This window comes from Astatotilapia calliptera, chromosome 4, assembly GCF_900246225.1.
Source record: "Astatotilapia calliptera chromosome 4, fAstCal1.2, whole genome shotgun sequence".
In the NCBI taxonomy this organism is placed as follows: Eukaryota; Metazoa; Chordata; class Actinopteri; order Cichliformes; family Cichlidae; genus Astatotilapia; species Astatotilapia calliptera.
The window spans coordinates 23925768-24064294 of record NC_039305.1 but is presented as its reverse complement, the minus strand read 5'-3'; the positions used below and the strand labels follow the sequence as shown (position 1 = coordinate 24064294).

The 138527-nt window shown below is 41.0% G+C and overlaps 6 protein-coding genes across 8 annotated transcripts; 4 read left to right on the top strand and 2 right to left on the bottom strand.

Annotated features, from left to right (window-relative positions):
- Positions 1-17740: 17740 nt before the first annotated feature.
- arhgdig (Rho GDP dissociation inhibitor (GDI) gamma) lies at positions 17741-48856 on the top strand. The gene is made up of 6 exons (XM_026165641.1): positions 17741-18372; positions 34235-34408; positions 35068-35151; positions 43233-43309; positions 47860-47923; positions 48609-48856. Exons 1-6 carry the CDS (start codon positions 18300-18302, stop codon positions 48803-48805), a joined length of 669 nt encoding a protein of 222 aa, XP_026021426.1. The 5' UTR covers positions 17741-18299; the 3' UTR covers positions 48806-48856.
- Positions 48857-57198: 8342 nt separating this feature from the next.
- On the top strand, positions 57199-63527 carry rpusd1 (RNA pseudouridine synthase domain containing 1). Its single transcript, XM_026165637.1, has 6 exons — positions 57199-57282; positions 58702-58925; positions 59010-59133; positions 61557-61659; positions 61813-61914; positions 62116-63527. Exons 2-6 carry the CDS (start codon positions 58738-58740, stop codon positions 62532-62534), a joined length of 936 nt encoding a protein of 311 aa, XP_026021422.1. The 5' UTR covers positions 57199-57282; positions 58702-58737; the 3' UTR covers positions 62535-63527.
- Positions 63528-67647: 4120 nt separating this feature from the next.
- Positions 67648-84013, bottom strand: clcn7 (chloride channel 7). Of its 2 annotated transcripts, XM_026165609.1 has the most exons (25): positions 83748-84013; positions 82520-82597; positions 78371-78436; positions 77899-77964; positions 77625-77757; positions 77370-77479; positions 76891-76971; positions 76742-76804; positions 76534-76617; positions 76268-76361; positions 75332-75396; positions 74997-75113; positions 74848-74902; positions 74290-74350; positions 72887-73028; positions 72049-72142; positions 71796-71968; positions 71394-71445; positions 71162-71289; positions 70427-70512; positions 70178-70310; positions 69825-69884; positions 69563-69739; positions 68190-68270; positions 67648-68051 (listed from the first exon to the last, which is right to left on the bottom strand). In XM_026165609.1, exons 1-25 carry the CDS (start codon positions 83859-83861, stop codon positions 67965-67967), a joined length of 2400 nt encoding a protein of 799 aa, XP_026021394.1. In that variant the 5' UTR covers positions 83862-84013; the 3' UTR covers positions 67648-67964. The 2 variants fall into 2 exon arrangements, with proteins under 2 accessions (XP_026021394.1, XP_026021395.1); XM_026165610.1 differs by lacking the exon at positions 82520-82597.
- Positions 84014-84887: 874 nt separating this feature from the next.
- ptx4 (pentraxin 4, long) lies at positions 84888-88871 on the bottom strand. Its single transcript, XM_026165653.1, has 4 exons — positions 88693-88871; positions 87515-87693; positions 86289-87292; positions 84888-85996 (listed from the first exon to the last, which is right to left on the bottom strand). Exons 1-4 carry the CDS (start codon positions 88816-88818, stop codon positions 85314-85316), a joined length of 1992 nt encoding a protein of 663 aa, XP_026021438.1. The 5' UTR covers positions 88819-88871; the 3' UTR covers positions 84888-85313.
- An 842-nt stretch (positions 88872-89713) lies between these two features.
- slc2a6 (solute carrier family 2 member 6) lies at positions 89714-97473 on the top strand. Its single transcript, XM_026165622.1, has 8 exons — positions 89714-90101; positions 91503-91774; positions 94017-94113; positions 94947-95046; positions 95243-95436; positions 95555-95730; positions 95907-96202; positions 97092-97473. The coding sequence occupies exons 1-8, from the start codon at positions 90057-90059 to the stop codon at positions 97400-97402; spliced, it is 1491 nt and encodes a 496-aa protein (XP_026021407.1). The 5' UTR covers positions 89714-90056; the 3' UTR covers positions 97403-97473.
- Positions 97474-110563: 13090 nt separating this feature from the next.
- litafd (LITAF domain containing) lies at positions 110564-115771 on the top strand. Of its 2 annotated transcripts, none has more exons than XM_026165647.1 (5): positions 110564-110662; positions 114099-114148; positions 114249-114338; positions 114433-114634; positions 114890-115771. In XM_026165647.1, the coding sequence occupies exons 2-5, from the start codon at positions 114103-114105 to the stop codon at positions 115005-115007; spliced, it is 456 nt and encodes a 151-aa protein (XP_026021432.1). In that variant the 5' UTR covers positions 110564-110662; positions 114099-114102; the 3' UTR covers positions 115008-115771. The 2 variants fall into 2 exon arrangements, with proteins under 2 accessions (XP_026021432.1, XP_026021433.1); XM_026165648.1 differs by having other exon boundaries at positions 110567-110662; positions 114252-114338.
- Positions 115772-138527: the final 22756 nt, after the last annotated feature.

The following is a 138527-nucleotide window of genomic DNA, read 5'->3' as shown; positions in this document are numbered from 1 at the left end:
TATAAGTTTAGATTAGTTATTTATATTTATATGTGTGTGTGTGTGTGTGTGTGTGTGTGTGTGTGTGTGTGTGTGTGATATTTACATTGCTGTGCTTGAGAGCCACCATCTACCGGAACCAAATTCCTTGTATGTGTCTGCACGTATACTTGGCCAATAAAGACGATTCTGATTCTGATTCTAGCGATTAATTGCATAAGTGCATGGAGGCAGGACCTCACAGCTGAAGCATACTCCATAATGTGTTGTACATTATTATATGTATATATTATATGTAACGTGGTATTTTTCAATTATTGTATTTACCAATATCAAGAAGTCACAAGCAAAGAAAGACCACACCATGGTGCATAACAAGGAGAGTTTACTGGTCAAAACTATTTATTAAACAAATAAAACACATTTTTTAACCACCAAAAAATACACGTTCAAAGCAACACAACGGTGGCCCAATATCAGACAGAATTCCACTCTGTAGAGTGGGCAATCTTAATGAAGCAGTTGGTTTTATTTTGTGGATTCAAGCTGCTCTTCATATTTTAGGCCACCAGATGTCACCAGAGAGGACTGTGTTGAAAAGCTTCGAGTAATGAACCATTTTTCAACACAAGCTTCAGTGCTTCAGAAAGCTTCATTTGACCATCATTAAGAACTACGGATGAACTAAACTGGGAGAAACTAAACCAAAGAGTAGCAAACCTGAACATGAAGGGAGGACAGCAGGGAGAGCACGCAGGGGATTCACAGAGTAATGCAGAGTAATGCAGAGTACGCAGGGTAACACAGAGGATGAACACAGAGGACATGACGAGGAACTGAGGGAAACACACACTATAAATACACAGAGGGACACTGGGAAATCACACACAGGTGGGAGACACAGCTGGACCTGATTAAACTGACGAGACAGGGGAACACTAACACCAGGGACCAACAGAGGGAGCACAAACCCAGAAACTCAGTATCTAAAATCCCAAAACACAAATCATCCCAAGATAGCCCACAAATAATAATGAAAATAATAACAATAAATACACCAAACACAAAATCACTGAGTCATGGACTCAGGATCATGACAGATGCCTTGGGTGAGAATCTACAATATAAATAGTCATGAAAATAAAATGAGAAGGTGTGTCCAAACTTTTAACTGGTAGTGTAAGTAAAAATTTTAATAACAATGTACCATATTTTGTTTATAGGTTGGTATAACTTGCACTGCCAGACTGTACTCACACAGTTTATGTTTGGCAGAGTGGTCTTATAAAAAGTGGCCAGCTACTGTAACTGCTGATACACTGTTTTACTGGATATCTTCAGGACATTTGAAGAGATAAAAACTGTTGCAGCCAGTTTCCCAAGGTAAGGATTTCTGCAGAAGTTGGAGAGGAGGACTTGTCGCTTTGGAAGGGTAAGATCGGTGTGGACTAAATAATAATAATAATGGATTGGATTTATATAGCGCTTTACAATGCCACTATTCATTCACACACTGGTGGAGGCAGCTACAGTTGAAGCCACAGCTGCCCTGGGGCAGACTGACAGAAGCGAGGCTGCCATATCACGCCATCGGCCCCTCTGGCCAACACCAGTAGGCGGTAGGTGAAGTGTCTTGCCCAAGGACACAACGACCAGGACAGAGAGTACAGGGATCGAACCGGTGACCTTCCGGTTACAGATGCGCTTCCCAACCCCCTGACCCACGGTCGCCACCTGACGTGGTAATCCAAGTGTACCTGTTTTATTTAACTGATACAATGACAGTTGTAAAGCATTTTGTATGCTTGTACTTTGTGCTGATGCTAATTGAAAACTGTACAGATTTTAGCAATCAAAGTGGTGTGTCGTTTTATACTTCATTGTTGCCATATCTGTGTATTTAAAACACTGTGAGTCGAATTGGTGAGTCGAATTGTCATCTTGGTTAATCTTTTATTGTTACCTTTTTTCATGTGTTTATATTTAACAAAATGGATATTAAAAACTATGAAAGTTGGATGTAACTTCCTTTATTTTTGGATCTACAGTGCGTGTTCGATTGTTCTTTGCCAGATTTGTGATGACAAGATTGTAAGTCTGTGTGAAGATATAAAATGTTCATGTTTGAGGCAGGAAGGATTTAAATCAACAAGTAGAAATTTGTTTTTGTCACGGCTGAAAGGCAGAAGTAGGAAAACGGACTCAAATGCAGACTGAGACGGAGGCACTGAGAAACGTGATAACAATACTTTATTTACAAACTTGAAAAGTCAATGATGTACTGTGAGCACACACATACATATATATATATATATATATATATATATATATATATATATATATATATAAGGGGTGCAACGATACACAAAATTCACGGTTCGGTTCGGTTCGATACTTTGGTGTCACGGTTCGATATTTTTTCGATACAAAAAAAATGTTCATGCCTTTTTAATTTGTCATTTATTAAAATTATAAATATATATTTTAACTCAAAAGTACAGTTTTTAAATTTAACCCTAACCCTTGTGCGTGTTTTTTATTTTGACAGCGAATGTGCACCTGCGGACCACTTATGTGCAGCCCTGGTTATTTAGCTCGTCATATTGCAGCCACAGAAATTATTTTGTCCATGAAACCATAAAGCTGCACTTTCTTTTTGCCTTATAGTCTGATTTGTCATAACTTCTCCGTTTTGTGGTAAGCTTTTCTTTGGCTGTCACTTCTTCACCCTGACCTGTCTTATTTGGCTCAGCAGAAATCTGTCTGTGAAGGTTCTCAGTCATCCAGGTCATCGTAGTCAAATATAAATCCTGCTGCTTTTACACACGCACTCACATAAGCTCAGCGATTCTCTGCACGATCAACCTCTCACATGTTTAAGCTGCGGGAGATTTCACTTGTCATGTTTGCATAGTAAGCTAACGATTAATAAGACGATGTCAGAGGAATTGGTGCACAAATTATCATCACTCACAGATCAGTGCTGTCGCTCTCTATACACAGTTCGCACGATTGCAAAGTGAAAGCAAAAAAACAAGCGCAAATTCAAACGCGATTTCAATATGTCACATATTGACAGTGGCTCACCGATGCCAATGACATAATTACCCAGCTACATTTCTGAAAGAATGCAAAAGCATTGACATATATTTTTCCTTCCTACAATAGCCCGACAGGCAGGGTAGCCCGTCTGAAAAAAATCGCTACCCCCAGGACGTCGGGCTAGCGATTTTGCGAGCCCTGTGTCTGATTGAGGAATCACTCATCTTTGGAAAAGAGAGTTTATTACAGAGAAATGCCTCTTTCCAAAATAAAAGCTATACTATCCGCTTCTTCTGGGCTATATTCTCAGCAGCATAAGGAGAATCATGTGCTAACAGCTGTCTAAATGACTCGGCTAAAGTTAGTAGCATGCTTGTTGTTTTTGTCTTTGCACTAAGATGATGTAAATGTGCAGTCATATTCGTTGTGTTCCCACTAGTGCTTTCAGGTTAATCTCGTTGAAATGACCTTAACGCCACAACACGGCAAATCTCCGTTAACGAGCTACCGCCGATCGCCCCGTGCATGGGGCTAGACGGCCAACACGTTAACGAGCTAACTGCGCTAACACACTAGTTCCCACCCATGTAATTGAGCATTGCATGGCACATCCAACATACTGTTTTACTTTAGTCCATGACTCGCTTACCTTCAGGGTCATACGTCACATGAAAACCAAAATAATTCCAAACGCCAGATCTGAATGAAAGTGGGGAACGTCCATGTTGCAAGGAGAGCTTAACTTCTGTCTTGCTAGCTTGCCCTGCGCTCTTCCTTCTGACTATGCTGTCTGTGTTGAGCGCTCAGTGAATCTGCGTTCGACTGCTCCGCCTAGGGTCGACAGTGCAGCCTAGGCGGAGTAGTCGAACGCAGATTCACTGAGCGCTCAACACAGACAGCATCGTCAGAAGGAAAGTTGATAAAATAAATTACAAATGTTGTATTGTTCGATACATATGCGTACCGAACCGAAAGCACTGTATCGAACGGTTCAATATCGATACGAATATCGTTGCACCCCTAATATATATATATATATATATATATGTGTGTGTGTGTATATGTGTGTGTATATGTGTGTATATGTAGTTGGAGAGGGAAGATAGTCAGAACTGAGGGGATCGAACTACCAGAAGGCAACACTGCAGACATCGAGGACAGTTAGAAGTACCTGGGGATCCTACAGGCAAATGGAAACCATGAAGAGGCTGCTAAGAAAGCAACCACCAAGTACCTTCATTTTGTCACTCCTGGCTCTCCATACATACATACATAAATACATACAGGACAGCCTCTTTCCTTGTTTTCTACAGTCATTGACTGCAGCGCAGAACAGTGGGTGGACACGCATAGTCATACTCACAGTGAGATGTGACGACATGTGTCGAGATGTGTCGCTCTTCCAAACATTTTTTTCTCGGTAGCAGAATTGTCGTGCTCTCTCTATACTGATAGAGAACAAACATGCTGGCAACAAGATGAAACTTTTTATGCTCTCTGGTTTGAGAGTCACAGTTTAATGACTAAATTAGCGCCTATCTGACCCGAGCGGATTGACGGATGCAGAAAGTAAAATTCAGACTGGATATAAACATCTTGATCCTCACTTACACATGCGCTCTTTGACAGCAAAGGGACAGCAAAGGGGCAACAATTACTGGTATATAAAACTCACCTCAGTCATTACTGTACAGTTGCGTCAAAAATATGAAAACTCCGGAGTTATTTCTGCCTTTTCCTTGTAACTGCCTCTACGAAAGGACATGAAAATGGTAAGAGACTAATCCTCAGTAGCCTAACTGCATTCAAATTTACTGATCGGAGAAATTTAAAATAAAAATCATAAATTGCACTTTCAGCTAAATGTATATACAGTGCTGTAAATCTAAATGTTACGAATGTGAAATTTAAACTTTATAAATCCAGAATATAAAAGATAATAATAATATGGGGGATCTGGATTACTCAGATTATTAGATACGACTGTTAAAGTGAGACTTCTTTCAGCTATTACCGACCTACATTGCCAGAAAGAGGAAGTTTATGATCTTCCACCGTAGTTCTTTTTTGCACCTACGGGTGGTATGATTTCTGTGGACCAAAACGAAGTAAAGTCTGTACTACTTAAATTCACTCACAGTTTAACATTTCTTTTCAACCACAACGAAAACTGTAAGTCAGAAGAAGCAGCATATGTAAGAACAAACTATAACAGCTACTCAGCCACAACTTTAAATATGTTTGATTATATGGTTTCCCAAATTTCTTAGATCTCTTTAGTGTTTTAGGGAGAAAAGAGAGGACAGTGGCTCTTATTAGTGGTTCTTATTAATGATTCTTCTTCTTCTTATTAGTATTATCATTATTAGTTGTTGTAGTATTGGTAGTAGTTATAACAGAAGTATATACAACTGGAGAATTTAACAGTGAATTAAAGAGTTTACTGTATCAGTCCTGTGTATTTCCACTATAGAAAAATCCTTTCTGTTAGAGGAAGGATTAAATGCATCCCTTGGCCAGCGGAAACAAACAAACAAACAAACAAACAAACAAACAAACAAACAAACAAACAAACAAACAAACAAACAAACAAACAAACAAGCAACCAACCCGCTGCACTCAAGTCTGCTGTGTCCTGAGTGAGGGAGAACCACAGACACAAATGTCATATTACATATTTATACCACTGAGGCATGCTGGGTAACCAGTTGACTTATAAAAAAGAAAGAAGTGAAATTACATCAAACTGAAAAACACAAAAAGCATCTTTTTAAGGACCGAAGCAGCTGTAATGCTCTACATTTGCCCCAGATGTGTTGACCTTTTTTTTGAACATTATGAACATTATTCTGTCTCTGGATTTATTTGATTCGACGATTTTGTCAAAGTAACATTGCTGCACTCACTATTATTACTACTCAGTTACATGTTTCTTATATTTTATTATGTTACAGATTAAGTCATTTGTTCATACTTTGTTCTTTCTTTTCAGTCTTCATGTAGGTCAGGTGTGGGGAAAGGCTCGCCTAGCATTTCCTCATTTTAAAGTGCTGATGATGTCACACATGATATTAGCAGGTTGAACCAAGAGGAGGGGTTTCTTTTACTATAGAAATGCTTCCTTTTGTTTGTTTCCAGGTCCGAAGGGATTTGTTGAATCTTGTTTTTTTCCTTAATACAGCCATTTAGTTGGGTAAATGTGCTAATCAGAAGTGTGAGGAGGTTTTTGTCATTTTTAATCAACTATGTAGAGTTTTAGATCACTCAGCCCAAATGAGTGGCGCTGGCCGGACTAATTGAAGGGAAATTGCCGGCCCTATATATAGCCAGTCTCTGCAGATTCAGAAGAGAGAGGAGAGGTAATCTATGTTACCAAACCCATGTACTTTTGAGTTTTGTTTACTGAGTTACTTTGGGGGGAAGTTTTATTAAGTTTCATGTAGGATGGGGTCCGCTGTAAATAAATTGCTCACCTCTGGAAACCCAAAATGTCAGCTGAGTCTGCTCCCCTACCACCTTCCTTGATGTTCGAGTTTGACTACCTCACACTGCTCTTCGAGAGTAGATTTTAAGTTTTTATTCGATTTTGTGAAAATGTTTAAATTATTTTATTTTATTTTTTGGATTTTGTGACAACAAATTGAATCATTATTTTGAACTGTTTTATATTCAAAAACTGTTATTACCTTGGATCTGCATTTTTACTTTTTAGACATTGGTCCAAGTTGTAGGTCTAATGAGTGACTTGTGTAAACAGAAGTAAAACACGCAATATTAAAAAGTGTAAAATGTGTGATGATTGTGACACACTGACCTGTCAAAACTAAACGAGTCTCGTGGTCATTTCACAAAGTATGACATGAGATCAGTGAATAAATCTTTTTCATATTTATAAACTGTGTTTTTAGAGTAATGGAGGTTACCTACATATGTTTTAGGACTATTAACTTACTTAAACACAAGGATTAAAATATGCTTCATCCTTCAGGGCAGGGAGTTGTCACAGTGGTGGTCCCAGAAGGAAGAGATGCCATCTTACCCTGCTCCCTCAGCACCAAGATGAGCCTTCAACATGAGGTCTTTGACTGGAAGAAAGATGGTCAGAAGGAGGTGTTCCTGTACTCTGCTCGCGACGAATACAATAACGGACGTCCGGGACAAGACGAGCAGTTCAAAGGTCGGGTCTCACATTTCTCAGAAGAGTTGAAGCTTGGTAACGCCTCCATAGTCATCAGAAACACCAAGCTGGTCGACAGTGGAGAATACTCCTGTATTATTCCACATCTTCACCCAAAGCAACAACGTTTCAACATTAAAGTCATCGCTGGTGAGTTTTTCAATTTTGAAAACATCCTGAAAACACGACTAATATTGCTGCTTTACGCACTCCAATAATGTAATAACAGAGTTCTGCATTTATGATGTGACCTGTGAAAAGTTTTAGAAACACAAAAATGGAGAACTATTCCTTTAATGCTGAGGTGGTTCTCACTGTTAGATTGTACAAATGTAACTACAAAGCAAACAGCAGGAGATAAGCTGATGATGCAGAGTGAAAACGTGTTGTTGTTGCCTTTTAGAACGTGTTTTTAAGGACCGATCAGGTGACGTCACAGGTGAGTGATGATGTCATTTATATCTGCGACGTGTGCTGCAGCTCTGCAGGCCTGAGCATCATTTGAGAAGTGTTGATACTGAACAGCGTAAACAGTTCAGTAAATCAGTGTCTGTGATGCTCTGCTGTTAAACACAGATCAGGAGAAATGGTGTCGAACCCTGTTTTTGATCCATGACCCCAGTGTGTGTAAAATGTGAATAAAAATAAAATACCACAACTGAATTAGACTTCATGACAAACATGTTGGTGAAACATCTGGACTGCATGCTTCCCACTTCAGCATCCAGACTCTACAACTACGAAGCCATGTTTTTTTTTTAATAGATCCAGTATGCAGTTTAGGATCTTGGGGAAGTATAAGAGGCGTGTGACTGGACAATATGTTACTCTATTGAGGTCCTTTATCACTGTGACACATGAATTTGAAGCTTTATTCAGAGTTCTGTGTGTAAATGAGTGAATGGTGCACAGCCTCTGGGTGCAGAGTTGTAGCACACAGGCAGATGTAAACATCAGTGACATCGTCAGCCTGTTGATTTCTCCACCTCTGTCTTTACGTCTGAGACGCTGTGGATTACAGTCACATGACAACACTTGCCTGTAACAGCAGTGTACTATAGTACTGTTGTTTACAGCCAAGTGATCTCAGTCTTTATTACATTTGTATTATTTTGGTTTATCTGAGTGTGAGTTAGTTTTTTTATATTGAATAATTTATGTAAAATTTCATGAACTGGTTTTGTTTTAGGAGGAGGCCCCAGAGCAGACCCAGGGCACGCTGGAGAGATTATATGTCTCGGCTGACCTGGGAATGCCTTGGTGTTTCCCCCTGATAAGCTAGAGGAGGTGGCTGCGGAGAGGGAGGTCTGGGCTTCTCTGCTTAGGCTGCTGCCCCCGCAACCCGGCCCCGGATAAAGCGGAAGAAGATGGATGGATGGATGGATGGATGGATGGATGGATGGATGAGAGGACGCTTGGTGAGAAGGTCGGTGTGATTATTCATAAATGGAAGAAATATAAAACGACCATCAATCGGCCTTGTGTCCAGAGCATCATGCAAGATCTTGACTCAAGGGGTTAAATTATCATGAGAAAGGTGGAGGAATTTTACAAAATTACACAGGAGGAGCTTGTTAACCAGAAACACCACTGGTAACACACTACGCTGTATTGGATCCAAATCTTACAACACTCGTTTAAGTGCTTTCACAGTCAAGCTAAAAAGGGTAAACACCAACTAGCCCATTGGCTGGGCTGGATGTGCTTTACAGGTCTACTGCTCTACTGGTCTGCCCAGATCTGGTGTATATGACGGTTAAATCTCCCACGAGGCCTTTTTTGAACCTGTGAGGTGAATCTATTAAGTCACTGTGACTTTCACCTACACCATACCTACAGTTTGTTAATATGGTCACAACAAGTGAGAACAAAGAAAACAAAGAAAACAATCTGGAAGTGTGGGTTGGGTCTTGTATCAACAATTAGGGCACTAAAAGTAATCAAGAATAGTATTCTAAAGTAAGGGCAAGATAAGATAAGATAAGATAAGATAACCTTTATTAGTCCCACACGTGGGAAATTTGTTTTGTCACAGCAGGAAGTGGACAGTGCAAAAGTTATGAGGCAAAAATTAGAATCAAAAATTAGAAGTCTGGAGTTCATCATTATATACCCTATTAATGTGTAGATTTGTGCATCATTACAGCTCATACGACCCTCTTCTTCCTTTGAGAGGTTGCTATTCTCATCACCTGACCAAAAAAACCTCTGAGTCATTCCTCTGACAAGCTGGATTATCAGCCCTGATTACTTTCATACTTACTCAGTTACTACCAGTGTTGGTCAAGTTACTTGAAAAAAGTAATCAGTAACTAATTACCGATTACTTCCCTAAAAAAGAAATCCCGTTACTTTACTGATTACTTATTTTCAAAGATAATTAATTACTTAGTTACTTACTTACTTAGTTACTTAGTTACTTTTTAAAAACACAATTTACAACCTGAATAGGTGATAAAGCGATAGATCTTTCAGCCCAATTCTACTTTTCCTGCATAATCCATCATACAAAATGTAATCCAATGGAAAAAAAAAACTTGTTTTATTAGTTTTAACCTTTTAACTTTATGCATCAAGCAAAAATTTAATTATATGCAAAATTCTCTGACTGGAAGAAAATTGTTTAACATTTAAACTTATTTTCTGCACATTCCAGCACATAATTATTATTTTTTTGTGTGTTTACACTCACTCTTTCAAATAGATGCAAGTAAAACACAGCAGAAAATAAATAACATCAAAGACTAGCAGTCCTGTTGCTCTATTTTCACCGGTAAAGCAGGAGTAGGGTAGGCGGAGGTTTACCCTGGTGCAGGTGTGGCGCAGTGGTCAGTGGAAGAATCCACGAGTTTCTCTATGAGTTTCCCATTACATGGTAGCGCACCTGTTTCTCAGGTCTTTGTCTGAATTTCTACGAACATTATTGCTAAGGATTGTCTTATTGCATTGGAGTCACACTGGGTTAAATATGTACACTTGGGTTTTAAGGGGTATTTATTATTTTCTTCTTTTTTTTGGGTTGTATGGAAGCCCCAAACGCAATTTCATTGTTCTTGACAATGACAATAAATAAATAAATACTAAATTCTAAATACTTAGAAGTTTAGGGTTTTTTTCGCTGTAAATAGAAGTTTTCTTCCCACGCACAACGGACGCTAATGTTTTTGTCACTTTTTATGGAATCAAACTCAAAGTAAGGTCAGTACTTCCACGCTTTAACGCTCATACTCTCTCCTGCACTCGATATATGATCCACTGTTGATCTGCACACAGCTGTTGTCACGAACGTCGCACTCGCTTATGTCACTGTCATGAAACATTCTCGCAAAAAAAATCACAGTTTTAGTAACGCAGTAACACAGCGTTCCTACGGGAAAGTAACAGTAATCTAATTACCGTTTTTGCAATAGTAATCCCTTACTTTACTCGTTACCTGAAAAAAGTAATCAGATTACAGTAACGCGTTACTGCCCATCTCTGGTTACTTCTTTAAAAACACCTTTGTGCTGATTCATAGATTCTTTCCTGTCACATTCTTTTCCCTCCTGAAATTATTATTCAGAGAATTAACACTGGTGTTATTCACTCTCAGTCTGACTAAATCTGCTGCTGCTTATGGACGAATGAGCCTCAAATGAGACAGGTTATTCTTTCCACGCTAAAAAGAAAGAGATAAATGCCCCCTCACCAATATACTGTCGGAAAACCATTTAGACCCTGCTCATTCAGGCACCCCAAGAGTATAACGTACATAGTGTTTCTCTCTGTGTGAGAGAGAGATAGAGAGAGGCAGAAAGCAATTATTTCAGCTCATGTAGCCGCAGCGTAATGGAATAACTTGCCAAATCAAAGCAGATTACGCTTGCGAATCCATGTGATATCAGTTCGTGAATTCAATTTGAGGTGTGTTACACTGTGTGATAATTGCATTTTCTCATTTCTTTTAAATTACATTTGATTGTGATTTCATAAACAGCAAGAGGGATAACTAGGACTGTTTGCTGCAGGAAGAAACATTTATGTAGATCTGGGTTGTCCAAACAGGAAATTAAAACTTAAGACACAACAGCTTCTGACAAATTTTACACATGTTAGAAAGAGGAAAAGAAAAAGGAATCACCAAACTTACATTTACAGGAAATGCTCGATCAAAGTGTAAAACAAGTGATTTTAATCATGGCACCTATTTCCACGTGATTTAACCAAGTACAATAACCCATTTTTGACCATGTCAAACCAACACATTTGGCATTTGGTGGTTTAATGTAATCAGATTACGTTGTATCAACGAAGTATACTTTGTTAGTCAAGGCAATTACTGCTAGTCTTGCTTAATGAACCAATATGGGGGTTGACGATTTCATGGAGGCAAACAATCATTTGCGCTTACATTCATGGGTAATTTAGAATCACCAATTAACCTAACTCTAATTGTGTGAATGCCATTAGGCATTCACACTATAGTGATCCTGTTTCTCTTCAAAGTTTATTCTACCTTATTGTAGTTGCTCAGACCTTTGCTGGTTAACTCCTCCCTCACTTTTCAGCTGATTTTCACCATTCAAACTTTAAACTGTTCTGCGCCTTCTGCTAATGCCTGCTGTATCTTGAGACCAGGAGGCGCAGGTTCGAATCCTATCTGTGCCTCTTGCTGCACATCTTCTCTCCCTGAGTTCTTGACACTCTTCAGTGTAGGCTTTCAAATAAAGCAGTTTTCAGCAGACTTCAACACAGAGTTTTCAGCAGGTAGTTGTCCGTCTTCTGCTTTTTTCAGATTCCACTACACTGCATTCATGCAGGAAATGCAACTTTTTGTAGTTACACACTGCAAACCAGACAGATTGTGGATTTGAACCCTGGCTCTTCTTGCTGGGAGGCAACAGCACCAACCATCACGCCACCACGCTGTCAATCCAGGCTTACCAAAACTGGGAAAGCTATGACTACAAGGCTTGATGCAGAATTTTCTGTACGTTTTTGTCCTTGACAGGTTAAACCACAATAAATAGCGATAGCATAAATGTGGTGTGGGTGTAGTTGTCTGCCTCTTAAAACTCCAGCGATTTTCCTGCTGTTTGACATCTAATGTGATCTTGTGAGTCCAGGTAACTCACATGTGTCAAAGTCAAGCCCCGCGGGCCACATCCGGGCCGGCGTACATTTATATCCAGCCCGCAAGATCATTTTATATATATTTATTATTATTGTTATGCATGGCCTGGCGATATAAGGCGCTAATAAAACACAAACTACAGATCCCATAATGCAGCGCTGCGGCCTCCTTGCCAAATGCTAGGCTAACTGGGAACATTCCCGCATCAATTAGCAAACTTCTGTTACCTAGCCCCTCACAATGGCGAAGAAAAAAGTTGATTCTGAAAACAGAGCCTTTCAGCACCGGCAGCGGGAGGCTGAATTTATGTTTACAGACATTGCTGGTAAACCTGTATCTTATTTGTGGAGCTAATGTGGCTGTAATTAAGGAATTTAATTTAAAACGGCACAAGACAAAACACAAGCTGAAAAACCGAAATGCAGAAACTACAGAAGGTAGGAGAGCTAAAGAAGAATCTGACATTTCAGCAGAGCAAAATCACAAAGTGAAGCTGTTGTGAAAGCAAGTTTTATTGTCAGGACGACAGGAAAATACATTTTTTAAAACGTATTTCAAAGTGTTGAAAGATTGAGCGCTGGTGTTGAGCAGGATGTAGGATCTAGTAAAGATGCAGGAGGAGAAATGTACCAGTCAGTTATCAGCATATTACTGCATCACACACCAGGAAACGCTGTGTGGTAAAGTCCTAAAAATGGAGCATGTAATGATCACCGTAACGCAAACCGTACATTTTATCTAAACTAAAGGTTTAAATCACCGTCAATTTCAGTCTTTTATGTGGGAAATAGATTCAGAGTTTGCCGACATTCCTTATCATACAGAGGTCCGTTGGCTGAGTTGGGGAAAAGTTCTCAATTGAGTTTTTGAGCTCAGCAAGGAAATCTGTCAGTTCATGGACATGGCATGTATTATGCGGTGAAGGCATTTCAAGTGAAGCTGTCACAAATGCACCAGTGCAACTTGCCTCACTTTCCCTGTTGCCAAGTAATGTTAACATGAAATTATTTAGTTCTTTGTTTGTTTTGCAAGAAAAAATCTTCACCCCCCCCCGCACAGACACATCCTTCAACACCTGGTATTCCCAGACAGTCTCCCATCCAAGTACTAACCAAGTCCAACCCTGCTTAGCTTTGTGAGATCACATCCTTCAACCACACACACAAATTTTTTGTTTTTGGACTCCATTGTGGTTTATTTCACACCTCAAACATTTAGTAAACAATTAAACAAATAAAAGTAAACTGCAATAATTTACAGGTAGCAATAAAATAAACGACTAACTCTTTTACGCTACATCCACACCTACACGGATATTTTTGAAAACGCAGCTGTTTCTATGTGTTTGGGCCTTTCGTCCACACGTAAACAGCGTTTCAAATCACTGAAAACTCAGTTTGTGCGTTTATGTGTGGACGCGGAATACAGACTTCGTCACGCAACATCAAAGGTATGTGCCTTTTTTCACGTCACGCTGTGCGCCACATTGTTTACATGAGATGAATTTCTACAGTGGCTCTGTGCAAAATGAGTTTAAAAACATGATTTGGACAGGGGGAAGAAATTATGGCAGGATCAGCCTGATATTAGCGAGTGCTCCAGATGCAGGGAAATCTAATTATGTCGCACTTGGCACTTGTGCAGGTGAAGCCAAAGGGAAGATATGCTTCACCATATTTTCTAGTCTTTGACTTGGAAGGAAGTTGTTTTGGAAACATATTTGGCGATGCTTCATCTCCTGCTTTGCGTTTGTGTGGGAGCCCTGTCAAAAACCTGTCCATTATGCCAGCAGTGTCCAAGAGTTCCCTGTTTGATTTTTTTCTTTTCATACCACGCCCTCCCTGTAATAGCTCTGCGCCCCCCCCCCAGAGGGCGGGCCCCACACTTTGGGAACCTCTGATTTAAGAAATGATGGCAGAGGAAGAAGTAGCTTGAAATGGGTAAGAATTGGCCAGTCACAGTTGGAGGCTGTGTCAGTGCTATGTTGGATTTCTAGAATGGCACAGGGAAGTAGAAACATAAATACTGCAGTATTAACACATCTCCAGGACGAATTAGGAGACAAGATCACCCACCACACACTTCTTATTAGGAGGAAAACTATGAAAAACGTTTTTCATATGGCTATCTGAGGGCTCTGCTCATATACTGAAGGTTTTAGGTGGATTCTGATGATTCTTGGCTCTTTGTTTTCTCCGTTAATCATTTTATTTATTTGATCATATTTTTAAGATTGTTGACTAACCTTCAAACCTTAATCTAACTTGTCTTTACATAAAGACAGCAGATTCATATTAAAATATATATTTATGCCATGAAGGTGTTATGAGCCATCTCATCTGTCAAGCAAAGAAGGAAACAGGATAATTCTCAATCCGTCAAACTATCTAATCCATTCTGCATATATTAATGCGTGTCACTGTTTATCGGGTGAACCGATGTATGAGAAGACAGTGGACTGGTTCACTTGAGAGCTGAGTTATGTCATTATGTTACGAAGATAAAAACAGTGCAGCTTCTTGTCAGCTACCCGCTGAGTTTTCTGTCAGATTTTTCCTGTTTGAGGTGAAATACGGTTACGCTAAACCCTGGGGGGCCCTTCCACCGACACACTCTTTATGACCTCATTCATGGCTGGCGTGTTCGAGCACACATTTTATAGATACCACTCGCCCCACTACTGCTGCTGATTTATTTTTCCATAAAGTGATATGAATATAATGAGTTTATGGAACAGCTTCTTTAGGACAGAGGCTCACCTCAGACACTGACGGGGGTGACTGTTCGGGCGAGGCAGTGGCATTAAATCAGATTTTACTGCTGTTAACCGTTTGAAAATGACAGATTTGCACAGACACGACAAACCTTAAGATGAAGTTTGATGGGATATTTTTCATGGAAGGAACAGCTTCAGTGAAATGTGAACTTAGTCACCGATCCAGGGACTTACGTTTGTCAAACATAGCCTGTTTGGGTGCATGCGTCTGGTTTTGTTCTAAAATCATATATAAAATAGACATTTTTTTTAATGTGAATTTATTGTGTTGTGGGTGTTTTTGATTTTTTTCCCCACTGATTGTTGCTTGACTTTAAAGACTGGCTCTAATGGGAAAAACATGTAAGGGCTGGCATACAGACTGGAATTGTGCAATACAGTTAAATATATTTGGAGAATTGTCTAAATTTGAATTCCACAGCTTCTGTCTAAACAGTGTTTTTATTATTATATCATGCCCTCACCCCAGAATATAAGCTGTTGTCCCCTTACCAACCAGTCCGCAGCCTGAGATTGTCAGGAAGGAAACAACTTGCAAGAGAAAGTCCAGCTTTCTGCATCAATAAACCCTTTCAAGTTATTGTTGAAGACGTATTTTATAAGAATGTGTTTGTAAATTTCTTTTTAAAAATTTTATTCTTAACTTAGATTTTATTCTTAACTATTGAGTTATTCCTGTTGCTGTTTACTTGGTTTGTTTCAATCAACAACTTCTCTCAAGCTGAAAAATTAACTGCAGTTCCTCTAATGGCCACATGAGTATTGGCTCCCAGATACAGGAAGCATTAGACGTGCTTGTAGCTTCAGGTCTGAAAAATGAAACCAATACAGAAGTGTCTTAAACCTGCATTCTATCTAAAGACCACCAGATGGCGATAGCTGTGTTTGCAAAAAGGCTTCCAGTCCTATAGAAGTCTATGTGAAAACAGCTTTCTAACTTGAGCCCTCTAAAGACTTTCCTGATGAGTTTATGGGCTCAGTCATTCATTTTGGGTCAGTGAATTAAAAAGTTACATCTATTTTGTAAATTTTGGCCATACTATGTTTCAAATTGGAGGGCAAACTGCAGTCTCAAAGTGCTTTCTCATTAGCAAACCAGTCAATCATGAATCGATAGTCAAGCATTCAGTGCCACAATCAGACCCAACTCTCCTCTCAAGATGGTGGAACAGCGAAAACGCTCATCTTGAGGCTTCAAAATGGCACTTTAGGTGACGTAACAATGACTATGTCCACCGGTTATACAGTCTACATTCGCAAAATAAGCAATTAGATTATCACTGTCTGCTGTTGTGACGACTGTATGAGAGTTTGTAATTTATTTATTCTTTTTTATTTTTATTTTTTTTTTTAACTTTTCTATTTTGTTAAGGCTCATATTTAGGGGTGTGGTCACTTTGATCGGCAGGTATTTCAAGAGTTGTAGCTAGCTGCTTTCTGCAAAGACCTCACATTCACTAATTCGAGTTACTAAATCATGTTGGTGTTGTTGGCCTCTTCCTAATCATTGTAATTGGCCTTCAGCTCATCCAAAAACTTTTCCTGAAATTTTTGCTGAGTGAAGTCCAGTGCCCTTTTGCTCTGTTATCACTAGCTTAGCACTAGCAAGCAACCGCTGATAGCTAGTGCTAAGGTGGCCAAAAACAGCAAAGCAATGATGCTTCAAAATGCCAAGTCCAGAAATCAGTTGCTGAAGTCATGGTGGCAAAATGCATGTTTGATGTACCATGTTTGATTTTACTCAGTTTTATTCCAGATGCCAGCCTCTGTATTCATGCATGACCACATGCAAAACACTTTGTAATGCTGGGTTTTGATAAGCGCCAAGCTAATAAACTTCCTTTTTTATTATTACTGTCATTCCTGATGACTTCAAACAACATCATGCAAACTGCTAGCAGACTCTGAGAGGGTGAGAAGCAGGGAAATAGAGAAGTTGCCTTCAGTAGTATGTTAGGTGACAGCTGGACAACCCCTGAATGACAAAATAAGAAGGCATGTGTGCGTAGACATGAGTGAAAAGGAGTGTGTCTGATTATCAAGTGGGGGAAGCAAATCCTTTTGTATTCTCCAGCACCACAACCTCCCTCGTGGCATCAGAGGTATCTGAAGAAAAGATAGGGAGCCAAAACAGTGATATATAAAAAAGACTGAAAGACAAAGAATGACAGTGACCGTCGTGATTGAAGCATGCCGCTGACAGGGCGTGGTCACTTAAAGCCAGAGGGAGATAAAGAACAAGATGAAGCTGAAGGAAAGGGGAAGTGAGATAAATAGGGAAACAGAGAGAGAGTTGGCTTGACACTGTGATACAAAGGTGAAGGAGGAGAGAGCGGACGCCACGTGAGAATTCGTAAAAGTAATGAAAAACGAAGAGGGGAATTGAAAGCATGAGAGAGTTGGAGGGGGCGCGAGGAGTGAGGTGTGGAAGAAAGGAAGGAGGGGATGCAAGGAAGAGCGGAGGAGGGAGGGGGAGAGTGTGTGTGTGTGTGTGTGTGTGTGTGTGTGTGTGTGGGGGGGGGGGGGGGTAAAAGGATGAGCTCATTGCAGTCGCTGGGCTGATGGCATGAGGAGGGGAGGGAGGGATGCAGGAGGGGAGGGGTTCCATGCTTGTCTGCGAATCGATAGCCAGCGTCTGAGCACCGCACACACTCACACTCACACACACACTAAACTGCAGACAGCTCTGCCGGCTGAGCCAGCGTCTGCCTACCGCTGTTCTTCCAGCACCCTTACTGCATCCAGAAACAGCTGACAGCATCCTCAGCCTTCAGATCTCCTTTTTTCCTTTTGTCACTAAACTCTAGTGTATGTAAGACTAGAAGCAGCGCAGAAAGCCGGCTGCTTCTCACGTCTGCTGCTTCCCTTCCCTCGACCTCCCTCCACCCTCTCACTCTCTCTCTCTTCCTAGCTCACACACATCCTATCACATCCACACCCACACCCAAGGATACCTCCTTGCTTCCCTCTGCTGTTTCTCTCACGCCGGTCCTCTTTCTCTTTAACCCTCTACACCTGTAAATACGTATTTCTTGTTATTTCCTCAGAGGAAGAGATGCTTGCCTGACCTCTTTTCTTTCTATTCAAACACTTCTGTGGATTCTTTTTTTTTTAATCAATCCCTGCTCTGCCACTTTGTTGCTACCTGTGGAGGTTCTCTGGTTCTACTTCAGCCTGCCGTCTCACAGAGTAAAGCCCCGCAGAGAGGCACCATGCTGGGATTGGATGTGTGTGAGTTTGGCGGTCAGGTGCTGGAGCTGCTCTGGCTAACTATGTGCTACAGAGGTGAGGCGATGAAGAAGTGCACGCGAGCGTGTGTGTGTGTGTGTCTTTGTGTGTGTGAATTAATGTAACTTCAGTGACTGAAGTTAATGTTGCTGCTAATCAGTTATCGATTTGTGCTGAATTTTCATGATTTAGAGATAAAATCTAATTTCTGTGTGTGTGTTTAAGAGATGTTCATATGTGTATGTGTGTGTGTATCTGTGAGTCTGTGTGCAATTTGTCTCCATTCTTCCGGGTGTGGACATTTTTATGTCTGACATGAAGCGCTGCCAAGACAAGCCAAAGGTGGCAGATCAATAGCTATTGATCACATCTTACAGTATCCTGCGCGTGTCTCTTTGTGTGCATGTGTGTGGCTTGTGTATGCATGCGCATGTCTTTATGTGCATCTGCATGCATGCTGCCAGCTTTTGACATTTTTTGTAAAAATGTGTCTGTTCATTAATGGGAATGGTGAGGGAAAAAGGTGTGTGCGTCAGTGTGTGGGTGTGTGTGCATTTAGAAGGTTACACAGAGTATGCAGGAGTCATATTACACCACCAACGTTCTGCATTACTTTTAACAGCATCTTCTGCATTTGCAAAACTATAATAAATGCAAGATAAAACTGTGCGAGCGTGTCTGTTACACTGCAGTATTGTTGAACCCTGGTGCAGTACCAGATGGTGGTAAAGCGCTGGGGTTTCCCTTCACACAGGTGTGTGTATAAGTGTGTGTTTTATAAGGTTTAGAAAAGAAAAACGAGCATGATTTAAGGACAGAGCCACAGGAGCGGTGAGAGTGAGGTCTCTTAAGTGGAGAAGTAATGTGCTTCAGAGCCAAGAAAGGCACAGATAATCTATTCTATTAACTGTATGAATTTCAAACAGCAGTTTGACGTGATCGTGCCGCTCCAGGTGTGCAGCAGTGTTACAGCTCTCAGCTCTCAGCTTGTTTCTCCTGCAGACTGAATGCTCAGTGCTTCAGTTTCGGGCGGCCTAAAGTTCAGCTGCTTTTCATTTCTCGAACTGAAGACAGTTTTTCTCTGTTAATCTACCTTTAATTAGGATTTTCAAAGTAAAATTACTTGCTCATGCTTCCATGCCTTCATTTAGATGCATTCATCATATCATGTCCAATATCCTTAAACATGCTACACTTACTAGTTCCTTACAATCAAAATCTGACTGTGGTAATCTTTGCATCGTTTCTTGTTGAAGATAAATGCAAAAAAAATCTGCACCCTGCATCCTCTGTACATTTTTTTCCCTGTGGATATGACACATCAAATATCGTCATTTGGCCAGGACAGAATTTTGAGGACGTGTAGGAGAATTTGATAGGAACGTGGGAGGTGAAGATAAACGGCAAGACGAAGGAGCAAAATGATAAAGCTAGGATGAATGGGAAGCATATCAGTGGAGTTTGTGGTGGAAAGAGAGCGAAGAAACATAAGAGAGCAAAGAGGGAAGGTGGAAATGGTTAGAGCAGGTGAGGAAGAAACTGGGCAGAAGGAAGATGGGGATTTATTGTATTGGAAAAAAAAATAAACATCACCAGAAAACAAAGAAAGCAGAGGGATACCTTGAGATTGACGTGTTCTGTCAGCAGCTGTTACCTGGAAAGAAAAGGGAGCAGCTCACGATATTTTACAAAGAGTGTTGTGTGTATGTGTGGCAGATACAGAGAGAGACACTGGATGAGTGGGTGAGGCCCAAGTGGCTGAACGCTTTTCCTGAGCTGTCAATCAGCAAACACTGTCTCACACAGCGAGCAGCAGGCCTTGAAAATGCCTCATGGAAATCTCTTTTCTTTTCTAGTCCCTCTGCATTTTATAACCCACGTGATTCCCATGCTTGCTTCCCCCTCTTTTCTCGTTTATACTGTCACTTTTTTCCTTTTTTTCCATCTGAATAGAGCTGATGCTCCATACCTGCCTCCTTCTTCCTTCACGTCTGCCCCTCTTTTTCATCCAAATATTCTTTATTCTCTCTTTAGATTCAACAACATAACTTCCGCGTTTCCCTCCCTAATCCTTCCCCTGTCTTGCCGTCTCTTGCTCACTTCCACCACTCAGGTCTGCATGCACACATGCTGTCAGGTGCCAGATAAGAGATCTAAGAAAACCACTGTATCTAATAATAATAATGTGTATGTGTTAGTCCCCGTAGGGAAATTACTCCTCTGCATTTAACCCATTCACACAGTGAAGCAGTGGGCAGCCACCAATGCAGCGCCCGGGGAGCAGTGTGCTCAGGGTACCTCAGGGTAGCTGTTCAGTGGAGTCGTACCCCGACCTTCGATCATGGGGCAACCACTCTACCTACTGAGCTATCCCTGGTATCTGTTTACGTTCATCATCCCGCCTCCTTTTTTTTGTCCTATTAGTGATAAATGAGGTTTTTATGGGTGAACAGACACATATGAGGGCAATCAAGTCAGTCAATTAGACAACCTGCTGTCTCATCAAGGCTGACAGAGCAGCTGTGGACATATTACTGCGCCTGGGTGTCTGTGTGTGCGTGTGTGCCAAACATTAACAAAAGAGGATGATGATTAAAGGGTGCAGGTTCATTTCCCCAGTCTGCTCATATGACTAAATTTGCGAAAGCCAGTGGATAATCAAGCATAATGATACATTAGCTTGCAAGGTAAAGATGCCATTGCTGTGTTAGCAGTAATACAAGTTGGATTGGGAAGACAGACGCCCTCTCTGCTTTTAAGATTAGGATTCAAACTTTCCTTTTTGATAGAGCGTGTAGTTAGAGCTGGATCAGGTGACCCTGAATCTACCATTAGTTATGTTGCTATAGCTTCAGGCGGCTACTCGACCTGCTATGATGGACGGAACAGTTCTTCTGTAGTCCATATGTGTCCATATACCACAACTACATATTTAACATTTGCCATAATTAACACTATGTTAACATTTGTCTTCTCCCTTTTCTTTTCTCTTCTCTTTCTTTCTCATTCTCTTCATCCCAAACCGGTCGCAGCACATGGCCTCCCTGAGCTGGTTCACAGAGGCTTCTTCCTGTTAAAAGGGAGTTTTTCCTTCCCATTGTCGCCAAGTGCATGCTCATAGTTGGCCATCTGAACGTTGGGATTTCTCTCTTATATTGCAGGATCTTCACCTTACAATATAAAATGCCTTGAGGCAAGTGTCGCTGTGAAGTGATGCTAAATAAATAAAACTGAACTGAACTGAAATAATAATCGTAATTGAACTACATTTAATTATCGCAACATTAAATATATGGCAAACCTTAGTTTGTGAATTTTCAAGAATACGGAGCTCAGCAGTCCTTCTGCAGTCCTTCTGATGGTCAGCAGGGGGAGACAACAGAGGGAGAGCATCAGTATGACAAAAAGGGGCACCTGAATTTCGACTTTATTTATTAGAGGTTTGTTAAATTTCATTTTTGTTAAATTTATATGCAGTGAGTCAGGGTTTTTTTTTGCTGAACAGCACCATGGTGTTATGACCACAAGCGTCTTGGAACTAGAGGATGACACATTGACTTTACTTTCTGGCAAAAGCCAGCGCTGCTCTTTCTTGTTACTTTTTATTTACTTACTAAATTGAATGAGAATTGGATCACAGCCACTAGGGGGATATACTGCCTAATGTCAGAACAAATTGCATTAGTTGATTTCCACATTTATGTTTGGGTTCATTTAGAAGGTATGGTGAAAATGACATTTTCAACCTTTCAGCCTCTTTTGACTTGGCTCACATATAAGGAGGAATTTTCTTGATCCAGCAATCAGCCAATTTTGTCTCATAATAGAGATTTATTACTGAATTACTTAGTTACTTAGTTACTTTTTAAAAACACGATTTACAACCTGAAGAGGTGATAAAGTGATAGATCTTTCAGCCCATTTCTACTTTTTCTACATAATCCATCATACAAAATGTAATCAAATGGAAAAGTCTCTTTTTTTAACTTGTTTTATCAGTTTTAATCTTTTAACTTTATGCATCAAGCAAAACATTTAATTATATGCAACATTCTCTGACTTGAATAAATTAGTTTAACATTTAAACCTATTTTCTACACATTCCAGCACATAAAATAAAATATTTTTTGTGTTTTCACTCACTCTTTCAAACAGATGCAAGTAAAACACAGCAGAAAATAAATAAAGTCAAAGACTCAGCGGTCCTTTTGCTCTATTTTCACCTGTAAAGCAGGAGCAGGGTAGGCGGAGGGTTACCCTGGTGCAGGTGTGCTGCGGTCAGTTGAAGAATCCGCGCAAGTGTCTCTGTGAGTTTCCCATCACGTCTAGCTACTCGGTGATGCTGTCCTGCTTGAGATCTGGGTTTTGACAGAATAAGCGGGTTTACTGAAAAACTTTTGATGGCTGCAGATGGCGATGATATGAAGAAACCCCACATTATGATTGCAGTCAATTTTGATTTAGTTTAGGAAAACAGATGTAAACAATTTAGCATGCATGGTGTTCTTCTAATAACAATAGCACACTTTATAGTTTTTGTCATGAGTAAAAGAGAATTTTCAGAGGTTAAAGGAAGTTGAGCACTTTGCAAACTGCAGGTGAAAATCATACTGAATGATGTCTGCAGTATCATTATGTTATTTCAAAGACGGACTGTCACTCGTGAATGTGCCAATATGACCAGCAGCTGGTCTCATTTATTTGTCATCTCAGCTTTTCATCAGCAGGGCAAAACGGGGACAGAGATTACAGTGCTTTGCTGGTTAGCATGATTAAGTGTTACGAGTGTCTCCAGTGTTGACAGGATGTCTGCATCACCCCTCTGAAATCGTAGAGGTGACGGATCAAGTGCAGTCATTTGTGGCAGGAGAGACCACACTCTGCCAGCAGCTCCACAGATGGAAACAAACCCTGCCTGCACAGTCTCCTGATATGCTTTTACAGCCTTTTTCAGTCATATTATAGCTGTTACTGGCTGTGCAGAGGCCTGTAAGCTTCCTTTTTATTTTCAGCTATGTGTGTCTTTTTGTATATAAGTCTGCGTGTGCATCCCAGAGGTCTCGTTATAGTATTAGAACAGAGCAGTGACAGAGTGTCTCAAAGGACTATAGACCCCCCCAGCACATCAACACTGAGGGCACACACGCTCTGTCACAGACGTACATCGAACACACAAAGAAGAATAAGTGTGTTTCTGACACAGTGAACAGTTATCTGGGTTAAGAGATGAGGGGGCAGACAGGAAGCAATTATGCAAACAGACGCAGGAACGTCGTGGACGTGAAACTTTGATTACTCACAATAAGGTTCCTTTTCCATTTACAAGACAATGCTCCATTTGCGATATGTTATTTTAAATAAATATCAAAAGAAGATTTATTTTTTTAACCTGGATTTTCATCCCAGAGCCTCCATTGTGTAGATGAACAGCTCATTTGTCCACAATCCACTCCAGCCTGCAGCTTTTTAAGAATAGCTAAGCTAAAACTAAAAACTGGAAATATTTTATATCGCAGGCCGTATTCAACCCACTTAGACCTTAAGTGGGTCAGACCAGTGAAACTCCCCCTTCTGTCAGTGTAAAGATGTTTTACTACGCATTTAATCGCTCACATATCTTTTTATAAGAAAAAAACGTTTCCACAGTAAGTTTCAGTTTTTCTACATGATAAAGAAATGCTGGTGTAGTAAATGGAAGAAATCTGTTAGCACTGTAAGTAACAGATGTGTGGTTTAAAAAAATTCTACTGAGGACTCACTATAAAAATTACACATTTCTACTACATTATTCTACATAGTGAAAAACAGGAACTCTTCTCATGTTATTGTTTATTTACTATTTAGTTACTTTGGTTTAGTATAAATGGCCTTCAAGGAGGTTTTTATTGATAGGAAAAGTTGTAAACCTTATGAAAATGGAATTAAAAGTCAAAAATATTTGCTCTTCTTCACGTTTTCCAAAGCAGTCCAGTGTGATTGGGGTCTTCAGCAGGCCAGTTCTGGCCCTCTGGCCATATGTTTGACATAAATGGAGGTTGCCACATCACCCATTATTAGTTTGGAAGCCCAGAGTTTGGCATCTTGAAACCAGATGTCAGAAACACAAAGTCACTCACAGAGAAACCTGACGCTGTCATGTTAAATCAGCTGAGAAGTAATGTTTCTAATTGTTTTTATTGCTATTAATTTCTGCTAAACCTTTAAAAAATTATCCGAAGTATATCAACTATACTGTAGATTTGGTAGACATGCATCACCAAGGAACCAATGAAAGAACAACTTTAATGCGTGCACTCATGTTTGTGACTCATGCCTCCATTAGTATACATTTCAGCTCTCATGTGTTCAGTCCTCTCTGTATCCTCCTTCCCCTGAAGCCCCCTCTCCTCCGCCAAACAGATTGCTGTGTTGACTTTCACTAAACATGTTGGTTTAGCTGTAAATGCCGGCAGATGTGTCTTGTGATTCTACTTACATATGCAAGGCTTTAATTCTTCCTTTAAACACTATTAAACTTTGCGATTTGACTGCTGGGTTTTTGCATTTTAAAAACTGAAATTTGCATTTATTTAAATAAAAACGAAGAAAATAAATAATGACAGAGTGACTTAAGTATCAATTTCTGTTTCTCAGACTGTAGCTAGAGGCACCTAGAAATTCACATGAATAATAAATACCTACTCTGTGGAATAGCAATAAAGTTCATTTTAGGGGTGATGAGTATCTTTTGTTTCTTTGAAGCACTCTCTTCATCCTTTTTCTAAAAAACAAGACAAAAACAAACTGAAAACATACATTCGATACACCAAAATCTGTGATTTTAATATTTATTTTAAAGGGCTGGTTCTAACTTGTAGCGTTTAGCAGCGAGTATGTTCAGTGAAGCTGACGATAGTTTGGAAAGCAAGTGGGTTAATGATGCAGTTTTATGAGCATCAAAGAAAATCCACCAGTAAATATCACTTCACAGATGGGGGCTGAGACAGTTGGAGGACCACATGGACACACTCTGATTCACACAATATGGGAAGTTTATAGCTCTGCATGTTTAGATTTAATGAAGCTTCTGAATCACTTTTGGACAAAAACAGAGCTTTTCTTTCTGTAAGATTTTTATCTTTAGAAAACTTTGCATCTATGTATTTTGCAGCAATGTCACCATAAGGAACCAGATTAACTGGGACAGATTTAATATAACCTATGTCAAAATGTAACCTGTTCAAACAGAGGAGATATTTTGCTAAGCTTGACAAGTTTCCATCAAATGCTACAACTTCAAAAGGAATCCATGTTAAAACACTCAGGCTGTTTCACTGTGGACTATATCCTGCTTTTTAAAATAAATGGTAATTGATTCAGTTAGTGTGACAGGTCAGCAGTCTGGAGATCAAAGAGGAGCTCTCAGATGTCAGAGAGGAAACTGGTTTAAATAGCAGCTCAGAAACACGTTTGCCTCGCAGTGTGTGTTAATGTACGAGCACGTACACACTCACGTACTGCTTGTACTGCAGGGTTTCATATGTAAATACAGGTGGCTGAATCATTCATGAAGACATGAACCATCCATATATTACATGCCACATGATTTTAAATGTAACTATGCAAGTAAGAGAGATTTTTACCAACAATGTAAAATGATTTACTTAGGTATTGTATTAAAATAAAACACTCTTCAACTAGAAAGTTTGCTTAGTCTCACTGAATGATGATGAAAATCATTGTTTGGGGGTCAGAAATGACTATATTTAGATTAAATATGGACAGCTAAGTTAACTTACCTCAGCTAGTTAGCCAGTTGCATCTATGGTACAAACCGTATGCCAGCTGTGTTTGGCCAGGGCAAGCAAGGCAAGACATACTTGCCTAGTGAATTTAAAAATAGAAATCATTAAAGCGTACTAAAGTGAAAGCAGTCGCTCTCCTTGCATCTCAAAGGTTTGTGCCATAAATCTTCCTTTTTGCATTCATCCTTTAAACTATTGCCATCTTGTGGCACATGCAGCTATTGTCTCTGGAAACAGGTTTAACTCTGCTTGACTTGGAGACAAAGAAATATGTCAGTTTTCTATTAAAGGGAGGACAGCTTTGTCCGGTTGAGCACATGCATTGTGAATAAATCTGTTATCTTTGGTGGGAGACTATTGAGAGACAGTAGTGCTAGATAAGCTGGTCCGGGTTCTGCTGAAAATAAAATCAGTCACTAGTAAAAATTTAAATGAAGAAAAACACATAACCATAATTTTTAATCTGTAAAAGTCATACCACTGTTATATGCTAATAAGTAACTAGATCAAACTACATCATTAAAAGATTGAAGGGTCTGTTAATTAACCAAGCTAAGGTTCATTATTTGTTACATAATTGTATTATTATTATTATTTTTATTTTTATTTTTTTGTGTGTCCCGTTTGGATCTTTAGCCATCAGAATTGTTGTCTTAAGGCCAAGAAAGATGCCAAGCGGATTTATTTTACCAAGTGGATCATCATGGCCTTGCCATATTGGTCCATTTGATTGACCTTTATTATAATTAGGAATTTATTTTATTTTCAGTTGCTACAAACGGGACAGACATGACTGGGGGATAGGACAGGGAGAAAGAATGAAAGAAAGAGAGGGAGAGAAAGAAAACCAAAGGGGAGAAGAGACGGTGAGAAGGGGGGGAAGAAAGAAAACAAACAAACAAACAAACAAAAAAAACACCTGGATCACCTGTATGGAGAAAAAAAACAGAAGAGAAAGCAAACAACAAAGAGCAACATAATAAAAAAAACGGCACCATCACAATAAACTAGCTAGCAGTAGATAACAGTAGATACTAAATAATAAACGATATTGTGCAGCACGCAAGATAGACAGCGCACAATGTGCTTTGAGGCAGCAGCCAAGAAAGGTGTAGTCCGCGTCTGTGAATACCCGTGTGTACACCTGTGTGCATACCTGTGTGGATCAGCATGCTTGCATTCCAAAGGTTTCTCCATGTAACGATCTGCTAGGGAGTGTGGGGAGCCATAGCCCCGTCCTCCAGGGTATGAAGCAGGTATGGAGGAGATCCAGGCCCCAGATATCCAGAGGCCCCCAGAACACAAGAGACCAAGGAAGACCAACAGAGGGGCAGCCGCGCCACTGTCCCATACATAATTGTATTAAAATACTCCTGTAGGCACAAACACAGCCACGAGTTCTAGTTCAGTGAGTCAAATTAACTTTAAATTAGAGGTGACACAGGTACCGGCTCCACAAGTAGGTCAAAGAGGCCATGTCCCTAATAATGCATATCTTCAGGCCTTAGCACATTTTAAAAGGCAGTGTTATATAAAAAGAACCAAGGTAATTTAATCCAAATCTGGTATTGGACTAGGCTCTGTGCTTGTTTTTTATTCCAAGGTTGGGCATCTTAACATGGGAGTTTGACTTCAGCCTGAAATAGACATTTAAGGAACTGTAGTTTTGAGAACTCCACTTCTGTGTTAGTGTTGGCGACTGTTGCTGTCCTAGTCTATAATGCTTCACAGTATATGCATATTTAATGTTAAAATCCAGGAAAAGCTCTTGGCGGTTTTGGGAAGTAAGAAATTGTACTAATTGATGTTGCCAGTTATTTAAAAGCATGGCAGTTACTCTTGAGTTTGACCTTGTGAGTAAACTTTCTTACAATGAAAAGTGTAATGACTGAATTTTTAGTGGCACATTTAGATAAAATGTTTTGATGTGCCTAAAGTCACCTGTGGTGCTTTGTGGCAGCTGTTTCTAGCCTCATTACAAGCCAATAGGCCAACAGCGGCCTGTGTGTGTAAACTTTATGTTGTTCTCGTCCCTGCGTGGGTTGTCTTTGCAGTTTAATTTTCCTGTCAATATAAACATGACCGGTTCTTTGTCTGTGTGTGTGTGTGTGTGTGTGTGTGTGTGTGTGTGTGTGTGTGTGTGTGTGTCAGGCCTGTGACTGACTGGCTGTCTGTCCACTCATTCAGTGTCAACTGGGATTGCCTCCAGCCCCCTGTGACACTGTTAAAAGGATAAGTGGGTACAGCAAATGGATGGCTTATTACTTACTCGCTTAATTAAACAACGATGACTAACTACAAATGAAGAAATCATGTGTCAAGTCAAGATCATTGCTTTTAGTGCTCCATAACTATTAACATTAGTGTGGTAAGTGATGATAGGGAATTAGCTGTCTAGCAATAACTTAACATGGGTTCAGGAAAAGAATATAACCATTAAACATCTCGTTTTACAAACATATGTGCAGTATTAAAGCTGATTCACGATGGCTCTCTTGCTGTATATATGGTCATATAAAAAAGATGCACTTTAAGGATGATGTCACTGAAAGCAGAGTTGAAAGTGTTGCCATGGTAATAGGTGAAGGCAGCCGTGTTTGGCCCTGACTGGGTGGGGTGCTACTGTAAGTAACAGACACGCATTCAAAGGACAGTGCACAGGTACCGCTCAGTTTGCGTGCATCTCTGTGTTTTGTGTGTAAGCAAGTGCGTTTGTGTACTCCCCCATATCATCCAATTACCTCTACACACAGCTCTGGGGTGATGTACACTGTGTCATCTCATTATGAACAGTAAAAACAGAACCAGAGGTTATTACACGGGGCTGTTACTGGGCACTAAATAGATGTGCGTGGCACAGTTTGTGTGCGTTTTCTCTTCTACATATAATTGGGGTCTAGAGGTATGCATTGTTCATCTGTGTCTCTAACCGTGTTATGTCTCTATGTAAGAAATTATCTTTCTTCTGTCTCAGTATGTTTGTGTGTGTGGGGGGTGGAAGTTAGAAAGAATGTGCTGCTAACTTCAATCATAAAATGTAATTTTTTAAAACAAGAGAGAGAGAGATTTTATTCCAGCATGTCCAATATGACTGATGGGCTGTGATGAAATATAAGCAGCATGAATAAAACGTTTGTCCATTAATGAGAAAATGTTTTATTGTCTTCAAAGCTACATTATTCTTTGTAAAGTGGTTACAAAGGATCAAGGATATCTGTATCAATCTAAAGGGGAAATTAATTTTTTTGTACAATCAGCAGAAATCACATAACCATCAAACAAAATGCAATAAAAAGGCAATGCAACATTAAGAATACAGGGATTCATTCAAAAGACAAATGTCAGCTGGGATGTATAGGTTTTTGAGTATATTTGTATATATTTGCACTTTGCCATATGTTATCTGCAGCCACACAGAGGCAACTTAAATCCTTTGATAAGGAGGGGCTTGTAGAGGTGGACTAAACAGGCACCCAGCAATATGATCAATATTATCAGAATACTTCACTGACTATGCGATATGACTGCGATTGTAATTTAAACCATTTTCTTCAACTCCAAATTATGCCAGTTGCCAATATCTGAGTATCCAATAAAAATGATGCCAGTTCAGTTATTTATTTGCTGCAAAATGAGATCAAATACACCAACACTGTCTCTAAAACCTGTCATTAATTTTGCCATAAGATGAAGTCAGTTTGCTATCAGTCTGTCATTGAATGGGCTCAAGTTCGCCATTAAATGCAGCGTGTTTCTGATTATAGAGCAATTTACTGAAATAAATCATTGAAAATCACCCATCGATTGCTCTCTACATGGACAGAAATTCACATTTAGCTATTACATTTGTACTCAGCAACCTTCCTGCTCTACAGGAACATAACCAGATTATAACCAGCTGGAAGAAAACTGAGCCAATTCCCCCAAGATGTGCTCATTGACAAAGACTCATTCAGACTGATGGCAATAGGTTGGCAATCTGTCTGCATTTATAACTTAGGCAGCAATTATGTGGAAACCTTCAACAATCTCTGAGAGTGACTGCAGTCAGTCCAAATCAAACTGGAACTGTTTGCAAGGTTGCCTCTATCAGGCAACCTGTGCAATCACCTTATGATCAAAAGTAGTTGTTAGTGAGCAACACACTCAATCGCTGGGAAACCCTTTAGTCACAATTAGTAGCAGAACATAAATAAATCCAGTGCGCTCATCAGGCAGTCAGTGTCCTAACCTTGCACAGGCAAGGAAGGTCTTTCAGGGTCACATCTGCAAGTTTGCTGCACATTGTACGTAGCTTGAAGTCTGTTTTTGTTTTTTAGGTTCAGTGACCCGCGACCAAAGAATGTCTCATAAAAGTGCTGTTGACATGAAAAAGAAAAGCTTGTGATAAAAGTATATGCACTAGCAGGCTACAGCATCCAGCTCAAAGTCCAGCTTATAATCAGTTCAGACTCCACACATGTATCCTTTATCACCACAGGGGAGGTGGTTATAGGCTTCTTCCTAAAATCCACGATCATCTCCATAGTTTTTGATAAGTCCAAGAAGGACAATTGCACTCCCTACTTAAGAATATGGTACCTGGCTTTCACACTCATTAGTATAGAGCACAAACAAAATCATCAAAAGAACATGTTCCTGTGGTGGTCCAGTGGAGGAAAGAAGATTAGAGAAGATTGGATAAAATGCCATCAACCATCACATGCTATAACCAACATATCAAGTCAGGATCAATGATATGAATCCTCACAGGTCTCAAATAGAAATATAAGCTGAAGAAGAATTAAATTAAAAAAGGGTGCAAAGGTTTTTGCACCCTCTAAATGTGCCAGAATCATATTTAGTAGAGTGCCCAATACATCATGAAAATCCTGCCTGACCTACAGGCAAGCTGGAACACATTCAGATTTGTATGCACTGATATAGGAGATTTAAGAACTACAGGCTTGTAGTCATCAGTGACTGACAACAGGCCCGTAATGCCATCGGGGCTTTTCTTGCCCTTCTCAGCCCAGAAAAGTTTCACAACCTGCACACTGCTTTGCCCGGGAGCTACATGAAATCAGTTCATCAGGGCTCATTCTGATGATTCACCTGCATTAACAAGAGAGAAAAAGGGTGTAAAGTGCTTTAGAAACTTTTAAGTTCTGATCATTTTATCACATTCACTAATCTAAAGTTTATACATAAATGTTTATACATAAATGAGCTCAGGGACTTTGTGGTTACTGTGAAAGTTCTGGGCTTAGTAACTAGTAGCATGATATAGTAGTTGTAAAGGCAAGTTGCCTCTTGTTTGTCAAACAATATTCTGTGTTCGGAGTATTTGTATGTGGAATTTTTTGCCTTCAAACCTAGAGCCTGATTGGGATAATTTAAAAATTTAAAAATTAAACTGAAACGTTGTTATAAATACCTAACTAGCGACAGGCAATCTAGTTTTGTTGTGGGGTGTTGCCTGGTTCATATAACACATGTGTCCCTATGTAAAAATAAACTAAACTTAAAAAAAATTAATTAATTGATATCTAATGTACAAAATTCTACAACCTGTTTTAGACGTTTTGTACATCCCTGTAAATATGAGCCAGTGCTGACAAGCTTTCATGTATGTGGCATTATCTGGTCACATCCTTTCATTTATATAACTATTCCGGCCTGCAAGCATCGCTCTCTGGAGGTGCACATGAGATGGAGATGCTGAAATGAAATTTTGGCTTGCAGAACACATTATCGAATGTCTGTAAATTTCAGTATTGAATCAAAATCCCTGATGAAATCAAACTCCGGATGGATGCAGCCAGCAGACTTATGTGGAGTAAAAGGCATCATATAGCTGACATGAAGCAATCCTGCCTGTGTTGCCTGAGAAATATAACAGAAATATTTACTGCAGAGGAAAGTTGCTGACAGGGTTGTTCTCCTTACTTGCAATTAGATGACTGTCAGGCAGACAGTTTTAACTGGCTTCTTGATAGTATACAGGTGCTTGTCAAACCTAAGGTATTTTGTAGGTCGGTAATTAAGGGCTGAGTACGTTTCACATTTGATACCTGTACCAGTACTTGGAATTTAGTACTAATTACTTGTTTATTGGTACTTTACTTGTTTTAGAATGATAGAGTGCAAATTTTTGCTTACAAAGTAATTCCATATTGTCTGATAATGTCAGTGATGTTGATGCCATTGTCACAGTGTTTGCGTACAACAGTATTAAATAGTAATCTTAGACAACTATTGCTTACTGTATACTTAGGTTTTAGGCATACTATCTCACATATGGTTAACATGTTTAGCGTAACTAGCATGCTAATAAGAAATTTCAGTGCCGCTAATGTAAAAATGTTAACCACACATATTTCTGATAACAGCTTATTAGACTCCCTGGACAACATGTCAGTGCATGAATAAACATTTCTTCATCATCATGTGCTGTGGGTTCAACTTCTTAAAAGTTGGAAGGAGGCATGCTAACATTAGCTAACATTTGGCTACCAGGTTACCAAATACAATACACCCTTTAGCTTTTATTTATTTTGTACTTGACCAGGCGTTTCTTCAGATTAGATGTGTTGCCATGGACAGCATTGCGTTTTACACTACAAATGTTTCAGAAGTGCTCATCTGTGTCAAGTTTTGAAAATTGTAATCACAACTGAGATTGTGTTTAGCTTGCTACCGCTACCATTGCTCTGTTTGTTTGTTGCTATTCAGTATGTGGATAGCATGTGAACAGTATGCTCTACAATATGAGACAAATAAAAGGCTATATGTAAGCTTGTTTCTGCAACTGAAAGAAGGAAAAACATTTTTCCCCATCCACAAGTAAAAATTTCAACTTACTAATGTAAACTTTCTGGGAAAATGACTTGAAATTAACAAAATAATTTTAACCTCCTAAGACCCGAACTCTTTTATGACATGCATTTTTAATTTCCCTTTGCTATTTGGGGTGATTTGGACCTGATGAATGTAAAAACAAAGAATTACCTGATTTTTTTTTTTTTTTTTTTTACCTCATTTTTGTTTCTGAGAAAAATGAGATCCAAATAAGAGGCCACTGATTTTAAATTCTGTTAGAACAGTGGCAGTATAATGTCCTCGTAAGTGGATATCAGGCCAAATTTAGACAAAATTTAGACAACCTAAAATGTCACATATGTGGACGCCAGGTCCTAGGAGGTTAAAATCTAATAAGTTAAAATTTTGACATGGCAATGTTTGTTTTTTTTAGTAGCAGAAACAAGCTTCCAAAATAAATGGATGAAATACTCAGCTAGAAAATATATAGCAGCTAGTTTGTGCTAATACGGTCTCTCAATCACACCACCACACAGTACTGACCCACACATACAGTTCTTACACACACACTGGACATTCTGGACATTGTTTTCACTTCATCACTTAAATCACTTTAAGCATATTTGCACTGCAGAAGACATAATGTGGATTGCACAACACTGGACATTATATTCTTCATTTCCAGTTAATACTTGTACAGCTGCTGTTATTGTGTATATATTTATTTATATTTCTTCATACATTCTTATATAGTTCTATATTGTGTATTTTGTTGTACAGTTATTTTATTTTCAACTTTAATTTATATATTTTATCTTATTCTTTCCCAGTTAAATTTACCCTTCATTCTAATTTGTGTTGTACAGTTATTTCCTTTTTAACTTTAATTTATATTTTATTCCTTCCTAGTAAAATTTACTCTTTTTAATTTTTCATATTTATTTCCTATCTTATTCATAGCCTTTTCCTTTTTTGTTTTCTTTAGGTCACGAGCAGTTGTCCAAGCATTTCACTGCATATCGTACTGTGTATGACTGTGTACGTGACAAATAAAATTTGAATTTGAATTTTTAATCCTGCTAATGTAGTGCAACTGCAAGTAAACACATCTAAACATTAATAGTCCAAAGGTGTGAAGTGTAACAATATTCACTTTTTAAAAACAGCCTTTTTTAGTGTTAATGGTTTAAATATGAAAAAAAAAAAAAAACATGATGATGACAGTGAGTAAGTGGGGGTGGAAATGTACATGATATAAACACTGGTCCCACCCAGCCTGCAAACTGCAAGAAAATGTGCATCTGTAATATGATATTCTTTCTTCTTTCTCAAAGGTCTGATTGCTGAAAAGAATGACTTGCCCATCGAGGAGGAAGATGATGAGCGAAATCTCAACTACAACCCTCCAGCTCAAAAGTCCCTGCAGGAGATTCAAGAGCTGGACAAGGATGATGAGAGTCTGGTGAAGTACAAGCAGACCCTGCTGGGGCCAGAAGCAATGATGGCAGGTTGGTGTGTGTTTATTCTTTGGCCGTGGAAGAGGAAGATTCATGAATCACGCTGGTGCCCAGTCTTACTGCAGCTTTATACTTTAATACTATCCACTTACAACAACAATTTGTGATGCACAAACCTGCACATACACACACACACACTTCCTACGGACCTGCTTGTCTCAGCATCTCTAACCCAGCAGCCAGTGTTATGGCAGCTGATATCAGTACAGCTCTGACTCCCTCACTGCTGTAACTCAGCACCACCTCATCTACAGCTTAGTAGCATTGAATTCTGTAAGAAAGGCTATAATGAGACAATGGAAAAGCAGCAAAGAGAGGGGAGATGACTTTATCTTCGAAGAGAAGCTGTATGCTGAATACCGAAACTATCTCTAAATACAAGCTTGGGACAACATGTTTTTCTAGTGCTTCTAAATGTTAGATACTGTATTTTAAGATGCCTTTTGATACTCCAGCATTAGTGCAATGGCCAGCCTCTGATTACAGATCAAATAAGTGATATCTAATGTGGCCAGCTTGTTCATTTTCCCTGCTACTGTTCATGATGTGGAGCTCAGTCAATCAGGAAAAAAAGAAAAGATGAAAACTGAACAAACAAAAGCCAAGCAGGTACTTGAATTCTGCAATAATGGACTGTTTCTCCTCTTCAGACGCCTCTGGTCCTAATGTCAAGGTGACCAGATTGACCCTGCTGTGCGATGACGCACCTGAACCAATTACTATGGACCTGACAGGTACCCAGTGCCTCTGTTTTGTCACTTCTTCACTAAACTACTTTTTCTCTCTAACCTTGTCCAGCTGTGGATACGATATGGTGTTGCTGTTCACTTAAACAGTTTAGTGCTTTGCCCTGAAGCAAGGCATCCCATCCCACTGTGCTGCATTTTTTGTGCAGTAAGACTGCAGTGGGTGTGCCAGTGCTCGAGAGAGGGGAGACAGCTAGATGTTTGCTTAGTGGACATACTCTTTTTTTTTTTCTCCCTGTGGCAAACTAAGGACAGAGAGTGATCTTTCTCATATTTAATTACAGTGTGTGCATGTGTTGAATGGTAATTGTAAGTGTATGTCACTTCCTATAAGAGACATCTGTGTGTGTGTGTGTGTGTGTGTGTGTGTGTGTGTGTGTGTGTGTGTGTGTGTGTGTGTGTGTGTATTCACAAGTCTGATATGCATGCGCTGTATTTAAGTGCATGCCGGTTCGCTTTCCCACCCTGATGTGAGGATTTCCCTGCCTGTTACAATCACAGTCACTCATACATGCACATTCACACACAGCTAATAAGAAAGGTCACCTGGTTGCTAGGCAATGCTGATTTTGTACTGTGCAGTTCCCACTAATACAAATGCAGAGCGATGAAAAGCATCTAGGAGCACTTGTTTCAGAGTAAAAGGCTCTGCTGGACTGTATGGAGCTTGAAGAGCATGCTATGTTTCCACATCTAAAGTTTTCAAAATGAAAACCATTGGAGTAATCTTGGGCTAAGCTGCCCATTAACAGAAACACTGCATTACAAAGTGGCAAAGATTTTTAAAGGACACGGCATTGATTATGTACAAGATGTTCAGATAGACTCAGCTATCCAATGACTAAAGCTGTTTAATGTCTACTGTGGCCTTGCAGGAGCTGAATGAAGTGTGGGGCTAAGGTGATGTCATAGTGAGTCATGAGTTTATTTCAGCGTGGGCTGTGGAAACCTTTATGACAACCTGCAGGTGTGGAATATGTATGAGTTTGTCAGGGAAACAGGCTTTAATGAGTGGTAATAACGCAAATTATGGAAAATGCAGGATACTGTGTTTACCAGGTCATAATTCCTGTACTTCTCCATAGAAGTGGAATTCAAACCTCTGGAAATATCTGGAGAACCATTTCAATACAAGTGAAGACTCGGGGAGTAAAGGTTCCTAAAAAATTATTTAATTCAAGCACTGCTCTGAAAGCTTTTGTTACAATAACATTTATGCTCATCATCATAGCAAGCGGACAAAAAAAACCTTAATAACTGATAATGGAGGCCTTGCTTTATTCATTCCATCCCAAATCTGTCGATTTCGAGAACGTTTGCAGATTTGCATAAAAATGTTTATAATGCAAAGATTGAACATATATAATGAATGCTGTGAAATTTTTAGCTTTATATATCAAATACTTTTAAAGTTATATTTGTTTTGAAAAATGGTCCAAAGACCCCCTTTCAATTTTGTTGGTTTTTTTTGCTGTGGAAATGTTTGAACATGTTGCAGTCTTTTATCCTGTCTTCTTTCTCTCACCCCAACCGGTCGCAGCAGATGGCCGTCACTCCCTGATCCTGGTTCATCCGGAGGTTTCTTCCTGTTAAAAGGGAGTTTTTCTTTCCCACTGTCGCCAAAGCGCTTGCTCATAGGGGGTCATGTGATTGTTGGGTTTTTCTCTGTATTATTGTAGGGTCTACCTTACAATATAAAGCGCCTTGAGGCGACTCTTGTTTTGATTTGGCGCTGTATAAACAAAATTGAATTGAATTGAATGAATACCTCAAAACCATCTTCATTGATCTTTCTTGCCATCAAAATGAATCAGGATCTGTAATTTGGGACAAATGCATCAAAAAATGTCTGATAACTGGCTAGTTAATAATATATTAATATAATATAGTCCAGCACTAATAAAAAAAAGTCACTCAATGACAATAATTCGGAATCATGCTTATTTCAGTTTCACAGCACTGTAAAATAAACCACTTGGAATATTTTTCAAGATCAAAGTTACAACAATAGAAAAAAAGACATTTTCATTCAACTTCCACGCTGGATTGAGTAAATATGACAAACTGTACTATAAAAAAAAAAAATTTCCGTTCATAATGTAAAACCCGGGTCATTTTATCTCCATCTGTGTAAACTTTGGACAAATGTTGGATGATTGCTGTGGAATTTTAGCATTATATAACCTTTTCTTTATCTTTGTGACTAAGAATTTCATGGTAAAATTTCATTTTTCCACATGCTTTTGTTATTGTGAAATGTAACTATATACCAGAAATGAGTTCAAATATGGCATTTGAGTGCACACTGCTGGATTGAAAAAAATCTTTGAACTATCCAACACTTCAACATTTTTTAATGTACCAAATGACTGATTCTGATTCATTTTGATAGTAAGGAGGACCAGTGGATATATCAGTATTTAATCTTTGAGATATTCATGTTCATGTTTTGAACTAAAAAGAAGAAGAGAGATTGGCGAAAGCATGACTCTACAGAGTAGCTGCAGTATAATAACACTATAAGCCATGCTGGTATCATGTTGCAGTCAGATAGCTAAAACCACTTCAGTGGATGCATTAGAGATCCCATTTTGCACTCTAGGCTGTGTTTGTATACGCACGCGCGCGCGTGTGTGTGTCTGTGTGTGTATATGTGTGTGTGTGTGTGTATTGATGTTACAGAAATGGAGAGGGTTGGAAAAAATGTAGGGTGATATTGCACAATAGTAGAGTTTACTGACCTGACAGTGTGTGGGGAGAAGAGAAAGCAGACACTCAGCCTGACTGCACGCTTGACTGGTCATCCCATCAGGGACCTTTCACTTTTGGCAAGGTTACTTGGGTCCACATCCTAACCTTAACATCTGAAATCATAGCCGTCCCTTCATTCACCCAGAGGGTGTGAAATTTATCTCGTATATCAAAGTACCCAGTCTCTGTCACAACAACAAGGTGGGTGGAAAGCAGACTTTGCTCTCTGGTCCAGTTACATTATGTAATATATTATTCTATTCTAACAGGATCATATACAGTCATGTGAAAACTCTTTTTCATCTTTTTCAAAATCCTGTAGGAGAATGTCTGGCCTTCTGTTCATGTCCTAAGGCTAAAAAAACACCCAAAACAAAATGAAGATCTTTGAGCATCCCAGTCAGCGTTAGGATTCTAATCTGACTGAGATGCTTTGGCATGACCTTCATGTTCAAAAACCCTCCAATGTGTCTTAATTAAAACAATTCTGCAAAGAAGAGTGGGCCAAAATTCCTCCACAGTGATTTGAAAGACTCATTGGCTTCTATCAGAAACACTTGATTACAGTTCTCCCTGTTAGGGGTGGCAAAACCAGTTATTAGGTTTAGGGGGCAATCGCTTTATCACACAGGGCCATGTAGGTTTGGATAACTTTTTCCTTCAATAAATGAATCCATTATTTAAAAACTGCATTTTGCATTGATGCTGGTTATCTTTGTGTGACGAAATGAAACATGTATATGTGACAAAAATGCAAAAAAGTAAAAAATCAGGAAGGGGAAGGGCTTTAGGTAAAACTGGCCTGTGTATTGAACATTGATTTTGTTTAATCACAACTAAATGAAAGGAATAATATAAATCAAAGAACGTGAATTGAAAACCACGTTCTTGCTCACATGCACTTATTTAATGTTTCTTATTTTGAATAAACCATCTTCTACTTATCCTGCCAGTCATCAACATCTCTTTACTGTTGCCATCCATTTCAGTTTTAATTGAATGACACTTCTTTGTATTTTTTTTTTTCGTCATTTCTAATTAGTTGAGTGAGCCTGGGTGTTAATGCACTGAAACACAAGAAATGCAATTGTTTCTGCACAAAAATAGCTTTTTAAGGGTTTTTTTTGTCTCAGTGGAAATAGCAGCAAGACTATCAGGTATATAGATAGAGATTTTTTTTTCCTGTGAAAAGTATAATGTTTAATAATAAATATCTTATAACCAAGTAGAAAAGTCTAACTTAAAGCTCTAATATATTGTATACCACATATTGCACTCTGTGTGGCCACACTGCACAAAGCAATATCCGTGACTTTGACATTTGGTGCTTTGGTGTCCTAAATGCAAGCACTGGCTTTGTTAAACTTTCATGTTCCCGGGGTTGTTTTGCTGAGCGTGCATGCTGCTGCGCATTTATTGAGACACACACTCGACACCAAGCAGCCTCTGCAACATTTATTATATTCTGTGTGTCTTATGTCAGTGATACTTCAAGGGTATATCCTTTATGTGTAATGCATATAATAAAGTCGACTGAGAGTGAACAGAAAACATGATGATTTATTCAAAAGAACTGGATGCTAGCCTGAATATTTTACCTCAGCTGTTTGAGCGTCAGAGGATGAAACAGAGGTGAAAGAGGATGAGCACTTTTACCACAAGCTGGTGTCTAATGTCCGAATGTTTGCTCTGCAACGTGTTACTGATTCGTTTTTCTGTGATTTGAGTGCTCCACAATTATCATATTGTCACATCTTATACTTATCATATCTATTAGCTAAGTAGCTGGCTCCTTATTTCTGAAGGGATGACTCGTTTACACCCTATATGACACAACCCCACCCCCCCATTTATCCAAGCTGGGGGCCAGCACAAGGAGGGTCCTAGCTTGTGAACCTGTGAAGCTGAGATTGTGTCTCTTTCTGGTCTTGAACTGCAGATGTTTTGCGTTTAAGATGAAGATGTTCGCCACATTGGCTTGAAAAGGTGCCAGGGCAAAAATGCAATTCTTAATAACAACATTTCAGGCCCCTACTGTCATTAGCTTGCTAATAAAAATGCTTTAAGGGATGAAGGTAAAACATTTTTAGACATTTTTTATAGCACTGCTTGATGTCAAATCCAATTTCACCCAGTAAATAGCAGGCACTGAATGAAATTTAGGCCATTTATTTTAAAACAAACACACTAAAAAAAAAAAAAAATTATATATATTATTATAATCTTTGGCCGCCATAAATAAAATGTTAATTTTCGAAATCCATCACTTTGTATTAACCTGGGTTACACTCCTCCACAGAGAAGCAGGAATTCACCATAAAAAGTGGTTTTCTAGATAATGCAGTTTTAAAATAACTGGAAAAAAACATCTAAAATGAATGATGAGGTGGGAAGTGTTTGATGAACTGACCCATTCAGAATAACCTTTGCTGCTAATGATAAACGAACCCTGGACTACACACAGAGGCATAATTGTGTAGGCAGTGTTAACAGATAGTGGTGTAATCAGTCAATTATAGCCCTGACTGACATGTATCAACAACCACTGGGTGGATGTTTCTCAAGTCAGCCCAGTGTGATCCTTTGACTCTTATGCAGCACCAGCATCGGGTCAAAATCATAACTTATGCAGCTGTTTTGACATTTTTCTCGCTGCTGTGCCGCTACACATCCGCCCAGCTGTTAACTACTAATGACTGCTTTGTATACGGCTGGTGAGTTTAATGTGCGCTAATGCATCATATTTAATATGAAGTGTGCATGAATTTTAAATGAATAACTAGTCTGAAGAATGTGACACAAGCACGTGTAGCTGTTAGATTAATGGAGTGGAATAAAAAAAGTAGAAGGCTTCTCTATAGTATGATGCTCATGTAGCACTGCTGTAATATCCATGTATTATTATTATTAAATAAAAGATATAGATATGATTAACCCTGCTACAGAATATAATTCTATAATTGACCTTTGAATTAGGTCAGCAACCAGAATGACTACTTAAAACTGACTAGACAAAGAAAATTACAAATTTGTGATTTTGTGGCATAAAAAATAACAAGCAGTGATCGCCATTGGTGCAATATGTGCAAAGTGTAAGGTTTAGGCTTGTGTGTGTGTGTGTGTGTATCCTTGCATGCATACTTGCTGGTGTTCATACCTGCTTGTGTTTTTTTTGCAAGAGAGAAGGGGGGGGAGAACAGGTAGACAGCTTTCCACATTGACCTATTTTCTCAGTCAGACGCTCCCAAGGGTGGCCAGCTTCTTTTCTCTTCTCTCTGTCTCCTGAGACGAGAGTAGGGAGAGGAAGGAGGTGCACAGGAAGGTAGAAAGGAGGTTATATGAGAGGGAGGGTTACAGGCTACAGTTCAGAGAGGGAGATGAGTCCAAAGAAATGAGACAGAAATAGAGATGGAGAAGCTACCGAGGTAAATGGCATGTTTGGTTTTTATCTGATGACTTTATCTCGCAGCAACAAGAAGCTCCCAAACCACAAGGGGATGTGCAGATTGTCAAAATTAAGACATAACCACATACTGTAGGAACAGTTAGGCGTTTATATTTATTTATTTATTGCGAATTTAAATGTACATCTACGTGGATTTTTAAGATGTCTTGCTTTGATTCTCTGACTGCCTCACTTCTTCCTCGCATCATATCACTGCTATCTGTTTTTTTTATTTGCCCCATTCTTCTATCTCTCCTTCATCTCCTCCTCCTTTGCTTCCTCTTTTGTTTCTCTTTGTCCATTAGGAAGCACTCAGGACTGATGGTTTGGTTTAAATTGACATATAAAGTGATTAGGCAGTGGATGCATTTCTGATTGCTCTGTGCTTTTTCAATGGGCCAGGATGCTTTGCCACCACTGCAGTATGAACTCATTCAACCACACCACACAACTGAGACACTTTTACTATACAAAGAAACCATACTGGTTTTACCCAGTAACAATAAATAACCAGTATGTCAGAGTTCCTTTAAAGGTACAGTCAGCAATTTTTTTCAGGTTATTTCATAATTTAAAAAACACAGTACATAAATTAGTCATCTTCCAAGAAATTGATGCGTTTTCATAGGTTATTTTATGGAAAGTGCCATGTTCCCTCCAGTCAACCTACAACTGACAGGTTATACAATACCAGCCAGTTATACAGTAAGCTAACAATATGCCTGATAATATTTGGATAGAGCGTCCTTAAAATCGCACTTTCTCCTTGATTATATTCTCACATCCTATAATAGTTTATTCACTAAGCATCAGAGTCCAACAAAGTTATATCGACTTCCAAGAAAGTTTCATTAATACCAGCTAGCAGCAGGTAACAGATGCTAACAGAGGCTAACATATGCTAACAGAGGCTAATTGTTTTAAGTCACTTCTTAAAATCCACTTGTTTTGATTGGCCACAGTGTTTGACTGAGAGTTGTTTTTGTATTGTATAATGTATAATGTTAAGTACTATTCTAAAGTGCTTTATAACTAAAAGTTAGCTTGGTTTGGCTAACTATGGCAAAAACCGCAGCACCTGCTGACAGAAAAGTTCTCAACAACTCACCTCAATATTATTGTCATTTGTCAGAAGTGAGCTGCGCTGACTCTTTGACTTCTTTCACAAACTTTTACAGCATCCTCCCAAATAAACAGACATAGACGCTTCTAGCACTGATAGCTGAGGTAAACGGTGGACTGACAGCCTTTCACAGATAGTGGCAAAACTTAGCTTTGCTAAATACACTCAGAGATTTTATGGTGACTCTGGGGTTATAGTGTTAAATATTGCAAAATCATTAATGGATTATATATGTGTTTTTTATTCCATGATTTATTAAAATATGTTGAAATATAGCATGTAAAAAAAGTAGCGAAGCACTCTAACCAGCTGTGTCCGTGATGGGGCACATCTTTTTGGTTTTGGCTGCCAAAAACATGTTTGTCCTACATCAGCTACCATAGCTAGGATTATGTGCTTTAATTGGGAGGGACAATCTGCAATCTACTAACATCTCAAGGGGAAAATGTTATGCACTATAACTTTAAGCACATTTTCTTTTTAAATTTACTCATTCCGATTTAGCAGAAAACATGAGAAGACAATTCTGGGAATTCACTGGCATCCCTCTTTAAACAATTATATCATGGTGGTCATATTATGGTGCAATTCTCCAGTTGCTGTGTAAGTCAGTAAGCTACATTTCTGGATATGTAAGAAGCAATAAGAGGGTGACCCTTCTAGTCATTTTACATGTGGAGTGAGTGATGTCATACATGTCATGTGGTCCATTAGGGATGTTTTATTGTTTCTTTGTTGTTGATTGTGCAGGAGACCTGATCGCTCTGAAGGAGAAGAGCTTCTCCTTACAGGAGGGAGTGAAATACAGACTAAAGATACACTTCAAGGTAAGTTGGAAAGATACAGTCACACAGGATATATTAAGGATGGCGAGCCTTAGTGTGAGTGTGTGTGTGTGTGTGTGTGTGTGTGTGTGTGTGTGTGTGAGAGAGAGAGGGGTGGAAACAAACAGATGGGAAGGTATCTACTGGAAGTGATTAAGAGGTGGAAAGGGAGACACAGTGCTGAGTAAGCCACCACGTGCTATAAAATCAAACCACCAAAATCAAAGCAGACCATTATCTTTTTTTAATGGGCTTTTTCAGTGCTGCTTAATTTTATAGTGCTTGTAAAGCTTCATGCTGGAGATGAAACCCTTTTAATGCTGTGGAAATAAGACTCGGTGGGAGTTTTCACGTTATCAGCTGTCTTTGTTACGTGAACACTGAGAGGCCAAGGGCAGAACTGCAGAATATGGCAGTTTGCACCAAGACGTTTTTATACAGCCAGCTCACTGGAAGAGTCTGTCCATCTTGATTCTTTGCTGGCAGTGGATTAGAGGTCACTTAGGTGGAGCCATTGGAGGAGCACACTCAAGGTTGTGATCCACTCTGACACACTGAGGCTCAAAGGAAGGATACACACAATAATTTCTCAGGGAAGATTTGTCAGTTTCTTTTTCTCTGGAGCCCTTTCATTAGCTTCCTTTCTGTCACTGCACTGTGCTACACATTTAATGCTTTCGGGGGATTTTCCACTTCAACAAACTCTTCCAGTTTCATGTTTTTTTTCTGGGCTTTTATCTCTCTTGAACTATTTTCTCTTCTAACTGCATTAGCTGAATGTTCCTCTTTGTGGAAGCCCATTATGGTTTACCCAGACATATATGACACTAACAGCTCCATTTTCATATGTTTCCATCATATAAACCACATTTGAAGACATGCATCAGTCTCATAGTGACCTCTCCTCAGTTTTACTCTAATGCACAAAGACTATCAATACATATTGTAAGTCTTTTTGATTTATAATTTGTCTTTGCAAAGGGACAAGGTATCTGTCAGCCACAGTACAGGATACAGTGAGAACACTGTGTTCAAAGGATATCGTGCACAACTGACTACATCTCGTACTGTAAAATTATAAGGAGACAGAAACAGGTAGGGTAATTTTCCACAGCTGTCACTTCTCACACTGTGGGAAATTGTCCACTTCAGTAGCTTTTGTACTACTGGAAGTCCTCTGTGTGGTTTAGTGGAGGCAGCACACATAACCAAAATATTCTCCCACTGGCGCCTTCACACAGGTTTTGTGCTAGATAGCCGGCAGGCTAAGTTCGGAGTTGTGGTGTATGTGTGAAAGTGACTTTAATGATTGTGTCGATGTTGTAAATTCCCCTGAAAGGATAACGTTGCTATAAATGCTGCAAATGAACATTAAATTTTTATTTGAATGTGTTTCCGTATTGCCAAGTGCATGCAGAACTTTTTTTCTACACTGAACAAAAATATAAACGCAACACTTTTGTTTTTGCTCCCATTCCCCATGGGATGGACGTAGAGACCTCAAATTCATTCCAGATACACAATATAACCATCCCTCCCAAACAGTGGTCACAAATCAGTCCAAATGTGTGGTAGTGGGCACATCTGCTATATTGAGATAATCCATCCCACCTCACAGGTGTGCCACATCAGGATGCTGATCTGACATCATGAGTAGTGCACAGGTGTACCTCAGACTGCCCACAACAAAAGGCCACCCTGGAATGTGCAGTTTTGTCTCACAGCAAAATGCCACAGATGCCACAAGCAATGAGGGAGCGTGCAATTGGCATGCTGACAGCAGGAATGTCAACCAGATCTGTCGCCCGTGCATTGAATGTTCATTTCTCAACCATAAGCCGTCTCCACAGGCGTTTCAAAGAATATGGCAGCACATCCAACCGGCCTCACAACCGCAGACCTCGTGTAACCACACCAGCCCAGGACCTCCACATCCAGCAGGTTCACCTCCAAGATTGTCTGAGACCAGCCACCCAGACAGCTGCTGGAACAATTGGTTTGCACAACCAAACAATTTCTGCACAAACTGTCAGAAACCGTCTCAGGGACGCTCAACTGCATGCCCGTCGTCCTCATCGGGGTCTTGACCTGACTCCAGCTCGTCGCCGTAACAGACTTGTGTGGGCAAATGCTCACATTCGATGGCGTCTGGCACGTTGGAGAGGTGTGCGCTTCACGGATGAATCGTGGTTCACATTGTTCAGGGCAGATGGCAGCTGAGAATGTCCCAGTTCTTGCATGGCCAGCATACTCACCGGACATGTCACCCATTGAGCATGTTCGGGATGTGCTTGACCGGCGTATACGACAGCGTGTACCAGTTCCCACGAATATCCAACAACCTCGCACAGCCATTGAAGTGGAGTGGACCAACATTCCACAGGCCACAATTGACAATCTGATAGACTCCATGCGACGATGTGTTGCACTGCATGAGGCAAATGGTGGTCACACCAGATACTGACCGGTTCTGGGTCCCCAGACCCCCAATAGCGCAAAAAACTGCACATTCCAGGGTGGCCTTTTGTTGTGGGCAGTCTGAGGTATACCTGTGCACTACTCATGATGTCAGATCAGCATCCTGATGTGGCACACCTGTGAGGTGGGATGGATTATCTCAATATAGCAGATGTGCCCACTACCACACATTTGGACTGATTTGTGACCACTGTTTGGGAGGGATGGTTATATTGTGTATCTGGAATGAATTTGAGGTCTCTACGTCCATCCCATGGGGAATGGGAGCAAAAACAAAAGTGTTGCGTTTATATTTTTGTTCAGTGTATATGTAAATGTAAAGAAAAAAGTAAATATCTAGTTAGTTATGTTTGCTCATCATGACACCAGTAACAAACCAAATTCCTCCTAGTTTATTTGTTATATTAATAAGCCTGATGATAGCAGTGATTTAATTCAATTCCTTTCCTCTGTCTCTTTTAATAATGTTCCTTTAATCATTCAAATGCTACCCCGCCCAGCCTCCACACTCTCCTCTCCTCTTCCCAGCATCATCATCCTTTCCTGCCTTTCTCTTGCCTCACTTCCCTGTTCTCTTCTTTTTCACTTCATGCTCTGCCATCCACACTTCCTCACACCTCTAATCTCTTCCTTCTTTTCTCTGTTACAAATAAACCCCTCAACGTTTAGCTGTCACATTCACAATAAACACCTGAGGTGATGAAAATGTTTTTGAAACCAAGTGAATTCCCCAGAGGGTAACTTCATTAATTATTTGCCACAGAAATAAGAAAAGGTCAGAACTCAATTGTAGTTTAGCTGAACTTCCCTTGAGTCAGTAGGGATAGTAGTTTATCACATTTTTAAAATTCGGTGGAGCTGATTGTAAGACAACCAGGAGCCAGCTCATCTATAACCCTGCATAGGTCTCATTGTCTGAGAGTGCGGGGAATACTATTGACCTGGAGATGAAAGCTAAACATTGCTGTTATGATACAGAAGTAATTTGAATGAATCACCAGGAGCGAGTCACCCTATCACCTGGATCTTTATTGAAAAGCAAAGAGTAAGTAAGCCTAGAAAATAGGTCAGTGTATGTCTAAGTGTGAATGTGTGGAAGTACTGGGCTTGAGGAAGGACCCAAGAGACCTTGCCCTGAAGGAAAAGGTAGAGGTGGGTAGAATAGCCAAACAGCTCAGGGAATGAGCAGCTCAGCTGTGCTGCGAGGACACCTGCTGGGCAAAGATTATCACTGCAGTTTGCTGTTACATTTAACGATGGTTTACTTCATTGATTGAATGTTTAAGGTCCCACAGACCTTATGTGTGTGTAAGGGTATGTGTAGAAATAATGACAATCCCAGAATTTCTCTCTTTTTTCCTTGAGACTAGTATTTTTTTTCTCACCTCATTAAAATGTAACGAATAAAGTGAAACTTATAACCCATTTTGTGAAATGGATAAAATACAAGCTAATCAACACAAATCTGCTTAAAAAAAACTACTTATGGGCTACTTATGAAAAAAATTATTTAATTTGCCAAAAGGATGCTGGATAGCAGTAAATATCCAGTAGCAGAAGCACTGTAATGATGGATGTATTGACTGAGGAAGGATGCTGCTACATATTACACGAAGCTGTTTTTTCCAGCTGTGGTCTCATCTGAATAAAAGGTAATTGTGTTTTAAGGCACTTTGCATAGTGAGTGATGAGCAATTGTAGTATCTCTGTTTGTGTCCCATGTTAGAAGATCTGGACTAAATTAGTCCACATAAGATTACAAATCTCAGATATGTACATTTTGTTTACGTGTCTGGTATTTTTTCTTTAATTACTTCATTTTCCTTTTGTAAAATACATAAAAAAACACATAAAAATGTGTTTCCATTAATGTAGCAAAGATATCCTTAAGGTTGTGTGGAGATTTCTTTTTTACATCGGTTTATGCTGCATTATGCATTATGTGAATTAGACACTCTCACTTACCTTTTGCTCACTGAGTCAGTGTGAACTGATTTCTTTTTTGGGGGTGGGGGCAGCCTGGAAAGAGGAAATCACAAATTAATGAACATGTTTGAAACGATGTGTGTCTGCAGGTGAACAGAGAAATCGTTTCTGGCCTGAAGTACCGTCAAGTGACCTACAGAAAAGGAGTGAGAAGTAAGTTCAGTCATGAAAAAAAGTGCTGGAACACACGTCTTAACCTTTGAATCCAAGTTAAGAGGTGGATCCTATTGCCACAGGTGTGTAAAATCAAGCATCTAGCCATGCAGTCTGCCTTTACAAACATTTCTGAAAAATGGGTAATTCTAAAGGGCTCACTTAATTCAAGCATGGTGCACCAAGTCAGTTCATTAAATTCTATCCCTCCTAAATATGTGACGATCATCTAAAGTGGTATTATTGCAAAGTGGAACCATTAAGTAACCATAGCAACTCAGCCACAAAGTGTCAGACTATGTAGAGTTAACGATGGGGGTAACCAACACGCTGATGACTCAGCGACTGCAGAGATCCAAACCTCCCCGGGCATTAACATCAGCACAAAAACTTTGTGCAGGGAGCTTCATGGCTGAGCAGCTTCTGCATATTGTCCATATATTGTGTTTGAATGCAACTAAACATCCATCAACAAAGACACTGAACATCAGTCAGTGAAATGGACTTGTGTTTCTATTTTTTATGAACAAAATATTGTATGTCACATACATATTGTACAAAAATAAAAGTACAGAAGGGTGAAAATGGCACCTTTGAAATGTTTGCACTGAATGCACAGATAGATTGTTAGAATCAGAGAAAAGGTTGTTAGAGAGCTACATGCTCTGTTTGCGTCTCTTCACAGTGAACAAGGCGGTGTACATGGTAGGAAGTTACGGCCCACGCGCAGGGGAGCAGGAGTTTCTTTGCCCGATCGATGAGGCAACTAAAGGCGTGATGTCCCGTGGCCAGTATCAGATCAAGTCCTGCTTCACTGATGATGACAAGAACGTCTACTTATCCTGGGAGTGGAACCTCAATATCAGCAAGGACTGGAATTAATCGATTGGGAGTGTGTGTGTGTGTGTGTGAGAGAGAGAGAGAGAGAGAGAGAGAGAGAGAGTGTGTGTGTGTGTGTGTGTGTGTGTGTGTGTGTGTGAGAGAGAGAGAGAGAGAGAGAGAGAGAGAGAGAGTCTGTGTGTGTGTGTTAGAGAGAGAGTAATAATTCTGCTCTCTTTCCTTCTTTCACGTCTATTCTTCATCCCCTCTTGTCTCTGTCATCTTCCGCCACATTTCATGAGAGCTACCTTGCAGTGGCCAAAACAAGAAGTTTTCTAACTCTCCTCTTCCACCTTTTCCCTCCTTTTCTGTTTAGTGCACTACACGCAGGCCTCCAGAAAACCACGAGTGACTGAGACTTTTAGAAAAAAGAATGCCCTCTTTCTCTGCTATTGTTCAGAGTTAACCACATGCTGAAATCTCCCTTTCCGCTTGCTTTCAGTTCCTTCCTCATGGCGTGTGTAGGCAAGTAATGAAAGGGTGTTTAATCCGTTCAAGGCACAAATCCAATAAAATATAAACATGGCAAAATCATTTTTATAGCTGAAGGGAAACAAACTCCAGAGACTGCTGTTGTGTCCAGTAAGTAAGGTGGATTTATTCTTTTTTATTTTATCATTATAGAGTTAACTGGGACAAGATGTCCTGAACAGCTTGCAGCAAACATTAGAACAGGTTTTCTTTTATAGCAACATCACAACAACAGTCGCCTCTAAGTGCTTTATAGTGTAAGGTAAAGACACTACAATATTAGAAAGAAAATCACACCAATTAAACAACCCCTATGAGCAAGCACTTGGCCACAGTGGGGAAGAAGAAACTCACTTTTAACAGGAAGAAACCTCCCGCAGAACCAGCAGGAGAGATTTCGGATTCACACATCAGAGCATTTCAGGTTTAAAAAGCAGAGATACAGACAAAAGAAGATGAGAGGGGCAGGCACATGCCGGTGACAGGAAAGGTTGTTTGGTCCATTCACAGAGTGAACTCGGCAGCAGGGACAGCTCATCGAGGCAATTAAGCACCAGATTAGCTGAAAAAACCTCAAAGTCACAAAGTGCACCTGTGGTACACTTTCCTCCTTAAAATTAGGGAGACTTACACTTCAAGATTGTATCTCACATTTCTGCTGCAAATGGTTGAGAAGCAACTACAGAAATATAAACAACTCAGAACCAGTTTAGAGTTTTCATCTGTTTCTAAGTAATACAGCGGCTGATGTCTGGGTGTCACTGGGTGGGAGAGAATAGGTGTGCTTATAACATGCGGGTTATAACAGTGTTATATACCAGTGAGGGACAAGATCATTGTTTACCCTGTCCATCCCTGATTTAATAGAATAGAATAAACCTTTATTATCCCACGGATGAGAAATTTTGGTGTTCGGTGTTTAACATTGTAAGCTTTAAGGATAAGAGATTTTTAGGTAGTAACTTTCTTTCTTTCTTTCTTTCTTTCTTTCTTTCAAGTTTCAATTTTCAATTTTTTAATTTTTTGGGACCAACACAATTTTTAGTGCACATACAATTAGAGATAAAATTAGAGGTTTTAACAGATAAATACTATTTATAAGTCTAATGTTATTTGTAATTGCTACCAGGGATAGGGTGGGTTAGAAAATAGCATTGCCAATCTATTACATCTTTAAAAAAAAGAACACTGTTGGTTTTTAATCATTTTAAAGAAAAAGCCTGGGGAACTGAAAGAAGGATCGCCTGTGGTGTACCTGCAAATGTTTTTTAAATGCAGCCAACAAAGTTAAAAAAGGAACAATTCAGTTTCAAATCATTATTAAATTAATAATTAAATACCTTTAAAGGTTAGCTTATGGCAGATTAACCTGTAGAGACCGGAGCAGAATTAGCACGTGTGACAGACAATGTGCTCAGTTTTTTCTCATTTAGCTGAAAAATGTTCCCAATGATAGCTCAGTAAAATATAACATCAAACACTCACAAATATAGATCTTTGAACAGTTGGCTATGGTGGGGAGGAAGGAGGATGGCTGCATTCCTGTTAATGCAGCCATCCACCAGGACCAGTTGGGAGTAGGAGAAAAGAAAGTAAGAACAGCACATATTTAGCATCACCCTTAAACATCTGTAATAATCTTGCACAAATGTAAATTGGCGCTATTTGTCGTGAACAAATGTGGGTACTTTGTATCAAAGTTTAGGAACTGTAGGTCCAAAATTTCGTGATTTTAAAGATACTGAAACAACAGGTGTCACAGCCGTACCTGCTCCCAACATACAGCAAACGTAATTGTGCCTCTGAACTGGCATCATACACTTAGAAACCCACAGGGCATTACTTGGAGTGAGAGACTGTGGCAGCAAAATAGGATACATTTTAATTAGGTGCATTTAGATCATTTAGATTCACTGAGACTGTATTTGCTGTCTTTCTTAACATCTCCGTTTTCTGTTTTCTCATATGTTTTTTTTCTGTTTTCTGTTATTGATTATAATAACTTTTCACATATTCTCTCTTCCCCTCATAATGGTGCGTCATCTCTCCTAAACCCAGATTACACTCCAACTAAAAAGGCCCGACCTTTCTGCCTTCGTTTTTCATACACATGCTGTTTTAACTTTTGTGTTTGCTATCGAAGCGCCAGTTCTCGCGAGACTTTGTGGCATGTTTTATTTGAAGGAGCAGACCAATGAACGACTGGAACTGAACTGTGTATATTGTAGAAAGAGATGCATGTAAGTCCTTAAGGATTTGATACGCTTATGAACTAAATTAAACCTTTCTAAACCTCTCTCTTATACCAAGGACGTAAGATGTGAATAATATTCAGCTTTCGAGCTTGAATGTGAGAGCAGTAAATCAAGGGATAAACTGGTGTCCCTTAAAAAATATGTACTATCATTATTGTGTCAAGTCTTTGGATATGATATTTTCATTGTAGCTGAACATATTGAACTCTGAAGTACCATTTGAGTGAATCATCGTGGTCTAAGACTAACTGTAAATGTTGGCTTGTTGGGTGTTGCATGGTTTAGCAAGAATCTCTCTTTCTTTTTTTAAGGATTTAATGTGATTAAAAGAAAAAAAAATATTAGCGATGCGATATCCAGATGTCAGTAGTGGTCGTATACTGCGGATACAGTATTTACGGGAACCATTTGTAAGGCACAGATAGCAGAAAGGAAAAAAAAAGTTTTCTGGATCTGATGCCTCAGCCTGTAACAATCAAGTGCTGCATCTTTAAATATTGGTGTCAAATCTAGTATCCTGTATCTTTTAATAAAGGTAATTCAAACCGAGCTTTTTGTTTGTCTTAAACCCAAGTCTGCTTTGCAGAAATTGAATAGCAGGTAACTAAGTTGTTCTCGTGACACGCTCATGTATTTTCACGCGATCGTGTTGATTTTTTCCAAACATGGTGCTGTTCTTTATGGCCAAACATCTTCACTTTAGTGTCGTTTGCCTAAAGGACATTGTTCCAGAAGTATTGTGGTTTGTTCAGATGTAACTTTGCAAACATAAGTCAAGCTAAAATGTTGATTTTATTGGAGCTTTCTCCTGGCAACACTTCCAAACACGCCACATTTGTTCATTCTTTATCTAATTATACTGTCATGAACTTTTATATGCTAACTGTGGCCGGCAGAGATATAGCTGTTGGATTTTTTGCAGGTTCCTCGAACATTTCACAGTCTAACCTTGGGAGGAATTTGCTGGGACACTCTTTGGAAGATTGTGGAATTGTCAATGGTCCAGACCAGCAAACTGCCAAAGCTTCTCCGTTCAGAGTTTCTCACACTTCCTGATGATCTGTGAATCAAGTGCATGTTATTAGCAGCACCTGGCTCCTACTTACTCCTTAATTTCTACAAAAACATTAAGGGTGTGAAACTCATTTTCACAGGACTGTAACAGGTTTGGGAAATTAGAACAAAACAGCCTTTTTTGTTCAGATTTAGCGCATTGCATTGATTTGCATATCATTTTATTATCAATTGGTCTTGAAAACACATGGCAAAGTTTAAAGAGAAAAAAACTGACACTTTACAGCTTCTTGATTTTTGTTGGGCAAAATGACAAGCAGTACAGTCCACACTATTTACATATGTAAGATGGCCTCGCTTGTCTGCTTATCCATTCATGAAGCTTCTGTCACGGTTCATCCCTGAATCAGTCAGTCACGGCGGTGGTGGTGTTGTTGCTGCTGAGGGCCTGCTCTAGCAGGGCTCGCTGGGCGGAGGCAGGCAGGTAGAGGAAGGAGTAGACCAGCGCCAGCAGCAGCAGAGCCAGCAGCAAAAGGAGACCCCAGTCCGACGTAATTATAGGCTCATCACAGCGAGCCTGCAAAAATGACTTATTATGCATGGTGGAGAGGCGGCTTAAAATACTCACGGCAGTCTCAGAAAGTAATCCTACAGAAATAAATGCAAGGTCAGAAAAATTACACCTCTCAGAGTTGGAAAAAAATGAATACCGCTTATATAAGCTGTGTCCTTCACGCTTTATCCAAATGATATAAAATAAACGGTATCTAGACAGCCTGCCTTGTCACGTCTCTGGGCAAAAAAAAAAAAAAATCAGTTTGAGAAAAGACCTGTAAAAATGTTCGTATTATGGCCGGCAAAGACTTTTGCACCAAACTCAAAGTGGTGCAGAAAAGATCAAAACAGTTCTAAAAAGAAAAAATACATCCAAGATAGAGAAAGCTGGTTAGAAATTAAGCAAATCCAGAGCAACAAGGAATCTTTAGATATCTTTTTTCACACAATCCACAGTAAGGATGCTGAAAAACTTCCTCTTACAATATCAGTATTGATGCTTGCCTCCTGCACAGTATCTGCCAGCTCATCCTCTCTCTGACTGAAGCCTTTGTGTTAGTGCCACGTGCATCTGTGTGTAAGCATGTGTGCCTTCTTATCGGAGTGCATGATCTGCTATGACATGTTACGAAACAATAACCAGAAAAACAGCATCACAGCAGCACGACTGTATCCAATTCTCCAGCATTTGACTCAACGCACACACCAATTATATAATAAGTCTTCATCCTCTTAGCTCAACACACATTATTACCTGTCTGCGTTCAGGGATTACTCTCTGGAAGAGCCTGTGCTTTATTCAACCAATGTGTTTCAGCACGTAATGTTCCAAAGAGTCTTCACTTACTATATTAGCTTTGGACCCGTGAGGAGGTCAAAGCGTGACAAGATGGAGAAACGTTTTCTTCACCCCATCTCTGAATCTGAGCCCTTTGTCTTCGTCCTCTCGCACGTCCTTGCTCAGGTGCCCTCCAATGCCCCTGGATGTGCCAGGGCAGACTTGAACAAAGCGCATAAACAAAACGTGGCATTTCATTACCTCAGCTGCTCACAATACTGGATTGTCACATGGACCCATCAGATTAAAGTCCCGAGGTGAAGGTGAGGGATTATGAACATCACAGTAACTGTGGACTGACCTGAAACGGTACCACAGGGCAATAAATAAATAATAAAATGAGACAAATGCAATAAACATAATCCGCTCACTCCAGTCCAGATGACAAGCTGTTTGATAAGATAAGATAAGATAACCTTTATTAGTCCCACACGTGGGAAATTTGTTTTGTCACAGCAGGAAGTGGACAGTGCAAAAGTTATGAGGCAAAAATTAGAATACAATAAGAATAAATACAGTACACAACTGTACAGAATAGAATAAAATAAAATACTATATACAGTAGAATAAAATAAAATAAATATACAATAAGATAAAAATAGAATACAAATACAAATACTATATACAACTGAGTAAAAATACAACGATGACAGGAAGGATTATTGCACTTAGTATTATTGCATATGTATGGATGTGTGTGCTTGATCAGTTAAAGTCTTTATTATGGAGTCTGACAGCAGTGGGGAGGAAAGACCTGCGAAATCTCTCCGTCCCACACCGTGGGTGCCGCAGTCTCCCACTGAAGGAGCTGCTCAGTGCTGTCAGAGTCTCTTGCATGGGGTGGGAGATGTTGTCCATCAGGGATGACAGCTTAGCCGCCGTTCTCCTGTCACTCACCACCTCCACTGGGTCCAGAGGGCATCCTAGAACAGAGCTGGCCCTTCGGATCACCCTGTTCAGTCTCTTCCTGTCCCCAGCAGAGATGCTGCCGCCCCAGCAGACCACACCATAAAAGATAGCAGAAGCCACAACAGAGTCATAGAAGGTCTTCAGGAGTGGGCCCTCCACTCCAAACAACCTGAGTCTCCGCAGCAGGTACAGCCTGCTCTGCCCTTTCCTGTAGAGGGCGTCTGAGTTATGAGTCCAGTCCAGTCTATTGTTCAGATGAACACCAAGGTACCTGTAGCTGTCCACAGCCTCAATGTCCATACCTTGGATGTTCAGTGGTTGCAGTGGAGAATGCTTGTGCCTGCGGAAGTCTACCACCAGTTCCTTGGTTTTACTGGCGTTGATCTGGAGGTAGTTCAGCTGGCACCAGTCCACAAAGTCTTGGGTCAGACCTCTGTACTCCTTGTCGTCCCCATCAGTGATGAGGCCGACTATTGCAGAGTCATCAGAGAACTTCTGCAGAAAGCACTGGGTGGAATTGTGGGAGAAGTCTGCAGTGTAGATGGTGAAGAGGAACGGAGCCAGAACCGTTCCCTGTGGGGCCCCCGTACTGCAGACGACCCTGTCCGACACACAGCCCTGAGTCCTCACATACTGTGGTCGGTCGGTGAGGTAGTCCAGGATCCAGGTAGTGAGGTGATGGTCCACTCCAGAGTTCACCAGCTTGTCCTTTAGAACCGATTTGATTTGATTTGTAACTGTTCAAAGTTTTCAATACAGTTGTCATAGGGCTAAAAACCAAACATCAGGAAGCTTCTTCCTCACTCTCTTCGCTTGGCTTGGTAATAAAATCACAGGTGAACCAATAGCGTGCCTATAAATAATATAGATGCTTTATCTAAAATACCACATCTTTAAATCCTCTGATGAAGGACAAGTATTTCCCATTCATTCTCTCTACTCTTTGTGCAGACGTCTTGAGCTATTCCTGATTTCTTTATAATTTATTTTACTTCCAGACTTTCTTATCATTTATTAAGGCAGTGGTTCCAAAACTTTTTTTGCTAGGGCCCCCTTTGTTTTACAAGAAAAATGTTTGTGCGCAACACATAATTTGTTCCCACCTCTGTATTTGATTCTTGGAAAAATACCAACGATAACACAATTTGACAGGAATAAAATATTATTTTTGCCCCAAAAAGCTGATTCACAAAGAGCTGTTAGCTGAAAACTTGACATATCCTGGCCATATGTGCAGTGGATCCTTGATAAATTTGAGGAAAGTGGACAAGTGACGGATGAGAAAAGCAACAGCGGGCTTCTAAAAAATATCTGCGCCAGCTGAACTGTATTTGAAAGTCATGTTCTTAGGAAATAGAAAGACATTCAGACCTGATTCGTGACCTGAGAAATCTGTCTGTTCACTTGAGCCATCTACTGTTCACTGAAGCCTCACCATAAATGGTCTCTATTAGAAGGGTGGCTATAAAGAAGCCATTTTTAAAGAAGCGAAACAGGGGAAAAAGTCTGAAGTAAAAACCCAGCACACTGGACTGGACTGAAAGAAAGCAGGTCTGAAGGAGTGATGAATCCAAACTGGAAATCTTTGGTTCAATATGTAGGTCAGGAGAGAGTAACAACAGGCAGTATCTACAGGATCTTGTTGAAATTATGAACACAGAAACGTATGGTCAGATATTGATCCACCACGCATCCATCTGGAAAGCATCTGATTGGCAACAGCTTCATCTTTCAGCATGACAATGATCGCAAACACACATACTGTGCGGTAAAGGCATACCTGGATAGAAAAAACACACAGTCGAACACTATCAGTCATGGATTTTCCTCCCCAGAGCCCGGACTTCAACATTATTGAAGGATTGTGTGATCATCTTGATAGAGAACAGAACAAAAGGCAAAAACATCCAAAGAAGAGCTTTGAATGTCCTTCAAGAAGCCTGGAGAACTATTCCTGAAGACTGCTTAAAGAAATTACAAGAACCCTGCCTAAGACAGTTAAAACTGTGTTGAACAATAAAGGTGGTATTATCAAATATGGAGTTTCACGCTTGTTACAATTGTATAAACTGATACATATCTCGTATACTGTATTTCTCTGTATGTTTTAAAAGGTCTCCTATTTCAAATTTTCCAAGCAAAATATGAAGAAATAAGGGGCGGTTCAAGACTATTGCACAATACTGGAGACTTTTAATCCTTGAACAAAGTAAACCAGCAACGAGGTGAATCATAAAATGTTTGCAAACGTAAATCGTTCATGTATGGTGAAATAAACACCGTCATACACGGGTGGTGGCGCTGTGCACCTTTTAAGCTAGTCTGACGACCCAAAACACGCACGAAGAAGATGAAGCGCATGCGCAGTGCAGTGCGTCACAAGCGGCTATGTTTACATCTGTTGAAAACATTTATCACTTTTTGGGTCCTTATTAACGGTAAGTTTTCCGGTTATATTAACTATGATAAGAAAGCCCTATAACCGGGCTTTCTTATTCAGAAAACATATTTTATCATACAACACAGGTTAGTTGTCTTATGCTAATAGCAAACCACTAGTTAGCAAACTAGTGGGCGCATGATTTACTGCCACACGCGCAGGTGGATGGGATGCTCTCACGGCCAAGGAAACGTCCTCGAATATAAGACAGGCTACGGCCACCGGTCTGTTCTCCTCACAGCCGTAAAGATGGTTTGGCGCACTGCGGTTGAGGCTCTGGAGGCTTTTTTGAAACTACATAAACGTTCAGGACCTTTCGACCTTTTAACTCCTCCATTCTGGGTCAAATCTGATCTTTTTTTTTTTTTTAAATTTGACAGCAGTAATAATAAATAATTAAACATGAATGTTATTGTTTTACCCTGAAATTCGACGCATTTTCCGAAAGTTACACAAAATACGCAAAATGAAAGTTGAATCCCAAAAATATTGTTGTACACCAAGTCTATTCAGGGTCAAAATTGAGCTGTTTCTTTTCAGATGAATTTCAGATCTAAACCTGGAAAACCGTACATGTCAGGTCTGTGTGTATTTCTTATGGGAGAGCGCTGACAGAGGTGAAGGCAGAAGCTTGATTCAGTCATGAGAACTGTCACATCTGCCCAGTTTCCCAGAGAGACAGGCACCTGCTGGTTTTTAAAGGATCGTGGAGGACTCTTCAAACAGTGTAATAGTAAAACACCATAATTTTGCACATAAGGAGTTCAAACATAGGGTGCCTTGAGAGATTGTACCTTGACACAGACACGAGCATGGTAGTAGGTTGATGAGCACTGTTGCATCAGAGCAAGGTTTCTGGTTTAACTCCTGCAGGGCTGTTCTGCATGGAGTTTGTATGCTTGACCAGCTCTAGAGGTACCTGGACTGAGTTTCCATCAGGTCCTCAAGCTTCCTTCCACAGTCCAGAAACATGCATGTCAAGATAATGTGCTGTATGAATGTGTACTTAAGATGTTAGAAGACCTTTGAGTGATCAGTAAGCCTAGAAAAGTGCTGCACGAGCACAGCTATGTTGCATATCTATGCTGGTACTTATGCTTTGCACCTGCAAGCACAAGTATGCATAATGTAACAACAAAAAACTTAAAATCCATTTATTCCGAGTTAAATGAGATTAAAGCAGAAATCAAAGAAAGTTGTGAGAAACACTTGTGCAAGACCCAAACATGCAAGGTTTCATTCCACTGCCTGCTAGTTTATACTAATCAAGTTTTATGCTCTATAATTTATTGACTGTTGAATTAATATAAGTGGCAGCTATGAGGTTTTTTTATACTGGTGAGAGGAAAGTCTTTAGTACTGTACTTCAAATAAACCCTCAGTGACATGTGTCACGACAGCGACTTTGTCCCTGCAGGCCTGCAGCGCTTGTGCCAGTTAATCACTGCACACGATGAGCACGGAGCCTGCTAGCCTGGAGAGCCTGCGTGTACTGTATCACAGTGATGACTACATCGTGGTGGACAAACACTGGGACATCCGCATCGACAGCAAGATGTGGTACGAGACGAACACCGTACAGGCACAGCTTCGCCACCGCTTCCCTCAGCTGGCTGACCCACGCACCTACTATGGATTTCGGTCAGAATCCCTTTACTTCCTCTGCACTTGTCAGATGTTCTTGGTAGCAGGAGTAGTCTTATTGTTTTCCTCGTCTCTCACAAGGTTCTGTCATCAGTTGGATTTCTCCACAAGTGGAGCTCTTTGTGTTGCCCTGAATAAAGCTGCCGCTGGCCGGGCTTACCGCTGCTTCAAGGACCGCACCGTGACCAAATTCTACCTCGCTCTGGTATGGGCTGCAAATACAGTGAAACACATGCAATTGTGTTCTGACACTTTAATGAATTTAATGAGTTTTTAAGCGTTTTTTTGTTTGTTTGGCTGTTGTTGTTTTCTTGCTGTTAGAGTCCCTTAATCCATAGCATAATTACTGACAAAGATAAAATATTTTTTATCTTTCAGAATTTGATAAATAAAAATAGAGTAAAAAAAAAAATGATAACAGGAAATAATTTAATAAGAGTAAAAGAGATAAGGATACAGTAAGTCAGATGGCGCATGGGACATAGAAATGTACAAGATCTGCTGGATAAATTATAACGAGCTCATGTAAGCACTTATATGTGAGGAAGAATATTTTAAAATTGATCCTGTACTTCACAGGAAGCCAGTGCAACGATTTAAGAAGATGTATACGCTTCTGTGTGCCTGTCAGGGGTCTAGCAGTTGCATTTTGAAAGAGCTGCAGTTGTGTTATAAGTGTTTTGCAGTAATCCAATCTGGATGTAATAAAAACATGAATGACTTTTTCTAGTTCAGAATTAGAAAGAAATGGCTTAACAGCTGCTCTGATCTGTGCGTCTAATTTAAGAGAGGAATCAAACAGAACAATTAAGTTTTTTTTTTCTGAGGCTTAAGAAATGATGCCAGCGATCATTATCTGAAGTGATAGTGGAAACTAGGGCTGGGCCATATCATACCGTTCACTGTAACACCGGTATAATGTCGGGCAATGATAGGAAAATGAAATATCGCGATAGAATATGGGTAAAATGTGCATGCGCAGTGCCTTTGTTTTCATACGCACATGGCGGAAAAAGCATGGCGGCGACGGAGAATGAGAAGGGTGAAAGCCGATCGTTGAATTAAATGGATGAACCAGAACTGGTTTGTAAAATTGCTGCAACTTCAGTGGTGTGGAACTGGTTTACCTTTCGTCCGTCAGATACACAACAAAGCACTATTTTTGGTAGAGCGTGCTAGCGGGCCGTCGTTATTACCGTGTTTTTTTGGAAAATACGGCACACTTAAAATCAATCCTTTGATTTTTCTGAAAATCGACAGTGTACCTTATAATCCCGTGTGCCTTATGTATGAATTCTGGTTGTGTTTACTGACCTCGAAATGATTTTATGTACACGGCGCTCAAAAATCTGTCAAATGTTTTAGTAAGACTTTGCTAAGCTACAAACCCGCACCGTCAGAGCATGACGGCTATCGTAGGCAGGAGCCTCGCGGAGTGATACGTACTGTGCTTCAACATAATAGTAGGGCTGTGCGATATGACCAAAATCTCATATCCCGATATAAGACATCTATCGTCCCATAACGATATAAATCACAAAAATTTAACATTTTCTGTAAATTCTGTGAATCTCGTGCAGCTCGACTTGCGTGAAGTGTTTCCAGCTGGGCGTCGTGTACCTGGAATTGAGTGTTTTAACCGATGCATGAAACGATACATTTAGACATAAGTTGTAACGGCCGCCGTTTTCTTTGTGAGTATTTATTAAACAGTGTACTGCAGGGAAAAGCCTGTTCTAACGTTTGAGTCTAAGGTCTATTTTTTAGCACCTGACGGCTCTTTTTTAATTCTCACCCGTAAATACTCGGCATACTGTTTCACTTGATTCAGTTTATTTTGAAAAGTCTCAACAGGATCTTGAGCTTTATTGTGAAAGGTTTATGTGGAAAATAACCTCTTTTTAAGTTTTGTGGATATTATACATGGTTATGCTGAGGATGTGTCGGCCAATTTCCACTGGAAATGCCTTTTGGTTAAACTGTCAGCAAGGAATTTGCATTTGCACGGTAAAATTTTTATATAACTTTAATGCACATAAAAACCAGCTGCTTGTTTAAGTGAAAATACGTTGATGGGTTTTTTTTTCGCACTAATAAAGTTGTGGAGTTGTAAAGTAATTTGTCTAGTGTCAATTATATCGTCAGTTATATCGTTATCGCAAATTTTCAAAAGTATATCGTGATAAATATTTTTGGTCATATCGCCCTGCTCTAGTGGAAACTGTAACTGCCTGATGAATCACTAAAGTTTCAGTTTTATTTTAAGGTAGATGTCAGGCTTCGCAAAAGAAAACAAAAGAGGAAGAAGGCCTTGAACCGGCCACAGTGTGGGTCATCAGATTCAGGCTACTTCCCTAAACTATTATGAGTAAGCTAACTAATAGAACCAAAATTTCCAGCTCAATTAATGATTAATAGAACCTGACGAGTACTGCCGAGTTAAGGTAGAGCAGGCAGAGAGAGAGAAAGAGAGCTGACCTTCTGTTCTTTGACCAATCAGCACGAGGGATGAATGAGAGAGGAAGGAGAGCAGGTTAACAAGGATTGCAGAAAAGAACAATAACCAGATGATGGATGTGCGGGTGCTCTGAGACACGTGTCAGTGAAAATACACTTTTTACTTTCCAGATACGTGGGGCGGTCGAAGGAGAGACACACACTGTGGACTTCTCCATCGGCAAGAACTCCACGGAGGGAAAAACACATATGATGTGTGTTGAGGGAACAGAAGGTACTTAAACTTGGCTTGGTTTGAGTCTTGTGAGTGTGAACAACAATGAGTAGAGACTCTGACATTTATTCCATCTGGACATCGTGTTGAAAGTAAATCATTAATTTCCAGCAGTTGTTTGAATTATATTCTGTTCTTTCCTTCTGTGGTCAGGTTGTGAGAACCCCAAGCCTTGCCAGACTGAGCTCTTAGTGTTAGAATATGGGTTATATGACGGAGACCCTGTTACCAAGGTGCTGCTGCAGCCTCTCACTGGTAATTGCATTTGTTTCAAAGGAGAAATGAAGATTTTCTTCTTGCAGAGGAAAGCTTAGCTTCCATGTAAAGATGGCAGTGCCAGGCCTGGGTTTTTGTGTTTGTTTGTTTTTTTTTAACTGTAACATTCATTTAGAAAGAGGCAAACACTTCCTAAAAAGTCACCCTCCCGCTGCCGCTCAATTTTCCTTTTCTTCTCAGGTCGAACCCACCAGTTAAGGGTCCACTGCAGCGCTTTAGGCCACCCTATTGTCGGGGACTTCACCTACAGCTCGGGAACAGACAACTCCCCGTACCGCATGATGCTGCACGCACACCTCCTCCACATTCCCCTCGAACCTCAGCCACTGCGCGTCACTGCCGGAGACCCTTTTGTCCCAGCGGTTGATCCCAAGTGGCTCCCGCAGTGCTCATTAAGGACACTAGATGCCACTGTGGAGGCCCTGATACACCGCAGGGAGGAGGAGGACAGGAAGATTAAAAAGGAAGAGCAAGAGAGAGCGAGAAAAGAAGAGGAGGATGAGAGGAGAAAACGAAGCAAGGAGCAGAGCACCGAGGAGGAGAGTGAGGAGCAGAGGAGACAGTGCCAGCAGTGGCTGAGTGAATGGGCTGGAGATTGATTTATTATTACTATCATTATCATTATTACTTTTCATGGGTTTCGCGTCTCCTCGTGCATGTTGAGCATGCATTTTATTTGAGTGTCCACATCTGTTTCATTTCAGCTGCATCTTGGTGGTTTAACTCCTTTACGTTCTCACAAACAAGTTAAGATCACAAAAAGGCATGTGTGAACATAGTTTATGCTGCACTACTGGAATGTCCACACTATACCCACTGCAAGCTGCGAAACAAGTGCCTTGCTCAAGGTCAAGTTAATAAGAGTTCCTTGTTGCTTTTTTAATTTTAATGTGCCAACATTATAAGAAATTGGCCTTTTTCTGAACTACAAAAGCAGATGTTAGTTTCTCCCAGAAAAAAAAACCTGTTTTTAAACTCGTGTGATTGGTTATTTATGATACAAAGCACTCATGAAGTCCCACATGAAACATACTGTATCTGTAAACACTACTCAGCATCCTACCCGGGACTTTAATGTTTGTGGGCAGTTTTACAGCTTTATGTCTCTTTTAGTCCAGTACAAATACCCTCACTTGCCACTTTGTTAGGTACACCCATTCAGCTGCTCATTAATGCAAATATGGGATCAGCCAATCGCATGTCAGCAACCCAGTGCATTTAGGCACGTCAACATGGACAGAAAGACCTGCTGAAATGCAAACTGAGCATTTTAATGCTTTGGAAGCAAAAATGGGCCCAATCTGGTACTAGCAAGGTGTATCTAACAAAGTGGCCAGTGAGTGTACAGAGCACTGATGTGGTGTACAAAGTTCATCTGTCTACTATTTCTAATAATGGCATGAAAAATTTCTATTTTTCACACTATTATTCTACAATTTTGGGGGGATTTTCCCCCTTAAAATCCCATCAAGTACCACAAACAACATTTGAATTTCAAACTGGTATATATGATTAAAAACTTGGGATCAGCTATATTTATGACTTTGATTAAGAAGCAGGGTTTGAACATGCCAATAAAATGAATAAAAGTACCTGGCTGCCTGATGTGTTTTTTTCCCCCTCACTTCATGTTTGGATCCTGCTGATCAAATATAATGAAGAGTTGTGTAATAGATGAAATCTAGAAGTGTAAAAACAACAACACTGCGGACTGAATTGTTAGATTTGCAAACCAACACAATTTCAATCAGTGAAAAACCGTGTTGTGACACAAATGCCCTTACACCCCGAGCTGTGGCGTCCTCAGTGGATCAGGCTCGTTCTGGTGCATTCCACGGATCCTGGACTGGCTTTCAATCTTGGAAGTTTGGAGGCTGGATCAACATCTTGGTTTACAGTCATGTTGCTCGAGCAGCTCATGAGTATGTTTTGCATGTAGTTGGGGACTGTCAGTATTTGGGAGTTTGCTCGGTCTGCAGCAGTGTTTGGGTAGGTGGTCCATGTCAATATTAGAAGCACATAAGACCCAGGACCCAAGGTTTCCCAACAAATTGCTGCTGAGGTAATTAAAAACTTCTTTTTAGTCCAACACAATTGTCCATCAAGTTAAAAAAACAAATTCCAATCAATGTGTCTGAAATAACAGAAAATGATGGTTATTATCAGTTGCAACCAGTGTTGGGGAGTAACGGAATACATGTATCTTTCTTGTTACCTGATCTTTCTCACAGTTCTCAGCTTTATGAGATGTCATCAGTCCAGATTTTCTAAGGACACTTGTGATGTTTGGCTCTTGCAACGTACTTGGCACTATGTTTTTGTTATCAGTGTCTAGCAATGCTCACATGGAAATGAACTTTGATTGCATTACATTTAACTTTCACAAATATGCTCATTTGGGAAAAAAAGGTTTTAGTGAAAATAGTTGCAAAGCGTTTATGTGAGGGGCAGCTCCACCTAACAGTAACACCTCTGACTGCCTGAGACAATTTTCTCAAGCTAGTTTATATCTAGCTTTTCCCTTACACCTAGTGGACACAGACAGACGGGTGGTATATGTTTGAAAATGTAAAAAGAACTGTTTTGCGGGGCCACTTCAAAGGATCAGTAATGAACAAGTTCTTCTATACCCTCCCATCCTGCTGTACAAACTGAAAGAAGCCTCTTTTGTTGTTTTTTTATTTATTTACAGAAATGATAACACAGTTCAGTAACATAAGTTTATAAAGTGCAGTGCTAAAGAAAGGCCAGTTAAATCTAAATTTAACTGACTCCCCATAAGCGAGATCTGAATGACAAGAGAAGGGCTGCTGAGATTGTGGAGTAACCGGGAGGAGATCAAGACGTTCAAGCATTGATAGAGAATCTTCTCCAATGTTCCTGAAGAGGGTGGCCTCTGTCTGGAGTGCATTGGGTGCAGCAGAGGAGGCCAATAATGCAGATGAATTCATGAGAAGAAGGGTTGGTCTGATTTTCTTGAAGACCGGTGCAGAGGTTACCTGGTGAAAGGAATGACACTGAGGCTGAGTGGGCAAGGAGACGGCTTCACACTGATTCAGAAAAATCTATTTTCTGCTCCTCCTTTGAGAGCGACTTCCACTGTGAATAGAAGATCACAAGAACACACTGTCAGCTCGTATACACAGCCACACTGCTACTACACATGACTACAGGACAGCTGGTACACATGCACATTAACAGATGCATAAATATATTCAGAGTTACACACTTACTCTCTCTCCCACAGCTGCATTCACAGCTGCACTGTTACTGATATTTAGCTCTGCTTTGACCTTTGGCCTCTGCTCTTTAAGGTACAGCATGAAGGCATTTGGGGGCTTCTTAATGTAAGCCTGGTCTGTACCCTGTTTGGTTTGATGCTTGCTGCTTCAACAGGAATAAAACCCAGAGTGAGAGCATGTGTTACCACCGTGTACAACTGTGAGGAAAGTACTTTAAAAACACGAGTAACGCTGTGAAACTGAATGTAAGGCGACATCATTAAAGGAGGCTGATTTTAATAATTCACACACACATCTGCAGATAAATGACAGATACCTGCAGATCAGTGAGAAAACGCAGCAGAGAAACTGACTTTGGAGCGCAGCTGTGGGGTGGAGGAGCTGGAAGAACAGCTGCTGTTGTTGCCGATGGGATGTTGTTTACAGGCAACTGATACAGTAGATTGTGTGGAGAGATGGAGAAGGACAAAAATCCATAATACTGACACTTAGTCCAGCATTTCAAAGACTAATAATGATAAACAGCACAGAAACATGCAAACTAAACAGTTTTTCTTTCATTAGCCTGAAGCATCCAACAGGTTCAAGCACCTTTATCAATAAAAATCTAACGACAACTGTCTGAGTGTCTCACCTGTCCTTGGCTAGCTGTGCCTGGCTGACTGTACATGTGAGATGGCTGCATGGTGATTGGAGCAACTATACATGAACGTTGGTGCTCAGACAGAAGAGGAGCGGATCTCAGGAGGGTGTAGGTAACAGATCCTCTACTCTGCCTGCTGCTGGGTGAGGCAGGGCAGCTGGTCCAGCAGGGAAAGCAGGAGGAGGAGGTGGGGAAAAGGGAGTGCGAGGGTTGGATGTTTCCCCCAAAATATTAACAAACACATCTTCAAGAGTGCAAGGCACCCTTTCTGACTTCATTCTTTCCCAAATACGACCCAGCTCTTCCCTGATGTCCATTTTTGGGACAGAGGGTTTATGTGCTGCTGTTCTGTGTCTGGGATCCTGTGACAAACATTCGTAGAAATTTGATCCTCTTAGACTGGGACTGACATCTTATATAATACAGAACTAAACTAAGGACTAGTATTTTGTGCAAACAGTTGACTAGTAATTACTCGTTCATGTCAGGTGGGTGGTAATTACTACAAGTCACTGCAGTGAAAGCACAGATGCCCAACAATGATTATTGGCAGTAATTATTAAATTGTATCTTTTGGGCCAATTAATTGAAGTGAAATAATTTGCGATGGCACACTGGTATACTACTATGGCACAGTAGTTGAAAACCACCGGTCTATGGAGCTTGAAAAGAAAAGTGCCTGGACTCATTCTTAAATGTACAAAAGAGTAGTATGATAATAGTTAAAACTTTATTCATTCACAAAAAGGTTTATCCATAAAATAGAGCAACATTTGCATGTTTACATCTGGAAGGGTAAAAACAATAAAAGCCCAAAGAAATCGACAACACTGCTGACTGAAGTGTTAGAAATACAAACAGACACGATTACAATCAATAAGAAAAATGTGTTGTCAAGGTAGCAAAGAAGATATGTGGCACACTATTGTTTACATTCATACAGAGCTCCAATAGGGACACTCGTGGGAAGTCTTCAGTAGCAGGTCAAAGTGCAAACCTTCAGAGGTGGAAAAAGTACCTTTGAGTACCAATCTAAGTAGTACAATAAATAACAGCAGTCTTTCAGTGCAAAACTACACAAACACAGATATCATTGCAAACCTTCAGTGGTCGGTAGCTGTGCTTTAAACCAGCTCTTGAACACGACAACTCACAATCAGATTTTCTAAGCAAAACACTTCAAAGTATCCTGTAGCGCAGCAGCAGGAATATAAAATCTGAAGCACACAATCTGAAGCAAGTTACCATCCTGTACACCTGCATTTCCACAGCATCCAGCTACACAACCTCATGAAGGAACTAACATTTAACAGTTTATGAAAGTAGGGAGGCAGAATGGGACTAACAACAGTAGAAATGCACTAAGAAAATCCTTTGGGAGCTGATGGTTGGGGAGTGGGTTCTCAGGGGTGATCCGATGGGTTCCACGGATCCTTGACTGGATTAAAAACTTGGAAGTTTGGAGGCTGGGTCAACACCTCGGGTTATTTATCATGCTGCTCATGAGTATTTTTTCCATGTAGTCTGTTACAATGAGGGAGCATGCTCAGTCTGCAACAGTGTTTCCCAGCACAACGCTGCTGAGATGAGTGATTCACTTCATCCGTCACTGGTTTAAATGCTGTGGCTAACAACGCAAAATATTTTCCAAGTTAACAAAAATTAAACAGATTTGTTTAGAATATAAGCAAATTGATTTTCATTCTAACTGATCCAGTCCAACTTTATTTGGGGCCATTGACGTGCGTGTGTGTGTGTGTGTGTGTGTGTGTGTGTGTGTGTGTGTGTGTGTGTGTGTGTGTGTGTGTAAAACTCTGTAAAAGTGTGTGAAAAACAACTAAACAACCAAAACGATTAAGAATAAAAGACAAGAAAGTCAAGCGTCATCTGTTGCCTCAGCGCAAAAATCTGGTGAATTATTAAATAAAATACAGTTCCTGGAATTATCCTGGAAAAACTATTAATTTGAATCCTTTAGAAGAAAATGCCGTCACTCAGCGTTAACAGAGGGGTGGATGTTTTTTAGAATTATTCAAAAAAGAGATCTTTGGCCCTTGAAGGCGTCCTTCTGGGCTGCCAAACGGATGGTCAACAGCTTCTGAGGCAACATGTGGTCAGTCTATGGGCGTGTGTATGTGGGCACACTATGTCTGGGCAAGCTGCAGCTCCTCCAGCCCATGTTTGCCCAGATGATATCTGGCCAAGTCCTTCCTTGTCACCAGTCCAATCACCTGCAGGAGGTGACAAACCAAAGAAAAAAAAAACCAAACTAATCAGGACAATCATCATAGCAAAATAAATGTGAAGTATGTGGGGAAATACAACCAAACAAAAATCCTTTACACTGAAACATAAACACACCGTCTTACCCTGTTCACATCATCTGCCACCACCAGGTGTCTCAGTCCCAGGGCTCTGAACAGCTTAAACACACGGGGGAGTGATGTATCCTGCAGACAGAACGATTTGTTAAAGTTTGACTCAGGGCTGCTCAATTAATCGAATTTTAATCGAAATTTTGATCTGGGCTTTCAACGATCATTAAAAATGACTGAGCCGATTATTAGCACCTCCCTCGTGCTTTACTCTCGCGCTGCTCCGTGTGGCAAATCGAGCGCACCTCTCGTTTCGAACACGCGTCGCAACAATTAAGAGGACCCGAGGGAAGCTCGGAAAGCTAAGCAGAAGTTATTTGGAGAGGAGAGGATATTTTTGCATCCCAGCCACAAGTGCCTCATCAGAAATAGTCTTCAGCACTGGTGGAAATGTTGTCAAGTGCCTGCGTGCATCCCTGAAGCCTGATCATGTCAATAAGCTGGCGTTTTTGGCTAAAAACCTTTGAGAGGTTGCAGGAACCATGTTTTGTTGAGCCGTTTTGAGATTGTATGGGACTTGGGCCTACTAGTTTTTATTTATTTCTTATAAAAGTTACTACTTTTAGTAAGTTAGTGTCCCTATTTTAAATTTGGTTCAATTTCTTATTTATGTACTTTATCTTTTAGCTATATCTGTTCTTAGTAACTTTGTTCTTATATTCCCTTTTATTGTTGTATAATTAGTGCCCTTAACCTAATGACATATGTGGTACTTTGTTAATAGTCTTTTATTTATTGTCTTAATTTTCCTGTTTTTATTGTAAAGCACTTTGGTGTACCACTGGTCTTTTAAATGTGCTATACAAATAAAGTTGTATTGTACTTTCAATGTTTTATTTTATTTGTGTTCAAGCAGCAACTTTAGTTGACATACCTCAGTGTCAGTTTGATACAATTGTGCATTGTGTGGCTACACAGCTTGCCTTGATGTTTGGTTATTTGTATGCATAAATATTATGCAGTATTTTGAAGTTCACTAAACATAGATGTTTACATTTTTCATTTATTTTTTATATTGCAAACATTTGCACCGTTATCAGTATTTGCACACTATTTTATATTATTTGTTTTGACAATCTTTAAAGCCATTATTCAATACATTGTTATTGTTAAATAAATATCGTCAAATAATCGAGATCTCAATTTCAGTGAAAATAATCGTGATGATCATTTTTGCCATAATCGAGCAGCCCTAGTTTGACTTCATTCAAACAAAACATCAAAAACCATCCTGAAAAGCATTTTAATGAAAGAATGAAAAGAAAACTGTAAACCCACAAATTTAACATTTTGCAGCAGCAGTCTCAACTTACAAGTCTAATCAAATTTGTTGGTGCTTGCACAACTGCAGTTACTGCATCTGTTACCTGTGGTACAGTGTAAGGTGTTGGATTCATAAACTCAGTGAGGTCCATCATGCATTCTCTCTCGTCCTGGGAGACATGGATGCTTTGGATTGGGGGAAAGCGGGGGTAGGCGTCCCTGAAGTCTTTCAGCTGGAGCTTCCTCTGAGACAGCCGGGACCGGGCCAACTCCACAAACACCTGGCAGGAAAGAAGATGGTGCAAACTGGCCTAACTGCAATCAGGTTTTACAGGCTCTCGTATCAGATCTCAGATCAGCTGTTACCTTGTGTTTGAGAAGAACAATCAGCTGAGAGCGCAGGATGAGACCGCAGAGTTTTGCTGGCTGAGTGAAGAGGAAGGTGTTAATAATCTCTTACACTGCAGGGCAACATGTCTCACATTTTTCTCCTGCGTCAACTCCAATCTGCTCTTAAAGTAGCTTATGTACTTTGCTAAAGTGGTGCCAAAAATTGACACAAAGAGACACAAAAACAACGCTTTCCACGGATTTGACTACAAACACCTTAACACGACCTTTTGTTAAGAAACAAAACCAACTACTTAGCAGCGAGCAACCCTTTAACACCTCAAACACAAACTTTCAACAGAAAAACAAACAAACATTCAAACAGTTACCTCATCACTATCCAAAACCTGCACGACAACAGGGAAGCCATTGTGATTTGTTGATGTGTTGCTAAGGACGTCCACGATTGTTCCCACCTTCTCTATCCTGTTGAAGCAGGTGACTGGAGAACTCATCACCTCTCTGGACAGCGAGGAGGACAATGGTGATAAGAAGGTAAACAACAAGAGTGCAAGTACTGATTATAAAATAAAAGAAACAGTGAGAAAAACAAACACAAGTTCATCCATCCATCCTACCTGGCAGTCAGCCAGTGGGAGGTGGCAGGAGCCTCCCAGTGCAGGAAGGGAACACTCTGCAACTTGATGTGAATGTCGTATAAACCCTAAAGCAGGAAAATAAGAGTGGTTGGAGATGCTGTCTGTGCCTTACTTTCCTATCATAAACTGTACACAGTAGATCCAACTGCAATTTCACCAGCAAGGACAACATCCTCAATTCAATCCGCAAGGTTTCTTGAAAGGTTACAGTGGTTGGATTCTACTCTCTAAGCCTGAGACTGAGGTTTTGTGGAAGGCCTCAGTGAGGACTTCCAGGCCGACCAAACCCCCGGGTACAAATGAGTCGTGTAAGAACTGAGAAAAGCGGGGGGAGGGTTGGGCACGAAAATGAGAACAAAAAGCCTACAGTGCAGGAAGCCAATGTATAGGTATGGAACCAGAAGGTAAGTGTCTGAGGCGTGGTCGTGACGTTCAGATAAATCTCCAATTATTCCAGCAGGTTAGGACAAAGTGTCTGCTGTCAGACAAACAAAAACTTTATTTTTTATCTCCTCTCAACAGAAAAGGAAAATATAGGTTTACAAAAGACTAATGTATTAAATGAAATTGAAATTTACGCTAAATGCATTTACTAAGCACTTGCATTCAGATAAAATACAGTAGCATTTATTATGCTGGGATCTGATCACCCTACACTGGACTAACTTCAGCAGTGTGGAGTGAGGAGTAGGTTGTGTCTGTGACTTCACTCACCTCCTGAAAGTAGTCTCCCACTATTTTGGCAATCATGAGAACGAGCATTATGGGAAGGCCGTATGTGACGTTTCCAGTTGCCTCCACCATGATGACAGTCAAACTGAGAGTCATTCTTACAATGCCACCTGCAGAGAGGAGGAAGTATGCAGCACATTGTAGAACAAATTTAAATATTTACAACAATATACATAAAATTACAAAATTTTTTTTTAAAGTGACAGTTACTCACCTAACTGTGCTGCAGCTCCAATCAAAGCATATTTACCAGGATCAGCCCAAATCTATGAAAATACATGGAGCAAAGTCTTTAACACATGTTAATTGGCATATTAGCTTAATGTAACAATAATCTAGACAAATTAATAAAAATATGCATTTAACATGTTTCAGATAACACCTATTTCCCTATCCCATATTTTTAATAACACAATAATGCTAGCAAGTTTAGTAGGAAGGTTTGTGAAGTAATTAAAAGTTCTCTTTTTTTTTTTAAATAAAGACTATTTTCTTCCACTGCTTTGCTAATACTGTCCATGATACCGGTCATGTTAACTTGTTGGGTCAGCTCCATTAAATTTAGCTAGTTTTCAAAATGGGAACTAAAACAAATGTCACTGTGAGGAGCACCAACCGGGCTAGTGGGAGTGAAAGAGGCAAGCAGTATCCCACACAGCCTCCCCCAAGCTGCTCCTATTAGAAGAGACGGGATGAAGACACCAGCAGACACTGCCAGGCCGTATGTCCAACACGCCAGGAAGAAATAGGTCAGAGTAAACAAACCCAGTGTCATAGGGTTGTAACTTCCTTTAAAACACAAACAAAGAAAGTAATTAGTGAGAGTATAATGGTTTAAACAAAGTCACTACAATAGTGCACCATCTTACCCGGCTGATAGTGGAAGAGACTACGAACGCTTCTCTCAGGAGTGTTAAAAAATGCTGTAGCCATGGAATTATACTCGCCATCTGCACAAAACAACTAAACAGAGACAGAAAAATGATGCATGGCACAAAATACTCAAGAGCCACAAAATGAAGGGCTTAAGACAGAAACAGAAAAACTGCTTATCACGTCTGATTTTATTAGGAATCGGATGCCCACAGTGCCTAAATACAAACATGATGTCACAATTTTGCTACCCAATCAGAAGTGAAAAAAAAAAAATCTATAAAAGCATAAACTATTATAACATTTAAATCTGGTATTGCTTCCATCATCTGAGCTTCTAATCTACAGCTAGTCTCAGTCACAGTGCACTGAACCAAAACTGTTCCCGGACATTCTGTTTTCTAATTAGCAGCAAACATGGGAATGATTGAATATAAAAGAGACATCTGAATGTCTCAACCAATTTTCATGGTAATACATAAATTCTTAAAATGTTGCACTCTATGAGAGAAACATCCTGCATCCCCTTAGATCCCTTTAAAGTACCGTTTTTACGCCATGCTGGTAAACTTTATTGAAATGAAACTTTACTGAGGTTAAAAAGTAGGAAGTGCCAAGGATCATTATGAGCAGGGTCCTCTACAAATCTGCACGTGCTGGTCTTAATTTGCTTTGTCACACATTTCACCATCTCCCCGTCCATCTTAAAACTAATCCTGCCCGGCTCTGCTGTAACACTGTGACCCATATTTAGCGTTATTATGCATCATCATCTAAATCGAAAAAAGCAGCGAGAGAGTGTTTTCAGTCAAGTGGAAACGAATGTGGGTGTACCTGCAGTGAGTACTCCTCATTGCGCTCGGGCCCCAGAGGCTGACAGTCGTTGGAAAAATAAATCATGGTGAATGACACTGCTGCGGTCACAGCAGCCACCAACAAGGCCTCCATCACTTGCAAACATGGGCGATGCACATACCTAACACACAGACACATTAAATTTAGACATTTTCATGTACAACGCCACGCCCTAATCTGCTCTGCGCTAAAATGCTGACACATTGCTGATCTCTCAGTTTGGACTTTCCCAAATAAAAAAAGCAGCTCTTAGTCCAATAAAAACAGATGAGAGGGAAACAAAGCTTCTTTGACTTTGTGTCTCTTCAGGCCATGTGACTGGAAATGTCGAGTGTAATTACTGCTCAGAAATGTGACAGAAATACAGACTTCCTTAGACTCAGACCAGAGGAGTTATTTTTAGAAACAAGACCGTCCAGCCAGGCAAATATTTTATTTTCAAGTTTATCTTTAAAGAAATATTAAAGATAAACTTTGTTTTGTTTTCAGACTGCTTCAATTAAGTCTTTCTTTTTTTGGTTGTTTTTTTAAAAGGATCCATTAGGCTTATTTGGAGGGTTAAGAGTTGCATATCAAAATTTTCCTCATTTATCTTATACTGGGCCTGTGCAGCACCTCAGTGCACTCACAGCCTCGAAACAAGCCATTAAGCAGTTTTAGCTCCTCACCACAAGTCATCTCTCGTCTTACTGGTTACTCTCGCACACAGAAGGAACAGCAGGTAAGTCGGGTTTCTGCGCTTACAGACAGAGCCGTGTGACTGACGTGACCAAATCGGGCATGCCTCCTCTCTCCCTTTCTCTTAATACAGACTTTCCACCGTGGAAAGAGTATAAAAATTGCAGATATGAAATCAAATCCTCAGACCACCTGTTTCCCCATTTCCTGTCAATTAATATTGTAAATAAACTGACACTCATTTATTAAAAATCTGGTGTCATGACAGTTGGATTTAATGTTTTGATTATGATTGAGAATGAATAAGCATTAGCAAACTACACACAGTGTGTATTATATTAAGATCTGAGTACATTTATATCAGCCAGCTCCAGAGCAGGAAGCCAGGAACACTTCTCAGTACGAGTCGTCTCCCACATTAGTCAGCCTCCCGGTGATCGTACCTGTTCTTATACTGAGGCTATTTTTACACATGTCAATCACAAACTTCCGAGAATCCATTTTAAGTCTTCTCTTAAAAAACCTCATCTCGCACCCCACCCAGTCTGTGTCAACCAACAACATTTTCAAGCTCTCCATGTGATGTTTTTGTTGGCACAATGCACACACATGCTCTTCTTTATTCACAACCTTTGCTGAAATATTTCCTTTCTGAGTTAATGACAGTTTGGTTTGCATTTGCTTGAGTCCTATCTAAACTTTACCTGATCCTGAAGATAGTCAGCCAGTAGTTGAGTGAATTAAAGAGCGCTCCCAACAACCCACCTGCACAGGACAGGAACGGAAACAAATTAATGAAATGAATAAACAGGAGCGATAGTGTAAGTGAAATAGAACAGTGGTATTGTCATCAGTCTGAGAAACATTTAGAAGTGACACCCACTGGGTGCAGGACTGATGATCGATTTGCAATATGCAACTCTCAGGAAAATAAGAAGAAAAGAAAAATATTGATCAAAGAAACTGGAAAGGTTGGATGCAAATGAGTGTGACTGATGAGTTGATGCGGAACTGGCAAAGAATTAGACGATGATTCTCATTCCTATTCAGTGTTTGGGGTCTCTGATTATGCAGTGAACTATTCCCGAGCAGCTCATGTTATGTGTTGGGGGGCACTGTGCTTCTAGGGAAGATTAGTGGCAGGAAATGCCACCTCTAGGCATCATTGGTTTTAGGTTGTAGCTGATAGTGTATACCAAAATGGACCACATGAAGAATTGTGCATATTTGTAGAAATTAAAAACAAAACAAAAAAACTTTACCTAAAGCTCCCATACACATGAACAAAGGAATCTCGTAGTAGTAATAGGCCACACTCTGAAAAGAGACAAAAGTCGGTGCTTTTACATTGACCACAAAAATTAATTAACCTCAAAAAGCACACTGTTTATGTTTAATGCAAGTCTCTTACATCACTTTCAAAGCGTCCAAAGTTAATGAGACCTGGATTGGAAAGGTCTCCTGGTTTGCCATGATAGATACTGAGGAAGAAGTTCAGTGTGAAGGTGGAGATCATGGAGGCAAAGAACTGCAGAGGAGGAGGGCAAGCATTTAGGAGATGTAGGAAATACTAAAACTTATCCACTTGTGTTTTAATCAATCTTTTAGCCAACTTTTTAATTTTGTTGTTTAAGCGACAATGACAGTAAAGATATTCAGTTCAATTTATTAGACTTCTGGATGAAATGCTGTTGATTCAACATATTGTGCTCACTAATAGGGGTTAATGCTCATTTCATGACTTACTATCCTCCATGTGAGCATCTGGTTCCAGAAAGAAGCTCCCTCCTCTAGAGAGAACAAAACTCCGCCTGTCGACCACAGAAAGAGAGTTTAGAAACCAGAATAGCATTACATTTTTATATATTCATTTTGTTTGTTTTTTCCTTCAGACTGAAAAAGTGACTTGGAGAAGTGACAAAACACACTTGTGTGCAGACCAAAACAACCACACAGAGACCCTTCGGAGGAGGTAGTGTCAGTTTGTTTATGGTGTGAACATGATCCAAGCCAACTACCAGGTGTATGTTAAAGTTTGAGCTTAAAAATGTCCCGTTGCCCTGTGTGCTTTGTATTCTCAACACAAGAAGGTGCTATAGATGTGCAAACGTCTGTACGGGTTAACAGCTAGCTGTTAAGTAAACATAAATTACTGGTTTTCTCACACAGCACCTTCTTCTTGTATTTAATTTTTATTAACCCTATTATTATTTTATTAACACATCTGGCAAATGAGTGGACTGAACATTCTCATGTGGTTTCCAGTGACACATTTCAGTTCACTTGGATTTTTCTGTGTGAAAACAAACCAAACCACAGGGTTAATCTACAAATTTTTACTCAGCTGATTCGGACCAGAGTAAACAAACTACAGGTGTGATAACACCCTTAAACTAATCCAGAGTTAGCAAGCGTGATCACAGCAGCACTCTTCACACGATAACCTGATCAACATGCACAAGGCAGCTTTATAATCACAGCAGGCAGTTATCAACAGACTAATAAGAGTATGTCAGAGGGTTTCTGTAGATCCCAGTGCATCAAATTTAAGACTTCTAAAGATCTTATTATGCAAACTATTATTTTTTGTTTGCTTTTAGTGTGGGCATATATAATCATACTGTTGTAGAGCTTAAAGCAGCTAAACTTCACACACAGCAAAAGCAGATTATGTGTTTTTACCAACTGGTGCCCCAAAAGCAGCAGAAACTCCAGCAGCAGCTCCAGCAGAAACAAAGTCCCTCTTTTCTGTGTCTCTCCGGAAGTATTCAAACATCTACACAAACACACATATATTTCATATTATTAACCACTCCTATTGTCAAACACACACAAACTTAGTATATTATGATATATGGAGTTTGTCACAATGTCAATCGATGTGACACACTAAATATATACTGTGACCCACAAGCATGTTAGTGTTCAGGATCTCAACACACGCTTACCTTGAAGTCCCGTTTTAAGGAGGTGCTTCTGCCCTGTGAGACTCCCGCAGCTACAACACCACCAGAGTGAATCATGGGACCTTCCTGACGATCGTGGGCAAACAAGAGGACAGCTTTAAAAGCTTTTTTAAAAATGTGTTTCAAATGTGTTTAGAACACAGTTTGAGTGTATGTTTACAAAAAGATGAAGGATTTTAATATAGTTTACCTTTCCAACAGCAAGACCGCCAGCTACTGAACATATAACGCCAATCACTTTCACCACCAGCGTCTACAAAGAACAACGGGACATAAAGATGTAAAGGTGGATCTAGTGTAGCCATTATTCTAAGTTACTGGTATTTTACGTGGCCGTACCTTGAGCCGTACCACCCTGGGAATCTTGACTCCATTTAGGTAACATTTTATCTGAGGAATACCACTTCCAGCTGCTATTGGCTACAAGAGAAAGAACAGGAAAAGATACATGTGAAGACTCGTGGTACACACAGTGCCTCATCACATGCTAGTAAACCGCACTGTCACAAAAACAGAAACACATTTAGCTTAAATTATCAGTATTTCAAAGAAGGACTCAGACATTGACAGACGTGCTATTACTAACCAAAAATCTTCACTTCCACAACGATTTGAATAGTTTGTAGCTAAGGAATATGTAATAGAGCAACAAAAAAGGGGAAAAAAAGCAAAAGCTTTTATGTCACACTTCTCCAAAACCCATTCTTGCACTTGAGGAATGTTATTATTAAAACACACACAAATGGGGAAGAAGTGGTTCCAATTCAAAATTTAGGCTAATCATAAAAGGTCAAGAATATTTTTGCTTTCTGTCTTACCTCAAAAAACGCAACCATGATGCCCCCCACCAGGACGAAGGCACAGTTGAGAACGGCCCAGAGGATGAGAGAAATAGACAGCCCACCCACCTCTGTAAACTTTTCAATGTCTGTGAAGGCTCAGAGTCAAGGAAGTGTCCTTTTTTTCCTGAAATCACTTGAGTGATTTGGAGAAAAATTAAAGTTCCTTAAGCCTTGCATATTTACGTGGTACTAAAAAATAGGACTAAAAAGCTGTACACGTCTAAAGGATACTCTCTTTAATAACTTGATATTTGTACCCAGCCAGTTTCTCCACCATAATGTCTATAAAACAGGCGATGAGACCCGTTAGAATGCCAATCAGACCGCAGATTACCCAACGACTGATCTCCAGACAGCGGAAACCCTAAAAACACAAGATGAGAAGACAAGAAGTGATGCAGGATAAAGCAGCCAGACACAAGACTCGAGACAGAAAGAAAATAATGGAGTTCATACAGAGCCCAGGCAAACTACCATTTCTGCAAAAGATTCCTGCACCACTCACCATGGGACTCATTCTTCTCTCCTCTTCAAGAAAGAGCTGGTTTTCAATGTTGTCATAATCCAGACTCTACAATGAAACAGACAGATGAATACATTTCATTTAATCAAATACATCTGTAAAAAAAAACAACACCCACACAAAAGCTCTTCCTGCTAGGTTCAATTGTATAATCTATTTAAAGAAAGTGACATCCAAAAATCTGACCAATTTTTGTGTGCATTTTTTAGATGTATATACAAAATTTCAAAGACAATACAAAGCATATCTCCTGAAGTACTGACAGTTCCACTTTGCTTAAGAACATTACAAACAGTTGCATCTTTATAGCTGGCTCAGTCTTTAGTTTCTTCCTTAAGATGGCAAAAAAGGACATTTTCACTTCTTGTGAAAACATCAAAGTAACCAAGTGTAATCCAGCTTATTCAAGACTTATCAGAAACACAGGATTCTGATTGGTTAACAGCAGTTTTACCTCATATTTAAGTGACAGCAGCTTCTCGTTGTGTGGGATCTCTTTCGGTCGGCCCCTAATAGGGTCCTGCAGGGGGCGAGGAAAAAAAAGCATTAACGCATCACCTCTGACCTCAGTTATGTGGCTGGAAACTATTTTACTGCCATTAAAACATTTTACATACAGCAGCAGGGAGTGGAACAATGAATCACAAGCATCAGATGCATTTTTTCTTACTCAGAAGAAAATTAGGGGACAGGTTTGACAATCAAAAGTTTTCTTAACAACTCAATCCCAGCCAGTTTCTCCAGAAAGTCTACATCATAGCTGTAACCACAAACCCCTCTGAAACACTACAGTGTAACCTACGCCATAACCACACATGTACTTCTCTAGAAATGAAGCTACAATAATAATTGTAGCATCAATCATAATCTTAGCATCAATACAAGGAATCACAGATGACAGTAAATTCCTGGTGGATGAATTGCTGATGAATTGTAAAACGCGCAATGGCAGTGCCTTTGTTTTCATATGCACATGGCGGAAAAAGCGTGCCGGCGACAGAGAGTGAGAAGGGCGAAAGCGGATTGTTGAATGAAACGGATGAACCAGAATTGCTTTATAAAAATGCTGCAATTTCAGTGGTGATGAACTGGTTTAGCTTTCGTCCATCAGATACACAACAAAGCACTAATTTTGGTAGAGCATGCTAGCGGACCTTCGTTATTACCGCGTTTTTTGGAAAATACGGCACACTTAAAATCAATTCTTCGATTTTTCTGAAAATCGACAGTGCCCCTTATAATCCCGTGTGCCTTATGTATGAATTCTGGTTGTGTTTACTGACCTCGAAATGATTTTATGTACACGGCGCTCAAAAATCTGTCAAATGTTTTAGTACGACTTTGCTAAGCTACAAACCCGCACCGCTTGATGGATTGTCGGAGCATTACGGCTATCGTAGGCAGGAGCCTCGCGGAGTGATACGTACTGTGCTTCAGCATAGTATTACAGTATTGTGTGTGTATAACCTCTTTTTAAGTTTTGTGGATATTATACACGGTTATGCTGAGGATATGTCGGCCAATTTCCACTGGAAATGCCTTTGGAAATGCCATCAGGCAGCCTTCACACCTCCAATGGCCCCAACAATAGAGGCACTTTGGACACTAATTCCCCCACCTCTCCCCCCTCCATAGAGCCATCACCACCTTCAAACTGTTCACCTACAACACCCCCCTCCTCACCCCACACAAAAGAGGATTTCACACCACCTCCTCCCACCACAACTCTTCATATTCATGAAGCAGATGTGAGGAAGCAGTTTAAGAGTCTGAATGCTCGAAAAGCTCCCGGCCCAGACGGTGTGTCTCCTGCCACCCTCAGACACTGCAAACGAGCTGGCCCCAGTGTTTTCTGGCATTTTCAACTCCTCACTGCAGGCATGTCATGTGCCTGCCTGCTTCAAGTCCTCTACCATAATCCCTGTCCCCAAGAAACCTAGGATCACTGGACTAAATGACTACAGACCCGTGGCTCTGACATCTGTGGTCATGAAGTCATTTGAGCGCCTAGTTCTCTCCCATCTCAAGACCCTCACGGCCCCCCTCCTGGACCCCCTGCAGTTTGCATATAGAGCCAACAGGTCTGTAGACGACGCCATCAACATGGCCCTACACTTCATCCTGCAGCATCTGGACGCCCCAGGAACCTACGCCAGGATCCTGTTTGTGGACTTCAGCTCTGCCTTCAACACCATCCTTCCAGACCATCTCCGAGGCAAGCTTTCCCAGATGAATGTGCCTGATCCCATCTGCCGGTGGATCACTGACTTCCTGACGCACAGGAAGCAGCATGTGAGGCTGGGAAAGAATGTCTCGGACTCCCGGACCATCAGCACCGGCTCCCCTCAGGACTGTGTTCTTTCTCCTCTGCTCTTCTCCATGTACACCAACTGCTGCACCTCCACCCACCAGTCTGTCAAGCTAATCAAGTTTGCAGATGACACCACCGTTATTGGGCTCATCTCGGACGGGGATGAGTCCGCCTACAGGAGGGAGGTTGAACGTCTGGTGTCCTGGTGCAGCCACAACAACCTGGTGCTGAATGCCCAGAAGACAGTGGAGATTATTGTGGACTTCAGGAAGCACACAGCCCCACTCCCCCCCATCATCCTGACTGACACCCCCATCACCTCTGTGGACTCATTCCGCTTCCTGGGTACCACCATCACCCAGGACCTGAAGTGGGAGCCCACCATCACCTCCGTCATCAAGAAAGCCCAGCAGAGGATGTACTTCCTGAGGCAGCTGAAGAAATTCAACCTGCCAACACGGACGATGATGCAATTCTACACTGCAATCATCGAGTCCATCCTCACCTCCTCCATCACCGTGTGGTACGCTGGAGCCACTATCAGGGACAAACAGAGACTGCAGCGTGTTGTGCGCTCTGCTGAGAAGGTGATTGGCTGTAGACTCCCATCTCTGCAGGACCTGTACACCTCCAGGACACTGGGGCGTGCAGCTCGGATCTCAGCTGACCCTTCTCACCCTGGACACAGTCTGTTTGACCTGCTCCCCTCAGGCAGGAGGCTCCGGTCCATTCGCACCAGAACCTCTCGCCATAAGAACAGTTTCTTCCCCTCTGCTGTTGGACACATGAACAATAAACGTACGACTGTTCCCACCCCTAACACATGACCCTACGCTGTGTTCACTGCATCATTCCATGTTTGGCACTGATCACCACCTGCACTCATGTATATATCTTTCTACGTAGCACTTTTAATTCTTATTCTTACTTTTATTTTTTCATGTCTATTTAAGCGCAATTTATGACAGTATGTTTGCACTGAAGCACCGCAGCAATTTCCTAATGTTGTAAACCTGCTCAACATTTGGCAATAAAACCCTTTCTGATTCTGATTCTTTTGGTTAAACTTTCAGCAAGGAATTTGCATTTGCACTGTTAAATTTTTATATAACTTTAATGCACATAAAAAACAGCTGCTCATTTAATTTGAAAATACCTTGATTTTTTTTTTTTGCACAAATAAAGTTGTGGAGTTGTAAAGTATCTTGTCTAGTGTCAATTATATCGTCAGTTATATCGTTATCACAAATTTTCAAATCTATATCGAGATAAATATTTTTGGTCATATCGCCATGCTCTAACCTGGATGATTGAGAACCTACACAGATGGGGTTTTTTTGGATATTCAGTGACCTCCACTGTCACTCCCTTCCCTATTCCAGCCCACTTGTTAGCTAATCAAACTCAGCAAATGCATACATCATCCGCTTCCCGCAGCGAGACGACAGGATCTTGTGAGGCTACACAAGAGCACATCTGCGATGTGTGAAAACCCCTCTCCCTGTCCAAATATAAACACCTAGGCAGACGGACACATTTGCAGCACCATAAATTACGCTTTAGCTTGCCATCCATCTGTGCAGCATGCAACTAAGTAAAGAAATTACTTTCACAGAGCCACAAACAAGCTGGAAATAACATTTTGTTTATCATACTCAAGCAAATCACAAGCCTGAAATCATATTCCAGCCAGTCAGCCAATGAAAACATAACTGAATCAGATGGTTTGTGTGAAGAAGCAGAACAGATGGGACATCCTGTCGTGCTAACAGAGGCTCAAGTATCAGTATGTGGTCCTGTGTGTCAGAGTGTATGTATGAGGATTTCTTGTCCTGGTTTAAGTATCCTAAGCCTGCAAAGAAGTAGTTAAGTAAAATGTAATGAATGAATGTAATGAACATATATTCAAATGCATGGACTTGATCAATTTGCTATTTGCAGTGCCTCACAGTGGAAACCAGCAGACAGTTTCCAATCACGTGCCCCTAGTGAGTCAAGCATCACTGGACTATTCTGGCTGGTGAGCGACTAATTTCTGTGTAGGTTTTCCCAAATCATTCAGAGGGAAGCAGCTCCGTCTCAACCTTCAACTTTATCTCAGTCAAGGCATTGGCACAGTAAACAAATATGAGCATGTGGCTGAATTGCATTAGTCACAACTGCAGTGATTTGCTGGGGAATGCTGGGAAAGATTATCGTGGTCTAAGAGGCTAAAACAAGAACTGCTAATAAAGGGAAATAGAAGAGAAAAAGACAAGGAGAGGGAGGAGATGTTGGGAGCTCAAACTTTACCTCTTCTGATGTTATATCATCTTCCAAATCCACCGTGCTGAATCTGCCTATCCGAAATACACTGCCTGATCTGGACAGCTAAAGACATCACAGACAACAACATAAATATATGAGTATGGCCATGTGTAGGACTTTTCAGGATGATATGTTACATTGTTAACTGCTGGTATCCATTTAAGAAACTAACACAAGAGTCTTCTCCCCTCTCCTTGGAGACTAAAGTCTATTTTTGGACATCTTTTGATGTTGGACTCACATGAAATTATACATGTCGGGTAAGATTTTTAAGAGTAAGAAGCTCTCTATTGCTCCCTTTATTGAAGAAATATTCGACTTCAAAACAAACAAAAAATCTACAACAGAAAATGCACACAAAAAGCATGTTCTTTTCCATACCTGTACATTTTCTGATGCAAATGAGAAAACATCCATTTTTGGATGCGCATATTTGGAAGGGGATTAACGTGAGACTCTACTTTCATGTTGGCTAATGCCACACAGGCAGAAACGGTAACAGTAAAAAAGGAAGTTGGATTTTCCAGAATATTTCAGTATTACTCTGACAGGCAGACGTCTGCAGGTCTTGTAACTGGATCGTGCTGGGATAATCACACTTCCCAAAGCAGTCACATTACAGTTTACCTGTAGCCCAGGTAATCCAATTTGTCCCAGGATGTTTTCCAGCGTCAAACAGGTTAGGAAATAATGGAAGTAACAGCGAATGACTAGCAATAATCTGATTATTTTCCAGGAGGACTGAAACAAATTATGAGCATCATGTACTTAATTTGAATAGGCCTAATTCTATTACTTTCGCCCTCTAAACCCAGTCACAAACAAAACTTGTGGTTGCATTTACCATCCAGAATTGCAAACCAAAACACACTCTGCATGTTTGGTGGTTTTCTCTTGTTTTGATGTGTACTCGCCGTCTTCGTGAATTCTTGCACACTTCCATCCTCAATTCATTTGACTTTATGCTCAAATGCACTCTGGGTCAAGTCATGTTGCTGCTATATGAGTAACAGTCACCAGACATCAACAACACCTCAGTAAAAACTGTGTGCGCGGCCGTGCATTACAATGATTAAAAGCATTCATAGCCCATGCAGTATTTATAAACATGAGTCAACATAAGCCTAGGATAGCTAATAAAACATGACACAGCATCTTCTTTGGGAAGCAGCGGAGGTAATAGCTGTTAAGGTAAATTAGCCACCATGCTAACCTGTCTGGAAGGTTTCGGTATCTCAGAGCCGTTGAGTAACGGTGTCCCCTCCCCGGTCAAACCGGAGTCGTCGCCCCGGCTGGACCACGACACTTTCTTGGTGATGTTAGCCATGGTGGCTCCCCGCTAATACGCCGAGCTGTCAATAGTTCGCTTCATTAACTTCAGCCGTCGTTGCCTAACAACTATTATTCTCTCTCAACTCCCCATGATCATTTCTGCAACTCGTGACGCTTTGTAAGGTTCGCGTGCAGGGTCAAAAACAATCCTGGGGCGCGTTGGCTGCTGGGATTTGACGTTTTTCAGTATTTCAGACTCCAGAAAGTTATGGCAAAAAATTATATTATATTATATTATATTATATTATAAACAATAATTAGGCGACTAAAGACTGTATATGCAAGTAAACTGTATTATTTTCATCTGAACTCTAACGCAGCCAGACTTTACCATTTCAGAGGAAATGGGAGTGCCTTTAACTTGTTGCAGCTCCAAAGTTTGTTCCCTTCATTTTAAATATATATAATAATAATACTTGTTAGTTAACATGTCTACAAAGAACGTAGAGGTTATGCCTGTTATTAACACCTGTGCAGTGGTAAAGGGGTAAGATGTAAAAAATTGTTCTGAATCAAGAACCAGTTTGAGATTTTTAAATCCTGCATACCTCCAAGCATATCAGTTCCTTTTTATAAATTTTTTCTGCACTACAATTATTTCAAACTTACATGTAATGTAAATAGTTTTGATGAACCTGAAAAACTGTCACTCAAATTTTTCCACATGGAAAACAAAGGAAAATAAATAAGAAGATTTTAAAAATACATAAAGCTAAAAAGTAATTAATAAGGAATAGGGGCATAAAAGAATTGCTAATGAAACGGGTATCAGTTTGTGAAATACCATAAGCTTCATTGTTTCATTTGATTTAGCTATAAAAATGTGACTTGCACTTGCAGAGGGAAAGCACTGGATTCATGGAGAGTCATGGAGAGTGGAGAGTTTTTCTTCATAAGAACATTATTGATATTCACATAAGCTGCTAAAGTTCAGTTTGCTTGATACATTGGCTATTAGAAAAACAGGCAAGAAACAAGGTAAATAGTAATAAGTAATAATTATATGTGTAGCATGTATCATACTGTGTATAGATTTTAATTTTAGAGTAACACAGCAAAGGCAGGAGGCGTGAGTAGGCATATAAACTTAGTTACAGTCTCTTAGTTAGTTTGCGACACTCGCTATTACAACGCTAGTTTTGAAAGTAGTTTTAACATTATAATTATATTATAGTTTGTTTCAGTAAGAATACTTTGAAATCTTTATCAAAGCATCCTTTATATTTGTGTAGCTATGATTATTAGAGTGGATTCTGGTGTTCTCCAGCTGTCCTGGTCTCAGGCTTGACCCTGCAACAGAGTCCACGAATAATAATACTTTTATAAGTGCTGTAGTTAAAGTAGAAACTGATAGCACGGTAGTGTTTACATTCACAAACATAACCTTTGCACAAAAAAAGAAAAGGAATTGCTTAAATGATCACTGCTTTTTTCCTTGATTAGATTATCAGCCACAGTACTCTAAACAATCACAGGCCACATGATGCACCGCCCCATGCACCTCCTTTATATCCTCCATGCCAAGCACCACTCCTCTGGGCACACCTCTTCCTGCCACTACTCCTTCTACCTCTGATGGGCTAAGCACCCGGTTCCATAACCTGAACCCAGCCATTTGCCCAGCAAAACCCTCTGCAGGATCAAACCCTCCACCAACAGAGTCCTGCTCCTGTCCCAGCACCACAGATCCACCTCCGGGAACCTCCCAGCCCTTCCTGAAGTCAGAGCCTGAGGAGGCGAGGAGGTGGTCATTGTAGTGCCAGAATCGACCGTGGATAGAGGACCAAAGGACACAGACATGATGCCAGTGAGTGTCCAGAAGCGGTGACACCTGGAGACGACGATACACGGGGTCTCTAATGACAAAGTCCAGAGAGGGTGAGGAAGAAGGTGAGGATGGAGAAGAAACAGAAAAGGGTGTAGACGAAGACGAGGACCTATGTCCGTAAAGAACTAACTGATTGTCACTGTCATCGGTGGCATAGGAGAGCAGCGTGCCAATATGTGGTGTCTCCACACGAAGCCACAGGCACAGAGAGAGTTCAAGAAGAGCTGGTAGACTCAGGGAGAAGGTGACATAGTTTTCTGCTGAGGCCGAGGGGAACAGCACCATGGAGTCCACGTTACAAACTGCAGACAGAGAAAGAAGACGCATTCGAATTCATCTAAACATGGTGCCAACACATACACATGAACAAACTGAACAGTGCATGGAAAAGCTAAAATGTTGTATGAATGCAACATCAAACTGAGCTAAACAGCAAAAACAGTTGCATGAGAGGCAGTACATGAAAGATAAAAGAGGGTTTACGCAAATCTATAAACAGTAAATGTGATGCTTTTCACTCGATGATAACATGATACAATTTTGAAATGTTTCTTTCTTTGACTTTTTCAGTATCTGAGTAGATACTTTACTTACTGGTTGCATCCCTCTTAGGAATTGGCTGTGCTGGGATCTTGTGCTTGAGAGGAATTTGCAGAAAGTTATGAATCATCGTGTGCCTTTTGTCCTCCTCTCCTTCATCCCATCCACTAACACTTGGCTTATAAGGCCGAAGAGCCTCCGGACTGGTCCTGTTCTGTATGTCTTCTGGTGTATAATGGTTTGGAACACGGGGCAGCATCCTAGAATGCTGTTCGGGGTCTTGTAAATGTGGGGTTTCCTCAGGATGTGAATGGGAATGGGATGGTTGCTGTACTTGGGGATCAGTCTGGCCCTGCAATTGAGACAGAGCCTGGTGGGTGGTGTTGATGCTGGGGAGAGTTAGCTGATGCTGATGCTGGGAAGGATAGGGCTGTGTCTGTGCCCAAGTTTGGATCTGGACCTGGGGCTGCGAAGGGTCTGGATGTGTTTTAGGATTTTCCTTTTGGACTTGTATTTGTAGATAAGACTCTGGCATCTGAGCTTTTGAATGTTTAGGCTGCCTTGCTGCATGGAGTTGGTCTGGCTTAGTTTCATGATCAGTGTCCGTCTGGATTTGGCTGCTTTCTTGCACTCTGGGTTGGATATGTCCTTCCAGAATCCTTCTACGCTTTCCTCCTCTATTTGTCTGACCTCTTCTGCATGGTTCATTGTATTCCTGAGGTGTGATGTTGGAGCTAACAGGCTCTCCCATCTTCTGCCTTCCATTCCCGTCCAGGACTTCACTGAGCCGGCCCTCGAGTTGGACCAAACGTGTTGCCTGGTTTTTCAGGGATTCCAGCAACCCTTTTAGTCCAATCAGCAACTCATCACGCTGGATTTGAAGAGCAGCCAGTCTCTCCTCTTGACTTCGGAGCTCTAGAGTGAGGTCGAAGAAGTCCTGATCAGGATCGGCTGTCATTTTTTCCGTCTGGTGGCAGTTCTCCCTTAACTTTCTTTCCATTGAAGTCAGGCGACCCATCAGCCGCTTATTCTTCTTCTCAAGCTTCCTGTTTGTCTCCCTGTGGTGACAGTGTGAGAAAATATTTGATTAGGTATTCTTGTGTTCTTGCTTCTCAAATCCAGCTTTTAGCATCAGACTAAGGATGAACTGCTACATTTTATCATGTATGGCATGTAAATAGCTGAATGACCTGAGAAATTACAGTTCAAAACTAATATTACTTCTCAGTGCAGCCCTTCCAGTCTCCGAGAACAGAACATTTACCCCTGGTTGCTCTGACCTGAGATCCTCTATCTCCTGTGTTGTGCTTTGCTTTAGGTGTTCCAGGTCCTGTGATACATGGTGGTAATGGTCGTTCAGGCCTTGAACACGCCGCTTTAGCGCCTGCAAGGAACTCCTGTTCTGGTTCAGGGCCAGCATGTTCAAACGGGCTCGAGTCAAAGCCTGGAACTGTTGGAACTATCAGGGAAAAAAACGTTTTCATGAGTCTTCCTGCAGATGTTTGCTCTCTGACCTCAAGGTCAGGAAAATACTGAAAATCTCCAGTAAATACTGAAAAACACGTGTCACATGGTCGTGACAACTGATCATCGGGTGCTGCAAGAGATTTTCCATGATTTCAGTGCTTTTACAGCATGACTAATAACATGTATGACAGCAGAAGAGAAACAGTATTGCGAAACAGATATTCAACTTTAATCTGATAGTGTCACATAAAAAGTAAACAAACTAATAAAAAGCAAATGTTTGTGTTTCTTTTTTAACCCTCTCGTGCATTTATTCAACAACATTCACCCCCAACTACTCGCAGCAGATTGCTGCTCGGTCCTGAGCCTGGTTCTGTTTATTTCTTAAAGGTGAGTTTTTCCTTCCCGCTGTTGCCAAGTTCTTGCACATAAGTGGTCATCTGAGTTATTTTAGGGTCTTTACCTTGCACTATACAGTAAAGCACCTTGAGGTGACTGTTGCTGTGATGCTGAGTCATTCCTGTACAAAAATGTCAAATTCCGCGATGATGCTTTTTGATGCTGCAATGAAAGAAATGCCAAAACTAACATGGAAGAACATTTCACAAGTGAGGTGTTATTTTGATTTTGATTTATTTTTGGTCATATGGCTATAGTCCTATATTTCAAACCAAACCTTTTTGGATCAGCTGAAAATTATGATGATTTTCAGATTGTGTGGAGACCTCCCTATGGGCCCAGCTCCTTTACCTTCAGAACAGCCCTGATTCTTTGAAAACAAGAACATTTGTGGCCATATTGAAATGGTAGTACCACAGCTTTTGTGACTAGTGAACAGGGATGGATTTGAGTTAGCATAGGATATAACTAGCACATAAAAAGTCATTTAAAATAAGCCGCATGCATGCAAAGGCAAGTAAAAATGTGAGTTTATGATACTACAATAAGTACTACTGTATATTATTTGCAATATAGGTAATAAGGGACTGACCTGCTCATTAAGTCGTTGGAGTTTCTGGGAAACTGGATCAAATCCCTGCACCTTTACAGTCTGAAGCTGCAGCAGAAGCGTGTAAACCAGGACCTGCATCCAGATGCCCACCACGAAGCTGCGCATGGTGCTGGGCAGTGGAGCAAGGATAGATGCAAGCTGTCGGTCTTTGTCTGGGAATGTGTAGTTGAAGGAGAAGAGAACGACATAGCTGAAAAGGGTTGGTCTTGAAACACACTATGTGAAAACAACACTTTCCACAAAATCACTGGGGAGCTGGGAGGAAATGCAGATGGCTTCAGCGGGTGCTCTGCTTCTGTCTTTCTCCCTCTTTCACTGTCAAATACAAATTAATAAACACAAAAGAGAAATGAAGTGCCCGCAATAATCGGATACACAATATTTATTAAGTGTGTTATTATAAAAGCACATTTATTTTTATTTAAAGTGCTGTAAATGGCCATTCAGCTTTGGATATGAAGTTTAGATTTATTAAAAGCTTTCATGAACTTCCTCAAAACACAGCAATCTCAAAATATATTCTCATAAAAACATATTTTGGTTAACTGAAGTAAGTTCGCAGGCTTTTATGTGTGAACTTGTCTGTGTATCTGGCTGTAAAACTCATGATGTGTGGGCTGAGGGAGAAGCAGCTTGTACTTTCTTCTTCCCCTTGATTCTGCCTGGGGGGATCTGGCTCTCTTCATCTTCTGCTTTTTGTGCAAATGACCCAATCCAGGAATCCTTTTGCAGAGCCCTCCCTTCTGCTTTAATTCTTATGACTCAGTTGCAACACTGCAGCTTTAATCCGCAGTGCTAAACATGGAGAATCTCATTGCATTGATGCCAATATGCTACTTTAAATACACGCTCATGTTAAAGTGAAGTGTTCCATCAAAAGTTACACTGTTTTCCACATGTGAAAGTCTAGTGCAAACAGAGGTTTTACTTTCGCTTTCATTCTGACCTCCCACAAGTCCCACATGCAGCGTCAGTGCCTTTGTCATTTCATTGTCTCACCCTGGAAAGCCCTACACGGGCTCATTGGCCACCAGAAGATCGAGATAATGCTTTGATCAGACTAGATGCTGTGCCGTACTCTTTTTTAAACAGACTTGGCTGTACTTTTATTCAGCCCTTTTCGTCTCCTTTTAGGTTTGTTTTGTTGTTTTTTTAAGTCCTTTGTTGAAAGCTGGGCAGTGTATTTAGGCACACTGTGATAACGTTTTATCACACGGTGCTTTTGCGGATTTTTGTATCTGTTTTTTTTTTCTTTTAAACAACAACTTCAGTTTCTTTCGTGTGGAGGATCATCAACGGTCAGAATCTTGAGTCCAGTTATAAAAACCTCCCATAAAGCAAAGATGGATGAAGTGACTCCACTGCTGCCAAGACAATCAACATCCCAGGTCTGAGCTCACTGATTGTCATTTGAAATCCTATAAGCTTAAAAGATTTAATGCAGAAATAAGATCATGTCTACATCACTTTGTTTATGGTCTAACTCATTTCTCATTTCAGACAGACAGTATTTTTAAGCTGTGTTTATAGTGTGGGTGTCGAGCTGTTTTAAACTCTGAGTTTATGCAAATTATGTGAATAAACTAACCGTTCAGTGCAGCAGCTGAATGGAGATGTCTATCTGCAGCCTGACGGTTAACAGTCCAAATCTTTCTTTGTTTGACGGTAAAGTTGACATGTGTGAAAAATAAAAAGCATGATTTATTTTACAGTGTGATTCAAAACTCTGATGATAAATGAAAACTTGGCCTGAGTGAAAGAAATCCCACCTGTTACTATACTGATTTAACTTTCAATGAGCAACACAAACATCCCATCCTCTGACTTTGATTTGCTCATTGCCGAAATGTTGATTTCTCCATTCCAAGCAAACCGCTCATAGCTTTGTTTGTCTGACTGCAGTGTTGCATTTTAGGATGACCTCAACAGGAAAATGAAACAGAAGTCAAGAAGCTTGTGAACTCCAGACAACTTGCTTTATGTCACTTTCTTAACTGATTACTCGAGAATATTTCAAGGTGAATCCAGAGTTTCTTGTTTTGAATTTTTTTCCTCCACTTCTGGAAAACACCACAGAACTTTCGTTAACTAAGTTCAACTGGTTTGATTACTTTTTGCTATTTTTGCACATTTAAATACAGAAAATACACAAATCTGTGCGTGACTTCTCTTCTGTAAGTTAACTCATCACTTCCCACCTCCCTTTTCTGTCATGGTCTGTGAAGAGAGAATTGTTGAAGGCAAAAGAACTCAGACTCAAGATATCTTATACATGTGCACACATGGACGACTCCCCCTCATCGCCCGATCCATCCTGCAGCAACGTGTGCAGGACAGATATGAGCCAGAGGAAAAAGACCGCCCAGGGCATCCAAAACATTCTTTATTTATACTTAAGCAAGTTTTCAAGGAAGTAGGATTGGCAAAAACATTTCCATAAAAGGAGAAAGAGACCGTTAGCTTGCCTGTTGACAAAGGAGGTAGTATGTATAGAAATGCAGAGATTTTCCATAAAAGGACAGAAAGAGAGGGGGAGCGCCAGTCTGTCTGTTTAAAACCGGATGTCACCACATATTTATATTAATATTATATTATTTTTATTATTATATATAATCCCCCCCCTTTATATCTACTCTCTGGACAACATGCTGATTTTTAATTTATTTGGGATGACAAACCTCTCAGACACTTCCACACCTATCATTGATTCACTGAACATCCAGATCAGTTTCAACTATATATGTGCAGTTGATCTTGTGTTTGAACGTGTCCACACCTCTTTGTCTTAGATTAAAAACTCTGGACTGTACCTGGCCGCATTTGCAGCGGTCCTGGGGAACTTCAACTCTGGTTACTCCCTTGTCTACCCATCTCCCGTGCTGCCATATTTCCAGAGTCCCGACGCCGACCCTCGGCTCAGGATGAACACCGAGCAGGCCGCCTGGTTCGGATCTATCTACTCCCTAGGTGCTGCAGCCGGGGGGCTAGGGGCCATACTGCTCAATGACATGATTGGACGAAAGCTGAGTATTATGATGTCGGCGTTGCCCACAACTCTCGGGTTGGTCTCAGTCACAGCATACACAACATGAAGCCCTCTTTAACACTTTTAACAGACAGATTTGCATAGAACAGAATAGAAAAAATAGAAATGCTCTGTTATCATAGTACACATACAACAAAATTGTGAGTGCTCCACACAAACTGTGCAGGAATAAAATATAAATAGTATGACAGCAGAACAAGAGGAAGATTATAGCATATATTATAACATTGGTAATATTGTGTACGTAGATCATTTATTTCTAAATTCTGTACTTTGATGCTATGACATCCAAACTTTAATAAACATTTAAAAACCTAAAATACCACTGAAAGCACATAATGCACTAAACTGGGATGAACTGGGAGCCAATGGAGCTGTTTAAGAACAGGTGTTATATGTTCAGTGGATCTAGTTCTGAAAATAATACGAGCAGCTGTATTTTGAACTAACTGCAATTTATGGAGGGATTTATGAGGTAGACCATAGAGAAGAGAATTACAGTAACCCAGACGAGATGTGACAAGAGCATTGACAAGTACGGTGGTACTGTGTGGTGTGAGTGAGGGACGAAGATGGTTAATATTACGGAGATGAAAGATTGGAACACCTCTATGAAAGCAGAAGAAGAAGAACACAATGCCACAACCATCCCAGGAGTGAATGTCTCAGCAGATTAACTCCACTGCTCACAGAAACTGCAAAAAACCCAAGAGCTAAACCTCAGACAGGCCTCAGTCAGCATGTTAAATGAGCAGGGCTGAAAAATGATGGCTTATTTGGAAGGATTGCCAGGAGTAATCTTCTTGTCTTGGCAGCACTGCTTAGGTCTGCAAAGTTGCACCTGGTGATGTGTTTCATGAATATTACACTGTAGACTATTTATTTATTTATTTATTTATTTATTTATTTATTTATTTATTTGTGTCCTGTTTGGATCTTTAGCCATCAGAATTGTTGTCTTAAGGCCAAGAAAGATGCCAAGCGGATTTATTTTACCAAGTGGATCATCATGGCCTTGCCATATTGGTCCATTTGATTGACTTTTATTATAAGTATTTTTTTTTTTCAGTTGCTACAAACGGGACAGACATGACTGGGGGATAGGACAGGGAGAAAGAATGAAAGAAAGAGAGGGAGAGAAAGAAAACCAAAGGGGAGAAGAGACGGTGAGAAAGGGGGGAAGAAAGAAAACAAAACAAAACAAAACAAAACAAAACAAAACAAAACAAAACACCTGGGTCACCTGTATGGAGAAAAAAAACAGAAGAGAAAGCAAACAACAAAGAGCAACATAATAAAAAAAACAGCACCATCACAATAAACTAGCTAGCAGTAGATAACAGTAGATACTAAATAATAAATGATATTGTGCAGCACGCAAGATAGACAGCGCACAATGTGCTTTGAGGCAGCAGCCCAGAAAGGTGTAGTCCGAGTCTGTGAACACCCGTGTGTACACCTGTGTGCACACCTGTGTGGATCAGCATGCTTGTATTCCAAAGGTTTCTCCATGTAACGGTCTGCTAGGGAGTGTGGGGAGCCACAGCCCCGTCCACCAGAGTATGAAGCAGGTATAGAGGAGATTCAGGCCCCAGATATCCAGAGGCCCCAGAGTACAAGGACCCGAGGAGGACCACCAAAGGGGGGGGGGGGGAACCGCGCCACCCTCCTGGGAAGAGCTGAGTAGAGCCCCAAAGGAGAGGTCACCCCGCAGCTACGGAGCAGAGGCCAGAGGGGGTTGCAGTGGCATGCCTGCGGGCTCTGCCGGCAGCCAGCTGTGCCAGAGAGGACCGAGCTTCAGGCCCAGAGGCCAGAGGCCTGAGGGCATCCCACCCCCGGAAGGAGCCCAGCCGGGCCACAGGCGCCCGGCCCCGCCAATCGGCCACCAGGAGTGAGCCGGTACATACATGAGCGCCCAGCCCCAGACGACAAGGACCACCAACACACCAACGTCTGAGGGCATCAGCCACCGGCAGGGAGTGTGGTGAGGGGAGATAGGCCTCCGTACTTTAGAGGGCCTGAGATGTACCCAGAGAGGTTGAGTCTAAGACCCAACCTGACATATAGACACAGACGAACAGGCACACGCGGACACAGACGTGCATTCCCACCCCATATGCACAACCAAATACTCGGCACTCACCCAACGTGTAGACAGACACAAATAGACACTGCACAGACAGTCGCACTCCCCAAACATACTCTATATCCCTAGATTATTTATTTTGAATGAATAAACTGTGTATGTGTGTCTCAGGTACATGCTGATGGGAGGAGCTATAAACTTGTCCATGCTCCAGGTCGGCCGTTTCCTAACTGGCGTTGCCGCAGGGATGACTGCAGCATCCATTCCTGTAGGTAACCATGGTTATTATAATTTTTTGTATTCTCTGAGTCCCTAATACGTATATGGATACCTGACTACAGCATCCTATAAAAATGTTGACAAAAGTGTTCAGTGTTCCCAGAAAAGTATTAAGAGATTGCAGTTAATTCATCCAGTTTTAAAAACACTGCATTAAAACTAGATAGACAGTCACTAAAATGAATAAATCATGTGTGAGAAAGCATGAACATAGTTTGTCTAACATGTCCCTCATTAATGGGATAAGCTACACCATTGGTTACTTTTATGACAAGTGCAGAACTGAAAAGACAAGTGAGCTTAAAGTAAATTTGCATCATCAGAGCAAACAGGTTTGTCAGGAAGGAAAAATCTAGTGTCCTGTAAAGCTGGAAATATTGTTAAGTTAAAAAAAATGGAGTACTGAATCTCACCTAGACCCACAGAGCATGGATGCATGAGCTAAAACAACTTTGAGAATTTCCACATGCTAAAGAAACTAGATGTAACTATTATAATGGTAAGCGCCTCTTCTCTTCTCTTACATATTTAATTAAACACTTAAACTTTATGCACTTGATATAAACTGAATGTATATCAGTCAAGTAAATTTCACTGAATATTTTACATTTTACGTAACACAAATTACATGTGAACTTTACATGAATTCCAGAATTCCTTTTATGCTGAATAACTTATTTAGCAGGTGTGCTTGTACCGTCTTTGTGAGTCATCTCAGTGTAGTTGAGTTGCTTTTTGGAGACACTACTGGCATCTTTTGACTTACTCTCTGAATTTGTACTAGTTGACTTTATGCAACTGTGATATTATGTGTGTTTGCAGGTTTACATCTCAGAGATCTCCCACCAAAAAGTGAGAGGAGCTCTTGGCTCCTGCCCTCAGATCACAGCTGTAATTGGGGCCCTGGCGCTCTACGCTCTTGGTAGGAACAAACCAGTGCTGGTGCATACCTAGTTATGCCAGCTTTATACATAGTTAGCTGTCTTTGCTAAAATTGGTTGTGCATCTTACTTTTCTTGCTTTTAATGGTATTCTCATATAAAACCGTGTTGTGATGTTTTAAGTGGTGTATCTTAAAAAAGAAACTGCCTCTCTTTTTTTTTGTATACAATGGACAGGTCTGGTGGTGCCATGGAGGTGGCTGGCTGTGGCAGGCGAGGTGCCAGCTGTGTTGATGGTTGTGCTGCTGGCGTTCATGCCCTCCTCCCCCAGAAGGCTCCTCTCAATGGGCCGGCAGCAGCATGCTGAGAGGGTGCTCCGCTGGCTCAGGGGAAATCAGTATGACGTCCAGACTGAGCTCCTTGCCATACAGGTAAATAGGCAAGCAGTTGATTTACTGGGTTTCATTGGAGATGAATATGAGACACCTCAGTATACATCCTACAGGGTTCATAGACATTAACACATTTGTTGTAACTCCATTAATGCAGCACAGCATCGACACACAGCCCAAAATCACATGGTCTCAGCTGGGAACACCAACCTACTACAAGCCAATCCTGATCTCAGTGGGGATGCGTTTCCTGCAGCAGATGACAGGCATCACACCAATCCTGGTTTACCTGGAGCCCATCTTTAAAAAGAGCAATGTCCCCCTGCCACCCAGGTTGGTGGTTTATTTCCCATGTGGATTTTATTGTTTTTAGCCTTTTGTGCTTTAATGATAATAACACAAATGATACATCTAATTAATCATTTAAATTGACTTTGAAACTCAAGAATAATCACGAAACACATCGAGTTCGTCTTTAAACTCCATATCTGTGTTTCTGTATCTGCCAGGTATGATGCTGCCATCGTGGGTTTGGTGCGCCTCGGCTCTATTGCCGTGGCAGCTCTTCTGATGGACAAAGCAGGACGCAAGGCTCTGCTGTACACATCGAGCATGCTGATGTTTTTGTCCTCTCTGACTCTCACCATGGTTTCTCACACCACACCTTGCCCTCCTGGCCCTGCTCCTCCAAACCACACCGCTCCGGACTACACCTCCCACAATGACTTTGGAAGCACTTTTATGAGCAATGCCCAAACTGCAGGGAGCGTCTTGCCGATCATTTGTACCGTGGTGTTTATATTTGGTGAGTTCTGAAAGCAACAGATATTTAATTATTTGTTTCTGGCAGTCAGTGACGTGGTAGTGAGAGGTGCCAAGGGGGAAGCTGCATCCATAAAGTATTTGAGTGCGTCACACAGACGTAGACTGCTTATCAGTGTTAAAAACTCGACCATGCAGAAAGTCATATTATCTGTAAGATTATACAGTGAAAGTACCTGAAAATCTGTTCTGCCAATATGGTTGAATTTGCTATGGCGGCGCCAATGACTGTATATCAAAGATGGACTTGAGCAGTTTGGGGTTTTTAGGTCGTTGTTTTTCTAGTGTCAGCCTCAAGTGGTCATTTGAGGAACTGCAGGTTTTGACACTTAAGCATCAGCTTTATTTTTCAGCAGCAGAGATTACTGTTTGGTAACAAACGCCATAAACAATTAAGTTAGCATTTAAACAAATACATGTATACTTTTATGGGTTGTAGAGGAGAAACTTAGTAACCTGTCAGGCATGTGCTTTGTGTAAATTACATCAGAGGTGTTAAATCATCAGCTCTGTTATATTTCGCTGTTGGAGCCTCATTAACAGACTATGACGTGTCAACATTATATCCTCATAAAAATATGATGGACAAATATGTTGTCACACCTGCTCAGCTGAGAAAACCCCCAATGATTTACATGTTGTAGCATTAGCATGCTGCAACATTAGCGTGCTTCTTCCCTTCAGGGGTTTTGTTTTCAGACGTCGTTAATCACACCTTAAAGAAATGTCCCAGTCTGAACATCCTAAAATATGCTGTCTCTGTGCTGTGACTGTGCCTGACAAAGGGCGTCTGCTGCTTTCATTGTCTCATGATGTCATCTTCTTTAATGTGGGCTGTTAGCTTTATTATCACATTGTTGGTTGTCTCCTAGGATACGCCATGGGATGGGGCCCAATCACATGGCTGCTAATGTCAGAGGTGCTTCCACTGGCTGCCAGGGGTAAAGCTTCTGGTGTGTGTGTCACCATCAGCTGGCTGACGGCCTTCGGGCTCACGCACGGCTTCACACACTTAGTGGACACGTATGGCCTGTATGCGCCCTACCTGCTTTTCACGGTGGTGTGCGTCGTCTCTCTGCTCTTCAATGCTGTGTGCATCCCAGAGACTCGCAAGCGCTCGCTGGAGGAAATAGAGAACTACTTCAGGACGGGACGCACGTTCACCATCAACCAGTCCAGTTGAGGCCTGCATCAGTCTCATTCACATGATGTACTTATATATGGGGTGCCGTTTGTAAAGTGAAACATGCTGAAATTAACGGCAACATTTTTCCACATTTAGCTCAAAACAAGTCATTTTTTACAACATTTAGTAAAATATTAGTAACTTTTCATATTTAAAACAGAATTTGAAATGTTAAATCTAAATGTTAAATATTCAATCTAAATGTTAAATGTTAAATCTAAATATTATATTTAAATCTAAATGTTAAATGTTAAATCTAAATCTAAATCTAAATGTTAAATCTAAATGCTAAATGTTAAATGTTAAACCTAAATGTTTAGGCTAATATGCAAATTTATTGTACGGATCAACGGAAATACCGAAATAAAAGCTTCCCGAAAACCTCCGGTGCAAAATTGTGTCTGCTCCCCCCCTCACTTCTCCCCGCCATGAGCTGCTTCACTTCTTGCCTACGAACATGTCCAGCGATTTTGCTGGACATGCGCTGCAGCGATTGTGAAGTGGAGACTGCAGCTGCTAAGAGTGCACTACTGCTGAACCTTTGGATGGCCGACAAAACGGATCTTCCGATGTTTTCAGCTAAATCGCCGGACGTGCTTTCTCATGGTCTGGTTATGGCTGAATTCCAGTGGAATGACGGTCCCGCCATAATAGACGTTCCAGTCATGTGTTCCAGCCCTAAACCAAACTTATCCCTAACTATAACTTTACTAGCAGTTAAATGACGTAAAATAGTGTTTTCCAAAGCGATTTTTAGAAAATGAACGAACATGTGTAGATTGAGATTTGCATGTTAGCCTAAACATTTACATTTAACATTTAACATTTAGCATTTAGATTTAACATTTAGATATAGATTTAAATATAATATTTAGATTTACCATTTAACATTTAGATGTTAATATAATATTTACATTTAACATTTAACATTTAGATTTAACATTTAAAATTCTGTTTTAAATATGAAAAGTTACTAATATTTTACTAAATGTTGTAAAAAATGACTTGTTTTGAGCTAAATGTGGAAAAATGTTGCCGTTAATTTCAGCATGTTTCACTTTACAAACGGCGCCCCATACTTATAAAGCAGGCATGGGGGGTCTTAGAAAAATGATCTGAGAGCTTGAGAGATTCCAATCAATCAAACTTAACCATCATTAAAGACTGATTTCAACTAGCTAAAAATAGTTATCACCAGCTCAAGTAGGTTCCCATTTAGCACCTTCATTAAAGGTCAGAGCAAATACACATAACTGACAATTTTAACAGCTACATTTTATCATATGATTACTTTATCATCTAATCATCTATTTTTCATCTAATTGTGGTAATAATTTTTATACACTAGTCTAGAATAATTACAAATTACAAATAATATACCTCTGATTGTTATTTTGTAGATTTATATATGTCAGACTTCCAGCACAGCTTGGAAGCACTACTGTATGATACACAGAGACGAAACTACTAACAAACAAAGCTCTAAACTAAACTTCCCAGAGGAAGTGGCCAGAGGGAGAGCACAGCAGTAGGTCCACAGAAACATTTAGTAGAAAAAAAGACAATTTTCTACAAATGAAAAAAAAAAACCCTTCTGTTTTTAATTGCGGGACAGTCTGATGTGCTTTTTCTGTCATTTTACAAATGTATTTCTTACAATTTCAGCCCAAAGAGTAATGTTGACGGCAATGTTTGTCTTATCACTGGAATAATTTAGACATACTGTTGAAGATGCCCTTCTGTTTTCTTATTAAAAATATCTGAGGGATTAAATGTGCATTTAAACTTCTTTACATTGGCATGAACAGCGAGTTTAAGAGGTGCAGCCCACTTGAGATCAAAGCTGGCCTGCGATGTAAAATGAATTTGACATTCCTGATGTAAACCATGCATTTTATTTATTTGAACACATTTTGCCCCTCCCTTCTGTCAAGGGAAAATTGTATTTAGTAGTCAGTATAATCTTTTAGTGATATAAGTTTGCATATGGTAGAATACTGCATGTAGTTATTTGTATTAGAAAATATTCAACCATGTATACTTAGAGGCATATAATCAATTGTGTAGTGACAGGATGTGTGATTTTTAGCAGGCTTGGTTCACCCCCACATCCTGGGAGCATGGGAGAGTTCGTACCTTGTCTTATTGTTTTACGGTAGGATTAACGTAGCTATGTTTGTTTTAGTCCAAGTGCCTTTTGGCTGGACTTTGAGACCAGCAGGTTAAGGGAAGATTTTATGGGGCCACACTCTGACCCCCCCCCCCCCCCCCCCCCCCCCCACACACACACACACACACACACAATGAAGTATAAAATAAAGACCGGGGCAGTTTCTCAGGTGCGAGTCTCAGAGACGTTCTGTGTGTTTCTTTTCTCTGAGTCTTTACTGAAGAAGTGTTTTAGAATATATTCCTTAACACCTTCCTTCCCTCCCCATCTCCGGCTGCCTCCCTCTTCCTGCTCCACCACAATCACCCACACATGCAGGGCCTTGGGGTAAAGGTGTATCACCTTGGTGCAGGGGAGGCATCCCCCTCTCTGTCCCCTTCTGGCTTCTTGTGCCACAATTTTATCTAACAACTTAGACATTCACATTACTCACACTCTCATAACACATACATATAGGATCTTGGGGGTGGGCACGCTAGACGGACTCCAAAAGACCATCAGGGTGTGCACCTCACCCCTGGCGTCGTTGCCCACCTCTCAATTTTAAATACACGTAGAGAATTTAGGGCTATCAGGAGGGACCATGCGCTTACCTGCTGCTCTCTGGCAGGTAGCTCCATGCCCTCCTGGGTTTTAAATGCACCTTAGAACACACATGCATCAACATTACATATGAGCGGGCAGAGGGAGGTTTTGGAGTCTTCTCTCACCCCCGTTCTCTGCGACCTGCTGGAGCGGAGGGGCAGGAGGAGGAGTTGGCCATCCGACTGGGGTCCGGAATGTGGGGCCTCCCTGCTGCTGCGGAGTCGGGGCGGTCTGCCTCTCCCCACCGCAGGGAAAAGGGTAACACCACATGGGTCTGGGTGCATTTTCCCCCTCCAGGGGCAAGGGTACCTAGACCCGGTTTGTAGAGTACGCTTGGGGAGTGTGATTGTGTGTACAGCGTCTCTTTATGTCTGTCTCCACGTTGGTTGAGTGTGGAGTAAGTGCATATGAGAGCATGAGGGTGGGAATGGATGTTTGTATCTGTGTGTGCCTGTTTGTCTGTGTCTATATGTCAGGTTGGGTATCAGACACCACCTCTCTGGGGACATCTCAGGCCCTCCAAGGTTTGGAGGCCTATCTCCACCCACCACCACTTCCCCTGCCAATGGTGGACTCCCTCAGACATCGGTGCATTGGTGGTTCTTAGTGTCTGGGGATGGGCGTCCAGGTACACACCGGCTCACTCCTTGGCGGCCGCTTATCGGGGCCTGGATCTTGGGGATCGCTCGGGCCACTTCGGAGGTGGGGTGCCCCCGGCCTCTCGGCCTGGGGCTCAGTCACTCAGGCACAGCTGGCTGCCGGCGGAGCTCACGGGCACGTCACTGCAACTCCCCCTGGCTTCTGCTCCGCGGCTGCTGAGTGACCCCTCATCTGGGACTCTCCTCAGCTCTTTCTGGGACAGTGGCGCGGCTGCCCCTCTGTTGGTCTTCCTTGGTCTCTTGCGTTCTGGGGGCCTCTGGATGTCTGGAGTCTTGATCTCCTCCATACCTGCTTCATGCCCTGGAGGACGGAGCTGTGCCCCCCCCCCCACACACACACACACACCCTCTAGCAGATCATTACATGAAGGAACCTTTTAAAAACAAACGCGTCCATGCTCACAGGTGTACACACGGGTGCACACGACACCCTTTTTGGCTCCTACCTCAAAGCACACTGTGTGCTGTCGATCTTATGTGCCGCACAATAATGTTTAACATTTAGTATTTACTGTTATATTCCCATATATCATTGTGATGTTGTTTATTGTATTACTCTCGTTTTCTTCTGCTTGTTTTCTTTTTTCTTTCTCAACAGGTGATCCAGGTGATTGATATTTGTATTCTTTTTTGGTTTTTTGGTTTTTTTTGTCTGCTTATTTAGTTGGTTTTTGAGGTTTTTTTGCCCTTTATCCCCGTCCCTCTTCTCCACTGTTTCCCCCCCTCTTCCTTTCTCCCTTTTCTTTTCCTCATTCAAGTCTGTCCCGTATCTAGCAAGTGAAAATAAAATAAAGAAATAAAGAAATAAATAAAATAAACAATAAAAGATGAATCAAATGGACCATTACGGCAAGGCTGGGATAGTCAATTTGGTAAAGTAAATCTGTTGGGCATCTTTCTTTGCCTTTAGACAATAATTCTGATGGCAAAAGAACCAAACGGGACAGGCAGAAAGAAAAGAAAAAAAAAAAGAACACACTTTGGCTGAAAAAGTGTTGACCGGCAGAATGTCTGGCAAAGAAGAAGAGCACACTGCCACCTGGTTTAGTGCAGCAGTGGCAGGTGTGGTGCAGAGACATAGGGAAACATAGGGCAGGGACTCCACCTTAAAAAATTATTTTGTTGGTGGAAGAATCATTCTTGAAATCACACACACGGTCTGTTGGCACTTATAGAGCTCCGGCAAAGGCTTAAAGTAATAATAATAAGTGGGAGCATGTGCATGAAAACTTATTAATCAATGCATTGAAAAAGTGGGCTGTCAGCTAAGGGCATGTGACTCAGCAGGCCGAGTCAAATGCCGCAGGGCGCAGTCAGTGTTCAAGGTTTGGGTCTGACTCACCGTCCAGTGTCACCACATCCTCCCAGTTGTTTAGTAACATCACAGAAACGAACACACACGATGCTTTGCAAAAGTTTAAGGCGCTCTGAGTTAAGTGTGAACCTCTTCTGTGGAAGCTGTCTCAGTGTCTCCTCATGAAATCTCACATTGACCTCACTGTGTTAGGACCCAAACTCTAAGAGTGGGACACCGTAGGTCACAGGGCTTCTTGTTCTTCTTGTCATGCTGCAGGGTGAAATGGGAGCAACCGGATGCTTCCATGAAGGTTGTCAAAGCATCTTAACTGCCTAACTTGAGTGACAAGCAATCAAAGAATGCTTGGGAGCGGTAGGGACACCTCGACACACGTGTGTGACACAGTGTGCGATTGTGTAGGGATGTTTAGAGACGTTAAACACCCACATTTGCGAGGAAGGTTACAGGTGTGTTTAATAACTGAGGTATTGTTTTTTCCAATGCGAATGAGTCCAATTAGGTGACACATGCGGTTTGCTCCTTATAAAATCAAAGAAAAGCTTTGTGGAAGCTGCTGTGTTGAATGGTGCGAATCTATTGATCTCATTTTTTACGTATAGATTGGAATTAAATCACTTATAGACAGATTTATAAGAGATGGCACACAGAAGGATTTCCAAGGACCAACCCGTTGACCCTGATTCAACACCAGAACCAACACATGAGCTTGTTAGATGAGCATTCCTGGAAGAAATAGTTACAGCAACACTAAAGTCTTAACACACACAAACCACAAAAAGGTACAAGTTCCTCAAGATGAATGTCCTCTTCGACGGCCTTTTCTTGCCTGCAGCTGAGGCGTTTCTATCACATTGTTTAACGTAAAGCAATTCTATAATAGATTTCTTTATTATCCATATTTTGCATTTTATGAACTGTTTTTTGGACAAATATACACAAAATGAACAACAAAATAAACATTTTTGTAGCCCTGCAAAAGTATCTCATGCTTTCTTTTTGCACCAGTGTGTACTGTAGGTCTGAAACATGTGTAAGAATAATGGTGACGGTGTAGGGTTACATTTATTTGCTCCAGTCACCTTAGGCACTGTGAACCACCAGTAACAACGGAGCAATTTATATTCCCTGTCTGGTTGGCGAGTGGTTATTAGAGGTTGATGGACAAGCCTCGGTTACACAGGTCTAGAAACCAGTCAGAGACTTTCCTGGCAACCACCAGTCACTAGGGAAGAACATGTATTCCCCAATCAATTGGAGAAGGCTTCGTTGGGATTGCTTTGGTTGCTAGCAGATTGCCACGGTTGTATTTGGTTGTAGTGACTTTACTGCAAATATTCACCAGCTGTAAAACATGCAACGCAAACTGGAAACAGGGATCATTAACCTTTAAAGTAAAAGCTGCACCTTTTCAAACATGTTGGCAGCAGCGCTGTGGCACAACTTTTTTCCTGTTTCTAGTTTGCGTCACACTTTTTCACCTTTCATTACCACTCTGCAAGTCGTTAGTAGACAACTTTGCGTCTTTCATGCAAACTATGACAATCTGCTAGCAACCACAGCAATCGCAGGGAAGTTTAAATGTGTCTCACTTTCTTTTAAGACTTGCTGTACACTGGCGGCAGTAATATTATTTTAGGTTTTTACTGTCATATGAAAATATATATATATAATGGTATCTGTTGCTTTAACAAACTATGATTTAGACAAACTACAATTCTATGATTGTACATTTGGTAAAATATTTATTTGATCCCCAGCTGAATTTTTAAGTTTGCTCACTTACAAAGAAATCAACAGTCTCTACATTTTCTGATAGTTTCATATTTCTGGGGAGAGAAAGAATATCAACCAAAAATAAAATAAAGAAAACACTCATTGTATAAACATTAAGAATTAATTTGCATGTCACTGAGTGAAATTAAGACTTGATCCTCAAATAACCTTTTTGGTTGGGGGTGGTAAGACGTTTCTTATAGTTGGTCAAGTTCGCACACATTTTTTTTACTTGGCTGCCACTTGACAACTTGAACTTTCATCTCGCTCCACAGTTGCAGATGCTGTTTCAGATTGAGGTCTGAAGACCAAAACCTTAATGTAATTTTTCTTTAGACACTCTTGTTGCCTTGGCAGTATCTTTTGGGTTTTGTCATGGTATCCATCTTCAGTGTTGAGGGACTTTACTTGGAGTAATACGCAGCCCTTTTGTTCTTCCAAACATTCCAGGTCAAGTTGCTGTCAGAGAGTTTGATTTTGCTTTCATCTCACCACAGTACTTTCTCCCAACCTTCTTTCATTCATATATATGCTTATTGGCAAACATAAGTCAGGCCTGTACACGTGCTGTCTTGAGCAGGGGATCCTTGGGAGCTTGCAAGATTTCTGTCCACTATGGCCCAGTATGTTACCAGTGGTGCTCTCGGTGACTATGGTCCCAACTGCCTTCAGATCATTAACAGGCTCCTCCTGTGCAGTTTTGAAAGGTTTGGGATCATCCACCACCTTTCTCATAGTCATTCTTATCTCATGAAAAAGATCTTGGATGAAGTTCGATTGAGAGTGCAATTGGTGGTCATTTTAGATTCATTCCATTTCCAAATAATCACACCAATCTTCTTGCTGATGGTCTTGTATTCTAGCCTTGAGTAGTTGTACAGTTTTATCCCTGATGTCCTTTGAAACTTTTTGGTCTTGCTGGTGGTGGAGGAGAGGTGGAATGGAAGAAACCGATTCTGTGGACAGATGTACTTTATGATTGATTGATTGATTGATTGATTGATTGATTGATTGATTGATTGATTGATTCTTCCTGGGTGAGGTGTTCCAGGCATATGCCACTGGGAGGAAGGCACATCTTTGTCTTGGATCTCCTCGCTGGAGAGATTATATCTCTTGGCTGGCCTGGAAACACCTTGGTGTTGGATGGATGGATGGATGGATGGATGAAGATTGTAATCGTTGTGCCTCATGGGCAGACAGCCCCTCTGTGGGAGGCAAAATTCTGTCTGGGTTATAAGAGATCAAATACTTATTTCACTCATTCATATGAAAATCAGTTTAACTTTTGTGTAATGTTTTTTTTTTCTTAATTTTTGGCTAAAATTGTGTCTCCCTCCATTAAAATTAAACAACAAATAAACAATAAATATAAGATACTGTAATTATTTTTCTATAAGTGAGCAAACTTACAAATTCAGCAGGGGTTCAAATAGTTATTTCCTACACTGTGATTCATAACCTGTTCTGAATTTCCCATTAGTTAGATCCCTGATTATTAGGCCGTCTACTTAAGACTGAAAACAAAAGACTAAAGGCTAAAACCTTGATAGCCTTGTTTTCTTTATCAGCAGATCTAAACTTTCTGGTACTAGCAGATTTACATCTCAAACCCACTTTAGATTATTCTCACTTTAAATGACCAGTTTTGTGAGTAATACTATAATACTAGGTCATACAAATTTTAATCAGCTCTAACTGACAGAGTTTACTTTCCTTTGTTCCCTGCAGTCTTCAGTTATAAAACTGGAATTGCAAAATGGGCTGTTACCATTATCATTGTCATTATTATCATCTTTAACATTGTGCCTGGCTAAAAGAAAGGATCAAATTGGATGAACCCCTGCCCGGGCATTTCCTGCTCTCAGTTTATATAAAACAGGGCAATAAACACAAACACAAATTATATTGGAAACCCATTCTTTCTAAGGAATGTCACACTCTTTGGGGATTGGTCAATCGCTGGAATGTTGCTCATCTGGCCCATCGAAACATACACACTCTCATTCACGTACAATTACCTCACCCACTTGTCATAATTCAGACACACCCAGCACTCTCACCCATACCTGTACGACTGACGTTCCAAATGACTGTTTTGGGATGAGGATGGGATAAACAAACCCAAATAAATATATGTAATAGTTTTAATGAAAACTCTGATATTGCATTGCAACCCAGGATTTCCTTTATAGTGCAGATTTTCCTCAGATTCCTCTCAATCCCAGGTGTTATCAGTGTTCCCCTTATAATTCATTTTCCCATGCTTCAAAACTGAAACATTTCACCATGTTCTACCTTTACATTTTCTATATTTTCAGCCTGTTTCATTAAAATTTCCTTGACCTACTTGTAGCATTTAGAATATGTGCTTCATTAGTCTACAGCGATGAAAGGTCAGCGGGGTCGACCCTGTCGAAATGGGTTTCTGTGTTGGGAAACAAGCTGTAAATCTCACACCACAGACATGTAAGGTGCACTCAGGCATGTCACTGAACCCCCAGGTGTACTCTGCAACCCAGTGACGAACATAAAAATGTGGTTAAACTGCTCTAAGGTGCTTTGGAAAAAAAAAATCAAATCTTTAAGAACATCTTGTAAGCTGAAATGACGCCAACATGAAAAAAAAACAAGAAAAAGAAAAAGAGGCAGTTCTTACCGAGCCCCCCAGGGGACATGGGAGAAAAAAAAATTACGGAGGAAAAAAAAAATTAGGGAGGAAAAAAAAAAATTAGGGAGAAAAAAAAAATTAAGACGGACTTTTGCGAGCGCTCGCAATACTTATTGCGAGATCTCTCGCAATACTTTTGCGAGATCTCGCAAAAGTCCGTCTTAATTTGTTTTTTCCTCCCTAATTTTTTTTTTTCCTCCCTAATTTTTTTTTTTCCTCCCTAATTTTTTTTTCTCCCATGTCCCCTGGGGGTCTCCGTAAGTTCTCAGGTTTTCACCCACATTACACAAAAGGCCCGCAGGGGGAGAAAAAAGTACTACATTTGCTGTGAGTCACTGAAGTGAGGGCACTTTTTTATTTATTTTTATTGGCAAACCCAACACCCCATCATTCATCCCCTTATGTTGCCTGCTAAAAACAACAAGCAGCTGAGCTGGAGGGTTTGAGTTTTTCTTTAATCTTTTCAGGTTTTTATATTAAAAAAACAACAAAATTCCATTTTTATCTAAAGAGTAACACTTGTAACACTACACGTGTGCGAAGAGTTGGAAGATAATATCAAAGCAGATCATATTTACATACAGTTGTAGCCTTGTATTTAATGTATTTATTTGAGACTGGTGTATTTGTTTTTAACTTTTAATTTAAAGAATATTTTTTGTTGTTTGAAATACCTGAATCTACTCAAATTAGTAAGCCAACAAGACCACAATCACACTGACATCACTACAAAACTTTCACCGAGCTCCGAGGCCTCCAGCCCAAGTGCATGGATAAAAGCAGGGTCTGAGGTGACTTAACTTCTACCACTCAATACCATTAAACATATTTGCAACAGTAACTAGACTGTATCCTCTTTGTTCCAGTGTCTCCCAGTCTCAAGCTTCATTTATACACCATATGATCTACTGTGACGTCACTATCAGTTTATCCCACAGCTTTTCAGTCGGGTTGAGGTCTGGGCTGACCAGGTAATTGCAACTTCTTGACACTTTTTTGTTTTTCAGCCATTCTGTTGTAGATTTGCTGCTGCGCTTGGGATCACTGACCTGTGGCATGAACCAGTTTCAGCCAACCTGTAGCTGTTGGACAGAAGGTCCCATATTTGACTCTAGAGTAAGTTGGCATACGGAGGAGTTTATGGTCGACTCAATGAGTGCAAGGTGCCCAGGTCCTGTAATCTTTAACCTCCACCACCGTGCCTCATAGTTTGTCATGTTCTTTTTAGAAAGCAGATGCTTTCTTCTGGGAACTCTTCCAAACAAGTCATACTTGTTCAGTTTTTTCAGTCTTTCTAAATGTACTGTCAGGAACATTTTTAACATGTCTGATAAGTAGCTCTAGGGCTTTTTCTCTGAGCAATGCACAGTCTGAAATTTTGGGGAACTTGCTGGGTTGCTTTCTCCTGTGAAGATTGTGATATCATGTTCCCATACACCTGAATCCTTCAAATCAAATCAAATCAAATCAAATCACTTTTAGTGTCACATCACATGTGCAGGTACATTGGTACAGCACATGTGAGTGAAATTCTTGTGTGCGAGCTTCACAAGAAACAGAGTTGTGCAAAATACAATAATGTAAACAAGCAAAATACAAGAATGGCTACATCTGAAACTAATAAATATATGTACAATATATAATAGTATATGCATTTCTGGATGTGTATACTAAATATTTTTCTACGTGTGTGTGTGTGTGTGTGTGTGTGTGTGTGTGTGTGTGTACACATATTTTACAAATTAAATAGAGTAAACAATGAATAGAATATATAAAATAAATAAAGTGAGACATGTGCAAAACAGTGGCATTACTGTACAGTATGGAGTGCATAATGTTAAAGTTCCAGTAGTGAAGCTGAGGTGTCTATGACGTGTTCAGCAGTCTGATGGCCTGATGGAAGAAGCTGTCTCTCAGTCTGCTGGTACGGGACCAGATGCTGCGGAACCTCCTTCCTGATGGAAGCAGTCTGAACAGTTTATGGCTGGGGTGACTGGAGTCCTTGATGATCCTCCCCGCTTTCCTCAGGCAGCGCTCCCTGTAGATGTCTTGGAGGGAGGGAAGCTCACCTCCAATTATCCGTTCAGAGCACCGCACTACTCGCTGGAGAGCTTTGCGGTTGTAGGCGGTGCTGTTGCCATACCAGGTGGTGATGCATCCAGTGAGGATGCTCTCAATGGCACAGTGATAGAAGGTCCTGAGGATGCGGGGGCTCATGCCGAATCTTTTCAGTCTCCTGAGAAAGAAGAGGCGCTGCTGCGCCTTCTTCACTGTTTTGTTTGTGTGTACTGACCACGTAAGATCCTCAGCCAGGTGTACACCAAGGAACCAGAAGCTGCTCACTCTCTCCACAGCAGCGCCGTTGATGGTGATGGGGGTGTGTACTTCTCTGCACCTCCGGAAGTCCACTATCAACTCCTTTGTCTTTGCGATGTTGAGGGTGAGATGGTTGTCTTGACACCAGTGGGTCAGGGCACTGACCTCCTCCCTGTAAGCCGTCTCATCACTGTTGGTGATAAGACCCACCACTGTAGTGTCGTCCGCAAACTTCACAATGATGTTGGAGTTGTTAGTGGCCGTGCAGTCGTAGGTGTAGAGTGAGTACAGGAGAGGGCTCAGTACACACCCCTGTGGAGCACCAGTGTTCAGTGTGATGGGGGATGAGGTGATGCTGCCCAGTCTGACCACTTGGCGTCTGTCAGACAGGAAGCTAAGGATCCAGCTGCAGAGGGAGCTGCTCAGTCCTAGATCCTGCAGTTTCCTGTCCAGCTTCGAGGGAACGATGGTATTGAATGCTGAGCTGTAATCTACAAACAGCATTCTCACATACGTGTCTCTCTTCTCCAGGTGTGACAGGGCAGTGTGTAGTGTCAGGGCTATGGCATCATCAGTGGACCTGTTGTGGCGGTATGCGAACTGTAGAGGGTCCAGTGAGTCGGGTAGTGCAGAGCAGATGAAGTCCCTGACCAGCTTCTCGAAGCATTTGCTTACGATGGGGGTCAGGGCTACAGGTCGCCAGTCGTTCAATGAGGAGATGGTGGAGGATTTGGGTACAGGGACGACGGTGGCCATTTTGAAGCAGGCTGGGACTACAGACAGAGAGAGGGAAAGGTTGAAGATGTGTGTGAACACTCCAGCCAGCTGAGCCGCGCATGACTTGAGGACGCGGCCGGTCATGCGCGGCTCAACCAACCAAATCAACCAAATCTTCTGCTTTTACAGGCATTTTATTTTTTTTATTTCCTGTTAGGCCTACTGACTGGTCCTTTCAAAAGACTCCTAGAAATGCTCCTTACTACAGCCTCAGGCCTGGTTAGATTTCTTTATGGTCACAATCCTCCTGGATGCAGAGTGAGTACCAAGGGGAGGTCACTGGTGTAAGACTGTTTGAGTCTGTATGTTAAAATATCCTTGGACAAGAGCCTGGAATTGCCTTCTATACACCCATCAGTGTGAATGAATGATAAAAGGCACATGAGATAAAAAGCTGAATTAAAACGTTAGTCCAGCATAAGAACCCTGCCTCTTGCTCCATGAGAGCGAAGGGGCTCCAGCCAACCCTATGAGTCTTTTTGGCTGTCAGATAATAACCGATTCAGTGTTATTGATTGATGAAATAAAGTCTGTTAAACCTCTTAAGGTTTCTTTTGATCCTCATCTTCAACTTTTCTGTGTTTTTTAGCATTCTCTAAATTCTTGTAATATGTGTCACTTAGAGTTTGTTGATGGCCAACAGATCAAATTCCAGGACAAAAACAATTCTACAGCTCAGTCTGCCTTACAGGGAAACAGGTTATTCTGACTAAAGTAACACACACACACACACCCTCAATAATCTCACAGAAACAAAGAACATTTCAAAGATGACGACCGGTTCAGCCTTTGAAAGCTACAATCAAAACCATGGAGTGACTCATCACCACAGCATGTTCGTGGTTAAAATGGTGGAGGTGGAGCTTTGGGTGTGTTGGGAGAGGTTCACCTACAGGTAGAGGGACAGGTGGAGATCTTAACCAGAATCTGTCTGGACTCTGCATCAGCAACAAGCTCATCTCTGCATTTTGACAACAACCCAGCCAAGGTAAGTCTGCCAGACGTTTGTGTGTTATAGGAAGAGAACAACGAACTGTGTTCAGGCTGACGGAGTGGAGAATCGGGTTTGGTTATTTTAATGGGAAGGATTCAAAGAATTGAAAACTGAAGACATAAAAGGACACGACAAGAATAAGAAAGCCAGGTTTGGGATTTTCTGACAAGTGAATTTAAAGTGAGTTATATCGCACAAAAGAGACCAATTGGAAATCAAATATCACATGATTAAAATTCAAACATTGCATAAATCACACAAGGGAACAGAAATACACAGGAGCCAATATTGATTTTTATTTATGCGCATGTTTCTGCTAATCTGCCAACGTTTTCTTGACTTTTATGTTGTTACTTCAAAGACTGAGGTTGTGCAGCATAATGCAGCTATAAAGGTGTGTTACACTGCACCTTTACAAAAAAAGGGTTCACTCTAAACGCTTTAATTCAGGATTTACCATGAACATTACTGTCTGACTGACTTACATTCTGGACCTGCAGGGACATTGAATTAGACTATAACTTAGCGCATTTGACAGAGACGGGGCCTGGTGTAGGATTCAAATCATCTTCATGGGTAAAATTTCAGGTGTTACGTTTTAGATTTCTTGACGTACTTCAGCTGGGTCTTGAAAAACCATCATAAGTAACTGATCCAGAGTGAGAGTGAGGACGGTCTTTGCAGCAGTTGCTATGGCTGACATGTAAACAATGTAAAAGATTGCATTTTGAATGCAGTGAAAGGACATGCATGTGCACATAGTGAAAAAGTTCCTTCATGTTGTTGTAAATAAATATATACATTTGTTCTGTATCCAAGTATTTCATTTTCAAATTGCTTTTAGGGGATTTCTGTGATTGTTTTGGCTGATTATCAAAGGTGAACTGAAAATCAAGGTCAGAGAATGTGATGATTGTTTAATCAGGGAATTTCCAGATTTAAACTGCCCACTGATTCATCAGCTGAATACTGAAATGCATCATGGAAAAAAATGAAAAACAAAGTTCCCTCCCTCTCTCACATGGAGACACAGGTTTGACCAGCACCAGAGTCTCGGTGAAGCCACGCCTACAGCAGGGTGTTAACTCATATGTAACAAAAAGTTCTACTCTGCATCTCATTCAGTTTCACTGAACTCATCATAAGCCCAAGACTGCACTGCATATTTACCTAAAACCTACCTGCTTAATTTCCATGAATTTCCTTTCCCCCCCAAAAGCATACGTACATCCCATGCTAAATGGTCCTTATGTGAAGCGAAAGAACTCTGGGAAGCTTCTGGGAAGAACTTTATCCAATTAATGTGCCACCAGCTATTCCGAGCACAGAGATCCAGCAAGAGAAAAAGCAGCACATTAGATAACGTTACTGCTCCTTGTTAACAGTCATCAAACATATTGTATTTCTGCAAAAAAAAAAACCACAATAAAAATCCTGCTCTCTCACGACCAAATTCAGAGGGTGTTGTAACAGTTTTGGCTGGCACACCCAGAGGGAAGCATGCAGCTCAGTCGCATTCCTGCGCCATCATATGGGTGTATACAAGTTCTCAATGTCTATGTGTGACACAACGATAAAGCGGTCGATCAGCTTCTGTTCTGAATCGGACTTACCTAGGCTGGTGTAGCAGGTGGAGACATTAAGCAAGACCCAATAATGTAAATAATACATTTTAGGGTGACGTATCTTGGTTAAGGTTAGGCTAGTGTGCTGCAAATGTAGTGAGGGAAACAAGGCTGTTTGTGTAAGAGAAACAGAAAACCATTCAGAGAATGAATGGTTGATCAAGGTAGCGCCCAGTTATTGTGCATGTCTGTGTGGAAAGAGAGAAACGAGAAAAGTGAGACAAAAGGAAACAAGCTGAACGCAGAGAGGAACGCGCGAGTATACTTTAAGCTCTGTGATCCTCCATCAAACCAGTCACATGACTTCTGACTGTCAAAGGGCCTTTCTCACACTGCTGGAGCTTCAGAAGCACAGTGAGGATGTAATAGAGTGAATAAATGAATGTGTTCAGTTTGGGAATGACTCTGTAGAGTGGATTAAATTTTACAGGCAAACATCCAAATCTATAAAATACGTCTGGCAGCTGTATATGGACACATTTAAATTACAGCATGCTCTTCCAGAGGGAGAGGTGTCCAGATAACACCGGAAACAAACAGACATTTTTTATACTGTGAGCCATGCGGCATCACATTTGTGCCTTCTATCATAAGAATACAGATTATGTTTAAATGATGTAACATCAAATGATTTTTCACATCCTATCTCTGAGCTTTAGATTGATATTGATATAACGACTGATTGGACAGTGATGCTTTTTGGCAGATATTTCAGCTCTGATTTTGACTTTTACTCAATCTATGTTCACATTCTCTTAGCTTATCTTATCATTTATCTCCACTTCCTCTGGCTCGTCTTATCATCGCAGCCGACACTGGTCACTGGTCGGAGACACCAGGAGCACTTTTTGGATACCAGCAGTGTGTATCGGAGATGATTATGTCGCACGTGCTCTACACGCTCATGAAATATATAAATAATCACAATAAGGTTGTGTTACACCTGGCACACAGCATCCATGTAACTCATACAATCTAATACTTTAAATATCAGAGCCAGCGTTGGATTTCTTTACCTTTTGGCATGTACCTTGGGGGATGGCACCTGCTTCACACGTGGAAGCGTTTTGTTATAATATAATTAGAAAGACTTCACTCAAAGTTTGTTAGTCTCAACATCTGTTTTTAAAGTATTAAAGTCTGAATTTCAGTATCATCTCAGAGTATACAATCAAATTATCCAAGCAGTAGATTCCACTGTTATTTATTTCCTACTGCTACTACATATATAAGATTGTCACATATGATACATATACTTTTATCAAGTACATATAGAAAGCTGTGCACACGAAATGCCTTACGAGTAACATTTCAGCCGTACAAACGAATGAAACATTAATTAATTCAACAAATATCTTTGGGTTTATGTTGCATTTAAGTCAGTAATGTAATTTCTCTGGTAGCCTGATATTATACATGAAATGGGAAAACAAAGCACTAATGCAATTCCAAGGATTTTCTTTTAGAAGGAGGTCAGAAAGAAGTTTCTGTGAGCAGCCACACCTGAAACAGTCCAACTGGCACTCAGACGCTCCTAGGCGTTTCCCAAAAGCTGCTCACATGAAAGGTCCCTACAATGAAGGGCTAGATATGTGTCAGACAGGAATGAGAGACATTTTCATGGTGACCGAACCGGCAATGTTTCAGTTCAATCGCCAAGGCTTTGGTTCCCTCTGGTGGCACAAAGCAGCATTGCATTTGTCTTGAGCATTGGAAAGAAAAAGGGAAAGCAGAATCACAGGAGAGATCTCAGGTATTTGGCCCTGACCGCACCCTTCATTACAGTCCTTTTTGTTTCTTTGCAGCAAAATGAGTGCAGACGGAAAAAAGGAACCCCCTCCCTACATCATACCGGGTAAGCCCACAGCTCACACATGCTCAGTCAATATTCATGATCATTATCGTCATCTCCTCACCAGCTTGATTCTTTGCCTTTTCCTCTTCATATGGTCCAGTAGAAAGTCAAGGTGATGGCGTGAGAGTTTACCACCCCCACACTCCTTTCACCCCACCCTCCACGCAGACACAGCAATCTGTCACGCCAGGTATTCTTCTCACACCTGAGTCTCACACTTTTTAGAAGATTTAAGGTAAACATACTGTTGTTCATTGTTTTGCGTGTTTCCTGTCTTCTCTCAGTGTACACCGGCGGAGGGGGAGGCGCAGGTCAAGGTTTGGACTCTGGAGAAGGCAAAAAAAAGTTTGTAAGCTACGACATGGGACTGGGGACTGAGTCCGGCATGACGACCTGCGCTTCCTGCCAGCAACAGGTTATGACCAATGTCACCTACAAGGCAGGAACGTACGCCTGGCTCATGTGTTTACTCTTCATTTGCTGTGGGTGAGTGGTTTTAATCAGTTAGCTTCTTTTTAGCGCCCCAAGGCTTTTGAACACAGATCTTCTTTGTTCAACTCTGTTACTTGATTTTTATCAATTTTATCTATTGTAAATACACTGCATACAGCACACTTCAAAGGATGAAGTGGAAACGTTCTTTCTTTTCATGTCTGTATATGCATGTAAAAATGTAATAAAGAATGATCTCATCTGCTGTATGATAGCACGACTCTAACCTTCTGTGTGTGTGTGTTGCAGGTTAGTCCTTTGCTGCTGCCTGATTCCGTTCTTCATGAAGAGATTCAAGGATGCTTACCACACCTGCCCACGCTGCAACAGAGTGCTGCACGTTGAGAAGAGGAAATGCTGTAAATGATGAGCACCAGGGCTGATATGGCCCCGTAGAAATAAGAAATAGCCTCCTGTTACCTTTGTCTGTGTCTTATGGTCAACCGGTAAAAAAAATGGCATTTTCTCAAACTGGCAGAGAAAGGTGACAGGGGTAAATGCAGCTTGTTTCTATGGATGACAAAGCCAAACATGAATGACTTCTATCAGATTATTAGGAAACAGACTGGGAGAGATTGTGTTGTCCGAGCTTTTGTTTGTTTTTTTTTTTTGCTCTGGCAAGTTACAGAACACCCCATGCACTTTGAAACTGTTATCATTATACTCAGAAAATTTTGGATGCGTAATGTTAAAATGAAGGTTTGTACATAAAATATATTGCATGTTTTATGCATAATGGGATTGCACAATTTCTGAATAAATCACAGCGGCAGTAAATTACACATTGAACGATAAAAGGGTGCAGAAATAAATATATTTGCTCATCTCCAGTTTCATGAGTCATTGCTCAGTAAACTGATACACAAAGCATACTGGGTTAATGTCATATTTGCATATGTGTCACTCAGGCAAGGCAAAAACAAGCTTACAGTTTGTTATATTGGAGTGCTGTAAATATAGTTAAGCCTTTTGTTCAGACTATTTGAATGTATTCATTCATTATATTGCAAATTACAATGCAAAAGTAAACCCCCCCACCCCTGGAGGATGAGCATGCTCTATTGCTCTATTATTTACTACTATTAGCTCTATGATAACATTATTTCTCTAATAAAAACAGATATTACAGAACTCTGCTGTGTTTGTGTTGGTTCTTCTTCTCTCTAGAAATGTCACATCTACATTGATGGAGTACTCAAAAAAAGTAATGCATTTACTCATTGCCCATCTTGAACATAATGCAGTATGATACTGCCAGAGAAAGTCATTTGTTACTGTGCTTGTTTTATTACTTTTGCATTACTTCGTAACATGCCCTGAAATGCACTGTCACGCAGTTAACAGTTAACAATGAAAACATTAGTCCCACACACTTACATAAATCCCTTTCCTGTTTAGGACAGACATACAATCTTTTCTTTTTAGTGTTGACACAGAGCAGCTGAAAACCAGACCAAAGACACTTCAAAGCAATCGACACAGTCATTCTACTGTATAAACGCAGTAGAAACGGCTTTGTTACCTGTTAAAACTAGGATGTGGTTGCTGGGGTGGAGCAGAACTGTAGTTACCAATAAGTAAGTACAGATAACATAAAGAAATTAACTGTTTTGCAACTTATAACTGCGTGATTTTACCTACTCTTGTGTTCTACATTATAGTCAATCCTTTTAAAAAATTCTATTATGATTTATTTTCTACCATGTCTCCTGCTCTCTTGGTCAGATCTCTCTAAAAAAGGACACGCTTTACCTGAATCAATAAACAATGTATAAAGTCAGAAAAACGGATTGCAGCTTCAACCTTGTAACAGGAATCTTCTTTCTGTTTCAAAAATGACTTGATATCACTCATGACTTGGGATGGGTATCGTTTAAGTTTTATCCGATACCAGTACTGTTACGGATTCAAATATTGGGGATGGATACAAGAGGAAAAACCACAATAACAACACTGGTCCGGCCGGGTTGAGTCAAACAATGATTTTAATGATCACACGCGTGGGAGATGGACACCGTACGCAGACAGTATCAGATCTCAAAATGGTGGAGCATTGATCAAACTCTTATAGCCTTTAGTGGCCCCCACCTTATCATAAAAGCCTAAACATTCACATTCTTTCTCTCACACGGCGCCTAAGCTACGACCTTGGCTCCCTGTTTATCTGCTCCTGCTGAGATGGGGCAGAAAACTCCAGTATGTTCTGTTCTCTTCTAATCAGACAAATAAGGCGATGACTTTCTGCAAACAGTATTTCTTATAACTCAGCAGTATAATGCATCATAAAACAATATCATTCATCCACAATAAATCAGCAGTCTAATGTAATGCAAATCAGTTTAACAAATGCAATAGTTATCACCTTCTTCTAATTCAGGAGAATAATGCAAACTAAAACTACATAATAATTCACAATCTTTAATTAGGGGTCTAACATGGCATAAAATAATATTATAATCCCACAGTACCAAACCGGTACTTTTGAAACGGTGCCGGTGCTTGAACCGGTGCTTATGATGGTGTTTGCTAGTTCACCTTACATGCATTAATTTAATCACGTGGTTAGCCTACTCAACGTAAATTACACACGAACAACATTAAGCGACTCACCCAGAGAAGAACGGCTGCTGCTGCCATCATCATCCGTCATCATTTCTGCTACACTGACTCTCCTCTTCGGGTTCTTGGGGGATGTTGCTAACTCCGGTTCCGATAACAGGCACCACACCCGCAGAAGATGTGCTCGGTCTTGCAGCAAGCTATCAAATACGGTGCATTTCTCGGCTTAAAACCCCCCGCTATGTGTCGCCAGGCATTTTATCAGATTCGAGGTGTTACCTCATTTGCACAGTATCACCTTAAAGAACTTGTTGCAGAGTTTGCATCTTTTGCTGTGAAGTACAGCCAGACTTTTGACCGCTTCGCCTTGGGCATTTTTAATCTGTAGCTCTGCTCTAAAAGAAAGTACGTACCTGGGCCCGCCTACTACGCTTGCAAAGGTAAAATGATTGGCTAGAATCCAAAGTGTATGACATCTCAGGGGGAAAAAGAACACCGAAATAAATAATCGTAACGATTACGTAATAATCGTAATCGGCCTTAAAATGCAGCTTTTAAGGCTGCAGACCCAATTGGGATACAGTTTGTATGTGCTTTGGAGTTTGTACGTGCTTTGTCTCTAGGGGCCACCGTATATATTTATATATAAATAAAACCACAGGCACAAAACACATCTGTGGCAGCCAGAATTCTGGTTGGGTTGAAGTGCATCAAATCCTTATTTCACTCCGTGACATGGGGATCAGTTTATAACTTTAATGTTTGGACCCTGTCTCAATGCTATGAGCTCGTTTGTTATGTTCCAGCATTTTAACATTGTATTTGAACAAGTTTATCAATTTTAGAAATGTCACCCATCCATAGTTTCATTGTTAATGGGTGACTGGTGTAAGTGCCTTGAGGAAAATATCTTACTTCAGCAGTTCAACAGCACTGCAAACTTAAGCCTTTCCAATTACTGTGAAGTTAAATCAGTGTCTTCCTAACAACAATTTTTGTAACGGCTGAAGTAGTTGTATATAAGAGGCTCTACCATTAAAAGTTGTGTTTATAGTTTATATCCTTACTACAGGAACAGCCAGCAAACAGTAGAGTCTCATAATGGGAGATCAATCAGAGGTATGCTTTCAACGTAATGAGTAGATCAGTCTGCTGCACTCTGGACAAATCTGGAGACTGTGAATTTCTATCAGTACATAATCTAACATACTTTTTAATGTTAAATACAGAGAATCTTTAATGACATTAAGGTAACATTTCAGTGGACAGTTTTACAGATTACATTTTAATATGTCAAAGCAGCAAAAACACATGTAAATAATAAAGACACATAAAAACAGAAACATAAAAACAGAAGGACGCCTAAAAGGCTCAGTAGTGACTTTCATCTCTGCCCCGGTGCCTTTATTTTGTTAATGCACGTGTGTTGCATTAACAAAATGAGGAGGCCTCGGTCTGGAGTGGAATGATTGGAGCAGAGGAGGCCTATGATGGAAATGAATCCATGAGGGTTGGTTTGATTTTCTTGAGGACCAGTCTAGGGAATTTCCCACTGAGAGGAGTGATGCTGAGACTGTGTGGGGAAGGAGACGGGCTCAGGGTGATTCTGTTTGAGGAACTTGGTGCGGTAGAGGAGATCAGTGGTGTGAATGGAGGGGACTCCGGGTGAGAGGCAGGAGGTGTTATATTCTGGTCTCATTCACGACTGACTCCAGAATATCTATTTCCTACCCAACGGGGTAGTAAGGTTTATTAAGAAGTCATGCCACTCAGATTGACCCTCTGCCATGTACAACAATAACATACAGCCTAACAATCTGGCCCAACCCCGACTTACTTGTGTTCCACTCTAAAACGTCCGTGCAGCAACACAATCCATTGTGGAACAAATCATCTTGCAAACAATAATTCACTTTATTATAGGAGGGACTAATACATTTTCACAAAGGCACACTGACCGGGTTCAGTGTGTTTGGCATTTGCACCAGTACTGTGTTCTGATTGATTAGGGTGTTAACACCTGGCTGTGTCTGTGGCTGGCACACCCAGACTCTATCCAGCTGATGTGGTTCCTTCATCGCTGAATTAGAAGATGGCTCTGTTTGACTTGGTCTCATACAAGGTTTTTTGGCCTGCTGAGCGTCCTCTTAAGGTTCAGAAGACACAAACAAAAACACAATGGTTCTTTTTTAATAGATTTTTGACTTTTTCCCCCGAAATATTCTCTCACCTTTGCTGCAGTTGCGATCTCTGACTCTCTTCCTCTTTTTGCCCTAAAAACAAACACATCAGAATTTTCCTGAGCTGATACAAACTCTCTGCAGTGACTGTTTCATCATTCAGTGCAGTGAAAGGCACATGCATGAACTGTATGTTGGCACTTTGGACATACATAGTTCTCTTTGGTTGACCAATTCGGATGTTCTGTGGCGTGATGACATCTTTGTGTTTCAGCCTCGTCAAAATATATTTTCTGCTCCTTCTTTGAGAGCGACTTCCACTGTGAATAGAAGATCACAAGAACACACTGTCAGCTCGTATAAATACACAGAAACACTGCTACTACAAATAACTACAGGACAGCTGGTACACATGCACAAACAAGAGCACAGAACATTAAGAGATGCATAAATATATTCAGAGTTACACACTTACTCTCTCTCCCACAGCTGCATTCACAGCTGCACTGTTACTGATATTTAGCTCTGCTTTGACCTTTGGCCTCTGCTCTTTAAGGTACAGCATGAAGGCATTTGGGGGCTTCTTAATGTAAGCCTGGTCTGTACCCTGTTTGGTTTGATGCTTGCTGCTTCAACAGGAATAAAACCCAGAGTGAGAGCATGTGTTACCACCGTGTACAACTGTGAGGAAAGTACTTTAAAAACGTGAGTAACGCTGTGAAACTGAATGTAAGGCGACATCATTAAAGGAGGCTGATTTTAATAATTCACACACACATCTGCAGATAAATGACAGATACCTGCAGATCAGTGAGAAAACGCAGCAGAGAAACTTACTTTGGAGCGCAGCTGTGGGGTGGAGGAGCTGGAAGAACAGCTGCTGTTTTTGCCGATGGGATGTTGTTTACAGGCAACTGATACAGTAGATTGTGTGGAGAGATGGAGAAGGACAAAAATCCATAATACTGACACTTAGTCCAGCATTTCAAAGACTAATAATGATAAACAGCACAGAAACATGCAAACTAAACTGTTTTTCTTTCATTAGCCTGAAGCATCCAACAGGTTCAAGCACCTTTATCAATAAAAATCTAACGACAACTGTCTGAGTGTCTCACCTGTCTTTGGCTAGCTATGCCATTTTTGGGACAGAATTGTTCTCTTTCTGGGATCCTGTGGCACACATTCATAGGAATTTGAACTTCTTAGACTGGGACTGACATTTTATATCATACAGAACTAAACTAAGGACAAGTATTATGTGCAAACAGGACTTATCAGTTAAAGTCAGTTAGTAATTAAAATATGATATGTATTTTATGAAGAAGTCAAATACCAAAAAGTACATAATATAGTGAACGGGTTGCAGTTGTTCATTAGAAACATTGAAATAGTTCATATATATATATATATATAGTCAAGAATCTACATTAATTATCAGAGATATAATATTTAACAACACTAACAAGTTATATGACAGTTTCATCTGATTCAAAGCATTTTTTTAACCTTTTAGTTCAGATTTAAGTCAAACTGTTACAAATTTAAAATACTGACTTGTGGGATTTAATACCTGATTATGCTGAACTATAATGCAGAGAGAACTATTTAACAGCAGTAGTAAAAAGGTACACTGCACGTACAAGTTTTACTTGCATTCCTGTGATAACCTGATGTTGGTATGATGCACTGAAAGAGATTAAATCATCTCTAACTGTGTGCTGTGTGAAGGAAGTTACTGCTTACAGATTTTTTCAAATACTGCATATTTTAAAGTAAATCTTTCTCATAATGCCACTGCATCATCTGTTTTGAATTTTAATTAAATTCTTGGGTTTTTCCTGTGAATTCCTGACTTTACTGCTCCATTAAACAACATCTCAATAACTTAAACAGACCTTTTTTTCCTTTGTGTTCAAGTTGAAGGACCCAGTAAAACACAAGATTCAGGCACATTTTTGAAGAAAAACTAATTGTGGGATTTGAAAGAGTCTAGTGTATTATTAAGATGTATGAACCAAATGACCTTAAAACTACCTATATAAGTACTCACCAAAAATGTTCAGTGTAGTTTCAGTTGTTTTGTTGTTAAATCTTGTTTAAAATTGAAGATTGTAGGTTTTCTTTTTGAGGCTCTGATGAATATGTTTTCACACGATGACGTTCAAAGGTGAAGTGCTATCAGATTCTCTAGGTCAGTGGTTCCCAAATTGTTTTTGCTGGGCCCCCCTTTGTTTTACAAGAAAAATGTCCCCCCCCCCCCCCCCCCCGCACACACACACACCCACACGCACGCACTAACACATCCTCCAACCACAAACACACACATATTTTGCTCAATTGTGGTTTATTTCACACCTCAAACATTTAGTAAACAATTAAGCAAATACAAGTAATCTGCAGGTAGTAAGAAAATAAACTACTAACTCTTTTACGCTACGTCTACACCTACACTGGTATTTTTGAAAACGCAGCTGTTTTGTCCACATGTAAACGGCGTTTCGAATCACCGAAAACTGAGATTTTTTATAACTCATTTTTTTCATTTACGTGTGGACGAGGAATACAGAGTTCGTCACGCAAGGTCAAAGGTATGTGCCTTTTTTCACATCAGCTGTGCGCCATGTTATTGTTTACATGAGATGAATTGCAGAATGGCAGATAGATTAACAGTATTTTGTCTCTGACTATCTTCAGGTTTTACACGCTTACATATAAACACGCAGTTACTGTCCCTCCATTTACAAAGGCAGAGGCGTCACGGTGTAATTATTTTACATGTAATTGTTTTTTTTCCTGTGTAATAATATTCAACATTGCTATCAATAAATTTTTCAAAAAAATGCCTCTCTGCGCAAAATGGGTTTAAAAATATAAACAGCTGTGGGATACTGTTTGTCCGTGATTTAGATACGGGGAACAAATCGTGGCAGGTACGGCCTGATATTATTTGTATCCCACTGTAACTTTACTGTATAAAGAGCTAACATCTCCAAAATGTCAGGAGTAGTTAGTCATTACAACAAGTGTTTGTGAACTAAAAATCAAGAATGTGGGATACTGTTTGTCCGTGATTTGAACAGCCCAGCGCTGCTCCCGACAAAGGGAAAACCAATTCTGCAGGAGAGACCTACCTCGGCACTTGTGCAGGTGAAACCGAAGGGAAGATATACTTCACCATATTTTCTAGTCTTTGGCTTAGAATGAAGTTGGTTTGGAAACATATGCTTCATCTCCTGCTTTGCGTTTGTGTAGGCGCCCCGTGCTAGCAGTGTCCAAGCTTTGTTTTTTTTGTTTTTTTCCCTTTTCATGCCGCGCCCCCCCTGCAATGGCTCTGTGCCCCCCGTAGGGGGCGGGCCCCACACTTTGGGAAGGTCTGGTGTAGGGAATATTTTCTTGGCACGCTTTCCACCAACTGAGCATAGTTTAAAAACAACCGTTTACTACCTGAGTGTAGTTACTAGTAGAGCAGGGCGATATGGCCAAAAATATTTATCACGATATATATTTGAAAATTTGCGATAACGATATAACTGACGATATAATTGATGCGAGACAAAATACAACTCCACAACATTACTAGCACAAAAAGACAACCTTCCATTTATTTTCACTTAAACAAGAAGCTGGTTTTTATGTACATTAAAGCTTTATAAAAATTTAACAGTGCAAATGCAAATTCCTTGCTGAAAGTTTAACCAAAAGGCATTTCCAGTAGAAATGGGCTGACATATCCTGAGCATAACCATGTATAATATCCACTGAAGTTAAAAAGAGGTGCTTTGCAACATTAAACTACAGTGTGCAGTAAGTGTTTTTCGGACCATAAGGTGCACGGGATTATAAGGCACATTAAGCGAAACAAAGCAGTCAGATAAATCAAACTTTATTAAACTCATTCTTCTTGCTTCCTCCACTTCTGTACCATTGATTCATTAATGTTGAATTCTCTGGCAGCTGCTCTATTCCCATGTTGTTGCAGTTTATTAAACATGTTAACAACACAAAAGCCATATTAAACGCAGACTACTTTAGAAGTAGGATTCGTCACGTCATCACTTAACAATCGGATACCCAGAGAGACGCAGACAGCTAACTATAATATTTATGAAAACTGGTCCAGCCACTGAAGGGCAAAAAAGGTGGTGTCACAGTAAAGATTATTTTAACATTAACTAAAATGGAAAGCTTAAGTCATGTTAAACCTAAATAACAATTATTTTAAAAAATGAGTCAGCAAAATATTCTTGACTTGTCTGGAGACAGCCAAAACCAGTTAACAAATAAATTAATAATAATAATGGATTGCATTTATATAGCGCTTTTCGGGACCCCTCAAAGCACTTTACAAAGCCACTATTCATTCACTCTCACATTCATACACTGAAGGCAAGCTACAGTTGTAGCCACAGCTACCCTGGGGCAGACTGACAGAAGCGAGGCAGCCATATTGCGCCATCGGCCCCTCTGGCCATCACCAGTAGGCGGAGTGTCTTGCCCAAGGACACAACGACCGAGACTGTCCGAGCCAGAGCTCGAACCGGCATGTGAGTGAAGTTGGCCCCCCCACCTTCTTCAAATCCAACAAAAGTGGTATCAAACGTTTATGCTACGTTTGTGCTGGTTTGTGCACAGGTTGTTGTTTGTGCACAGGTTGTTGTTGCTGTACCACTCTGCCAGATGGTTAACTTCACCCCTGTAGTAGATCTCGTCGTGGGTCAGCAGAGCTCAACACACATCCTTGGGGAGCCCCCGTATTCCGTGTTCTTGGGCTGGAGGTGTTGCTGTCGACCCGTACTGTCTGCCGTCTTCCTGTCAAGAAATCTAGCAGCCCGTTATACAGCAAGGTGCTGATCCCCAGCAGATCCAGTTTGTGAATGAGTTGCTGGGGAATGATGGTGTTTGTGGTGTTATCTGTTTAAGTATATCCGGTTTTATGGTGAAAAGGTGTTGGGTACCGGAAGTGACAAATAAAGGTCGAAGTTGTTTGCTCTACAAGGTGTCGTCTCTTTCCCTACCGAAAACCACGACATGGTGTCAGAAGTGGGATGGATGTAAGTGCCTTATCATCGGGGAGTGACAGCAAGCGACTTTGGGAGTGATAAAGAGTTTTCTCGAGACGAAAGATGTCGGACGAAGAAGCGGGAGCTAGCACAACAGTTACGCGGCCTCGCACGCCACCGCCCCACCAGCGAGCTAACGGCGGCTACAATGCTAACGCCAACCTACCCCCGAATGCCACTTTCACCATCCAGCCCCCCGAGCTGTTCGATTTCTCGAAGCCACAGCATTGGGAAAAATGGATAAGGATGTTTGAAAGATTTCGACTCGCAAGCAACCTACACCTTAGCTCCGAGGCTAACCAGGTGAACACTCTCATCTACTGCATGGGGGATGAAGCAGATGATATCCTCCGAGGACAAGCGTTATCTGACATGCAGAGACAGCAGTATCAAGCAGTAAGAGACACTTTGGAGATGTACTTTGTTCCCAGAAAAAACATTATCTATGAGAGAGCCCGCTTTAATCAGAGAACACAGCAAGCTAATGAAACTGTAGACTCGTTTGTCACTGCACTTTACGCTTTAGCGGAAAACTGCAGTTATGGTGCGCTGCACGATGAGTTAATAAGAGATCGCCTCGTCGTGGGTCTGAAGGACATCAGCCTAGCGGAGAGACTTCAAATGGACAAAGATTTGACGTTAGAGAAAGCGGTTAACCAAGCCAGGCAGTCGGAAGCCATCAAGAAGCAGCAGTCGGACATCAGAGGGGAAAATAAAATGGAAATAGACGCTGTGTCAGCTAAGCACAAGGAACAAAGGCATTCAACGTTCAAACCCCGTGGAGATCGCAAATACACATCAAAGGACAAAACATCTAATGGGAGATCATGCTACAGGTGTGGGAAAACCCCTGCACATGGTAAAGATCAATGCCGAGCGAAAGATGTATTTTGTCACTCATGTGGTAAAAGAGGTCATTTCAGTAAAGTGTGTAAATCTGTTAAATCTGTGCATGTGATAGAAGCCGAAGAAAGCGATGTTACACCCGTGTTTCTTGGTTCTGTAGACGTAGGCTCAGATCCTTGGTATGCAGATCTCACTATCAGAAACCACAAGGTCAGATTTAAGATAGACACAGGAGCTGACGTATCTGTTATCCCTGCCCAGACGTTTTACAGCATAAACCAGAACGAGACAGGGTTATGCAAACCAGATAGACCGTTGTTTGGTCCGAGTGGTTCCCCACTTGACGTGTTGGGTATGAGCAGAGAAACACTTTGCAAAGGTGAACAGGGAATACAGGAAAATGTGTACATTATCAAAGATTTGCACGTAGCACTGTTAAGCAGGCCGGCGAGTGTCAAGCTGAACCTAGTGTGTAGAGCCGACAGTATTGACATGAATGTGCTGTACGAAAAATACCCGAAACTGTGTCAGGGTTTAGGCTTAATGCAACAACCTTATTCAATTAAGTTGAAGCCTGAGGCTGTGCCTTTTTCCCTGGCCACACCGAGACGGGTCCCCATTCCACTGTTAGGAAAAGTGAAACAGGAACTGGAAAGAATGGAGTCCATGGGAGTAATCAGCAGAGTAGAAGAACCAACGGAGTGGTGCGCAGGAATGGTCCCGGTGCCAGCAAAAAACGACTCAGTACGTATTTGTGTTGACCTCACCCACCTCAACGAAGCAGTGTGCAGAGAAAAGTACATCCTGCCTTCGGTTGAACAGACTCTAGGTTCTCTGGCGGGAGCTAAAGTCTTCAGCAAGTTGGACGCAAACAGAGGCTTCTGGCAGGTTCCATTGTCACCAGAGTCAGCACACTACACGACATTCATTACACCCTTTGGGCGCTTCTACTTCAACAGACTTCCTTTTGGAATAGCGTCTGCCCCAGAACATTTTCAGCGTAGAATGTCAGTAATCCTTAATGGGCTGCCAGGCGTGGTCTGTCACATGGATGATATTCTCATTTGGGGACAGGATCAGCAGGAGCACAATGCCAGACTGCACACAGTGCTCAGTAAACTTCAAGAGGCCGGCGTCACACTAAACATGCAGAAATGTGAGCTGAGCAAACAGGAAGTGAAGTTTCTTGGACACATCTTGTCTGCGGAAGGAGTGCAGCCTGACCCAGACAAAATTAGAGCAATCTCAGAAATGAAAGAGCCATCAAACGTCAGTGAAATGCGCAGCTTTCTTGGGATGGTAAACCAATTAGGTAAACCAAATCAGTGGGTTTGGAGCTGCGCACAGCAAAAAGCATTCAAGCAGCTGAAAGGCGATCTGACGTCAACTCCCATTCTTGCACTCTATGACCCAAACAAAGAGTTAAAACTGTCTGCAGATGCTTCCTCCTATGGACTGGGAGCAGTCCTATTTCAAAAAGAGGGAGAGCAATGGAGACCTGTTGCATATGCGTCTCGTTCTTTAACGGAAACAGAACAGAGGTATGCACAGGTGGAGAAGGAGGCGCTTGGATTAACATGGGGGTGTGAAAGATTCAAAGATTTCCTCATCGGGAGACACTTCTCCTTAGAGACTGACCACAAGCCACTCATCAGCCTGTTAGGCCAGCAAGCCCTAACCGAGCTTCCACCCAGGATCCAACGATTCCGCCTAAGGCTTATGAGGTACAGCTACACCATCTCACACACTCCTGGTAAAGCACTCCTCACAGCAGATGCACTGTCACGTGCACCCATTAACCAAGACCCTGATTCAAAAGCTACAGCCGAATTTCTGGAAGACACAAATATTTATGTGGATGAAATTGTCAAATGCATGCCTGCTACCTCGACATACATCACACAGGTAAAAGAACAGTTAAAAACTGACAGCATATGTTCAGAGGTCATGACTTTTTGTCAGAGCTGCTGGCCAGAATATAGCCATCTCATAGGCCCAATTAAAGCATATTGGCCACACAGAGAGACCTTAACTGTACATGACAATCTGCTACTGAAAGGCACCAGACTAGTAATCCCCACTGCTATGCGCCACTCTGTCCTAAGTGCCCTACATGAGGGGCACCAGGGAATGTCTAGATGCAGAGAGAGAGCCAGAGAGGCAGTGTGGTGGCCTGGTCTGAGTGGGCAAATAAATGAACTTGTGAAAAACTGCACCATTTGCATCAAAGAGCGTACTAACCCAGTACAACCTTTAATGCCAAGCCAACTCCCGGAGAGGCCATGGCAAAAAGTTGGTGCAGACCTTTTTACACTCAATGACAGCAACTATGTGCTTTTGGTGGACTACTACTCGAAATTCGTGGAAATAGCCAAACTTACCCCCACCAGATCGGAAGATGTTATAGTACACCTAAAATCTGTCTTTTCCAGACATGGAATTCCAGAGCTTTTCTACACTGACAACGGACCTCAGTTTTCAGGACAACAGTTCAAAGACTTTGCAGCAACCTATGGGTTCAGACATGTAACAAGCAGTCCTAGATTTGCACAGAGCAATGGCGAGGCTGAGCGTCATGTCCAAACTATGAAAAACCTGCTAAAGAAGGCAAAAGACCCATATCTTGCACTTCTAGCTTACAGAGCAACACCATTGGCTAACGGATATAGCCCGGCGCAACTACTGATGGGACGGAGACTGCGCACGCCAGTTCCCCAGCTTCCTTCCCTACTCAATCCCAGCCTGCCCAATAAGAATACAGTGTTGGCAAAAGCGAGAGAGAGAAGGGCGAGGGACAGTGATGCGTACAACAGGAGACATCGGGCGACTGAACTTCCTCCACTCGCACCGGGGCAACCAGTGTGGATTACAGACACTAGGCGTGAAGGGACTGTCATCTCCTCTCACTCCACACCCCGCTCTTATATGGTTGAGACTCCTTCAGGAGCCATCAGGAGAAATAGACGTCACCTCCACCCATTGCCAGAGTCCACACCAAAGTTACAGACCCCATCTACCCCCGTCAGTCCCAGAGAAAATACCCTGCCAGCTCCCAACCTATCGACGTCTACAACTCTGACTCCCAAGACAGAAGTCCCAGGTCTTGTCAGAACTAGAGCTGGCAGAGTTGTCGTAAAACCACAAAGATTGAACTTGTGAGATTAAATAAAGCAAAGCTTCTCGAGTTAAAAATAGAGTAGCTACAGTTGTGGTCAAAAGTTTACATACACTTGTAAAGAATATAACATAATGGATCTACTGAGTGTCCCGTTATTTCTAAAACTCTGATTTTTCTCTGATAGAGTGATTGGAACAGATACTTCTTTGTCACAAAAAACATTCATGAAGTTTGGTTCTTTAATGACTTTATTATGGGTTAACAGAAAAAAGTGATCACATCTGCTGGGTCAAAATTATACATACAGCAACATGAATTAGCAATTTTGGTGACTTAGAAAGTTGTTAGTGAACTGAGCTTCATAGCATGGCCTCTTAACTTCTTGTGAGTGATTATGAGTGACTACAGCTGGTGACTTCTCTTAGACAGGTTAAATAGGGCTCATTGGATACAAACGCCCACAAATGCTACAATGGGAAAGTCAAAGGAGCTCAGCATGGATCTGAAAAAGCGAATTATTGACTTGAACAAGTCAGGAAAGTCACTTGGGGCCATTTCAAAGCAGCTGCATGTCCCAAGAGCAACAGTGCAAACAATTGTTTGTAAGTATAAAGTGCATGGCACTGTTTCATCACTGCCAAGATCAGGAAGAGAATGCAAGCTATCACCTGCTGCTGAGAGAAAATTGGTCAGGAGGATGAAGAGTCAACCAAGAATCACCAAAAGGCAGATCTGCCAAGAATTAGAAGCTGCTGGAACACAGGTGTCATTGTCCACAGTTAAACGTGTTTTGCATCTCCATGGACCGAGAGGCTGCCGTGCAAGAAGGAAGCCCTTGCTCCAAAAGCGGCACCTTAAGGCTCGACTGAAGTTTGCTGCTGATCATGTGGACAAAGATAAGACCTTCTGGAGGAAAGTTCTGTGGTCAGACTAAACAAAAATCGAGCTTTTTGGCCATAATGCCCAGCGATATGTTTGGAGGAGAAAAGGTGAGGCCTTTGACGCCAAGAACACCATGCCTACAATCAAGCATGGTGGTGGGAGTATTATGCTGTGGGGCTGTTTTGCTGCCAATGGAACTGGTGATTTACAGAGAGTAAATGGGACAATGAAGAAGGAGGATTACCTTCACATTCTTCAACATAACCTAAAATCATCAGCATGAAGGTTGGGTCTTGGGCGCAGTTGGGTGTTCCAACAGGACAATGACCCCAAACACACATCAAAAGTGGTAAAGGAATTGCTAAATCAGGCTAGAATAAGGGTTTTAGAATGGCCTTCTCAAAGTCCTGACTTAAACCCCATTGAAAACGTGGACAATGCTGAAGAAACAAGTCCATGTCAGAAAACCATCAAATTTAACTGAACTGCACCAATTCTGTCAAGAGGAGTGGTCAAAGATTCAACCAGAAGCTTGTGGATGGCTACCAAAAGCACCTAATTGAAGTGAAAATGGCTAAGGGACATGTAACCAAATATTAGCACTGCTGTATGTATATTTCTGACCCAGCAGATGTGATCACTTTTTTCTGTTAACCCATAATAAAGTCATTAAAGAACCAAACTTCATGAATGTTTTTTGTGACAAAGAAGTATCTGTTCCAATCACTCTATCAGAGAAAAATCAGAGTTTTAGAAATAACGGGACACTCGGTAGAGACATTATATTATATTCTTTACAAGTGTATGTAAACTTTTGACCACAACTGTATGTTTCTGCAATAGGTTCTAAGAAGTAACGAAAGTACAGTTTCCCTTACGCAGTAAATGTTTCAATAAGTTGTTGTTTTCTGAGAAAGGAGGATGTGGTGTTATCTGTTTAAGTATATCCGGTTTTATGGTGAAAAGGTGTTGGGTACCGGAAGTGACAAATAAAGGTCGAAGTTGTTTGCTCTACAAGGTGTCGTCTCTTTCCCTACCGAAAACCACGACAGTGTTGAATGCTGAACTGAAGTCTATGAACAGCACTCTGACATATGAGTCTCTCGTGTTCAGATGTGTGAGGGCTGAGTGAGGGGCAGTTGAAATTCCATCATCGGTTGAGCGTTTTGACCGACCGGTATGCGAACTGAAATGGATCCAGGTTGGGGGAAAGCGATAATTTGATTTGATGCATGACTAACCGTTCAAAGCACTTAACTTAATAATGATGGAGGTGAGTTTGACAGGACGGTAGTCCTTAAAGCAGGAGATAGATGACTTCTTGGGTACAGTAATGATGGTGGAGGCTTTGAGGCATGTGGGAACGACGGCCTGACCCTAGTGATGTGTTAAAGATGTCTGTGAAGACATTTGTGAGTTCCACAGCATAGTCCGTCAGTGCTTGTTCAAGGATGTTATCAGGACCTGGAGCTTTGCGTGTACTGATTTTGGCAAGGGATCTCCACACACTGTCTGGGGATTGTGTCACCACGGTCTGTAGAGTGGGCTTTTAGTCTGTGATGGTTTGTATTCCTTGCCACTGCCTCCAAGTATTTCTGCTGTCGCTGAAGCTTTGCTATAGCTGATGCCACGTGACAGGTTTGCCCTTGCTGTTCTTAGACTCACCTAATTCCCGGCTCCGAAGGCTGCATTTTTCAACCTTAGGAGCATTTAAACCTGACCTGTGAGCCATGGTTTCTGATTGGCCCGGACAGTGATAGTCCTGGTCTCTGTGACATCATCGATGTTTCTGTATATTCCTGAAAGTCTGTGGTGTTGTCGTGTGTGGCGGCCTGTGGTGGAAAAGCAGTGCCTCTGAGGACCCTTCTGGCCACACCTGTACCTGCTTACGAACTGGTTTGGTGACTTTGAGCAGGGGCCTGTGGGAACCCATGGCACACCTAGATTTCTGCCTGTACTGACCCTTATGCAAAATAGGTGGAATTAAGACACAGTTCCAAAAGCAAACACAACTGATCAGTGCTGAGAGTGGTCCTGTTGCTGAGCTTGGGATGATCCTGTAATCTCTTATGAACGACCTCCGACGCTTCTATGACTGGGATGCAAGTGAAGACAGATGTAACATCTCTCTCTCACTGTACATGTACTGTTTATAAAATTAGGGAAACATAACCTGCACAAACAAAATAATTTGCTGGACAAATGTTTGACATCAATTTTGTTCGATTTGAAGAAGGTAGGGGGGGCAACTTCACTCACGTGTGTTTGTAAGGTTGGGGAAACCTGCAGTCAGCTGAGACTGAAGAAGTCACTTGGATGAGTGACGAAACGTTTCTCCAACTGAAAATGTCCAGATGAACAGAATCAACCTTTTGGGATTTACTTACCTGGATGATTAAGCACGCATCAAGACGTTATTTTATTAAAATAGCTCGTCCACAGAAGGACTGGTAGCTCCCCTTACGATAAGGGTTCAGATCGCGCGAACAGGTGTGAATGTGAATGTGTGTGTTTAGTTAGTTTGTTTGTTTGCTTGTTTTAATCAATTTTAAATCATGCTTTTTATTTGTTTTTGTTTCTAATGTCTCTGTAAATGTTGAATTTTGCTATACAAATAAATTTGCCTTGCCTTGCCTAAAAATTTTAAAATGTTAGCAGCACAAACAAAAATTTTTGCAGCACAAACCAGCACAAACGTTTGACATCAATTTTGTTTGATTCCATTAATATGGGGGGGCTGGTTGACCTTTGATGACCTCTAGAAATTTCTATTAATATCTTTAAAATGATAGTAGCACAAACGAAAATTTTTGCAGCACAAACCAGCACAAACGTAGCACAAACGTTTGATATCAATTTTGTTTGATTTGGGTAATGTGGGGGGGCTGGTTGACCTTTTGACCTTTACATTTTCATTGATATCTTTAAAATAGAGGCAGCACAAACGACAATTTTAGCAGCACAAACCAGCACAAACGTAGCACAGTTGATTGACACCCATTTTGTTTGATTTGGGTAATGTGGGGGGGCTGGTTGACCTCTGATGACCTCTAGAAATTTTTATTAATATCTTTAAAATGATAGTAGCACAAACGAAAATTTTTGCAGCACAAACATAGCACAAACGTTTGATACCACTTTTGTTGGATTTGAAGAAAGTGGGGGGGCCAACTTCACTCACATCGAACAGGCAACCTTCCGATTACAAGAGGAACACCCAACTCTTGAGCCACGATCGCAATTCTTTTGCGATAGTGGCATTAATTAACAATTTAGAAAGAATTAACGATTCTTTCTAAATAAAAACGCGGAGTCTTTTGAAAAACATTTTAATAAAAGGAAACATGAGTTTTAATACTTACCACAGAAATGTGAAGGCAGTTTCTCCAACTTCAGAGTCCAAAATCCAGATGAAGCCTGAAAGAAGCCTAATGGCTGCTCTTGCGCTTACTTTTCCCTCCTTTTCAGGTTCTTTTCCCCACAATGCATTGCAGTAGTTGAGAAATACAGAAAAATACCTGTAATTGACTAATATGGAAAATTCCTTCACGTTTATACAGTAGATTGTACTGTATTTTTACTGAATTTTCTTTTACAGTTTGTGTGGTGAGGCAGTTAGATAATATAATTGTTCGAAAGTAAGACAAGAAAGAATGTTCAATGTTAAAGAAAAAAAATGACATTCAAACTTTAGTCTTAAAAATTTTAATCTAAGGAAAAGGGGGATGTCATGTACTGACACATGGCTGTCTTAATGTGATGACTTTTAAACTGGATGTGCTGGTCCGAAGGAGGCCCCGTTACATGGCTAGTTGTCAGATCGACAGCATTCAATAAAGCAAGAGAAAGACCGTGCTTTATGTCCTGATTTAATTCAGCGTGCTCTGCCTAATTCAGTAATAAGGTGGGCACACAACAGTTACTACTACTTTTACATGCATTACCATGTGGACCTACGATCAACACTGAAGTTCCTTCAACGGTAAAATTTCTTTTATTATGGATTTATTTTTGTGCTTACGGAGATAAATTTCTAATAAAAATGTTATAAATGCAGCAGCTTATTGAGCTTAAATACTAACCTTCATAGGCTATTGTAAAAGCTCAAGGGATCGCTATTTATTCAAGTTTCAAATTCGCGTTTGTAAAATAGTTTAAAGTCAGAGTCCTCAAAAATTGCACATAAATCACTGTACTGAAGAGTTTGTAACAAATTTCAGGTGAATTTCACTCTGTACAACTACAACGGGGAAAAGGGGAAACCTTTTTATCAAAGGCACAGTTAAATAAAGTGACATATTTCTCAGTACAACGACTTTATTATACACGTTTCGTTTGTTTATTATATTCATTTTTTATTCATTCATTTGAATATTTTTATTTATTTTTCCTGAATAAATGTGATTTCTTTTCTTTAAATATTTTTTTTAAACGGAGGGACTAACTCACTTCATTTTAACAAAGGAAATAAGCAGACTTAATTAACGTGATGAATTTTCTTTATGGCTTTCAGTTACTTGTTGTTTATAAGGAGGCGAATTCATGATCAAAAAAACATTACATATTACAATAATTCAATAATTAAAATACTTATGATTAGAAACTGCGAAACTAAATGAGAATTATTATTTTAAAAAATCTGATAATTATAGGAAACTTATTCTGAATCACTCCGCGTCGCCTGCGTGACCCTGGGAGTCAAGGTGACGAGGATGACGTGTAGCGCGGCAGGTATAAAAGCAGAAACCAACGTTCGAAGTTGGTTTTCACATGAGAGTGCGAGCAGGAGGTCTGTTTAATAGCGCTGTGAAAACCTGTTTGTTTCCAAAGTTTTAAAACTAGTGCTTGAAACGAGGATTCAAACGCCCCAAAAATGAGCTGGAGTGGAGTACGGCACGAGCGGTACCTGCTCTCCCTTGGTGTCACCCGTATTCTGGATGAGCGCTATGGTAAAGCTTAGTAACCTAATAAGTATAATAGAGTATTTAGGCAAACAAATACACCTTAGACTGGCCTTTTATTACTTTAAAGTGAGGAAGATTTCATGAATAGTGGCACCAGCCACTATTGATTTCATCAATAGTGGCTGGTGCACAGATGTGACAGTGATTGCTCAGCACTGCTCTTCCTCTCTGGAATACCTTTTTATTCACTGCAAACCGTTTTATTCTCCGCGGGAGTTTGCTTCATTCATCCTGGCCGCTGTTTACATCCCGCCAGACGCAGATGCGCAGGCAGCTCAGAGCGCACTCGCGGAGCAGATACTGCACATGGAGCGGACATTCCCGGACTCTCTCATCATTGCTCTTGGGGACTTTAACAAAGCCAATCTGAGCCATGAGCTTCCCAAATACAAGAAGTATATTAAATGCCCGACCAGAGAGGAGAGGACATTAGACCACTGTTACAGCACGATCAGCGGGGCCTATCGCGCGGTGCCCCGCGCTTCACTCGGACTTTCTGATCCACCTAATCCCCGCGTACAGACAGAGGCTGAAGCTCTCCAAACCTGTCGTGAGGACTAAAAAACTGTGGAGCAACGAGGCTGTGGAGGAGCTTCGCACGTGTTTGGAGTCTACAGACTGGGACACATTGAAGGCTGCTTCTAACAGCTTGGACGAGTTTACGGACACTGTCACCTCCTATATCCACTTCTGTGAGGACAGCATTGTGCCATCACGCACCAGGGTGAGTTATAACAATGACAAACCCTGGTTTATTCCTAAACTCAAAAAGCTGTGGCTGGAAAAGAGAAAGGCGTTCAGAAGCGGAGACAGGGACTGCTACAGAGAGGCCAAGTACAGGTTCACTAAAGAAGTGGACATTGCTAAACATCAGCACTCTGAGAAGATGCAGCAGCAGATCTCAGAGAATGACTCGGCCTCTGTGTGGAAAGGTTTTAGGAATATCACAAACTACAAGCCTAAAACCCCCCACTCCACTGATGACTTGCTCTTGGCCAACACCCTTAACGACTTTTACTGCCGTTTTGACGAGCCATCAGGCAGCCTTCACACCTCCAACGGCCCCAACAATAGAGGCACTTTGGACACTAATTCCCCCACCTCTCCCCCCTCCATAGAGCCATCACCACCTTCAAACTGTTCACCTACAACACCCCCCTCCTCACCCCACACAAAAGAGGATTTCACACCACCTCCTCCCACCACAACTCTTCATATTCATGAAGCAGATGTGAGGAAGCAGTTTAAGAGTCTGAATGCTCGAAAAGCTCCCGGCCCAGACGGTGTGTCTCCTGCCACCCTCAGACACTGTACAAACCAGCTGGCCCCAGTGTTTTCTGGCATTTTCAACTCCTCACTGCAGGCATGTCATGTGCCTGCCTGCTTCAAGTCCTCTACCATAATCCCTGTCCCCAAGAAACCTAGGATCACTGGACTAAATGACTACAGACCTGTGGCTCTGACATCTGTGGTCATGAAGTCATTTGAGCGCCTAGTTCTCTCCCATCTCAAGACCCTCACGGCCCCCCTCCTGGACCCCCTGCAGTTTGCATATAGAGCCAACAGGTCTGTAGACGACGCCATCAACATGGCCCTACACTTCATCCTGCAGCATCTGGACGCCCCAGGAACCTACGCCAGGATCCTGTTTGTGGACTTCAGCTCTGCCTTCAACACCATCCTTCCAGACCATCTCCGAGGCAAGCTTTCCCAGATGAATGTGCCTGATCCCATCTGCCGGTGGATCACTGACTTCCTGACGGACAGGAAGCAGCATGTGAGGCTGGGAAAGAATGTCTCGGACTCCCGGACCATCAGCACCGGCTCCCCTCAGGGCTGTGTTCTTTCTCCTCTGCTCTTCTCCATGTACACCAACTGCTGCACCTCCACCCACCAGTCTGTCAAGCTAATCAAGTTTGCAGATGACACCACCGTTATTGGGCTCATCTCGGACGGGGATGAGTCCGCCTACAGGAGGGAGGTTGAACGTCTGGTGTCCTGGTGCAGCCACAACAACCTGGTGCTGAATGCCCAGAAGACAGTGGAGATTATTGTGGACTTCAGGAAGCACACAGCCCCACTCCCCCCCATCATCCTGACTGACACCCCCATCACCTCTGTGGACTCATTCCGCTTCCTGGGTACCACCATCACTCAGGACCTGAAGTGGGAGCCCACCATCACCTCCGTCATCAAGAAAGCCCAGCAGAGGATGTACTTCCTGAGGCAGCTGAAGAAATTCAACCTGCCAACACGGACGATGATGCAGTTCTACACTGCAATCATCGAGTCCATCCTCACCTCCTCCATCACCGTGTGGTACGCTGGAGCCACTATCAGGGACAAACAGAGACTGCAGCGTGTTGTGCGCTCTGCTGAGAAGGTGATTGGCTGCAGACTCCCATCTCTGCAGGACCTATACACCTCCAGGACATTGCGGCGTGCAGCTCGGATCTCAGCTGACCCTTCTCACCCTGGACACAGTCTGTTTGACCTGCTCCCCTCAGGCAGGAGGCTCCGGTCCATTCGCACCAGAACCTCTCGCCATAAGAACAGTTTCTTCCCCTCTGCTGTTGGACACATGAACAATAACCATATGACTGTTCCCACCACTAACACATGACCCTACGCTGTGTTCACTGCATCATTCCATGTTTGGCACTGATCACCACCTGCACTCATGTATATATCTATCTACGTAGCACTCTTAATTCTTATTCTCATGTATATATCTCATGTATATCTCATGCACATATCTTTCTACGTAGCACTTTTAATTCTTATTCCTACTTTTATTTTTTCATGTCTATTTAAGTGCTATTTATGACAGTATGTTTGCACTGAAGCACCGCAGCAATTTCCTAATGTTGTAAACCTGCTCAACATTTGGCAATAAACCCCTTTCTGATTCTGATTCTGAGTGTGAACATTTCAGGTGAAATATGTCAAACTTTAGAAACATCAGTTTTGGTTTGAAAAATGCTAAAAAACAAACACACACTCAATTTAATGCATGCGCCATGGAAACGACGTCAGTCATTAGAACCTGCGGGAGGCTGACGTCTGACGTCAGTGCGGTCATCCTGGAGTCCTGTTTTTGTATGTGGAGGGTTTGAGTTTACATGTTTTAGCAACTGGCCCTGAATTAGACGATAAAGTTAATAAATTACGAATCTGTATAGAAGCATGATGGAGCTGTGAGAGTTCACAGAGGCAGTCGTTGCGTTTATAAAGCTGGGAAATTTTGAGGGAGGTTAGGGAGTCCTCGGAGATGTGGCCAAAATTTGATCTTGCACGCATTATGTGCAAAATCAGTTATAGCTACTGATGCTGAATCAAGTATATCATATTTATGTGAGTGCATTGAGTATTGCCGTGTCTGTACAGGTGTCCAGATGTATGTTATGTGCTCGGTGAGAAATTGAAACTGTGTGCATGCAATAAGCAGGCTGGAGGTTTCTCACCTGACTTTAGCTGTTTTATTTCCAACAGACTGATGCTTAAATAAAATAAGAATAAGTGCTGAACATGAATTAATTATTAAACATCACTGAAACTCTATGCAGCCTTACTGACAATGTGTCCATAATTCACAAATATTACGGATGACATTCATTTATCATGAAATGTTGTTCACAGTCACCAAGAACACACAAAGTTATTCTTTACTATGAGCTGTACATTTTTAATTTACATGCAGATAAAATGTGAATTTGCAAATGAATTCTATCAGCAGGACATTTTTACTGTTTAAACATGCTAACAAGCAGAGTTTGGTGCTGTGATCTTTGGTTTAAAACATGAAATTTAGTCATTTACAGTGCAAAACCATTTTTCTCACCTTCTACCAATCTTAAGGCTTTCATAAAGAGTGAGTTCTGCTGCGGGCCTCTTATTGTCTGTGTGTAGAAATAGCACATGATGATATAAAGCCATGTTTTGACATTTAAATCCGTAATTTGTCTGATTATGTCACGATTAACACAGATGATCTTTTTGTTTTCTTGTAGCTGAGCTGGTGAGTCCTGTCAGCGTACGCCAGATGTTCATCTCCAACCTGAGGAACCGTCCTTTGAGCCCCAGCCATGTGGACTCTATGAAAAATCTGGTCCTCTCCTTAAACCATAACCTGGTTACGGGGACGAAGGCGTTTCCTTATATTGCCTTCAGGGGATTCTTTAACAAACTGCTGCTGACAACACCTTTCACCCATGTGCCAGAGAGTCAGTTGGAGAACACCACTCCATCTCCTCCTACCAACTCACCAGCTGGTTT

Coding starts and splice junctions, on each gene's coding strand:
- slc2a6 (XM_026165622.1), top strand. CDS start 90,057: ATGGATGAAGTGACTCCACTGCTGCCAAGACAATCAACATCCCAG. Junction 94,114..94,946: donor TGACTGCAGCATCCATTCCT/GTAGGTAACCAT, acceptor GTGTGTTTGCAG/GTTTACATCTCAGAGATCTC. Junction 95,047..95,242: donor CCTGGCGCTCTACGCTCTTG/GTAGGAACAAAC, acceptor TACAATGGACAG/GTCTGGTGGTGCCATGGAGG.
- rpusd1 (XM_026165637.1), top strand. CDS start 58,738: ATGAGCACGGAGCCTGCTAGCCTGGAGAGCCTGCGTGTACTGTATCAC. Junction 58,926..59,009: donor CGCACCTACTATGGATTTCG/GTCAGAATCCCT, acceptor GTCTCTCACAAG/GTTCTGTCATCAGTTGGATT. Junction 59,134..61,556: donor CCAAATTCTACCTCGCTCTG/GTATGGGCTGCA, acceptor TTTACTTTCCAG/ATACGTGGGGCGGTCGAAGG.
- litafd (XM_026165647.1), top strand. CDS start 114,103: ATGAGTGCAGACGGAAAAAAGGAACCCCCTCCCTACATCATACCGG. Junction 114,149..114,248: donor CCCTCCCTACATCATACCGG/GTAAGCCCACAG, acceptor CATATGGTCCAG/TAGAAAGTCAAGGTGATGGC. Junction 114,635..114,889: donor TTACTCTTCATTTGCTGTGG/GTGAGTGGTTTT, acceptor TGTGTGTTGCAG/GTTAGTCCTTTGCTGCTGCC.
- clcn7 (XM_026165609.1), bottom strand. CDS start 83,861: ATGGCTAACATCACCAAGAAAGTGTCGTGGTCCAGCCGGGGCGACGAC. Junction 82,598..83,747: donor TACCGAAACCTTCCAGACAG/GTTAGCATGGTG, acceptor TGATGTCTTTAG/CTGTCCAGATCAGGCAGTGT. Junction 74,351..74,847: donor CATGTGTATGGGAGCTTTAG/GTAAAGTTTTTT, acceptor TGTCCTGTGCAG/GTGGGTTGTTGGGAGCGCTC.
- ptx4 (XM_026165653.1), bottom strand. CDS start 88,818: ATGCGCAGCTTCGTGGTGGGCATCTGGATGCAGGTCCTGGTTTACACG. Junction 87,694..88,692: donor TCCAACGACTTAATGAGCAG/GTCAGTCCCTTA, acceptor TTTCCCTGATAG/TTCCAACAGTTCCAGGCTTT. Junction 87,293..87,514: donor CAGGAGATAGAGGATCTCAG/GTCAGAGCAACC, acceptor CTGTCACCACAG/GGAGACAAACAGGAAGCTTG.
- arhgdig (XM_026165641.1), top strand. CDS start 18,300: ATGCTGGGATTGGATGTGTGTGAGTTTGGCGGTCAGGTGCTGGAGCTG. Junction 34,409..35,067: donor GCCAGAAGCAATGATGGCAG/GTTGGTGTGTGT, acceptor TCTCCTCTTCAG/ACGCCTCTGGTCCTAATGTC. Junction 35,152..43,232: donor AATTACTATGGACCTGACAG/GTACCCAGTGCC, acceptor TTGATTGTGCAG/GAGACCTGATCGCTCTGAAG.